This window comes from Pelophylax lessonae (assembly GCF_965119305.1).
Source record: "Pelophylax lessonae genome assembly, chromosome: 2".
Classification (NCBI taxonomy): Eukaryota; Metazoa; Chordata; class Amphibia; order Anura; family Ranidae; genus Pelophylax; species Pelophylax lessonae.
The window spans coordinates 364,098,153-364,242,331 of NC_138769.1; the positions used below are offsets into that span (position 1 = coordinate 364,098,153).

Here is a 144,179-nt window from a genome sequence, read left to right on the forward strand (position 1 = left end):
GGGGTGTGTGTAGCAGAGCCGCCGGTTGGCGGCCTTCTGGGGGTCATCAGGGCGCAGAGCAATGCGCCCCAACACTCCCCACTTTGCTGATGTCCTGGCTGTGATTGGTCCAGTCTCCAGCCTGGACCAATCACAGGGGACATCCCGGGGGCGTGGCTAGCCGGCGTAGCGGATGGAAGCCTGAAACCGCAGCTTCGGTCCAGACCGTGACATCCCCAGCTAACAGCAGCTCTGCTCTAACCGAGTCAGACGGCACCAAAGGCACAAGTGTCCCTCCCTACACCGCCCCAGGAGACCCACACCGCCCTTCGGGATAATGTTCAGGCGCAGGAAGCTCCACAAAGGGCCCCAGAAGCTCACCAGCTTCTTCCCCTTCAGACTCGAGCCGAGGGCAAGATGGCGCTGACGGCTCCCTCACACAGACAGAGCGAGTCCTTTCCTCGCAAGCAGGATTCGTCTTCAGTCAGCAGCAGCAGCACTCCTCCTTCAGCTGGATGGTGAGCCCTCCTCTCCCCCCTGCTACACCTACCACAGCCAGCCCAGCCCTGCTAAATCTAAACCCCGCAGAGAGGACACAGACCTTGGTCAGCATATTAACCCCTTCACTGCCACCTCAACCTCCCCACATCCTTCACCACCTGACTCATTCCCTGCCACAGACCAGCCGCTATCTGAAATCACCATGTATGCTGGTCACTACATTGAAGGGGCATGTATGCTGGTCAGTGGCCACTGTGCATTGAATGGGGACACGCTGGACACTCTACATTGGGGACATGTACACTGGTCACTGTCTGCATTGGAGGCACGCATGCTGATCTCTGCATCGGGGACATGTATCACTGCATTGGAGGCACGCACGCTGATCTCTGCATTGGAGACATGTATTACTGCATTGGAGGCACGCACGCTGATCTCTGCATTGGGGACATGTCTCACTGCATTGGAGGCATGCACGCTGATCTCTGCATTAGGGACATGTATCACTGCATTGGAGGCACGTACGCTGATCTCTGCATTGGGGACATGTATCACTGCATTGGAGGCACGCACGCTGATCTCTGCATTGGGGACATTTATACTGGTCACTGCATTAGGGGCATGTATACTGGTCACTGCATTGGGGGCAATGAACTGGTCACAACATTGGGGGCACGCACGCACGCTGATCTCTGCATTGGGGGCACCATGTACGCTGGTCACTGCTTTGAAAGGGGGTTTGTACTGTGGGATTAGTGCTAGGGGGCCTGTATTGTGGGGTTTTTGCTAGGAGGTCTGTACTGTAGGGTTTGTGCTAGGGGGCCTGTACTGTGGGGTTTGTGCTAGGGGGCCTGTACTGTGGGGTTTGTGCTAGGGGGCCTGTACTGTGGGGTTTGTGCTAGGGGGTCTGTACTGTTGGATTAGTGCTAGGGGGCCTGTACTGTGGGGTTTGTGCTAGAAGGTCTGTACTGTAGGGTTTGTGCTAGGAGGCCTGTACTGTGGGGTTTGTGCTAGGGGGCCTGTACTGTGGGGTTTGTGCTAGGGGGCCTGTACTGTGGGGTTTGTGCTAGGGGGTCTGTACTGTTGGATTAGTGCTAGGGGGCCTGTACTGTGGGGTTTGTGCTAGGGGGTCTGTACTGTGGGGTTTGTGCTAGGGGGTCTGTACTGTGGGGTTTGTGCTAGGGGCCTGTACTGTGGGGTTTGTGCTAGGGGGTCTGTACTGTTGGATTAGTGCTAGGGGGCCTGTACTGTGGGGTTTGTGCTAGAGGGCCTGTACTGTGGGGTTTGTGCTAGGGGGGCTGTACTGTGGGGTTTGTGCTTGGGGGTCTTTACTGTGGGATTAGTGTTAGGGTGCCTGTACTATGGGGTTTGTGCTAGGGTGCCTGTACTGTGGGGTTTGTGCTAGGGTGCCTGTACTGTGGGGTTTGTGCTAGGGGGCCTACACTGTGGGATTAGTGCTAGGGGGCCTGTACTGTGGGATTAGTGCTAGGGGGCCTGTACTGTGGGGTTTGTGCTAGGGGGTCTGTACTGTGGGGTTTGTGCTAGGGGGTCTGTGCTGTGGGGTTTGTGTTAGGGGCCTGTACTGTGGGGTTTGTGCTAGGGGGTCTGTACTGTGGGGTTTGTGCTAGGGGGTCTGTACTGTGGGGTTTGTGCTAGGGGGCCTGTACTGTGGGATTTGTGCTAGGGGGCCTGTACTGTGGGACTAGTGCTAGGGGGCCTGTACTGTGGGGTTTGTGCTAGGGGGCCTGTACTGTGGGGTTTGTGCTAGGGGGTCTGTACTGTGGGGTTTGTGCTAGAGGGCCTGTACTGTGGGGTTTGTGCTAGGGGGGCTGTACTGTGGGGTTTGTGCTTGGGGGTCTTTACTGTGGGATTAGTGTTAGGGTGCCTGTACTGTGGGGTTTGTGCTAGGGTGCCTGTACTGTGGGGTTTGTGCTAGGGTGCCTGTACTGTGGGGTTTGTGCTAGGGGGCCTACACTGTGGGATTAGTGCTAGGGGGCCTGTACTGTGGGATTAGTGCTAGGGGGCCTGTACTGTGGGATTTGTGCTAGGGGGCCTGTACTGTGGGACTAGTGCTAGGGGGCCTGTACTGTGGGGTTTGTGCTAGGGGGCCTATACTGTGGGACTAGTGCTAGGGGGCCTGTACTGTGGGGTTTGTGCTAGGGGGCCTATACTGTGGGACTAGTGCTAGGGGGCCTGTACTGTGGGGTTTGTGCTAGGGGGCCTGTACTGTGGGGTTTGTGCTAGGGGGTCTGTACTGTGGGGTTTGTGCTAGGGGGTTTGTGCTTGAGGGGTTTATGTGGGGTTTGTGTTTGAGGGGTTTGTGCTAGGGGGTCTGTACTGTGGGGTTTGTGCTAGGGGGTCTGTATTGTGGGGTTTGTGCTAGGGGGTCTGTACTGTGGGGTTTGTGCTGGGGGGGTCTGTACTGTGGGGTTTGTGCCACTCTCAGTCAGTGTATCCCATAATAGGGTGTCTCTCACAGTATATCCCATAATAGGGCCCCTGCTCCCTATTATGGGATATACTAGTACTGATGGACCCCTTAATATGTGATATATTGGGAGAATTTGTTCACGCAAGCAAAATACAGGGGACAAAATGGGTGGTCTATAAGGGGTGGGGCTTCTGAGAAATGGGAGGGGTCAAAGTGGAAGGGCGGGGTCTTGCGCGCCCCTCCCCCCCATCCTAAAACTTCATCAGCCGCCACTGCTCAGGCCTAAGAAGGAATCTGCATTAGCCCCTGGAACCTGGCTACAATATCGTAATGATAAGGATCCAACTCCCTATCACTGTCCCTCTATTAAACTCTCTCTCACACTGTCACTTATTTTCTCACATGAGGGGTCTCTCTCTCAATTTCTGGGTGACAGAGTGGGAGAGAGAGTGATAGAGATAGAGACAGTGGAGTCACTCTCTGTGACAGTAATTGCATAACACTGTGGCTCCATTTCACTAACACTCTGTATCACAGAGAATGTGTCAGTGAAAAGACACTGTGCGTGACACAGAGTGCGTCTGTTTCCCTTCCTCATAATCTCTGTGAAACTCACGCTCCATCATAGTGTCTAAGCCACTCACTCTCACACTCTGTGACATAGTGAAATAGAGAGAGGAGCACACACTCTTTGTACTACTCACCCTCTCACAATCTCTGTGTCACTCCATCATACACTCTCAGTAAGACACAGACACTGTTTGTGACACTCATCCACCCTGTCACCTATTATTATAACCTTTGTGTCACTTAACCTGTTTTATACAATGTGAGAGAGAGCGAGAGAAAGACGCACACTGACTCTCACTATGTGAAAGACAGACGCACACTGACTCGCATTATGTGAGAAAGAGAGAGACGCACACTGACTCGCACTATGTGAGAGGGAGACGCACACGGACTCGCAGTATGTGAGAGAGAGAGACACACACTGACTCGCAGTATGTGAGAGAGAGAGACACACACTGACTCGCACCATGTGAGAGAGAGAGAGAGATGCACACTGACTCGCACTATGTGAGAGAGAGAGATGCACACTGACTCGCAGTATGTGAGAGAGAGAGACACACACTGACTCGCACTATGTGAGAGAGAGACACACACACTGACTCGCACTATGTGAGAGAAAGAGAGAGAGACGCACACTGACTCGCATTATGTGAGAAAGAGAGAGACGCACACTGACTCGCACCATGTGAGAGAGAGAAAGACGCACACTGACTCGCACTATGTGAGAGAGAGAAAGACGCACACTGACTCGCACTATGTGAGAGAAAGACGCACACTGACTCGCACTATGTGAGAGAGAGAGATGCACACTGACTCGCAGTATGTGAGAGAGAGAGACACACACTGACTCGCACCATGTGAGAGAGAGAGAGATGCACACTGACTCGCACTATGTGAGAGAGAGAGATGCACACACTGACTCGCACTATGTGAGAGAGAGAGATGCACACTGACTCGCACTATGTGAGAGAGAGAGATGCACACTGACTCGCAGTATGTGAGAGAGAGAGACACACACTGACTCGCACCATGTGAGAGAGAGAGAGATGCACACTGACTCGCACTATGTGAGAGAGAGAGATGCACACTGACTCGCAGTATGTGAGAGAGAGAGACACACACTGACTCGCACTATGTGAGAGAGAGACACACACACTGACTCGCACTATGTGAGAGAGAGAGAGAGAGACGCACACTGACTCGCATTATGTGAGAAAGAGAGAGACGCACACTGACTCGCACCATGTGAGAGAGAGAAAGACGCACACTGACTCGCACTATGTGAGAGAGAGAAAGACGCACACTGACTCACACTATGTGAGAGAGAGAGATGCACACTGACTCGCAGTATGTGAGAGAGAGAGACACACACTGACTCGCACCATGTGAGAGAGAGAGAGATGCACACTGACTCGCACTATGTGAGAGAGAGAGATGCACACTGACTCGCAGTATGTGAGAGAGAGAGACACACACTGACTCGCACCATGTGAGAGAGAGAGAGATGCACACTGACTCGCACTATGTGAGAGAGAGAGATGCACACTGACTCGCAGTATGTGAGAGAGAGAGACACACACTGACTCGCACTATGTGAGAGAGAGAGAGAGAGAGAGAGACGCACACTGACTCGCATTATGTGAGAAAGAGAGAGACGCACACTGACTCGCACTATGTGAGAGAGAGACGCACACTGACTCGCACCATGTGAGAGAGAGAGAGATGCACACTGACTCGCACTATGTGAGAGAGAGAGAGATGCACACTGACTCGCAGTATGTGAGAGAGAGAGACACACACTGACTCGCACCATGTGAGAGAGAGAGAGATGCACACTGACTCGCACTATGTGAAAGAGAGAGATGCACACTGACTCGCAGTATGTGAGAGAGAGAGACACACACTGACTCGCACTATGTGAGAGAGAGAGATGCACACTGACTCGCACTATGTGAGAGAGACGAACACTGACTCACACTATGTGAGAGAGGGAGATGCACACTGACTCGCACTATGTGAGCGAGAGAGATGCACACTGACTCACACTATGTGAGAGAGAGAGATGCACACTGACTCGCAGTATGTGAGAGAGAGAGACACACACTGACTCGCACTATGTGAGAGAGAGAGATGCACACTGACTCGCAGTATGTGAGAGAGAGAGACACACACTGACTCACACTATGTGAGAGAGAGAGAGATGCACACTGACTCGCACTATGTGAGAGAGAGAGATGCACACTGACTCGCACTATGTGAGAGAGAGAGATGCACACGGACTCGCACTATGTGAGAGAGAGAAAGACGCACACTGACTCGCACCATGTGAGAGAGAGAGACGCACACTGACTCACACTATGTGAGAGAGAGAGAGATGCACACTGACTCGCACTATGTGAGAGAGAGAGACACACACTGACTCGCACTATGTAAGTGAGAGAGAGAGAGAGACGCACACTGACTCGCATTATGTGAGAAAGAGAGAGACGCACACTGACTCGCACTATGTGAGAGAGAGACGCACACTGACTCGCACCATGTGAGAGAGAGAGAGATGCACACTGACTCGCACTATGTGAGAGAGAGAGATGCACACTGACTCGCAGTATGTGAGAGAGAGAGACACACACTGACTCGCACCATGTGAGAGAGAGAGAGATGCACACTGACTCGCACTATGTGAAAGAGAGAGATGCACACTGACTCGCAGTATGTGAGAGAGAGAGACACACACTGACTCGCACTATGTGAGAGAGAGAGATGCACACTGACTCGCACTATGTGAGAGAGAGAGACGAACACTGACTCACACTATGTGAGAGAGGGAGATGCACACTGACTCGCACTATGTGAGCGAGAGAGACGCACACTGACTCACACTATGTGAGAGAGAGAGATGCACACTGACTCGCAGTATGTGAGAGAGAGAGACACACACTGACTCGCACTATGTGAGAGAGAGAGAGATGCACACTGACTCGCACTATGTGAGAGAGAGAGACGCACACTGACTCACACTATGTGAGAGAGAGAGATGCACACTGACTCGCAGTATGTGAGAGAGAGAGATGCACACTGACTCGCAGTATGTGAGAGAGAGAGACACACACTGACTCGCACTATGTGAGAGAGAGAGAGATGCACACTGACTCGCACTATGTGAGAGAGAGAGATGCACACTGACTCGCACTATGTGAGAGAGAGAGATGCACACGGACTCGCACTATGTGAGAGAGAGAAAGACGCACACTGACTCGCACTATGTGAGAGAGAGAGACGCACACTGACTCACACTATGTGAGAGAGAGAGAGATGCACACTGACTCGCACTATGTGAGAGAGAGAGACACACACTGACTCGCACTATGTAAGTGAGAGAGAGAGAGAGACGCACACTGACTCGCATTATGTGAGAAAGAGAGAGACGCACACTGACTCGCACTATGTGAGAGAGAGACGCACACTGACTCGCACCATGTGAGAGAGAGAGAGATGCACACTGACTCGCACTATGTGAGAGAGAGAGATGCACACTGACTCGCAGTATGTGAGAGAGAGAGACACACACTGACTCGCACCATGTGAGAGAGAGAGAGATGCGCACTGACTCGCACTATGTGAAAGAGAGAGATGCACACTGACTCGCAGTATGTGAGAGAGAGAGACACACACTGACTCGCACTATGTGAGAGAGAGAGAGACGAACACTGACTCACACTATGTGAGAGAGGGAAATGCACACTGACTCGCACTATGTGAGCGAGAGAGACGCACACTGACTCACACTATGTGAGAGAGAGAGATGCACACTGACTCGCAGTATGTGAGAGAGAGAGACACACACTGACTCGCACTATGTGAGAGAGAGAGAGATGCACACTGACTCGCACTATGTGAGAGAGAGAGACGCACACTGACTCACACTATGTGAGAGAGAGAGATGCACACTGACTCACAGTATGTGAGAGAGAGACACACACACTGACTCGCACTATGTGAGAGAGAGAGAGATGCACACTGACTCGCACTATGTGAGAGAGAGAGAGAAGCACACTGACTCGCACTATGTGAGAGAGAGAGATGCACACTGACTCGCACTATGTGAGAGAGAGATGCACACTGACTCGCACTATGTGAGAGAAAGAGATGCACACTGACTCGCAATATGTGAGAGAGAGAGAGACGCACACTGACTCGCACTATGTGAGAGAGAGATGCACACTGACTCGCACTATGTGAGAGAGAGAGACGCACACTGACTCGCACTATGTGAGAGAGAGAGATGCACACTGACTCACACTATGTGAGAGAGAGAGAGAGAGACGCACACTGACTCGCACTATGTGAGAGAGAGAAAGACGCACACTGACTTGCACTATGTGAGAGAGAGAAAGACGCACACTGACTCACACTATGTGAGAGAGAGAGAGAGAGACGCACACTGACTCGCACTATGTGAGAGAGAGAGACGCACACTGACTCGCACTATGTGAGAGAGAGAGACACACACACTGACTCGCACTATGTGAGAGAGAGAGAAAGACGCACACGGACTCACACTATGTGAGAGAGAGAAAGACGCACACGGACTCACACTATGTGAGAGAGAGAGAGACGCACACTGACTCACACTATGTGAGAGAGAGAGATGCACACTGACTCGCAGTATGTGAGAGAGAGACACACACACTGACTCGCACTATGTGAGAGAGAGAGAGATGCACACTGACTCGCACTATGTGAGAGAGAGAGATGCACACTGACTCGCACTATGTGAGAGAGAGAGATGCACACGGACTCGCACTATGTGAGAGAGAGAAAGACGCACACTGACTCGCACTATGTGAGAGAGAGAGACGCACACTGACTCACACTATGTGAGAGAGAGAGAGATGCACACTGACTCGCACTATGTGAGAGAGAGAGATGCACACTGACTCGCACTATGTGAGAGAGAGAGATGCACACTGACTCGCAGTATGTGAGAGAGAGAGACACACACTGACTCGCAATATGTAAGAGAGAGACGCACACTGACTTGCACTATGTGAGAGAGAAAGACGCACACTGACTCGCAGTATGTGAGAGAGAGAGACGCACACTGACTCGCACTATGTGAGAGGGAGAGAGAGAGACGCACGCTGACTCGCACTATGTGAGAGAGAGAGAGAGACACACACTGACTCGCACTATGTTAGAGAGAGAGAGAGACACACACTGACTCGCACTATGTGAGAGAGAGAAAGACACACACGGACTCGCACTATGTGAGAGAGACGCACACGGACTCACACTATGTGAGAGAGAGAGACGCACACTGACTCGCACTATGTGAGAGAGAGAGATGCACACTGACTCGCAGTATGTGAGAGAGAGAGACACACACTGACTCGCACTATGTGAGAGAGAGACACACACACTGACTCGCACTATGTGAGAGAGAGAAAGACGCACACGGACTCACACTATGTGAGAGAGAGAGAGAAGCACACTGACTCGCACTATGTGAGAGAGAGAGATGCACACTGACTCGCACTATGTGAGAGAGAGATGCACACTGACTCGCACTATGTGAGAGAAAGAGATGCACACTGACTCGCAATATGTGAGAGAGAGAGAGACGCACACTGACTCGCACTATGTGAGAGAGAGATGCACACTGACTCGCACTATGTGAGAGAGAGAGACGCACACTGACTCGCACTATGTGTGAGAGAGAGATGCACACTGACTCGCACTATGTGTGAGAGAGAGAGACGCACACTGACTCGCACTATGTGAGAGAGAGAGACGCACACTGACTCGCACTATGTGTGAGAGAGAGATGCACACTGACTCGCACTATGTGTGAGAGAGAGAGACGCACACTGACTCGCACTATGTGAGAGAGAGAGAGACGCACACTGACTCGCACTATGTGAGAGAGAGAAAGACGCACACTGACTCGCACTATGTGAGAGAGAGAAAGACGCACACGGACTCACACTATGTGAGAGAGAGAGACGCACACTGACTCGCACTATGTGAGAGATTGTCTTTCACAGAGACTGTGAGACGGAATGTCACTCTCTCTATGTCACAGACAGTGTGAATCCTCTCCATTGAATAAAAGTTACTACAGGGAAGAAAGAAGAGGGGGATCATTGTGTGTGGGAAATATTAATTGGTTGCCAGCAGCATCTTAGTTGCTATGGCCAGTTGTCCCAATTCCTGGTTTGAGCACCACAACCACTGCTGGGAACCAGTACATGGCTCCCACTCCCACTCCCCTGCCCCCAATGAGCATCTTTAAAAACAGAATAGAACCCACATGATTCTAAATGCACCATGAGGTGTACCTTTATTCTTACCAATTAAAACATGTGGGTTCTATTCCATTTAAGATTGCTAATCAATGCATGGAAACAAAATTACAAAATGAAAATTGCAAGTTTAATTAAATCTACAAGAATCCCCATATTTACCTGGACTACAACTCTCAGTAGCTTCCTGATAGGATGTACAGCTGCCTGAGCTCCCAGCTCCAATCCCCATCATCCTTTTAAACGGAAAAAAAATAATTACATTTCATTCAAATTAAATGTTATTAGTCTGCTGGTACAAACTCATGGTCTAGATCACAAAAATAAGATTTTTTTAATAAACACTTAGCAGAACGTAAATTTCTGACTGTCACCTTTTTACTTGTACAATTATATAAATATTAAAGTGAGCTGGCACGCCGCCGCAGTGACATCAGTTGGATATTCTACCAACCCCTCGCTATGTCCAGTTGCGGTCAATGCAAATGCAAAGTGTGTTATACAGACCTCAATGTGTACTGTGTTATGTATGGTACAATGTATAACACACTGTGCTATATATACCATTGTGCTGAATATAACACACTAAGCTTTAAAGCGGTTGTATCCTCGAGAAAAAAAAAAAAAAAAACAAATCCTGCAGGACAAAGAAATAATGAGCTAGTATGCATCGCATACAAGCTCATTATGAAATACTTACAGTACCTTAGAACGAAGCCCCGACACGGTCGTCTGGAGAACGCTGAGGGCCCCATCATGTTCCCTTGGCGTCTCTTCCAGGTTCAGCAGCTCCGGCGCTGTGAGTGGCCGGAGCCGTGATGACATCACTCCCGCGCATGCGCGCGGGAGTTTCACTTTCCGGCAAGGCCTGGCAAGGAGTGCATGCGCTGCTGATGTCAGCGGCTGCATGCAGGTTGAATTTCTCCTAAACAGTGCAGGTTTAGGAGATATTAATTGTACCTACAGGTAAGCCTTATTATAGGCTTACCTGTAGGTAAAAGTCAAATAAAGGAGTATACTACCGCTTTAAAAGAACACACACAGCACATTGTATACAGCACAGTGTGGTAAATATCACACAGGGTGTTTACATCAGAGTGACCCTTTACATCAGTGTCGCCATCAGAGTGCCTCTTTACATCAGGTGTCCCCATCAGAGTGCCCCTTTACATCAGGTGTCCCCATCAGAGCGCCCCTTTACATCAGTGTCCCCATCAGAGTGCCCCTTTACATCAGGTGTCCCCATCAGAGTGCCCCTTTACATCAGGTGTCCCCATCAGAGCGCCCCTTTACATCAGTGTCCCCATCAGAGTGCCCCTTTACATCAGTGTCCCCATCAGAGTGCCCCTTTACATCAGGTGTCTCCATCAGAGTGTCCCTTTACATCAGAGTGCTCCTTTACATCAGTGTCCCCATCAGAGTACCCCTTTACATCAGAGTGCCCCTTTACATCAGTGTCCCCATCAGAGTGTCCCTTTACATCAGAGTGCCCCTTTACATCAGTGTCCCCATCAGAGTGCCCCTTTAAATCAGTGTCCCCATCAGAGTGTCCCTTTACATCAATGTCCCCATCAGAGTGCCCCTTTATGTCAGTGTCCCCATCAGAGTGCCCCCTTACATCAGAGTCCCCATTGGAGTGCCTCTTTACATCAGTGTTCCCCTTTACATCAGTGTCCCCATCAGATTTTCCCTTTACATCAATGTCCCCATCAGAGTGCCCCTTTATATCAGTGTCCCCATCAGAGTGCCCCCTTACATCAGAATGTCCCTTTAAATCAGAGTCCCCATCGGAGTGCCTCTTTACATCAGTGTCCCCATCAGAGTGCCCCTTTATGTCAGTGTCCCCATCAGAGTGCCCCTTTACATCAGAGTCCCCATCGGAGTGCCTCTTTACATCAGTGTCCCCATCAGAGTGCCCCTTTATGTCAGTGTCCCCATCAGAGTGCCCCCTTACATCAGAGTCCCCATCGGAGTGCCTCTTTACATCAGTGTTCCCCTTTACATCAGTGTCCCCATCAGATTTTCCCTTTACATCAGTGTCCCCATCAGAGTGCCCCCTTACATCAGAATGTCCCTTTAAATCAGAGTCCCCATCGGAGTGCCTCTTTACATCAGTGTCCCCATCAGAGTGCCCCTTTATGTCAGTGTCCCCATCAGAGTGCCCCTTTACATCAGAGTCCCCATCGGAGTGCCTCTTTACATCAGTGTCCCCATCAGAGTGCCCCTTTATGTCAGTGTCCCCATCAGAGCGCCCCTTTACATCAGTGTCCCCATCAGAGTGCCCCTTTACATCAGTGTCCCCATCAGAGTGCCCCTTTACATCAGGTGTCTCCATCAGAGTGTCCCTTTACATCAGAGTGCTCCTTTACATCAGTGTCCCCATCAGAGTACCCCTTTACATCAGAGTGCCCCTTTACATCAGTGTCCCCATCAGAGTGTCCCTTTACATCAGAGTGCCCCTTTACATCAGTGTCCCCATCAGAGTGCCCCTTTAAATCAGTGTCCCCATCAGAGTGTCCCTTTACATCAATGTCCCCATCAGAGTGCCCCTTTATGTCAGTGTCCCCATCAGAGTGCCCCCTTACATCAGAGTCCCCATTGGAGTGCCTCTTTACATCAGTGTTCCCCTTTACATCAGTGTCCCCATCAGATTTTCCCTTTACATCAATGTCCCCATCAGAGTGCCCCTTTATATCAGTGTCCCCATCAGAGTGCCCCCTTACATCAGAATGTCCCTTTAAATCAGAGTCCCCATCGGAGTGCCTCTTTACATCAGTGTCCCCATCAGAGTGCCCCTTTATGTCAGTGTCCCCATCAGAGTGCCCCTTTACATCAGAGTCCCCATCGGAGTGCCTCTTTACATCAGTGTCCCCATCAGAGTGCCCCTTTATGTCAGTGTCCCCATCAGAGTGCCCCCTTACATCAGAGTCCCCATCGGAGTGCCTCTTTACATCAGTGTTCCCCTTTACATAAGTGTCCCCATCAGAGTTTCCCTTTACATCAATGTCCCCATCAGAGTGCCCCCTTACATCAGAATGTCCCTTTAAATCAGAGTCCCCATCGGAGTGCCTCTTTACATCAGTGTCCGCATCAGAGTGCCCCTTTAAATCCGGTGTACAGATATACTTCTATTTGTCCCCCTCAGAGCTGTGTGTATATGTACTGTACTAACGACCATATTCCCGCAATTTCCCAATAAGAATATCAAATTACAACAATCCGCCTAATAAAAATAGTTTTCCGTCGCGCACATGCGCAGAGAGACAGGAAGAATCTGACATTTAGATTCTACACCCTCCGCAGTTTGCCTCTTGTCGGATAATGCCTCAGACAAACTCCGCATGCGTAGTATCATCGTCACGCCAGCAGATCAGAATATCAGCTGGATTGACATTACGTACTACTACGCATGCGCAATGCGGATGCAATTTTTGACTGGAGGCAATATTCGACGGAACACCGCTACTAAACACAGGCGCCCTCTCGACTGCACAAGTCAAACCCTATAGGCCGCAGCCCTGTAAGAAATATGACTTCGGGCTGCCTAACACCGCCCCTCGCCTTTCCTATTGGCTGCACTTCTTTTCCACGCTGGGCGTGCCCAGAGCATGAATCGCATGCGCATTCCCGCTGGTAGTGGTAATACCCTCCTCCTGTTTCCGCCATCTTGTTTCGGTTCCCGCCGGCCCCTCCCCCCTCGTCTCCCGTGGCGTTGCTGATACTGTAACGGAAGGCTCATTTTGAGGCGTATACTTTGTTGTGGCTTCGTAGTGTGGCCCTGAACGCTGTTTGTGCTCGCCGTGACTACCAGGTGAGTGAGCTGTACGGTGTGTGAGGGGGAGCTGCTCGGTGAGTGTGGTCTGTGTGTGTGTAGAGCGGCGCCGCGATCCCTCTTGGCTCAGTGAGCGGAGCTCTGAGGACTTGCCGTGTGTACCGGTCACAGGCCGCTCTCTCCCCGCCTCGGGTCCGCTCATTGGTGGAGGCCGCGGCCTGCCCGGTGTGATTGGTCGGTTAGTCCGGAAACGAGATTGTCTGGAAAGGAGGGAGAGATGATGGACCGGAGGATGGGGCATTGGTGCCTCGCACTGCTCATCCTGGTCTCCATTGTTTGGAAGGAGCGTCAGAGGATGCATAATCCTTGTATACAAGGGAAGGGGGAGAGCCCGAAGCTGCCATATTCTCTTATGAGGTCAGGGCAGGTTGGAGACATGTCTTTTCCCACCAGCACTCATAGAATGTCAGCTTCCAGATTCCTTTCATAGCCCCTAGATCCAGGTGGTTCTTGCATTTTATTTTTTTATTTCTATTTTTGGTCTAAACCTAAGAACAAAAACTAATTTTATTGTAGCTTACCTTTCCTTAGATGTGGTGGCTACCTTTTTTTTTCACTTTTATTTTTACCAGGTGATCCTGCCAGGAACACACTTCCTGTTTTAGAGTGACAACCATCATGTTTCTAGGAGGAGGAGCGTTGTCACCATAGGAAGGGTATGGGATAGGAGTATTTATATAACACCCCCATAACATAAGGGGAGGTGGTTTGTAGATGACAGATTTATAAGGAAGCAATCTTAACAGTCTGCAGAGAGCACAGAAAGTGATCAGCTCATAAAATGTCTGCCTAGATTTATAAGCCTTTTTTTTTTCTTAGGTATAACAATACTTTCTATGGTAATCAAGAACACGGGAACATGACCTCAAACTAACTGGAAGAAAATTCAAAGCTAATCTTAGAAATTATTTTACTAAAAAGATAGTTGATGCTTGGAATAAATTTACAGGGGAGGAAGCGAGACAGTCAACGATAAATGGCTTCTAACATGCTTGGGACAAGCTTAGTTCTATATTCAGACAATAAAGGTAATGAAAAAAACAGACTTTTCTATGTTATGTTTAATGGGCCAAAAGGCATAAAATAAAAAGATCTCATTGTTTACAATAACCCATCTAAGCTTAGGGGTGCCGCTCCAAGCAGAGATGGACTCTCCTATTGGTACGTAGGAATAGGGGTGCCGGCACAGGGATATCACTCATCTAGTAATGAGAAATTAGAGAAGAGAAACCTTCACTCGCCTGGCCTGACCCAGGTTGTTACGTGTGTGTGTCGCAGCCTCAGCCTGCGCTGCAAGCTAATCCGCTGACGCGTTTCACCTTTCCATCAGGGTTTAGTCATATGCCTAAGCCCCAATAGGCAGGGTGAAATGCTTCAGAGGTCGTGGCTTGCAGTGCTGGCTGAAGTTGCCACACGTACATGTAACAACCAGGCTTAGGTCTGATGAGCGGCAGGTTTTCTGTTTTAATCTTCTCTTATTGTTTACGTCTGTTTTTCTTTCCAGAGCCATTTTTTTTTTTTTTTTTGTGGGGGGAAAAAATAGCAAAAAATGAAGAAATATAGTGTATACAATTGTGACAATGGTCATATTGTATTTGAATGTTATTAAGATACCTTTCCTTTTCCATCTGCAGCCTCTGTAACTTTCTGAAAATGCAATATGGCTACCTGGAGGTGTACAGAATGCACTTAGATACAAGTCAGATTTCAGGCACTCCTTGCAAAAAAAAAAAAAAAAAAAAGTAATTCTTGTTTAGATACTTCAAATAGGAACACATCTAAAGGGATGCAGGCCCAGCAGCTTTCCTCATTAGTTTCCTGCAGCTGATTTATAATTATGAAACCACTCCCATTAGACTCAGCACAGGGGAACAAACCACAATTTATTCAGAATAACAAAAGGTAGGAATCTGCAACAACATTTGTTAAAGTCCCTGCAATGTTATAGATCACCCACAGGGGAAGCGTTTTTTCTCACCAAAAATTGAGTTACGCTTTAAGACCCCGTTCACACTGGGGCGACCTGTCAGGCGACCTGGTCGCCTGCCATAGAGAAGCTGCGGACCCGTTCTAATAGGAGCGACACAAGTCGCTCCGACTTAGAAAAAGGGTCCGGAGCTTCTTTGGGGCGACCTGCATAGACTTCAATGTTATGAAGTCCGTGCCGGCCGCTCCGAGGTCGCGGTGCGAGCTGCGCACCGCGACCTGTGAGGTCGCCCCGGCAAGTCGTATCGCCCCAGTGTGAACGGGGTCTAACAATGCTGGCAGTGTTCTACTATCGATAAGATCACCTGTGATGAATAAATGAGTTCCTGTGTCTGTATAAATTAAATGTTGGGGCGGTCTACAAAGCCCCCCGTTACATTTCTGTATTAAAAAAAAAAAGCTATGGGTGTAAATGCAACACATATGAGGTGCTTTATCCTATCAGGTGTGTTCAAAATGCACCTAGTGCAGTGATGGGCTACAACACTCCTGCACAAAACCAGCGTATGTATATCAGCGTATGTGTGTGTGTATATATATATATATATATATATATATATATATATATATATATATATATATATATATATATATATGTGTGTAGATTAATATAAACCAAAAAATATTTTTATATAATCTGTAAAATTAAGTTTTTAAGGCTTCTTTTAAAACCGGTTCAGAGAAATGCACTATCCAATGATTTACTCATGTATATCATATAAAGGAATTTAATTTTTTTTAAACATTATGGGAATATATGTTACAATACAGACAGATGCATAGATTACTTTTACACAGTGTTATATACAGACCCCATCTGAAAAGTTTTCTTTAAATGTTAACACCTGCATAATTTATCAATTATTCACCAAAAAAATGTGTCCAGACTGTAATGTCCTGTTCCAGAAGCATAATGCCAAAACGGTGAAGTGGCTTTAGGAAAGAAACAAGGTGACAGTTGGAAATTTGCCTTCAAAGATCAGCTGTGGAATACATGAAATCATCAGGAATGTTATATTCACCATCACAAGCCGATATAAAGTATGCTCCCTGAAAGCTCACAATTAGCACAAGAGTATAAGGCTGTCCATTAGGAAGTGTTAGTCCAGCTAGGGTCCACCATCCTCCCCAGGGAGAGAGGGAAGGGCCTACTGGCCCCTCTCTCCCGCTAAAGAGCCATGTTACATGCATGGACTGAAAGTTCAGACACTTCCAAGAGTGCTCCAGATTGGATTGCAAAAACGCTATCTGCAAATACTATTGTCCTTCCACAAATAGGATCCCCACAGGCCAGAAAATATAAGTGGCAAGTAGGCAGATTGATCAAAAGCTTCTAGTGTTGAAGGTATGGAATTGAGTCCAAAACACAAGTGTCCAATCCCGCCTAATACCTTACAGTCGGGCACCACCATGAAACCCACACATCACATAATTGATTTATAGTAACCTTTTGTTTACCCCCTAATATAGCATGTTATAAAACATTAATATACAGAAAACCAAAACTAACGATTAGCGTATTTAACGTAAACTATCAATTACAAAAAATGGACCAAAAACATTTCTCATTAAGGCCTGGAAGTACAGTGGCCTTTAATTCAGACAAACATATAGTGGTGTTTTCTCAAATTTCACTGCAGAAGTGAAAGCACCCTTTAAAATAAGCCCTGCTCATTGTAGCTGAATGTATTGCTGACCTATTCATTGTGAAATCTAGCTGCAGGAATTCTGAGGTAATTTAAAGAATAGGTTCACCTAAAAAAAATGCCCTTTTTTATTTTATTTTTTTGCAGGTAAAAATATTGCATAATCTTCATGTATTTTTTTTTATTTGTATAGCATTGCATCTGCCATCAGTAGATCGCAGGTGCAATGTCAGATTCTTGCAGGCTGTCAGTACATTTTCTGCCTTTACCTCCCATATGGGCAGGCAGTTACTGAAGACTAGAAAGCTCAAAGTGATCCTAAAGTTTCATATTATTTTGTTTGGTTAAAATTAACAAACGTGTTATACTTGCCTGCTCTCAGAAGTGGTGGTTTTGCACAGAGCAGCCCAGATCCCCCTCTTTTCAGGTCCCTCGCTGTCGCTCCTGGCTCCAGCCGATTGCCCCCACAGCAAGCAGCCTTCTATGGAGGCACCCAAGCCACTGCTCTGTGTGTCCATTCAGGCACAGAGCCACAGTTCCGCCCCGCCAAAAACAAGTAAAATCTCCTGCGCTCAAGTGTTGCATTATATGGAAGGCTGTGTTGCTGGCATCTAGGCACTTGCTGCCCTCTCAGGACGATGGGCATCAGTATGTACTAAAAACATAAAAAAACAAGAAAAAGGCACACCGACATAGTGAAATATCATAAGACATTTATTGGAAAATTCAAAGGAATGCTAGAGGCTCTAATGAAGAGGGTTCTCCCTTGAAACGCGTTGGCCTTATCAGCACGGACGCCTTCCAGTCGTCCTGCATCTCTCTCCTGGAGCTCTCCTAAATTGCAAAAGGAGTTCTTATATGCATGTTTTTCAGCACAAATTTGTGAGTATAATTTATAGCATTCATTTTAATTTTCCAATACATTTTTTATGATATTGCACTAGGTCACTGCTCCTTTCTCTTGTTTTTATTTTTTTTTAGTTCCGCCCTGCCACCTGTCTCCTCATTGGCTCACTGAATTTGACAGCAGCGGAAGCTAATGGTGCCTGCTGCTGGGTCTTACCAGTCAGGAGGGAGAGTCTTGGACAGCCGAGTCTCTTGTGCAACATCGCTGGATCTAGATGGGGCTCAGGTAAGTATGAGAGGCTGCTGCATGCATAGAATGCATTAGGATAAAAAAAAAAACTACCTTTAGAACCACTTTAATGGACTACAAGAGCACTTGCCAGCACCCTCACATTTTAATGAGAACTACAAACAATCAGTTGTAAAAGGCTGGTGGTACTTTTAAGCATTCATTTACAGGACTCTGAGTAACATGGCCGTGCTGTGTTCAAGTTGTGACAGTGGGTCCAGGGAGAAGATCTTCAGCCCAAACAAAAGATTTCCCAGCACGCTTATCTGCCAGCCTGCAAAAAAAACAAATTGTGATGTCTGTTGCCATTCCATGTGTACCTCACTGCGAAGGCTAGTTACTAATTTTTTGTTCAGAAGATCCCCAACCCGTCGTCACAAGGAGGAAATGGATTGGGGGAGAGGAGGCAGATGCTCAGCATGTTGCACCATAAATATGTGTGTAATATAGAGAAAGGTGAACTTTATCCTTTGTTCTTTCCCCCTTCCAGAACACCTGCTCATGTGGTAATGAGAGATTAAAAAGCTATTAAGTCACTGTGGAAAGTGGTGAGCTGGGTAGCTTAGAAGTCAACATCAATGACAGAGTTTCAGCTGTAAATTGAGGATGATTTGCTTTACAGTGCCTGCAGCTACCGAGGTCAGTAGGGGATTTTTTTAAAGCTGTCCCATAAGACTTTTGGGTGAAGCTCCACTTTAATGCCTGAATGTAGTTTACATGTTCGTAAAACAGCACATATCATTGCAGTTACTTGTATTCAGATTAAATATATACCTGGATACAAAATCTGCAACTCCGCTTTTGAGTGCAGCTTTTTGTTTTTCATGCACTATTCAGTGCACTTTGCTTCTTCTTGTGATTAGCCACAAGTTTGACACTTCAAGTATTTTTATAGCAGAACTGCAAGCACTGCAGATTACCTATACTACTATTTCAAACTGATTTTGTCCGTACCTCATCCCATTCAGGACTGGTGACTATTATTTTTGCTTTGTGTTGCACCAATAGGTCATTGGAGCCATCAACTTGGTGTAGATCACCGTTTGTGTGCATTAAATACTGTGGCTCGATGAAGGGCCCACATTTGTGGCACCTATATTCCCGAGATATCTGTATATCTGTTGTAAACTTTGAAGATTATTTTCTCGACTATACCTATAGCAACAGAGGTGAATTCGGTCTTGGGTTAGAGTTTTTGCTCTGTTTAGCATATGTAGACATTTTAGTGTGCATAGTCTAGGCACAGATTCAGGGCTCTTGCACATGGATGTCTAAAAATGCCATGTTTTTAGCTATTAGGGCTGTTTAAAAAAAAAACACGCAAACGATTGCTTTTAATGAGCCTTGCTGTATATAAGACCCACCCCCAAGAAAAGCTAGAATTATTTACATGCCTATGCTCTCATTTTACTATACAGCCCATTCTTGCGTTTTAATGCAGGAATTTTCTGCCAGGAATCTTATGTTCACATGTCAGTACCATGTGCTAGTAACCTTAAGAAAAAAAACAAACTGAGGACCTGTTAGGTGCATTCTCCAAATACAAGGTTTGATGTATATGTTCTTTGGTGCAGTTGTGAATCTTGACATTCTGTATTGGTAAAATCCAGTTTTCAGTATTCTCTCAAGACAGTCATGAAATCTGCAGTTAATTTTGAATTAATTTGAAGAAAAAAATGTTAACTTTTAAAAAAAAAAAGTTACTACTTCAATACAGTGCACTTTCACCCCAGGCCAATTTTCAGTGACAATTGCGCGGTCATGCTACACTATACCCATATGAAATTTTTATCACTTTTTTTCACGCAAATAGAGCTTTTTTTGGTGATATCTAATCACCACTAAGTTTATTTCTTACAAAAAGAAAAGACAGAAAAGTTTGGAAAAAAAAAGTTTCTTATTTTCTGTGCGTAAATTTTGAAAATAAGTAATTTTTCTCCTTCACTGATAGGCTGCACTGCCCGAGGAGGAGGTACTAATATGCCACACTGAGGGGCGACACTGGGCACTGTTTTTGAGCTTTTCTGTAAACGGGGCACTGATGATCAGTGCCCTTATTACCTTTTCTAGGTTCCCCTTGAGGAGGAGCCGCTGATCGGCTCTCTTCACCACACTGACAGTGTGAGGAGAGCCGATAAATAGCACTTCCTCATTTACATGTGACCGGCTGTGATTGGACACAGCCGATCACATGGGTAAAGAGCCAAATCATTGTCTCTTTACCAAGATTGGGTTCGCGCCGCATCCTAGTCATGACGGCGTCCCAAAAAAGTAGCTGTTCCGCTCCGCCATCGATTGACAGTGGGCGGTGGGAAGTGGTTAAACAAACAGTTTCCCTTTTTTTAATTTTATCTGCACCAGCAGTTTTGTAGTGTGGTGTTTTTTATTTTTATTTTCCCCCTGACACATTCAACATGCATAATACTGCAGTATAAATCTCAGTTGTAGAAAAAAAACGAATAACGGTGCGCTGAGGTCAGTATCAAATAATAATAAACACTTTATTAAAATAAGCAGCACACTTACATTGAAGTTAGCACATAAAAACATGGATAGGAAACACCTGAGACTAAGCAGCTGTAATCATTATGAGGCTGTAGGCATCATCAAGAAAACAGACCGAAGATGACAGGAAGCTATCCAGCTCAAAGTATGGATATAAGTGGTGTCGTTCTAGGCTGCACGTGAGGATGACAGCTGTCAAAATGCCTGGTGGATTTGAAGAAGAGGGCAAAGTAACCTGGAAACCTGTCATGAACACCCCCTCTGACATCCACCAGGCATTTTGACAGCTGTCCTCTTCGTGTGCAGCCTAGAATTCTATCGCTAATATCCATACTTTGGGCTGGATGGCTCCCTGTCATCTTCAGTCTGTTTACTCAGTAATGCCTAGAGCCTCAAACTGATTACAGCTGCTTGGTGTCAGGGGTTCCCTATCTGTGCAGTTTCATGCTAACTTTAATGTAAGTGTGCTGCTTATTTTAATAAAGTATTTTTTATTTGATACTGACCTCTGCGTCCTGCTATTAATTTTCTTCTACATTGAGGTGATCCTATTCTTACCCAGATCTTTTGCGGGAGCTGCAGAGGTTCCAGTCTCGGTCCATTCTCCTGTTTAGCCATCCATCCAGTTGCCTCATCCATTCCTCTACCCTGTTGATGGATTCCAAGGGACTTTGCATATCTCCTAGGAGCGCAGTATGTACTGTGTACACTTTGGATTTGAAAATCAGTTGTGTGGCTTTGGCTTTTTCTCCCTTTTTTTTTTTTTTTTTCCATCTGTCATCAGGCCAGTAGCAGACCACCTGTGCCCCCACTCTAGAAGAATGAATACAGGGGGCAAAGGAAACGGCAGCATTATCTGTCTGAGGGTGAGGGTAGTGCTAAATGCACTAGCTGATTTAAATATACTAACAAAATTATGCTAAACTCCAGCTCACACTTTATCAGTTGCAGCAAACCTATTTTTTTTTTTTTTTTTTTTAGGGTAAAGGTTTTATATGAATGATCATTGTAAGCACCTCTGCCAGAGTTAATTTGTCTCCACCCTATAAACATACATCTGGAAGAGAGCTTGTTCTTTTGAGAAACACTTACTGGCTGGACCACCAGATGAAAATAGAAGAAATAAAGCCTTTAAAAGAAACCTAATGTACCATCGCATCTAAGAATTGGTGTTTGCTTTGGTTTTAATACTGCTTTAACCACTCAACAGGACTAGTAAGTTAAAGGTTTTTCTTGCACAGGGTTCTTTTACTTCCATTTTCACCAAGTGGTGTTGGGGGTCAAAGAAACAACATGTAAACTTTATAATGCAGAATAGAGAAGCCCCTTGTACTAGCTGTTCCCTCAACAAAACTGCATCTATAAATGAATGAGACAAATATTTTTATTCAGCTACCTAGCCTCCATTCATAAAGTGCTTATGGGTGTGGGAACCAATAGTATCTAAATGCACATGGCCATGCATGCTGCTGCCTATTGAATTCAGGGCCTGCCGGGTCTGTTACCTCGCGCCCAGCCTTCTCAGATAATGAGGTTGACATTTCTACCTCCCCTGCCACACAAGATAAGGCGCTGGTGGATGCACTGGCTGTTTTTGTGCGAGACATCCTGCAATTTGGAGGACGCAGCGGCTGCTGCGACTGTGGCGCAGGTTGAGTTTGCACTCGCATGCCATCCGGACTGGAAATTATTTTTCCCTTCCCAGCTTATTTAGCTAGCATGCTCATAAAAGAATGGGACGGTCCCAGACGTTCCCCTGGGGTGTCTAAGCGGCTTGCTAGACGTTACCCTTTTGAGGAGTCTCTGGTAAAGAAGTGTACTCCCTGGTGAGATCTGCACTGAGAACAGTCTTTACGATTGCCTTTGCCACGCAGACTCTGCCTGATGGGCAGAGTTCCAATGCAGTGACTTGGTGAGGAGCAAGTCCCTCCTGCCTTGGGGGAGCTGTTGGACCAGCTGGCGCAGGGGCTGCAATTTGTTTGCGATGCCGCGCTGGACATGGCTTCTTCATTGGGTCACCTGTCGGTTACGTCAGTGTTTTATCCGGCGTATACTTGGCTGAAGTATTCGTCTGCGGATAAAACTTCTAAGAAGGCTCTCCCTTTTTACTTGCAAAAGAGGATCGCCTGTTTGGCGCTGCCCTGGATGACATTGTATTCGGTCTCACGGGGGGGGGGGGTGTAGAGTACTTTTCTTCCACAGCCTAACGGGGGTCAGGACCCTAGTCGGCGATAAGGTCCTTTCTTTTCAGCTTACAACCAGTTTCTTCGTCCCTCGTGGACAATCGAAGCAAAATCCTTCAAGACTTCTTCGGGGGGCTCCAAGCAATCCTGGTCTGGCAAACAAAAGATTGTTTTTTTTCCAGCCCTGCAGACAAGGCCTACTCGGCCTGAAGGTGCGTCCTCACCCGTATCTGGGGTGGGGGGGCGTCTTTGCCGGTTCTCTGACCTGGCCTGGCCTTGATCCCAGACAGCTTGGTTCAGGAGGTCATGCAGTCCAGTTACAAGATAGAGTTTCGATAAGTTTCTCTGGTAAGGTTTTCCCTCCCAATGTACATCTGTCCCCGGATCGCATTGCTGGCGCTCTCTGGGGCAGTACAGGATCTGGTTCAACAAGGCTGGACCTGATGGCCCTGGATGGTTCCGTGTAAATCAAAAATTCAAGATGGTATTGGTTTGCACAATGTTGGTTTCCCTACATCAGGGGGATTCCTGGCCTCCATAAACATCAAAGATGCCTACATTCACATACCGTTATGTGCAGGACACCAACGGGTTCTCCGTTTTTTGCCATGGGAGAGGATTACTATCAGTTTGTGGCGTTACCCTTTGGTCTCGCCTCTGCTCCTCGGATCTTCACAAAGGTGTTGGCTCAGGTCCTGGTGCTGTTGCAACAGCGGGGTGTATCGGTTCTGGGTTCCTGGCCGATCTGCTTCTCCTTGCGGTGTCCCCTACAGTGCTGACAACAAATTTGTAAGTTGCCATGAGAACTCTGGAGGAGATCGGGTGGGCTCTGAACCTTCAGAAGTCGTCCCTGGTCCCTTCCATGAGACTGGACTATCTGGGCCTGACTTTGGCCAGGGTGTTTCTCCCTCCGGAAAAACTCTTGAAACTTCAGACTACGGTTCAGCTGTCCAGCACATGGATGTCCCTTTGAACATGCATGCAAGTTCTGGGACTGATGGTGTCGTCTTTTTGAGGCGGTCCCTTTTTGCTCAATCCCTCACGAGGATCCTCCAGAAGGCAATCTTTCTCAAATGGAACTAGAATCCAAACTCTCTGGACATTCGGATCCAGCTGAGCCAGGTGACTAGGGAGTCCCTGATCTGCTGGCTTTGGTCCCCGATGTCCAAGCAGGAAATCCTTCCTCCCCCTTATAAAGGACAATTGTCACCATGGATGCGAGCCTGTCCGAGTGGGGAGGAGTCCTTGGCAGGTTCTCTGCTCAGGAAGTATGGTCCCTGGAGGAATCCAGGTTAACAATCCATGTCCTGGAGCGGAGAGCGATCCAGCTTTGCCTAGTTCACTGGACCGGGCACCTGCAGGCTGTCCAGTGCGCATTCAATCTGACTATGCCATGGCTGTGGCTTATGTCATTTACTAAGGGGACACCAAGGCCTTGGAAGTGACAGGCATTCTTTGTTGGGCAGAGCGTGTTGTTCCATCTCTCTCTGCTGTTCACATTCCAGGTGTGGAAAATTGGCAGGCAGATTACCTCAGTAAACAGGCCTTGGATGCAGGGGAATGGTCCCTACATCTGGAGGTGTCCAGCAGTTGTGCCTTCGTTGGGGCGCTCCAGATGTGGATCAGTTGGCGTTGCATCAACAGGATAGTGCAGAGTTTTGTGGCTTGCCCCCTGGGACCCTCTGGCAGATGCACTGGTGGCACCATGGCAGTCAGTATCAGCTGCTTGTCTGCCTTTCCTCCTCTCAAGTTGCTGCCAAGACTTCTTCGCAGGATCGAGGCGGAAGGGATTCCGGTCATTCTTGTTGCTCCGGACTGGCCTCGCCGAGCTTGGTACGCCGAACTGGTCAGGCTAGTAGTCGTAGACACTCCTTGGAGACTTCCTCTCAGGGAGGATCTATTGTCTCAAGGGCCAATCTTCCATCCTGCTTTACGGTCGCTGGCTTTTTAGGCTTGGCTGTTGAAAGCCAGGTGCTGAAGGACAGGGGATTGTCTGCTTCAGTGATGCCCACTCTGCCTAAAGCGAGGAAAGCGTCTTCTAGGAAGATTTATCATCCTACAAGAAAAGCGTATATTGTGTGGTGTGAGTCTTTGGGCTTCCCTGCGAAAATTCAGGATGCCCTTCGCCGAAAATCGAAAATTACTTTCTCTTACGTCCTCCGACAGTCGCCGCCTCTTCATATTCGTCACATATGGGGTATTAGACTTTGCTCCGAAGGTTTTAACATATCCCACCCTCAAGGGGTGGTCCCCTCAGTCAATACCCTCCTACTTCCTGCAACCATATCTCAGTTTCAATGTCTAGCTTGTCAGGAGTGGCTGGCTCTCTGTGCTGGGGCTTTGTGCCCCAGACTCTTTCTTCTTTTTTGATTTTTTGTTTGAGTTTTCTCTCTACCTTTACTTAGCTGTTCTTTTTGTCAGCGTTAGTTAGTTCTTCGGATGAAGAGGATCATGCGGGCTGGGTCTCGGGCTGATCCCCCCTGGTCGCAGGTCGTGGGTCAGTGGCTTCCCAGCCTGCCATCGAGCGTTCAGCCAGGTAACGCTCCTGGCACAGTGAACGACCCATCCCTGTTCGGTGCAGGGATGCTTGGTGAGGTGGCTACCTTACTGGACGCTGTGCGGTTTCTTAACCCCCATTCTGTGCGTCTTGTATGCGACTCTCCCTGCCTCATGTGCAGCGGCTTGTTCGCCTGTGCGAGTCCCCCACGCCATTGTGAGGTAAGTGTATCTATGTGGGGACCTGTCTGTCTGGGGGGGTGTCAGTCTGGGACTGTGTAACCTGCCTCTGTTCACACTGTTTGTCTCCCTATCACTCGGCTGCATGCTGTGGGCTGCAAGGGGGGGGAGCTGTGTGACACTGTGTGTGTCAGCCTTGTCAGTGTGAGAAGCTGTGTGCTGTGGGGCATGTTTGGGCACTATGCAGCGATCGCTGCGGCGATCTGACATGTTTTTTTATAATGACGTGTGCATTACTGTACTGTGGAGCGGCGGTTTCGGCGCCAAACGGCGCCATTTTGCCTACTCTCGCTCCGGCCGCATGTTCTACATGCATGGCGGCCATTTTCTTGTAGCCTCACATAGGCTTTCATAGAGCGCCCTGGCAGCATCACTTCCTCTTCTCCAGGAACACCGATCGAGGCAGCAGCAGCGGCGAGGGTCTCCTCAGGTTATATCCTTCCTATCCATTGCCTGTGTCAGTTTTTATTGTCCCTGTGGGGGTCTCATTGTGCTTGTGTGTGGTGCGGTGGGCTGCGCTCGCCGCGCTTGTTAAAGGGGCAGTTAACCCTTTCTTATCCAGCATTTGTAATAGGGGCAATGGATTCTCAGGAGGGCAAATTTCCTACCGCCTTGGTGGAAAGCCAGGGGACCGCTGTTTCCCCCCCAGGGGGGGATTTAGCCACTATTGTGGCTGGCCTTGCTGCTCAGGTGCAGATGCTGGTGGCTGCTCAATCTACTAAAAGACCCAGAGTTTCTCTTTCCTCTGATTCTGAGGGTGAAGGTGATGGGGCTGTTATAGCGGGGGCCTCCTTATCGGGGTCCCGCTCCTCCCTGGATCTAGTGGGGTCCGAGGTGGAGGTTGAAGTTGAAGGGGTTGATAATTCTCCCCCTGGCTCGCCTGAAGAGCTTGCAATCATGGATGAATTGATTGCTTCCATAAAACAAACGCTGCGTTTGCAGGATGAAGTGTGTCCCCCCGCTGCCTTGGCTGCTTATGGGACGCAGAGAAAACGCAGGACGCCGCAGGTTTTTCCCTGCAATGATGATTTTCAGCGCGCTGTTAAGGAACAATGGCGCAATCTGCGCAAACCTTTTGCTGTACCAAGTAGGTTCAAGCTGCGTTATCCTTTCTCGCCTTCCACTGATGAAAGGTGGTGTGTGCCACCCCCAGTGGATCACGCAATTGCGGTTTTAAACAAATCCACTGCGATTCCTGCAGAGGATTCCCCTGTGTTCCGTGATGCCACGGATAGGAGATTGGAGTCTCTTGCCCGTCATACTTATTCTGTTACGGGTTCTATGCTTAAGGCTCTGTTTGCCTCTCTCATGGCGGCCCAGGCGGTCGCAAGTTGGACGCAGATGCTTAGGCGCGTCCTAGTGGCCGATTCGGCCTCGCCGGCGACCCTGGATTTGGTGGATCAAATCCACCAGGGTGTCATGTATCTGTGTGATGCGTACTTGGACCTAGTCCCGTTGGCTGCACGTGTGCACAGCGTGGCGGTGTTGTCTCGCCGCCTGGTTTGGTTGAAATGTTGGTCGGTGGACCAGTCTTCACGTAAGACCTTAGCCAATCTGCCTTATGATGGGTCTCGCCTTTTTGGGGAGTCCTTGGATGTGTTGATTAAGGGGATCACCGGAGGTAAGAGCACTCTCTTGCCCCATATCCCCAAGGCTAAGGGGGCTTCTGGGAAGAAGCATGCTAATTTTCGGCCCCCTCAGGGGTCCTTTCGTGCCTTTCGGTCGCACTACAAGGGCAAACCGTTCAAAGGTCAAGGCTCTCAGAAGAAGCCCTGGTCTGGAAAACAGAAATCCGGTCAATCCGGATCCGCAGCCCATAACAGTGAGGCCTGAAGGGGCGCCCTCACCCAGTTTTGGGGTGGGGGGACGCTTGCTCGGTTTTCTTCAACCCTGGTTGGCCCGCGTGCGGGACAGATGGGTTCAGGAGATCGTTCGATCTGGTTACAAGATCGAGTTTCTCTCTCGGCCGGAGAGCAGATTTTTTTCCCTCAAATCTTCAACTGTCTCCAGAGCGTTTACGGGACCTGCACCTGGCGGTGCGGGACCTGAGGGCTCAGGGAGTGGTAGTTCCGGTGCCTCATCGGGACAGATTTCGGGGGTTTTATTCCAATCTGTTCACCGTGCCCAGAAAGGAGGGCAAGGTTCGTCCAATTCTGGACTTGAAGGCTCTGAACCGCTCTGTGCGGGTTCGCTAGTTCCGCATGGAATCCCTGCGGTCGGTGGTGGCTGCCCTGGTTCCGGGGGAATTCATGGCCTCCATCGATTTGAAGGATGCGTATCTTCACATCCCCATTTTCGAGGGTCACCAGAGGTACCTTCGATTTGCCATTGCGGAGGATCGCTACCAGTTCGTGGCGTTGCCCTTTGGTCTCGCCTCGGCTCCGCGGGTCTTCACCAAGGTGCTTGCACCGGTTCTGGCATTATTGAGGGCCCAGGGCATTTCTGTCCTGGGGTATCTGGACGACATTCTGGTTCGGTCTGCGACCAGCCAGGGTCTGGAGAAGGACCTGTCTGTCACGATGCAAACTCTGGAAAATTTATCGTCCAACCAAACTCCTGCAAAGTCGACACTGAGTCCGTCGGTTCGTCTTCCCTACCTGGGAATGATTCTGGACTCGGTGCAGGCGAAGGTCTTCCTGCCGGAAGACAAACTCAGAACTCTTCAGGAGGAAGTCAGGTCCCTCAGGGACGTTCCGCACTCGTCTCTGCGGACGTGCATGAGATGTCTGGGATTGATGGTCTCGGCCTTCGAGGCGATTCCCTTCGCCCAGTTTCACACGCGGGGTCTCCAAGCGGAAATCCTGTCCATGTGGGACGGGCGACCTCAATCTCTGGATCTTCAAATCTCGTTGAGTCATCGCACCAGAAGAGACCTTCTGTGGTGGCTCCAGTCCCCGATGGTGTCCGGGGGCAAGTCGTTTCGTCCTATCTCGTGGACGGTGATCACCACGGACGCCAGCCTGTCGGGCTGGGGTGGTGTTCTGGGCGTTCTGTCCGCCCAGGGAACTTGGTCGGAGGGGGAGTCTTCCCTTCCGATCAACATTCTGGAATTGCGTGCGATAAATCTCTGTCTTCATCGCTGGACGGACCGGCTGCAGGGCTGCCCGGTTCGGGTGCAGACGGACAATGCCACGGCGGTGGCCTACATCAACCACCAAGGGGGCACCAGGAGTGCCCGAGCGGCTCGAGAAGTGGCCGGCATTCTGTCTTGGGCCGAGACTCATGTCCCGGCGATAACGGCGGTTCACATTCCAGGGGTGGAGAACTGGCAGGCGGACTGAGTCGCCAGACCCTGGATCAGGGGGAATGGTCTCTCCACCCGGCTGTCTTCCAGATGTTGTGCGCGAAGTGGGGTCTTCCAGATGTGGACCTGTTCTCGTCTCAACAACAAGGTTCGTGGCAAGGACGCGCGACCCTCGGGCAGACGCGTCGGACGCGTTAGTGGCCCCGTGGCATCAGTACAGGCTGATGTACGCGTTTCCACCGATTCAGTTGCTGTCCAGGTTCCTTCGCAGGTTACACTCGGAACGCAGCACGGTGATTCTTGTGGCACCGGACTGGCCTCGCCGGTCCTGGTACGCAGACCTCGTGAATCTGGCGGTCGACGCCCCGTGGCGTCTGCCTCTTCGAGACAATCTCCTGTCTCAAGGACCGATATACCATCCTGCTTTAGTCGCTGGCTTTGACGGCCTGGCTGTTGAGACCGATGTCCTGAAGGAGAAGGGTCTCTCCCCAGAGGTCGTTCATACTTTGATCAACGCGAGGAAGTCTTCCTCGGGGAAGGTTTATTGCCGTACTTGGAAGGCCTATTTTGCCTGGTGTGAGTCCAGGGGGTTTTCACCCCGCACGTACTCTGTTTCCCGAGTGCTGTCCTTCCTTCAAACGGGTGTCGATCAGCGTTTGGCGCTGGCTACGATAAAGGGTCAGGTGTCTGCGCTGGCCGTTCTGTTTCAACGTCCCGTGGCTTCCAACTCCTTGGTTGGCACTTTTGTTCAGGGAGTGCGGCATCTGGTTCCTCCTAGGAGGGATCCTCTGCCCCCTTGGGACTTGAATCTCGTTCTATCTGTGTTACAACGTGCTCCTTTTGAACAGATCAGGGAGATCTCGTTGTCTGTTGTCCAAAAAGGTCGCCTTTTTGGTTGCGATCACTTCGGCTCGCAGAGTGTCGGAGCTGGCGGCTTTGTCCTGCAAGTCTCCGTATCTGGTTGTTCATTTGGATAAGGTGGTCTTGCGACCTAATCCTTCTTTTCTTCCGAAGCGAGTTTCGGAATTCCATCTTAATGAGGATATTGTCTTGCCTTCGCTGTGCGCGAAGCCTAAACGTCCAAAGGAGGTGAGATTACATTCTTTGGATGTTGTTCGGGCGATAAGGGTTTACCTTAAATCGACTGAGTCTTTTCGAAAGACGGACTCCTTGTTTGTTCTTTCAGAGGGTCCTCGGAAGGGCATGGCGGCGTCGGCCTCTACCATCGCCAAGTGGATCAGGCAGACCATTGAACAGGCCTATGCTTTGCAGGGGAAGGTTCCCCCTGTGCCTGTGAAGGCGCACTCTACTAAATCTCTGAGTACGTCTTGGGCCTGTCGTCATGGGGCTTCTGTAGCCCAGGTGTGTAAGGCGGCGACTTGGTCGACCGTGCACACTTTCACGAAATTCTACAAAGTAGATGTTCAGGCATCGGCGGATGCTTCCTTTGGCCGCAAGGTTCTTAGTGCGGCAATTCCCTAGGGTCCCTTGTTGGGGACCTCTGGCTGTTGGGATAAGTTTTTTTATCCCCTGGTTATTTGTCTTTTTCCTGGGTTGTTGCTCCTGTTGAGCAATTATTTTTCCTGTAGCCCAGCTGGTTTCCTTCCTTTGGTAAGGTTCCTTTCTTTGATGCGGAGACTGCGTTGCCTTTCGGCGCGGATGCGTTTCCCACCCCTCATGTTTGCACTGCTTTGGGACGTCCCCATATGTGACGAATATGAAGAGGCGGCGACTGTCGGAGGACGTAAGAGAAAACTGAATTTTTGTAAAATCTTACCTGTAAAATTCCTTTCTCTGAGTCCTCCGACAGTCGCCGCCCCCGCCCCTCTTTTGGGGTTTGGTTGTATACTCTACTGCTATTCCACTGAAACTGAGATATGGTTGCAGGAAGTAGGAGGGTATTGACTGAGGGGACCACCCCTTGAGGGTGGGATATGTTAAAAGCTTTAATGTTAACATATTCTGTTGCCTAGCTACTCCTTCGGAGCAAAGTCTAATACCCCATATGTGACGAATATGAAGAGGCGGCGACTGTCGGAGGACTCAGAGAAAGGAATTTTACAGGTAAGATTTTACAAAAATTCAGTTTTTCCCCCCCAAAACTTGTGGGATTAACATTCCCGCATGCCGGCTCCTCCATGTCAGAGAGAATAGTTGATAATTTAGATGTGGCACATTGATATCCAGAAAAAACAAGCCACCAGTGGCTCGAGAGAACATGCTGGGACTTGTAGTCCTGCAACCATTGGAAACTGATGTTGAAGGCTATACTGTCCCTATAATCATTAGTCATTTAACAGGAAATCATAAAATGTAGCTAATTACACCAATGAGCATACTTGTCACTGATATGATGAGAGGGAGACGCAGTCAGCCAGATTACCTTCCCCAGCACAGAGCGCACATGAAGGGATGAGGTCTGTGGAACCATTCTGGAATAGACGTGGAGGACGAGGAAGATCCTCCACTCTGCATTCTGGGTCCTCTCCTTTGGACGTCACTGGTGCTAGACGCCAGTCAGCTGGCCATCCTAGCAATCAGTGTAGCTCACACTAAAGCAGATGCCTCTTTTGGCCGCAAGTTTTGCAGGCTGCTGTTTGGAGGGCTTTTTGGCCTTCTTGAGGGTGTTTACTGTTTGTTTCAGGTGGACTTCATCTTGCTGTTCTGATGAGCACAAACACTTATGCATGAAAGAAATGTCAGAATTGGCCTGGAGTTCACAAGTAGAGTTCCAAGTTGAGCCTAACTAGCCTTAAGTGGTGGTTCACACTAATGCGATCACAGACATTGCATATGATTCGGAGCGCACTGCTCCTAAAATCACATGCGATGTCTGTGCGGTGCAAATTCAGCCATACAGTTTGTATGGCTGAATTTGCACCGCAATCGCAGTGAACTCGCACAGGACCCTTTTTTTTTTTTTTTTTGGTCCGCGGCAGAATCTGATCGCATGGTGGTTCACACCAGTGTGATCCGATTCATGTGCGAAATGTCAGATCGCACTGTGATATGCGATCTGATCTGGGGGTGTCATTAACCTTGAATTGACACCCCCAGCGTATCGCATATGGCAGTGTGAACTGCCTGTTCTGCGGATGCGTTGCGGGAACTCACAGTATATTCGCAGTGTTCCCGCATCGCAATAGTGTGAACCGGGACTAAAAATGTCCCCTTCCCTCTTAACACCTACAGTATGCCAACTAACTTTTGTTAAAAAAACAAAAGTTTGATCCTGTGTCAGCCAGCGGCAGCTGTCGGTGGGAGGAAAGAGCACTCATGAACAGCTGGTAAAACCTGGAGCTTTAATATCATCCAAAGGGCTCCCATTTTCCAGCCATGTTCGGCACGCCCTCCTTTCCCCTGTGGCTGACACAGGGGAGCTGGATCACATGATTTGACCTGAAGAAAAAAATTGGTAAGTAGTTTTTACACCTGTTAAGGCGAGAACTTGTGTGCGATTTTTCTGATGGTGTGTACACAACTTTCTACAGCCGAGTTCCGATCTTCTGAACGAAGATGTCCGAAGAGTCAAGTTCTAAAATGTTTCGCGTACGGAAACTGAAAAAATGATTTTTACTTCATGTGTACCTTTTTTTTGTATGTGAAAAATCGGAAACAAGACTGCACATGATCAGAAACGATTAAACACCAAAAGGCCTTTGTCATATGAGAATTTTCATACAAATTTTTCTTTTATCGAATCCGATTTGATGTGAAACGAGGAAAATCGGATGATCGTGTTTCCCCCATTTTAGTCAGCATAGATGTTAGGAGGGGGACATGTTTGAGACTACGTTTGGGCTGGAATTCTGCTTTACCGTATATGTTAACTATAATCCCCATGAGTTGCTGTTTTTGACCTGCTAAATACCATTGCAAGTGTTTTTTTATTATGTTAAACAAATGCAAAAAAATATAATTGATTACACACAACTTCTGGTTGGACGCCCTTTTTCCTTAGGACACCTATCATAGTTCCCAGCTTTCTCTGTGGGCTACAAAACACTGTTACGTAGTCCTTTCTTAGGGTGATAATGCTGCTCCGTATGATGATCACCCTAGGGGGGGCAGTAAGTGAGTTGGGGCCCTTTCACACAGGCGGACCGTTCAGATCCGCCTGTCAGTTTTTTTGGCGGATCTGAATGGTCACCCTATGCATCTCTATGGGGCTTCGGATGTCAGCGGAGACATGTCCGCTGACATCCGATCTGTCAAATCTGGACGGATGGAAACCGTATTTTCCGTCTGTCCAGTGGATCGGATGAGAGCGGACAGACGGTCCGTTCACATCCGATTCCCCCATAGAGATGCATGGGGACCTGACAGCTGTGTCTCCGCACACAGATCGATCCCTGCTGAGAAAGTCCGTCTGACGGGCTCCAAGTGTGAACGGCCCTTAATTAGGATTAGGAGTTTAAAATAAAGGAAAAGTGTGAGCTGCAATACAATAAAATGTTTTATTTTAGATCTACCAAAGTAAAAACTGACATGTCTATTTTAAGGCTACCCATAGAGCCCAGAAAGTGCTTGCCAGACTCTTAAGTGATTCATCTAATGACCCTTTCTTTATGACTTTTTTGGGGTTTTTTTTTTTTTTTTTGCATTTCAGTAAAGGGAAGAACGGATAGATATGCCAAAATATTTCTTGTAGAAATGTGAATGTGGCTAAAAATTCTACTACTGATTTGAATGTAGTGAAGAGAAGTATCTGCAGCGAAGTGGGTAGACTTTCGAACAAATTTGTTAACTTTGCCCTGAATGAGTAAAATACAGGTTTGCTTTAACACTGCTAAGTCTTTTGTCTCTGGTTATCAAGAGTGGGCACAGTTAAGAATAGGATGTCGCTACTCCTACCACTCCCAGGACCAGCCCCATGCCATTTTATGTTAGACAAATAAATAGGATATTTGACATGGGTGTTAGATGGAATGCTCATGTCCAAATACATATCATGAACATGAAACTGAATTGCATGTTAAACAGGGCTGGCCAGATTTGAATGTTTCTGTAGGAATAGCAACATTATGATGTAAATGCCTTATTTAATCCTGAAACTAAAACAGGATTTGTTTTCTAGCCATCTCTTTCATGTGTGGCCAATTTTTCAAAGCATAATGCACTTGCAACTGTCCTAAAGAATTCATATTTTAGATGCTCTTCATAGTTTGCAATCCCTGTCTTTATGCCTACTCCTTTTCTAACATGGGAATAGTCATATTAGGCCTAACGTGCTGTTTGTTGCATGATGCCTAGCACGTGGGTGTGTCCTGTTTTTTGTTTTATTTTTTAAGGGGCTGCCTAACTTAGCATGCCACAATGAGCCCTAAATCATGAAATCACGTGTTGTGGTGCACACCATTGAAGTGTGATTCTCATGATAGGTTTACGGAGTACATTTTAAGAAATGTTAATTTTTTTTATAAAGGTTTTTGTTTTTTTTCCCATGTCCTGCATCACAAGATACACAAACAAATGTGCCCCTAAAATAAAAAAAAAAAAAAAAAAAAAATCTCCATGCATTTAATGTTGGTCCTCCTTCCTTCCTTTTTTTTTTTTTTTTATTTTTTTTTTTTTTATTTATTTTTTTGCCACTTAAGGACCAGGCCTATTTCGTTCATTGATGGACACAGCTCCTCATCTTCTTAACCATTGGGTTATATTGCCCCCTACAGGAGTAGGACACTAGCATGTTTTTTTATGTAAAAAGGGAACCTTGTGTCTAAATTTTTTTAGCCATTTATGTTACTGAGAGAACTACTATCAACAGTCGGACTGGATAGTCTAGATCCTTATGGCCTCCCAGTCTGGCCAGCGAGCTCATGCAGATCGTAGCTTTGCGCTAGGCCTCGCCACGACATAGCCTTACTGGATGGGGGTTGGCCTGCGAGTGAAACAACTCGCCTAGATACACACGACCTGGTTTGTCTTGAGTCACAGCGTACCCCTTGGCCGTCAGCACCCCCACCCTGGGTGGGGAGGTGGCCTGCCTCGATTGGCGCCTACCTAAATATCGTTGGTATGGTGAGTAGTGTTCCCTCTCCCCATATCTCTTGCGGTGGACATGGGCCCCTCCCTGGGATGGTCGGACCCTTGTGTTATCCCCCATGTCCCCAACCCCTTGTATGTGGGGTCCCTAGGGAACATCCCCCATCGACTATCCAAGGCTCCCTCCTCAGGCCATCGTCCCCACTATTTCATATGGGGACCCTACCTTAGTCGGGTATGGTGCAGGGGCTGTAGCAGGCGATGGGAGCACCTGGGGGGGGGGGGGGGGGCTCGCCGATGCCGCTGATCCTGCGATCTGCTGGTCAGAGGTTAATCCTGGTGGGGGTCCCTGCCAGGGCCCCCTATGCCTGAAGATCGCTGGATCCTGTAGACTGCATGGTTTGCCGTGGATGCTGCCATTTTCCAGTAGATCACAGTATTAGGCTTGACAGCCATCTTTTTAGTAGTTTCCCATTGAAATGCATTGGGCAGCCATTTTGTTGTGGCCTCCCCATTGAAATGCATTGGGCGGCAGTTTTATCGTAGTCTGAGAACGATGTACAGCAGTGAGTGGCAGGGCTTTAACTCTAGTGCTGACCCAGGTACTTCCTCTTCCTGTGAAGATTTTCCTGCACATTTCAGGCCGGCTTTGCTTTCCCTAATATCGGGTGGTGGTGAGTCGATTGGAGTCCCTGTAGATCGCCCTTCCACTCTGCTATATTGCAGTTTAGTGTGCAGGGACTTGGTAGTACTGCTGGTGCAGTGGTGTGGGGCTGTTTTCTGCAAAAACGTGAACCTACGCTGTCCCAGGGATAACATGCAGTACCAGGAGCAAGTCTCACCTACTGATCTCCTCGGTGTTGCGGGGACCTCCGGGTTGCAACCATTGTCTGCTTTAATGGCAGTTTTGGGAACCCTGTTGTCAAAAGTTGATTTGGTCCTAAAAAAAAAAAAGGACTAGTAAAAAGCGCCCACTGCCCCCACCTGCCTCATCTGTATCCTCAGATTCTGAGGTTGATATGGCTGCCTCGGACACGAGTCACCCTGAGGGATCTGTGTCATTGCACTCTGATGGATAGGATGAAATATCCTCATCTGCTGCAGCCGCGCGGAAAAATGCGCTGTTGGAGGCACTTTTAGTGTCAGTGCGGGAAACTCCAAAAGCGGCGAATGATTCTACAGCATCAAGGATGCAGGTGTCCTTTGGCACACGCAAATCCCAGAAGTCAGGCAAGGTTTTCACTTGTCCAGATATTTTTGACAAAATGTGTCACTGACCAGAGGGGGGGCCTTAAACAAGTTAATGGTGCCGAAGCGCATTGAGGCGTTACCCCTTTGCGGACGTTGTAGTCCAGACTAACGAAATCTACTGTGGTCCTGCTGGAGGAGTCTACGGTCTTTTAAAGACCCTATTGATAGAAGAATTGAGACTCTGTCCCGCCATTTACATGTGATTGCGGGTTCAGTACTTAGACCGGTCTTTGCTATCACTCTGGTGTCCCAGACCATAACGGAATGGGCAAAGTTGCTAAAAATTGATTTGGAAGCAGAACCACTTCCCCGGGCCTTGCACAGCTAACGGACCAAATGGTCCAAGCCTTACTATATATGTGATGTGGCTAGAATTTCCGCGGTAGGGGTGACCATTGGATGCATGGTGTGGCTAAAAAGCTGGTCTGCAGAACCAGGCGTCTAAAAAAGCTGTTAAATCTCCCCTTTACAGAAGACCGCCTGTTTGGTTCTCCGTTGGATGAACTTATCAAAGGGCTTACAGGTGGGAAGAGTACTCTTCTCCACAGTCCGCTAAGGGCAAGTCTCTGCGTCAGACGGGGCCCTTATTTTTCAGCACACAGACCGCTCTTTCGTGCCTCCGGCAGGCAGGAGGAAGGGATCTAAGCCATTTAAATCATCTGGGGGTTCCAAGAAGATGTGGTCGGGTAAGCAGAGAGCAGGTCCCTCCAGATCTGCAGACAAGTCCCCTTCTGCATGAAGGGGTGCCCTCACCCGTATCTGGGGTGGGGGGACATCTTCGTTTCTTTCTGGAAGCATGGACCTCCTAGATTTAGGACAAATGGGTCCATGAACTGTTCCGTTTGGATTACAAGATCGAATTCAGGTCTCGACCGTCGGACAGATTTATTGTCCAATCTAAGCCTATCTCCAAGAGGCGGTACAAGATCTGCTGTCGCATGGGGTGATTGTGCCGATTCCCTCTTGGGAGCGCTTTCAGGGGTTCTATTCAAACCTGTTCACTGTTCCCAGGAAAGAAGGCAAAGTACATCCAATACTCGACCTCAAGGCTTTAAACCTCTTTGTGCTGGTACACAAGTTTCGAATGGAGTCCATTCGCACAGTAGTGGCGAACCTACACCAAGGGGAATTTTTGGCCTCTATCGATTATCAAGGACACACATCTACACATCCCTATTTATGCTTGACGCCAGTGTTTTCTTTGCTTCGCTTTTAGGAGTGGAGTATTATCAATTTGTGGCGTTACTATTTGGTCTCGCCTCTGCTCCAAGGGTCTTCACCAAGGTGTTGGTTCCGGTATTGGCATTACTGCGACAGTGGGGGATTGCGGTACTGGGGTACCTGAACGATCTCCTCTTAAGAGCAGACTCCCATTCATCCTGTTGGGCAACTTGTCAATCACTGTATTGACTGTACAAGAGTTCGGTTGGAACATCAATTTAAAAAAATCTGTTCTGGTCCCAACTTCCAAACTGGATTAACTGGGACTGACTCTGGCCTCAGCGAGGTTGAGCTTATCCTTCTGGGTCTTCGTCCATGCACCCTGCATGCTCAGTGCGGATGATTCCTCTGCTCCTCGAGCCGTGCATGAAAAGGCGCTGGTGGATGCGCTGATTGTCAGTGCGTTAAACTTTAAAGATGGAGGATGCGGCTGATGCTGCGTTGGAGGCGCCGGTCCTTTTTGGCACTCACAGGACCTCCACGGCGGCGAGGGTGTTCCCCCTTTTCCCACTTACTTTGATAATACTGTCACAAAACAGTGGGGTTGTCCAAAACACTTTTGCTTCCCCTAAGCGTTTTTGAGATGCTGTATCCTTATGAGAATTCCCTGCTTAAAAAGTGGACGGTCCTACCTGTAGTGTAGGCGCCGGTTTCCAGGTTAAATCAAGCCACCTTAATTTAGGTTGGAGTCCCCGGCCTTTAAAGATGTAGCTGATAGGTCTGAGGCTCTGACCCCTCATATTTTCACTGCGGCTGGTTCGGGACTTGGACCGGTATTTACTATTGCCCTGGTTCTGCAAACTCTGACCGTGCGGGCTAAACTTTTACGCTGGGACTTAGAGGGGAAACCGCTTCCCCCTGCCGTTTTGGAGCTGGCGGATCAGTTAGTCCAAGGGCTACAGTTGTCTGTGATGCCTCTTTGGATGCGGCTCCTTTTGAATTCTAGACTGTCTGTCTCAGCAGTGGTCCTTCGGCGTATTATCTGGCTGAAATGCGGGTCTGTGGACCAGACTTCTAAGAAGGCCTTATCTGATCTCCTATTTGTGAGGGATCGCCTGTTTGAAGCTTCCTTGGATGACATCATAAGGGCCTCATGGGGGGGGGGGGGGGTACTCTTCTTCCGCAGGCTTCCAAGGGCAAGGAGCCATTTTGCTCGGCTCAGAGGCCTTTTCGTCCCTCAGGGTCTCAAGACAAGGGATCTAAGCCCTTCAGGGCTTACACCAGAGATTCCAAGAGGAACCAATCTGGCAAGCCATGAGCGGGCTCTTCCAGACCTGCGGACAAGGCTTCCTCTGCATGAAGGGGCGCCCTTGCCCTGTATCTGGGGTGGGGGGATGTCTTCGCTGGTTTCCGGATCTGTGGACCTCCCTGGTACAGGACAAGTGGCTCCACAAAGTAATTTGGTCCGGCTACAAGATCGAGTTTCGGTCTTATCCTCCGGAAACTATCTTCCCTTCCAGTCTGTGCTTGTCCCCAGAGCGCTTACAGGGTCTCATTGGAGCAGTTCAAGACTTGTTACCTCAAGGGGCGATTGTCCCTGTTCCGACTTCAGGACGTTTTCTTGGTGTTTTACTCAAACCTGTTTACAGTTTCCAGGAAGGAAGGCAAGGTACGTCCAATTCTGGACCTCAATGCGCTAAACTGCTTTGTGCGGTTACAAAAGTTGAGAATGGAGTCCATTCGCACGGTAGTGGCGTCCCTACGTCAGGGGGATTTTCTCGCTTCTATCGACCTCAAGGATGCCTACCTTCACATTCCAATATGTGCTGGTCACTAGTGCTTCCTCCGCTTTGCAGTGGGAGAGGAGCTTTATCAGTTTGTGGCGATGCCCTTTGGTCTCGCCTCCTCTCCTCTGGCTTTCGCAAAAGTGTTGACCCCAGTACTAGCATTGTTGCATCAGCAGGGGATCGCGTCACTGGGGTACCTAGGTGATCATTTTCTGCGAGCAGAGTCTCCGACTGCTCTGATGGACAACTTGGAGATTAGTCTGCGAACTCTGAATGGAGTGCAGTTGGATTCTGAACCTTCAGAAGTCTGCTCTGGTTCCTTCCACATGACTGGACTATCTGGGTCGGACTCTGTCTCAGCCAGAGTGTTTCTTCCTCTGGAAAAACTCCAGAAATTGTAGGAGGCAATTCAGCTTCTGTTGTCCAGCAGAAGCTCATCCTTCCGGGCTTGCATGTGGGTGCTGGGCCTAATGGTGTCTACCTTCAAGGCGGTTCTGTTTTCACAGTTCCACACGAGATCTCTGCAAAAAGAGATTCTGGTGAAATGGGACAAGTCTGTCTCTGGTGGCTTCGTTCTCCGGCACTTCGACAGGAAAAATCCTTTCTCCCCCTGTATTCTAAGGTGGGCAGAACGATTCATTCCAGCCCTCCCTGCTGTACACATTCTAGGGGTGGAAAATTGGCAAGCGAATTACCTCATTCGACTGGCGTTGGACCAGGGGAAATGGTCGCTTCATCTGGAGGTGTTGTCATCCGTTGTCTCTGGTCGGGTACTCCCGAGATGAACCTGTTGGCCTTTCGTCTCAACAGGAAGGTACAGAGGTTTGTGGCACGGTCTCTGGATCCTCTAGCCAACGCCATAGTGGCCCCTTGGAGTCAGTATCGTCTGATTTACGCCTCCACCCCCCCCCCCCACACACACACACACACTCAAACTTCTGCCAAGACTCTCCTGCAGGATCGAGGCGGAAGGGATTCTGGTGGCTCCAGACTGGCCTCGTCGGTCTTGGTACGCCGATCTAGTATGGCTGGTCGCCGATGCTCCTTGGAGACTTCCTCTCAGGGAAGATCTGCTGTCCCAAGGGCCAATCTTCCATCCTGCTTGACAGTCGCTGGCTTTGACAGCTTGGCTGTTGAAAGCCAGGTGCTGGAGAGAGGTTTGTCTGAATTAGTGATTCCTACTCTGTTAAAAGCTAGAAAAATCTACCTCCAGGAAGATCTACAATCGTACTTGGAAGATGTACATTGGGTGGTGTGAGTCACTTAGGGTTCACCCTTGCTCCTTTTCGGTGGCTTGGATTTTGGCTTTCCTCCAATGGGGGGGTTAAGCAGCCCTTGGTCTTGTGTACCATCAAGGGCCAGGTTTCGGCCTCAGTGGTTTTCTTTCAACGTCCATTGGCCACACATTCCTTGGTGCGTATATTTTTCCAGGGACTTTGACACTTTGCTCCTCCAGTGCGTTCTCCATTGCTGCCATGGGACCTCCATTTGGTGCTGTCAGTTCTTCAGAAACCTCCTTTGGAAAGTCTTCAGGAGGTTCCCCTGTTTACATTATTCCAGAAGGTGGCCTTTTTGGTGGCTAATAACTTCTGCGCGCAGGGAGTCTGAGCTGGCGGCAAATTCTTGTCTTTCACCATACCTGGTGGTTCACAGAGATGAGGTGGTTCTTTGTCCCTGCCCGTTGTTCCTTCCAAAGGTCGTCTGATTTCAATTTGAATCAAGATATTGTGTTGCTTTCCCTATGTCCCAGGCCTAAACATCCTAAGGAAATTGCCTTCCATTCCCTGGATGTGGTTTGGGCAAACAGGGTGTACCTGCCAGCTATGGAGTCTTTTAGGAAGTCAGACTTACTATTTGTACTCATGAATGGACTTCAAAGGGCTGGCTGCTTTCTGACACTGCTTGCAACAAAACTGAATGCCTATAGCAGAGTGAATGGGTGTATACCCCCAGGAACTGCACCATAGGCGTAGTCAAGCTTTTTCCTGCTTGGTGTCCTACTCCTTTGGGGGGCAGTGTAACCATTGGGGGCAGTGTAACCATTGGGGGCAGTGTAACCCAATGGTTAAGATGAGGAGCTGTGTCCGTCAATGAACATCCACCTGCTCAGTGAGAATCGGAGTCTTGTATGTAAATGGATTTTGCGGTAAGTCAAAAATCAAATTTTTTTTTTTTTGATTATAGCACAAAAAATAAAAATCGCAGAGATAATCAAATACCACCAAAATAAAGCTCTATTTGTGGGGGTAAAAAAAGACATACATTTTATTTGGGTACAGCTTTACACGACCGTGTAATTGTCAATTAAAGTAATGCAGTGCCGTTTTGCAAAAAATGGCCTGGTCATTAACCACTTGCCGACCGCCGCACGCCGATCTACGTCGGCGGTCAGCCCCTCACAGGCAAAGTGACGTAGGGCTACGTCACTAGCTTGTGAGGGTCTAGGGAGGCGCGCTCCCGCGTGGTCACGGACCCCCCCCGCTCCGCGCGTGTGACCGGCGGACCCGATGTCCGCCGGCCACTCTGCGATCGGCGGGGGAGAGGGAGAAAGTCAGGCAGCTTGTGTAAACAAGCTGCCTGTCATTCTCCCCTCTGTATGAGAGCTGATCATATGGATCTACTATGTAGATCCGTTGATCACTCTGCATACAGCTGAAGCCAAAGCCAATCACAGTAAGAATCACGCCCCTAGGGACACACACAGCCCCTCCCTCTCAAATAAAGTTAACCCCTTCACTACCAGTGTATTTTTACAGTAACAGTGCATATATATAGCACTGATTACTGTAGAAATGTCACTGGTAACCCCAAAAGTGTCAAAAATGTCAGTCAAGGGTCCGATCTGTCCGCCGCAATGTCGCAGTACCGCAAAAAAAATCGCAGATCGCCGCCATTACACGTTAAAAAAAAAACAACAAAAATGACAATCTTTCCCTTAGTCAGTAAACGCAATAACTTTTGCGCAAACCAATCAAAATACGCTTTTTGCGATTTTTTTTTTTTTTTTTTTTTTTTTTTTTTTTTTTTTAACCACATAGGTAGCATAAAACAAATTGTCCGAAAATGTTAAAAAATTTTGATTTTTACATTTTTTTGGGGGGGAATTTCATATAAAAAAAAGGGGAAAAATATTGCTATTTTTGCAAAATTGACGCTTTTTTTTGTTTATAGCACGTGATCAAAAAATCGCACAGGTGATCAAATACCGCCAAAAGAAAGCTCTGTTTGTGGGAAAAAAAGGACGCCAAATTCGTTTAGGTATAGCGTCGCACGACCGCGCAATTGTCCGTTAAAGTCACGCAGTGCCGAATCGCAAAATACCCCCTGGGGCTTAAGTGGTTAAGGGGGTAAAACCTTCCGGTCCCTAAGTGGTTAATAAACACAAACGACTGGATCTCTGTTTTATTACTAAAAGCAGTAATAATCAAATGCAGAGGCAGTAATTTTATATGATAAAAAGTACATACAGCCCTACAGATAGAACTGTTTTTTTGGGGGCAACCATAATGCTGATGCGGTCCACGATGAAATTGAGTTTTAAACCCCGGGATTATATAATGTACACTGATTTGGGTTATTTTTTACGAAAGAAATGTAACCGTTCATTTTGATCTAAAATTTATATAACAAGATTTTTTTTTATAACAAACTAAGCAAAACTTTGTGTGTGTGTTTTTTTTTTTTTTTTTAAGTAAAAAAACCCCAGTGGTGGTTAAATCCCACCAAAAAAAAAAAAGTTTAATTTGGGTACAGTGCTGGGTGACTGAGCAATTGTCAAAGACCTCTTGCACATGCTGTTTGAGCGTCTACTTTTTCTGACTCTTTTTTGGTATGTATTTACTTGCATTTTTACGTGTATGCGTTCGCGCAAAAACGTATTCTCTCCTTGTTCAGCACTATATATAAATGGACATTTGCGCGCATTAGCAGTAAATTACTGACCAGAAAAAGCAGATTTTTCTTTATTTTTTTACTGAAGAATAGACAGCGCTTGTTTAGGCTCCTGTGTGCATTGATTGGCACAGTACAATTATTGGGCAGTATTTTACCTCGGTGTAAAAAAAGCTGTACTGAGCTTTTTCAAGCTGCAGTGTGCAAGAGGCCAAAGTGTAACAGCGATTAAAGCGGAGTTCCGGGCACAAAAAAGTTTTTTTTTTTTTTTTTGTGCCCCTCCGCTAGGTATGCCTCACCTGAAAAGGAATTGGATAGTTATTTTTTTTTTTTGTTTACTCACCTTTTTATTGAAGATCGTAAATACTCACCTATGACAGCTTCCTCCTCCAGCGCCGAGGCTCACCCCGTCACTTCCTGCCTCGCGATGATTCCTGGGAGCTAAACGTCATAGCTCCCAGGAATCAATGCGCCGCACCGGCCCCGCTCGTCATTTCCGGGTGACGCCGCATTCCCCTGCTAAACAGCTTCTGGGCATGCCCAGAAGCTGTTTAGGAATGCGGCGCCGCACCGGAAGTGACGAGAGGGGCCGGTGCAGTGCATTCTGGGACACGAAGACGCGGAAGAAGACAGAGAAGAGGACCGCGCCGGCTTCAGCTGCCCACAACCGAGATGGAAACGCTGTGGAAGAAAATTTCTAAGTAAGTATTTCTTCTTACAGGTATGTGCGAACCGGGACAGATCAGAGGCTAGCCATTGTGGAATGTGCTAGCCCTGACTGTCCCGGGGGTATGTTCAGAAAAAAATCGTTTCTCTGCCCGGAACTCCGCTTTAAAATTGCCTGGGCAGGAATTGGGTGTAAGTGTGCGGTATTGAAGTATTTAATGCAATGCACAATAATGTATTACCTAGCGTGTGTTAACGTACTACAGCAAATCATAAAGTTCTGAAACCGGCCTCAGAATTAGGACTCTTTGGGCTACTGAATTTTGCCTGCAGTCTTTAGACCCTCACAGATCTGTTTAGGGGATGAGAAAATCTTCCCTGAAATCAGTGGGCTTCTTAGATTAAACCTATGTCCTTCCATCTAAAGCAGCGCAGGTCACAGTTCTTAGGCTTCTTTAAAAGCTCTTGTGGGCTGAAAAAGCTGATCAGCTGGGATCTGTGAAATGGGCAGATCCCTGCTGCTTAGCAGAAGTCTGTCCACAAAGGATTTTCCTAACACTTTTAATAAAGGTGGAAAAACCTCCTGCATGGCAGATATAGACCATTCCCTCTTCAATATTGCAGGTCAGTGAGGGCATGGGCCTAACAGTTATGAGGCTTATTTGGCATTAATCCTTGCTCTATTTTCTAAATTTTGTTTCAAACTTTGGTCCGCCTGTGCGAAGGGGGCCTATCGGGTCCACCTGTCAGTTTTTCAGCAGACCTGATTGAACCCACCAGTCTTTTTTATAGAGTGGCGGGTGTCAGTGGACATGTATCCGTTGACATCCGATCTGATCCTGTCCTCCAAAAAAAAAAAACGGACGGATGGAGATCTGTTTCCCCCCTCTGTCTGGTGAATCCGATGGCAGTCGGGTATAAATGGACAGGGTTTTTTTTTTTTTTTTAGCCCGTGGTGTGTGTGAAACACACTCAAAAGACTTACACCCGGTGCATAAAAAAGTGCACACACGCAAAACGTGAGACACACAAAAAGTGCACAAGGCGTACACATAGCCCTCCTCCGAAGAGGAAGGGCCCTGACCCTGATCCCCCGGGGCGCGAAGCTCCTGACGGGGACTGAGGTAGTCACTTTGGTCCGCCCAGCCGAAGCCAGGCAGACCCCGTTCTCCAGGGGGACTGCCGAAACAGCCCACCCCAAGTACTTGGTGGGGCTCCCCCGAAGGGAGACCCCATGGGAGAGGGAAAACTAAGCCAGATGGCCATATCCACCCCCTCCCAAGACTTTCAGGGCAGGCCCGAGGACCTACGCCGTACTAATCGTGCAAGTGACAGTACAACCAAAAAAGGGACAAACGTGAACACACGACAAAGAAAAACAGAGTGGGGGAAGTGGAGAAGTGCTGGGTAGTGCCAAAGTGCGAGACCTTGACAGGCCCCCTGGCCAGGAATAAAAAATTCCTCTGGTGCTGGCCAAAAGGCCTGCCCCAAGAGGCAGGTGCAGAAAAAGTGTGATGGTGCAGTGACCAAGGTGCCACAAAAACTCAGGTGAGCTGCCCCTCACCAGTGAGAATTGAGGCACCCCTGGGCTGCCACCCCAGGGGCACGTACACCACAGGCTTTTTCGGTCTCAGCCCCCGGCCAGACCCCGTGTAGCCCCCCTTTCCTACCAGGAGGTTTGGAACGTAGACAGCTTGGGGAGAGCCTGCCTTCAACTGGGGGAAAAAAGGCCCCCCTTGTAAGCCTGATTCACCCAGGAGGAAAAGGCCCTACCACCGCCATCCGCATTCCTCACCAATTACATCCAGGAGCAGTACTAACCGGTGGACAAGGCCTGCTTTCTCGCTCCCTTCAAACTGATAGGGGCGGACCCATTCAAATCAGAAGGCAGCGGATCCGGCTTTCTCTGACAGTGCCTACATCCAGGTCCCCCAGTTACGCCCAGGGCACCCCGGTTAATTTCAGCCCCTGCTGATACTAACCATCAAGGTCCATACCAACTGATAAGAACAGATACTACACTTGATCTTAGCCAAAAGGCCGACAGGTTTTTTTTTTTTTTTTTTAAAGCCCGTAGCGTGTGAAACACACTCAAAAGACTCCACCCGGTGCATAAAAAAGTGCACACACAAACGTGAGGAACACAAAAAGTGCACAGGGTGTGCGAAAACGAATGGTCTTCCCTCCGAAGAGGTATGACCCGAACCTCGATCCCCCGGGGCGCAAGACTCCTGACAGGGATTTAAGGTACTCATGGTCTGTCTGGCCGAAACCAGACTGACCCCGTTCTCCAGGGGGACTGCCGAAACAGCCCACCCCAAGTACTAAGTGGGGCTCCCCCGAAGGGAGACCCCATGAGAGAGGGCGAACTAAGCCAAAAGGCCATATCCACCCCCTCCCAAGACTCAAGGCTGGGCCCGAGGACCCACACCCTCCAAGTCGTGCAAATAAGGAAAACAAAGGTGATAGTGCAGGTGACAAACCACAAAGAAAAAGAGACTAACAAACAAAGAAGTGGGGGAAGGGGAAGTGGGGAAAGTGCTTTGGTGCCATGTGAAGAACAAAGGCAGGCCTTCCAGCCGGAATAAAAAATTCCTCTGGTGCAAGCCAAAAGGCCTGTCCCAAGAGGCAGGTGTGACCAAGGTGCCGAAAAAACTCACAGCGAGCTGCCCCTCACCAGTGAGAAATTAAGGCACCCCTGGGCTGCCACCCCAGGGGCACTTACACTACGGGCTTTTTTCAATCTCAGCCCCCGGCCAGACCGAGTGTAGCCTATCCCCACCAGCAGACATATGAACCTGGACAGCTTGGAGAGAGCTAACCTACCACTGGGGACAGGCCCGTCAGCAAGCCAGATCAAAACCCAGGAGAGAAAGCCCTCCCCTCGCCATCCTGTTCCTCAGCCCATTACATCCAGGAGCAGTTCCACCGGGCTCACCCTCCAGACCGGCTTTCCTGCTCCCTTCAAACTGGTTAGGACAGTTCAACCCATTCGAATCAGAAGGCGGCGGTCCCCACATGCTTTCCCAGATGACCTACTCCCCATACCTCAATACTTAGAGCGCTCCGGGTTTAGGTCATACTGGTACTAGCTAAGGCCCATACCAACTGATAAGAACAGATACTACACTTGATCTTAGCCAAAAGGCAGAGAAGCAAAAAGCCGACAGGTCAGCAAGCCAGATCAAAACCCAGGAGAGAAAGCCCTCCCCTCGCCATCCTGTTCCTCAGCCCATTACATCCAGGAGCAGTTCCACCGGGCTCACCCAAAGCCGACAGGTGTTCCATTTACATTTGACTGTCCATCCGAGGAGAGCTGATTGTATCTGCTCTGTGTGAGTGGACACGGACCAGCCACCCACCTGCTCAGTGAGAATCGGAGTCTTGTATGTAAAGGGCCTTATCTTTCAAGGAAGTCCTGTTTACCACTAATCTCTGTAGTTTGTAAAACCATAGAAGGAAATGTGCCTAAAATATGATCCTAATGCACCCTCCTCTATATGACTCAGATTGGATGCCAAGTCTAAGGGTAGCCCAGGAGGTTGAATGAGGAAAGGGACTCAGTTCCCCCATCCACACATTGGGGGAGATTCACTGAAGCTAGTGCACTCAGAATCTGGTGCAGCTGTGCATGGTAGCCAGTCAGCTTCTAGTTTCAGCTTGTTAAGCTTTGACAATAAAACCTGAAAGCTGATTGGTTTCTATGCAGAGTTGCACTAGGTTTTGCATTCTCTAGTTTTAGTTTAAAACAAAAAAAAAAGCGCCCACTGTGTAGATGGTGGAATCCTCCCAGTTTTGAACTATTCTGACTATTGTATCCCTGCAGTCAGAATACAAAGATCAGTGCTGCAGGCTATAGCCTGCAGTGCTAATTGAGCAGAGAAAGGCTTAATGCTTCTGGATGTCAGAGACTAACACGCTTCCCTTCCTGCTCTTGGCTGCTCAGGCATCTGGCACTGTCACGGGGGGGTTAAAGTGTTACTAAACCCACAACAGTAAAATCAGTGTGTATATGCAGTAAAGCATGCTTGTTATGCTCGCACTGGAAAATAAGGGGCTAATCCCCTGCATTTTTCTAGAAAGGTGTGTGATCCCGTCTTCTCTGACCCTCCTCTTTTTCAACTGACTCCATTCCATCTCTTGATGGAACAGAGCATTAGGAGTCAGGTTGCACATGCTCTTTTTGGGGTGTATTGCTAGAGGTGTTTTTTTTTTCTTTTTCTTCTTGGGAGAGTACATGTGATCAGCACAGGGCAAATGAGAAATGTACAGACTTCTAAATACAGCTGAAAAATGTGCTGACTCGTGCAGACAATTTGGCCATAATTCTTAATGTAGTATAAACATGCCATTAGCTTTGTGTCTGAATACACTGCTGGGGGGGGGGGACGCTTGGATACGGTGTCCAGTGTGTGCCCTATGTGCCTTTCTTTGGCATAAGTGTATTGTAAAATGTCCCCTGCTGTTTCAAATGTAGTGAAATATTTATATACACACACTTGTTAAATGTTTAAACTGTTCACAGATAATCTTCTGATACTTTAAATGATTTTTACTGATTGGTTTGCACAAGATTTAAAAGGAAGGTCTTGTAAATTGCTAGAAGTCTGCCGTATTATTTATATGGATTTTCTGCTGCCTCAAACCGTGAATACATTTTGATGAAAGCACTCCGTTCTTTTAAAGTCACTTGGTCTGACCCCTGTTTGTCTCAAGGTAACTTTAAACAGGAAGTGTTACAGTGGTGCTGATTGATTATCTCATCTGCCAATGGTAGCTGAGCAGTGTCCTCAAATAACAAGCAGCAGCAAATAGGGCACGAGGAAAGGCGGGTGTAGGTGTCATGTAGCAAGCTAGATTGAATGCCTTTGACTGTTAAAGTGGAAGGAGGCTGCAGGATTTTTTCATTGGAGACTTGGGAGTTTTTCACATAGACAGGGGTCAGCTGAAAGACAAAGAAAAATGGCGAGGAGTTTGCAAGGAGAGCAGATTCTGTCTGTTGGGTTTGAGAAAAAGGATATTGCACAGTATCTTCCTTGCATGTCCTCATGCCTTTGTCCTTTTTTCTCTTTCCCGAGAGGGGGGAGGGCTGGTGAGAGTGAAGCTGAAGGGGAAAATAGAAGTGTTTGAGCTGTGCCGTGGTCTTGTGAAATGAGAATTTCCTGATATTTTGCAGTGGCACTGGTAAGTTCCGTTTTTTGTATTTTTCTGTGTAAAAGTAAATATTGCATGCTGTTTTTTTTCCCCCCTTTTACTCTGAGAAATCCAAGTTTGTACTGTCTAAGAAAATGGCCCCTTGCATTCCTGGCATACCTTCTGCTGCACCTCTTGTACATTACAGTGTGGGTTTTCTTTTTTTTCATTGTACACTAAGGTTGATATGCAGAGATAAGAAACCTGTACAAGTTCACTTTAAAATGCAAGAGCAGGCAATGTGTTAATATTATTCTGTATTTTATTTGTTTAAGGTCATGTGAAATGCAAGTGTGAGTGAATGTTTGCGTGTTCACATATGTATTTGTTCATGCACAATATCTGAGTACACATTGGTGCATCCTGTAGTATTGGGGATTTTTTTTTTTTTTTGTTTCAATATTCTGTATGCACCGTCCATTTAATTGGCCAGAATTACTTTTGCGAAATTGTCTTTTACTTGAAATCGTATGTTAAAGACATGGGTGCCCTTTCCAGGAAATTTCATACACAACATGCCTTTAAGTAATTCCTGATATACAGAACAGCTGTTACTTTAGCATAGAATGTCAGTGCCACATAATTCCAGTGAAAGACTCTTTATGGAAATAGCTTATAAATGAAGAGGTTAATGGTCTATAAAGTCAATGGAACATGACATTACTGATTAATTTGGTGAGGGATTTTTTTTTTCTTGCCCTTGCGCTTTGCAGGTAAGCTCGTTGTCTGTCTCTTCTAGGCGCTCAATAAGTCCTTTCAAAGGTGCACAATTTTGCTTCCGATAGTCACCCTGTAACTGCACTAGCATGTTTTCTAGTTTTTAGAGTCCTTTCTTTTTTTCTTTTTTTTAAATACTTGATGCTAGTTGAATTTTTAAATAAGACCTGAAGGTCATTGGAATGTTTGATGTGCAGCAACACATTCCAACACAGACACAAGGAACTCTGCAGGCAAGAGCACAATATTCCAGTCACTATGGCAAGTTTTCTTCACTGATGGCCTTTCTGATTTGTGGTTGGTTTTTTTTGTTTTTTTCTTGCTGCAGTTTTGTTATTTACCATCATGTTATTGAAGACAGGCCTCCTTCAGTTTGCATGACCTTGAAAAGCTGCTGCTTTGGAGTTTGAAAATTGAAGGACAAACTTTGTGTGGCCTTACGGAGAGACTAAAAAAGTTGCATATGGGCTTTCTTGTTTAATGTGTCTGTCAATGAATTGCACATTGATTTTCTTTCTAGCAGTCTCTTAAAAAAATGTTATTTTGCATAATTGTAAAAAAACAGGTAAACGTAATCTTTCCCTTTTTGTTTCTTATCGAATGTCAAAATAAGAATGAATTTGATGAAAGCACACCTAAAAAATTATTTGAATCAATTGTTTTTTTTTTTAATTTAAGTTATGCAAGTTTTAATACAACTTTTTTTATTCCTGCGTAATCAGTAAGGACCAGTACACTTTTCAAAGTAAGGTGCTGGTGTGTATGTGTATGTGTGTATATATACCATATTTTCCGGCGTATAAGACGACTGGGCATATAAGACGATCCCCCTATTACATGATCTACCGGTAATACTTATACTTGGGTTACCTTGGAGATATTATACTCGGTGTATAAGACGACCTCCCATTTTTGGGGGATTTTTTTTGAGGTTCAAAAGTAGTCTTATACGCCAGAAAATACAGTGTGTATATGTGTGTGTATATATATATATATTAAACACATTTTTTTTTTCCTCTTGCTACATAGTAACCTCTGCATGATGTAGAATGGTTATATAGTAAAGGCTCCCCTAAATTGTCAAGGATTGTTAAGCAATCACAATACAGTTTTCAAAGGTAAAGCACTATGTGACTGCATAAGGTTGATGTCAAAATGGCAAGAAGAAGAAAAGAAAATATTTGGGCAGTTCATATTTTTCGTTGCGAAGACCTTTTCTGATATCGCATGTTTGCTTATAGAAAAATTTTGTTGAACTCCATTTTAGTTGGCGTACGTGGGGGGGAGAGGGGGGAATCTTGAAATTCCTGATGAAAATGAGAAAACCCTACTGTGTGGATTTCTTATAAGCTTTGATTCCAAACAATTCATGTTTATTGGTTGGCATGCTTTTTTGGTAGAAATAGTTGACTTTGATTAACAAATGCTCTTTCTGATTCAGGAGTGGGAAAATGTAATGCTTTTAGTTTAAAAACGCGGTCTCCAAGCTGTGGCCTAGGGGCCACATGCAGCCATTTGCTTGCTTTTATCCACCCCTTGAGCCATTATTCCTCCCACGGGCACAAACAATGGGGCACTATTCCTCCCTCTGACACCAATGATGGGGTATCGACTCCCAGGACATTTCCCCCCCCCCCCCCCACTGGCCACGGTCCCCTGCTCTTCCCCCCCCCCCCCCCCCAAAAAAAAAGTCTGAAGGACAGTAAATTGGCAAAGTTTGGAGACCCAGGTTTAGAAAACAGGTGGCCTAAAGAAGGTAATGGGTAGAATTCAAAATGACCCTAACGGCACTTTTTAAGCACTACCTTCACCTAATTCATGCATGCATTTGCGCCAGAGTCTGTAACATTATCGACTTGTGAAAGAGATTCAAGTAGTTCTTACTACTGTCACTTTAAGAATCTATCGCTATGTCTAATACAAATTCTTAATGCCAGTTTTAGAAAATTGGCAGTAATTAACACCAGCTATGAGCTAGTGTACAGAACTATGCCAATATTCAGTGGGCCCTGCTTCTGCTGGGAAGTTTTCTCTGACTGAAGGCTAAATGGGATGTCATTACCCAAATATGGCAATACCCATATTTAGGAAATGGCTCCTTTTTAGAATAGAGCCTGCGTGGGATCTGATAGGCTAGTTCCCTGTCCGGTCCACTTAGCTTTCCACTGACAATGCACAGCAGTGGGCATATTCGAAAGCTCCTATTGGACTGAATAGTGACTATAGATTCTAAATGGTGTCTACAGTACCTCTTAAGAACTCTTCTGAAGATTTTTGACAACCATACAGAAAAAAGTTGGTCACTAGCTATAATTTTCTGGGAGGTCTGGTTTCTGACTTTGCCTAATCTAACTGCACTGAACTGGGCTACAGGACAAATGTTTTGCTTTGTTCCTATATAATCAAACCTTTATCTGTTTGGAAATGGTCTTATAAAATTTCGACATCTTGCGAAACTTAGCTTGTAGCTCAGGAGCGAGCACACATGAGTTCCCCCATTGGGCAGTGGCTTCTGGTGTGGGCATTGGACAAATGGAGTCAAGAGCTCTGGCGGGGGACCCGAAAAGAGGTAAGTAGTGTGTTTTTTTTTTTTAACCTATCTCCCCAAAGTCTAGAGAAATTTTGTAATCAAAGCTCTTGTTGTGTTACGCCAAATTCATAAAGCATTTGTGATGTTTTTGATAGCGACTCATGCACCAAATTCAGGTAGTTCCAAAATGGGACATGTCTACATTGTTTCGCTCTGAATGCGCCAAATTTAAGAGTGGAGCTATTTAGGACCAACTTTCTTGGCATACAAAGAGGAAAAATGGTCTCAGACTGGTTTTACAAAAGTGTCTCTCGTGCAAGTGGCCCAGCATTATCCAAATTCAACTACAAGCGCTAGACAGGTATATGAATTTGGTGCATTCTTCACCACTTGTATGTGAGACACTTTTTTGCAAAATCTGCCTTCCCCAGTCTTTCAGTTCCAGGGAATGTTTTTAAAGATACCTAGACTAGTACTTTTTTTTTTTTTTTTTATCTCCCGTTTCATCTCTTATTTTGCAAGCCTTTTTCTTCTATTTTAATGCCTCATACACACGCATCGATTATTGGCCAGGAATTTTCGGCCAACGTCCGATCGGCCGATTTTCAGCTTGTTAGTATGATGCTTCCAACAACCGACTCCGACTTTTCGGCCGAAAAAAATCTGGTGTGCAGGCTATAAAATTTTTGTTGGCCGTCGACACAACGGCCGATTTTTTCCGTCAGTCAGTACAGATTTCGGCAGACAAAAATCTGATGAGCAAGACTGGGCATGCTCAGAGAAGAAAAAACACACGGAAAGTAAACCAGCACATGACATCACTTCTGAAGTAGAATTTTGTTGGCCGAGAAAATTCGTGTGCAGTCTAGGCACATTCCAACCAACAAAACACCATTCTGGACAAAAGTCAGTCGATCGGTCGGCCGATAATCGTTGCGTGTGTATGAGGCATTAGACTTTGGTTCTAGGATGACTAAGTTTGTTCTCCATGCCCACCCTTTTATCTATTTAAACTTAGTCAAACTTAACTGCTTGTACCTGTGATAGACTACACATTTTTTGTGCAGATCAATTCGGCTCTGAAAATTGTATACCCAGAGTGGATCATGTGACCAGAAATAACAGCTCTGCTTGCTCTACACTATTAGCAATGAGGCGCATCAGTGGAGGGGTGTTCACAGGACAAAAAAGCCTGAAAACTGTAATAGACTTTTTAAACCGAGGGGAAAAAAAAGCCATGGTTTACTTGAAATTTTTTATTGATGTACAAAATTAGTTTAGTGTCGCTTTAACCCTTTTCTACTCCTGTTAAAAACAAAAAGTTATTGCTGGAGTTTGGCTTGAGTAATAACATAAAGTGACATGAAATATGAACAAATCATATCCCTCTATAGTGTGTGCTTGTCTCAATGCAGAGGATGAAGTGTCTGCTGCCTTGTTCTCTGCTGTTTGCCCAAGTCACTTCTGCCACCAAGAGAAAAAAAAAAGGGGACTGGGAGGGCAGCTCTAACAGTCTTTGACAACCTCAGATCTGTTCCTGTGTGCAGGGCAGTGTGTACCTTAATTCCAGTTGGCACTGAGTTCTGCAGAGTAACTTCAGGTCCCCGACCTCTGCTTTATGAAGGCTCAGACAAGCTTTATAAATCCTGTACTTTGAATGAATGTCAAGAAAGTGAAGACAGCAGATAGACAGGTACAACTTATGCAGGATGATTTTTTACATCTGTTTATCACCTAAAACCAGTCACTTCACTGGGTATATGGAAGGGTTTACAACCGCTTTTAAAGAAATGTCCTTAAGCTTTCATATGACTGCAGACGTAGTCTGGCTTGCTATCTGCATTCTTCCTAGGCAGTGATGTAGCTTGTACATCAAACAATAGCATCTTCCAGCAGACATCTATTTAGCTTACTGGCAAATTCCATTTTTTTTTTTTTTTTTTTATAAAGCAAATGAAAGTGGGAACAAGACGGCAGCTGTGTGACTTTCAGTGCACCAAGCACTGTGTACTCAGCTGCTGCATTAGGCTTGTAACAAAGTGGATTTTTTTTTTTTTTGTTAACGTTTCCTGGATTCACTGACTGATTTCACATTGCTAAGGTAAACCTGCACTGAATGAAATGGGTAGCCTGCAGTGTGCGTCCTCTTGCTGAAAATGCTAGTTTCAGGCTGTTGCATTGAGCTTCTTAATTTTATTACTTTGAGTCCTTGATCTGGAAAATGTGTAGTCCAGTGGAGCCAGAACTCTCTAAGGTCCAGGAAGTAGTTCCCATTTTCACTGTTCTGTAACATTTTCTTGTCTTTTTAGGTAAGTTTTAACAAGCTTTCTAACCCTCCGTGTGGTTCAAATGTGCTTATAATGTGCAGGAAGGCAAAGTATAAAAATGCATGTAAAAGGTGCCCAATTTTAAAACCGTAGTGTAATAGGCCCTTTAGGGTCCAACTCCAGAATGGAATCTTCTATTCGCCTCAGTAACGCACTCCATGTGACTGCGCTATTTATTTCTGTGTCCTCCATATATCCTCTGGGTGCTCTAGCTACCTCCCATGGTTAAGCTCTTTGAGGGCAGGGACTATTGTAAATGTACACTGTGTATGTAAAACACTGCTTCATTTTGGGGCTATACAAGTACCTGAAATAAATAGAATGTATGTGTGTGTAAAATATATATATGTATGTATGTATGTATGTATGTGTGTATATACACACACATCTAAACGTGATGAAGACGACTTGCGTAAGTTTAAACGGAGCATAGGAAAGGGATTTAGGTGACTTTGAATGTGGCATGGTTATTGGTGCCAGACAGGCTGGTCTGAGTATTTCAAAAACTGCTGATCCACTGGGATTTTCACACAGCGCCATCTCTAGTGTTTACAGAGAATGGTCCGAAAAAGAAAATATCCAGTACGTGGCAGTTGTGTGGATGAAAATCCCTTGTTGATGTCAGAAGAGAATAGCCGACTAGTTTTCGGATGATAGAAAGTCAACAGTCATTCAAATAAGCAATCGTTACAACAGAATTCCATCTCTGAACGCACACAACACATTGAACCTTGAAGCAAATGGACTACAGCAGCAGAAGACAACACTGGGTGCCACTTCTGTTTGTTAAGAACAGGAAACTAAGGCTACAATTTGCACAGGCTCACCAAAAGTGAACAGTAGAAGATTGGGAAAACGTTGCCTGGTCTAATGAGTCTCTATTTTCAGCTGCGACATTCAGTTGGTAGGGTCAGAATTTAGTGTAGCCAACATGAAAGCATGGTTCCATCCTGCCTTGTATCAAAGGTCCAGGATGGTGGTGTAATAATGTGGGGGGGGGGGGGAGGGGGATATTCTTGGCACACTTTGGGCCCCTTAGTACCAACTGAGCACTGTTTCAAAGCCGCAGCATACCGGAGTATTGTTGCTGACCATGTCTCTCCCCTTATAAATACAGTGTACCCATCTTCTAATGGCTACTTTCAGCAGGGCAATGCACCATGTCGCAAAGTTCAAATCCCCTCAAACTGGTTTCCTGAACATGACAAGGAGATCGTTGTACTCCAATGGCCTCCACAGTCACCAGATCTCAATCCAATAGAGCACCTTTGGCATGTGGTGGAATGGGAGATTCTGCATGATGCTATTGTGTCAATATGGACCAATATCCCTAAATGAATGTTTCCAACACCTTGTTGAATCTATGCAATGAAGAATTAAGGCAGTTCTGAAGGCAAAACGGGGTCCAACCCAATACACTATTAGATACACCTTGCTAGTGTGTGTGTGTGATTAATATATATATATATTAGTGTGTATGTAACAAGTAACAGTGCACACATGCTTTGTAAATTTAAAAAAACCTGTCAGCACCTTGTCTGAACGATCTTTTGACAAACCGTGCTATTTTGAATTAAAGTGATAAGTTCCTATAAATTATGATAATTACATGACAACCTAGATGCATACAGTGACAAGTGTCAAAAAATTGTTATAAACCAATAAGTGTAAAGTGCAGAAGTGCTAAAAATTGCATAGGGTATTATTGCATAATGTCCATAAACACCAGTGTAAATCACACGTACAAAAACTTGTGGATCACTCTTCAACCTTCTCCACGGGAGGGGTTAGGGTATTGTATCTAAATCCGCCACTGGAAAAAAATGCCTGCTCGCCAAAGGTAAGTATAAATCTGACGTATCAGGATAAGGGTACCCTCAAACTGGGCACATATTCTCCACCGGGACCACAGCGATTAGCCACATCGGAGGTAATTAAGTATCTCACATAAGGGGGGAACCTTTAATTTGGACACAAGTCTCCACGCGGATCGCCACGATGACTCACATCAAAGGGGAGAAGAGAAAGAAGGGTTCCATTGTGTGCTAAAGATGGTTTATTTAAAATGTAAATAAATAAACTCACAATCTTGCAAATTAATGCAAACTCTGCAAGACAAGCAGGGATGCTGATTGCGCATCATGTCTCCTAATATCAGATGTCTCTGACGAAACGTGTAGAGTTATGGGGTAGCGGGACACTTTATTTCCACCGTCTGGAATGCAGGTGGAGTGGAATCAAGGTCCCTGATTGTCTTAGAGTTTGCATTCATTCGCAAGATTGTACTTTTTTTTTTTTTTTTTTTATTTATTTTTTTTTTTTTTTTTACCATTTACTTTTTAAATAAAGTTTATCACACTATGGAAGCCTTCTTTCTCTTGTCCCTTTTGATGTGAGTCATTGTGGCGATCAGCGTGGAAACATATGTGCCCAAATTAAAGGTTCCCCCTTTATGTGAGATACTTAATTACCTCTGATGTTGCTAATCGCCGTGATCCCGGTGGAGAATGTGCCCAGTTTGAGGGTCCCCTTATCCTGATACGTCAGATTTATACTTACCTTTTGGTAAGTAGACCTTTTTTTTCGGTGGTGGATTTAGGCACAATACCGTAACACATCCCGTGGAGAACTTTGAAGAGCGTGCCACAAGTTATTGCACATGTGATTTACACTAGTGTGTATGGACATTATGCAATAATACCCTATGCTAATTTTAGCACTTATAAACCAAAAATTGTAAAGTCCATAACACTTTGTCACTATATGCATCTAGGTTGTCATGCAATTATTGTAATTTATATGAATTTTTGTATATTTAGTGGCACTTATCACTTTAGTTCAAAATAGCGTGGTTTGTCAAAAGATCGTTCATACCAGGTGCTGACCATTTTTTTGACATTTACATTCATCTAGACCTTTTGGTCTCACGTCCAGCAACTACAATTTGTTTTCTGGCACGTGTTTAAGTTGTGCAGGTAGTGGATATACTTTTTTATATCCCATTTTTTTTTTTTTCCTTTACCTTTTATTTATACACGCATACTTAAACCTTCCTAAAGAAACTGCAGTTTTTCTTTGTCTCAATTAAAGCTGTTCTGGAGTTTCAGTGACAGGGCCTAGGCATTCTGGGAAAGTGCAGCACAGGAACTGGGATGTATGAGATTACTGCGCTAGTTGGTCATAAAACTAGAGCGCTACACTTCAGACTTGCCTAATTTTGTAATCTGGAATATAAAAGTCCTGTTCTCTGTCAAAATGCTGCAGAGAAGAAGCCTTGCTTTCTGTAGGGAAACAGTGGTCTCTCTGTGGAAGTCCAACATACCTCCTACGAAGTCAGAGCTAGAGCTCTCAACTCAGCAGGGAGCATTAGCAATTTGGCAAAGTTTAACATGCCCAGCAGTTCCCCAAATGCTACCACCACCTTGTAGACCTAAACAAAAAGAAAAAAATACCGATACTCATCCAATGTCTATGGGCACATTTAAAGCGGTTGTTAAACGCTGCACCTTTATTTTTTTTTCTTTACCTGCAAGGCAAAGGCAAAATATGATAGCATGCATCGCATACTAGCCCATTATGTTCCAGCTGGAGATGGCATACATATATACCCGGTCTTCCTTTCTGGGTTCGCTGCTCCGGCTCTGACTGGCCGGAGCCACGATGACGTCACTCCCCCGCATGCGAGTGGGAGCCGTCAGTCACAGTACACTGCCCTGAAGAAACCACTTGCATGTGCCACTGGCATAACTGGCTGCTAGGACAATAAACATCTGTTTTTAAATGTCACCATCATAAAACAAATACACACAAATAAACATGGACATTGAAATGACCCTCGCAGAGGAGTGCATTATACAGTGCAAGAGCAAATTATTTTACAGCAAGACCGTAGAAAGGTCACATCACTGGAGAAGGTCTAGCTCCCATAGGCCAAATGGGGACTTTGGCAACCACTTCTACATATAAATCATTGTAAGTCTGCGTGGAGTAAGTGTGAGACAATGTAATTCAGCAGCCCTAGAGGGCTCAGCTAGCCATTTGGACCTGCATGTCTGGATATTTCATCCCCTAGATATCTAGAGTTTTCAACCAACTGTAGGGAAAGGTCAGGAGGGGCCTCAGATCAAGCTGCGGGGTCTGTGAATTAATATAGATTTGACCCAGTTAACTAAGGCCCATGACCGTGGAGAAGGAATCCAGGACTTGGGGCCCCCTGTAGGGACAGACCAGCATCATTTAGAAATAGCAACAGGTCATACGCATACAGTGCCACCCTCTCCTCCAGCCAAACACGCAGAAACAAGAGTATGATCTCGTGGTGGGGTGCTTAAACTCCCGTCGCCTTAACCTAAGTAACCAAATTGGTGAAAAAATGTTTGGGGGGGTTTGGGCCTGTCAAGGTCAGGAGCCAATATGGCATTAAAATCCCCCATGAGCATCAATTTAGCAGGACAATACAGGGGGATCCTCTCCAGAATGGCATACAGTAACTCTGGGGGGAAAAATGGAGGAGGCATATACATACTGGGCATAATAGGACGTTGGCTTCATAAAGTAAACACTACAACAACCTATTTGCCCTGGGGGCCTGTGTGAACATGTTCAACCACACAAGGAAAGGACTTGATCAACACGGACACCCCCCGGGCGAAGGTGGAGTAGGAGGCATGAAAGGCTTTCTGGATCCATGGCTTCCTAAGTGCCGATAATGTGCTGCCTGTGAGATGTCTTCTGAAGTATTATATGAGGAGATTAGGATTTAAGGTAGCAAAATAACACCGCTCGTTTAAATTTGGAGTTTAACCCACAAACATTCCAAGACAGAATGTTGAACGGGTTGGTATCGCATGTTGCCATTACATTGGTATGGCATTGTGTATGCATGGATGGGATAGAAGGGCCCTAAAAAATCTCCAAAGCAGCAAAGACCCACGGAGCCAGTACCAGAATAAGTCATAGGCAAAATGAAAAATATGAAAATTCTAACAACTAAAACGTGCATCAAAAAAATCATCCCAATAGGCATCGAGGTACCTTCCCTGCCCTTGTCGGACACCGACCACCAGAACTCAGGAGGGCGCAGACAGAGCATATAGCCAGTAACTAAATTAGCAACAGGCAATAGTACAATACTATGTCCAAAAAAAAAAAACATCTTCTGTTGAGCACATAGTCAGTGGTATCCTCACCATGAAAAGGAAACCGGCTGGGGCCTCGTGCCTAAGATGGCTGCTGAGGGAGAAGGGCAGAGAGCACTAGGTTCCGGCTGTGTAGACCGGGTCTTCAGCGGACCCATCCGAACGAAGGTGAACAGTGGGCGAGGTCCCCAGGGAGTCGGAGAAGCGGGTGGTGGTCACCAGGGTGAAAAACAAAGGCTGAAAAGAGCTGAAAAATAGTGTCAGGATTGGAGCTCCAGCGATGCACGTCTGCTACGTTTTACATGCCAGCCACGCCCCAGACTGCATGTTTAGAAGATATTTACACTATAGGTAAGCCTTAATATAGGCTTACCTATAGGTAAAACTTAAAGATAGAAGTTTACTTCCTCTTTAATTAGATCCTAGGATAAAACTTACTTTGTTTTGGATAGTGTGTTAAAAAACAAAAAGAGAATCAAAGGTCCTGCATCGGAGTGCTGGAAGTATAACAATAGCTGTACACCCTGCGCACAGTAAAATTGTAAATTAAAAGAAGTCCACAAAGTGACATGCACCCCGTTGGACTTAACCCATAGTAATCCAGCACATTTTAGATGGGGCCTGTCTGAATTCCTAGAGTTAAGCTTTAAATGAAGAAAAATAGTCACGCTGTTTGCTATCATTTTGTGTAATGAACTGAACACGAACCACAGAAGGCAAATAAGAGTGATGTCCAAGGAGATCATAACGAAAATTATAGACTAGCATTAGGGTTTCTGTGCTAATACCAAGTATTTGCATGAATACTCCGATACCTTTTGCGGTGTGATTTGTGCCCATACAAAATGAATATTTCCTGTCCAAATCGCATACGGTTCCCCCCACCCCTCCTGTGTGAACCCAGGCTTGTCATAGTGATTTCAGCTTTGGTTCACACAGGAGTGGTGCTGGAAACTGAATGCGATTTGGAAAGGAATCACACCACATTCCTGTTCAAATTGCATACGATTTTTTGCAGTGCGATTTGAGTCCATTCATTTTGTATAGGCTCAAATCACACTGCAAAGGTATCGGTACTCTGAATCGGCGAGCATTTGACTAAAAGTATCGGTACTTGTACTCGCTGGTAAAACGACATTTGTGCAGCATGGCAAAGGTAAAGGCCATGATGTGACTAGAGTTGCAAATATTAGAAAGTTTAAAGCCCATAGTAGTATTGTCCAATCTCCATGGATGTAGCCACAAGAGGAAAATTGACCCCATATTGAACAGAAGGATAGTGCTAATGGTAGAAAACCTGCCAAGGAAAACTTCCAGAGATCTAATTTGAACTCCAAGGTCAAGGTACATCCGTGTCTGATGCGCCATCTGTTGCTTTTTGAGCAACAGTTGGCTCAGTGGAAAAAGACCCAGGAGGACTGTTAAAAGAATTAAACAATAAAGCCAAATTAGAATTAGCTAAAATATCTATTGACAAGCAAACAGTGCTTCAGGAATAATGCCCGTTGGACAGATCAGATCAAACCGGGGCTTTTTGGCAAATCACATCAGCGTTATACAAGTTCAGACAAAATGAAGGTTTTCAAAGAGGAGACCTACAAAGCTACTGTGATACAATGGAGGAGGCTTAGTTATGTTTGGGGCTGCTTTGCTGCCTCTTGCATGGGGTGCTGTGAATCTGTGCAGTGTGAAATAAAATCTAAACACTATCAAAGATTACTGGAGCAAAACATGCTGCCCAGTTTTAAAAAGTTTTGTCATAGTTGCCAGGTTGTGAGTCCTACAATAGAATGACCCAAATTGCACACTGAAGGCAGTGTCTCAACATAGTCGCATGCAGTGCAGGGCTAACCACCTTGCATTTTAGGTTGTTGGGCGAGCATGCGGCTGTAGCCCAAAATACCTTTTGAGAGAAGGCTTTGTGGGAATGGTCGCATGGATGGAGGGCATACTGGAGTAAGGCCAAGTATTTGTGTACCGAGACTAAACAAGCATGTGGCTCACCCTAGACTAAAATTGGCATGTAACTTGCAGTGGTGGTTAAACATCTGCCATTTCGACTTGATTTTTTTGTTTAAAAAAAAAAAACTTCTCTATGCAACTTCCCCCCCCCCAATACTTACCATGAGCCCAATCTCGATCCAGCGATGTGCATGAGAACAGCAGCTCCTCATTGGATAGAGACCGCTCACAGTGATCTAGGCTACTCTCCTGAACCTCTTCCTCACTCTTGCATTGGGGGATCTGTAGTTTTCACAAGATGGCTTGGAAATAAGAAAATATTGTGATTTCAGTTCACCGCAAATAAGGTGACAAGAACACTGCATATCTCACAAGATCAACCGGTATTTTCTGTACTCTTAAAATGTTCCTTGCCTGAAAAAAGGAATTGGTAAGCTGCAATATAAAATGTTTATTTTTGGACTCTTTACCTTTCAGAACAGGCGGCAAATTTTAGTCTTATGAGGACCATAGTCACTGACAGATGTGGTATGTGACTAAACTTGTCTGTTAAGTAGACAAGCTGACAGTGACCACTTTGGTAGCACTTTTCACTACCAATTTCCACAAGATTAGGCTTAATCTTCACAGTAATCTGCTCTTGAATTGCGCATCAGTATCACCAGAAGTTAATTTCCTTAGATAAAGTCATTTAGATTTAAGTGCCTATCTAAAATAAGCATAGTTTTAGGGTAAACCCATCACAACTATGCTTATGTGAGCCTCTGACTTTTATTCCAAAAATTGTAACTGTGCAGGCTCTAATTCTAAGCGTTTACCAGTTTTTATGTAATTTACTTAATGTTAGGATAACCTCTTGGAGATGAATGGAAGCCCCCGCTGAGTGTCTGAGCATTCTCTCACTGCTCTCTCCTTTCCTATAGGGGAAGAGAAAAGGGTGAAGGTGTGGTGGTAGAGCATCACAACTCAACTACTGCAAGAATCTGATTGGGGAAAAAAAAATCTTCAAGGGGGGCACATTATATCCGAGAGCCATATCTATCTTTTTCAGAAAAAAAGGTTTAAGCTATTTGGTAGAAAACATAATGGTAACTGTGGCAACTTGAAACCTTTTATTCCATAAAAGGCCATACGGGCTTTGATCTCTAAAGAGCAATCGGTTTGGATTGCTTTTCAGAGCACCGTTTACAGGTAGTGAGGAAGTGTTTGAATTGCTGCCTCCACTGCCTGCTTCAAAGGCTACATTCACCTTTTGGAACATGTTACATCCATATTTGGGGTTGAACATGTAACCTGTTCTATCTCCTGCTGCCAATTCCCCCTCACTCCCGCCCATCCCCCCTTGGTGTGACAGTGCACGGGCGATCGTCCTGCATCCACTGTCCCAATTTAAAACTGCACAGCTGTGCAGGGCTTTGCCCACAGAACTGTTTATTCAGTTTCCTGTGGATGAATGAATTACAACTGCAGTCAGCCACCACAGCTGACGGCTTGTAGTTCTAAATGAACTGTGAGGGTGCTGATGGAACGCTTTTGTAATTCATTCACAAGCCCTGTCGCTTTCAACAGTAAGCCCTTACGATGCTAGGGGCAAAAAGCTGCAGGGTATTTCTGCAGAAGCTGGACAATTGCACCCCTGATCAATGGTGCAATGCGTTCCAGGCTCCTGCAGGAAAAAAAAAACAATGCACATTTTTTCCCCTGGGAAAATAAACACTATTTCCAAAAGTATTGGGACACCTTTACAAGCACATGAACTTTAATGGCATTCCAGTCTTGTTAGGTATTGTGCTGGCCCATCCTTTGCAGCTATAAAAGCTTCAACTCGTCAGGGTTTAGGAGTATGTCTGACCATTCTTCCAGAAGCGCGTTTGTGAGGTCAGGTACTGATGTGGACGAGAAGGCCTGGCTCGCAGTCTCCGCTCGAATTCATCCCAAAGGTGTTCTATCAGGTTGAGGTCAAGACTCTGCAGACCAGTCAAGTTCCTTCACTCCAAACTCGCTGCCTCCGCCACTCCTCCTATCCAGTTCCCTTGTGTTCTGCTGTCTCTGGGCCCCTGTGTGCTCCCTAAAGCTAAAGTGAAACTGAACACAGAAGGAAAAGGAGAGGCTCTACTCTTCACCCCCCCCCCCTCCTCCTTTATTTCATTTTGTTAAAATTTGGTGGGTTCCTGTCAAAACTAGGTACCCCCCCTCGGAAAAAATTCCTAGGTGATCCAAACAAAATTTCTCACCCCCTCCACATCACAGGTCCCAGAACGCTGCGGAACCATTCATAAAGCATAGCTCATAAATGCGCAGGGAGCAGCCAACTGTTAGTGCCGGTTCACATATGTGCGTGAACATGATACATGTCAAGTCGCACAGCAAGTCAAAAGTCATTCATTTCTATTTTGCCCGTTCTCACTGCCGCGACTTGAGTTGCGGCGACTTGAAAAGTAGTTTGTGCACTACTTTTGGGCCGACTTCAGTGCGACTTCCTTCTATAATGAGGGACAAGTCTCACTGAAAGCCGCGAACAAGTGAACACTACAGAGTCGCGCTAGAAGTAGCGCGACTCTGTAGCCGCAGCAGTGGAAACCAAGCCTAAAGCTGCAAGGGAGTCACAGCCAGCTGCCCACAGTTAAGATGCTGGCCCTGGGGACGGAGGCCAACCACTGTGAGTATACAGCGCTGGATCCCTGGGCAGCGAAGTGTCTGTTTATAAATAGTCAGCTACATTTTTTGTTCGCACCTCCACTTTTGCTATCATAAAATATGTTCATAAAATCACTAACTACAGTGATTCCTAGATTGAGTTTAACAGCTTGGAGGCACTAAACACCTTCCACCATCCTGTTTTATTTGTAGCCACAAAAAAGTGGTCAGAGTCTAAAAATATCATGTGTGTTCTCTTTCAAGTATTAACAAAACCTTTAAACAGCTTCTGACATATGCCAAGTGTACTTGCTGCTATGAATCATAGAGCATGCGGCTAAATTTGGCTCCATGCTGCGAGTTTTGGATTCTGCAGTTGTAAAACTGCAAGAAGTATATCAGATCCCTGAACAACAGTGACTCAATCACAGCTTCCACTGGTCAGAAACAAAACAGTGTGGTGTACACTGTACTAGCAAGGAGAATTATTCAGTTAGTATGAGCAAGTTTATAAAAGGTATTTGAATGAAAAAAACAACTACATTTCACTTGTCCCCTGGATTCATTCTATCTGCAGTGGTAAAATAAAGGCCAGTTTTTATCTTGTGTCCTCTGCTATATGAAGCAATTCTTATGATCTGTTATCTATGAAGGACTAATGTGCTAAAACTGTCTGATTTAAGGCTACAATATATTTCATAGGTTATCACCCTTATTCTGAGGGCAGTGTGTGTGTGTGTTGCCAACAAACAGTATTCTTACTGGCAGCCAGTAAAGAATGGGCACTTTTCTCCTGCCAGTAAATTCCAGTGACAGGAAAAGGTTGCCAGTAAAAAAATATGGCTGTGGTGCTCGACTTGGAACTGCATATGTGCAGTTCTGGTCCGGAGCCAGCTGAGACAAAGTGCCTGCTAATAGTGTTCAGGCAGCGCCGGTGCGAGTGGATCTGTGGCCTAGGTGGTGCCTGAACGTTGTGTGTGATGTCATGGTGCGAGGGAGCCAAGCGGAAAGGCCAGGAATAAAGCAAGCCGGGAGCATCAGTGCTTTTTGAACTGAAGGGACCACCTGGCGGAGAGACTGTCGCTGTGCTTCAGGAGGGAATGTGTAATGTTGGTGAGGTGTTATCTATGCTGCTGAACATTGCTGTGTCACTGCGAGTCAATTTTATGTGTGTGTTCCTGCCCATTCCAGTTTCTTGCCCTCCAGAGTCCTGTACCCTAATTACTTTTATTTAATTTTCCTTTAAAGCTTAAATTTTGTAACTTTTCGATGTGTGTTAGAGCTGCACGATTCTGGCCAAAATGAGAATCACGATTTTTTTGCTTGGAATAAAGATCACGATTCTCTGTGTAACATCTTTTACATTATAAAAAAAATTGGGATAACTTTACGGTTTTGTTTTTTTTTTTTTTTTTTTTTTTTTTATTCATTAAAGTGTATTAATTCCGTTTGAAAGACTGTTGCGCAAATACAGTGTGACATAAAAATTTGCAACAATCCCCATTTTATTCTGCAGGGTCTCTGCTAAAAAAAGAAAAATATAAATGTTTGGGGGTTCTAACTACTTTTCTAGGAAAAATAAACTGATTTAACTTGCAAGCAACAAGTGTAGAAAAAAGGTTTAGTCTTTAAGCCCCGGTTCACACTAATGCGAGTGTGGGGTTCGCATGTAATGTTGGAGCGCACTGCTCCTTCATTACATGCGATCGGCTGTGCGGTGCGAGTTTAGCCATACACTTTGTATGGCTAAATTCGCACCGCACCCGCAGCAAACACGCACAGGGACCCTTTTTGGCAGCTGCATCAGGATCAGATCGCACAGCGGTTCACACTTGTGCGATCCGATCCTGTGCGAACTGCAAGATCGCACTGCGATATGCAATCAAACTGGGGGTGTCGTTAAGATTACATTGACACCCCCAGCGTATCGCATATGGCAGTGTGAACTGCCGAGGGTGCGTGTGCGATGCGGGAACAGGCTGCGTATTCGCAGCCTTCCCGCATCGCATAAGTGTGAACCGGACCTAAGAGGTTAAACTTCCTTCCTCCGGCAGAGGGAAAGAAAAGATACAATGTAATCATTTGTGTTTACAGTTCAGTGGGAGACTAATGCTGATAGGCTTTTGCGGGAGGCTCTTTTTTTTTTTTTTTTTTGACAGCTGCTCCCTCAGCTATGTAAAGAATCGAGCAAGTGTCATGTTAAAGAGGTTGTAAACCGATAATTTTTTTTTTTCTTTTCTTTACATCCTGAAAGATAAAGACATAATGAGCTAGTATGCATCGCATACTAGCTCATTATCAAATACCTTAGAACGAGCCCTCGCCGCGCCGCTCTCTTACCTCTATGACGGGCGACATGTACAGTCGCCCGTCTTCCGGGATCGCGGCATCTGATTGGCCGGAGCCGCGGTGACGTCACGCCCGCGCGTGGGAGCTGACGGTCACGGCACAGGGCTCTGAAGGAACGGCACGATCTGCCGTTCCTTCAGAGCGCATGCGCCAGTGACGTCACTGGCTGCATCAAATGTAAATATCTCCTAAATGGTACATGTTTAGGAGATATTTACAGTACCTATAGGTAAGCCTTAACATAGGCTTACCTATAGGTACAACTTCCTGAGGAGGGTTTACTTCCTCTTTAAGATCGTCAGGGGGAGTGAATCGCGATCTCGATTCTGTTACGATTAATCATGCAGCTCTAGTGTATGTGTATATATAAAATATATTATACCTTTTACATACAGTAACCACTACCCACAAACCGACGTACCTGTACGTTGGCTTAAAGAAGTGGTTGTACCGGGGTGATGCCTGTACCATTTTTTTTTTTTAGAGCTGGTGTTCTAAAATTTTGTCGGACCCGTGAAAATTCCGGACCTCGTCACTTCCAGGGACGCTACGTCATAACCCAGCTGGTGCGAGCCCCGGTGCGCATGCGCACAAGACAGTTTTCAAGGTCCGATGAAATTCTAAAGGAAAATTTTACAACACGTTGCAGAGCTGACTTAGAGGAGGCGGGAAGGAAGTGTGTGTGTGTGTGACAGGGGGTGGTACTGAGGTGCGTAATGAATGCACTAAAAGCGGCTCCTTCAGAACAGAAGTAGCCGCTTAATTTTTTATTATTATTTAGCATACATAGGAGCCTCTTTTAGTGCATTCATTACGCACCTCCATCCCGCCCCCTGTAAGTCGGCTCTACATCTCCACACATATATATATATATATATATACATATACATATATACACTTCCTTCCCGCCTCCTCTAAGTCAGCTCTGCAACGTGTTGTAAAATTTTCCCGTGGTGGTGTGTGCGTCCTCAGCCCCTCCTCTGAGTCAGCTGTTGGCTAAGTCTCAGAATTTCATCGGACCTTGAAAACTGTCTTGTGCGCATGTCCGGGGCTCGCACCAGCTGGGTTATGACTTGGCGTCACCGGAAGTGACGAGGTCCGGAATTTTCACGGGTCCGACAAAATTTTAGAACACCGGTCAGCTCTATGGAGATACCAACCAATGCTGGCTCAGCAGCCTCTCAACCATTATCCCAGCAAGCGGACGTCACCCACCCCCCCCCCCACCCCCTCCACCGCTATGCCTGGGTCTCTTGTCCCACCCTATTCGGCTGATTTTTTTTATAAAGAACTGTCGGTATTCAAAAATGCAGATTTTGGCATTTTCTATTTCTTTTAAGTGCAGTGGAGGGGTCTGGGTTCTTTAAGATCCCCAGATCCCTCCATAAAGAGTACCTGTCTCTGCCTTTTACTGTCACAAGGGATGTTTACATGGGACAAGAATCCGCAGTCTCCTGACAATCTGACCCGCCTAAGCCGGGGAACGAAAGAATCTCTGATATGGTGGCTTCATTCTTGGGCAAATCCTTCCTTCCCTTGCGTTGGACAGTGGTCACCATGAATGCCAGCCTGTCCGGTGGGAGAGGCGTCCTCGGCAAATATTCTGCTTAGGGGATCTGGACACTGGAAGAGTCCAGACTTCTGTGTACAGAACACCTCCAGGTAGGCCATTTTGTAATTTTTCAGGAAATTTCAGAACTGGAGATTGAAAAGGAATTGCAATTGTATATGGTATGTTTTTATTTGCTATTTTTTTCCCCCCATGAAAGTAGTTACCTTATAATGCATTCTGTGGCTCTCTCCCTCCTCACAGGGTAGATTGATAGCAATAGGAGCCATTGGCTCCTGCTGCAGGCAATCAAATTTTGTAATGTGGGGCAGGGCTAAGCTATTTAGTCTGTTAGTAGACATAGGAAGGTGCAGTTCGGGAGCAAGCCTGTACAAGTGCCACCATAGAAAGCAGCTTTCTCTGTGGGTTCTCGCTGAATCGTAGTTGCCAGGAGTGCTGGTAAGGGCCCCAGAAGAGGAGATGCAGATCTACTCTGCAAAGAAGTATGACATGTTTGTTGTGTTTTTTTAATTTTTTTAAATCAATCCTTTTTAATCACTCAACATGCAAGTCTGCTACATGGCTTTGCTTTTAATTGGATCTATTGTAGTAACACTTTCAGGTAACAAATACTTTATATACAAATGTTATTTATTTGTTTTACTTATAACAGTTAAGTTATTTAGCACTGTCTTTCAACATCTGCAGCAATGTAGAGTTTCTCATAGAATTCTTTCTTGTGTTTTGCCTTTTAAATGGGGACATACATGGCCTTGTCACATTGCCCTGTCATTTAACTTTCTGTAAATGAGTTCTTATAGTGCACATGTTCAGTTTAGATCCTTGTGCTTCATTTCTCTCTCTCATGCACAGAGAGCCCCTCTCTCAATTAATCCTTTGTTCGGTTTTCTATAGTGCATTGCAGATAAGCATGAGGCTGCAGAACTGCGTAGTGCAGGCCATTTAGTTAATATTGGTTAACACCAGGCAATCTCAGTGGATATTCTGCACCTTTTTGCAAGTTTAGTACATAGTTGTATGTTTTTTTAAAATCTTTGATTTTTGATCCATTTTCTTTTTCTCAGGTCTGAACATGTCTACAGATGGGGGGTTTGGTGCAGGGAACTCTGATGCACAGCAAAGCTTGCAGTCATTTTGGCCAAGAGTGATGGAAGATATTCGCAACCTTACAGTGGTAAGTAGAAAATATATGGTTTACAGTGCCATACTACACGTGTGCACAGACACATACTTAAGTAGCATTAATTCACGTTTTACATTGTCACACTAGAAAGTGGTGTGTGTGTGTGGTTTTTTTTTTTCTTTGTTCCATTTTCAAATTTGTTTTGTTGTAGAGATATGTAAATGCCCCCTCTAGTGATCTGTAAAGCAGAGAATGTGATTAGGCCTGCAGGAAGATTCCTTGTAGAGATCATTAGACTTTTTTTGTCAGTTTTTTGAGAGATGCAGTAAAGCCCAGTCTTTTTCCTGTATTAGTAGAACAAAGAGTAGACAGCAGGTTTAAAGCGTAACTTTACCAATAACCACTTGATAAAAAATGACGTTTAGCAAGGACGATACATTCCATAATAATAATGATGCTACCAAAATTAGTGTGTGCTCTAAATTGCCTCCAACATTTCTCCTGATCTTCTTGCTGGAGGTTGCCATTTTGCTTAAGTCCAGAGCCCCTGGACAGCAGTAAATCAAAATGAGGAACTAAGCCCATCGATTTAATGGTTTCAAATAACCGTTATGTTCCTGGAATGCTGGGATTGCTAACTGGTATCCTCAACCAAACTGTCAAACCATCAAATGGCTGGTGTCATAAATGATCACATGTGCAGCACTATGGCAGTTGCAGATGAAACATAAGCAGCTTTCTTGGCTGTAAAGGTTAGGAGGGTTTAATTCTGCTTTAAGGCTGTCAGCAGGTCGGGCCTCTACAAATTCAGCATTGCCTAAAAATGGATAGCATCTGAGCATGTGCAGAGCAGGGTGAGATGGTGTATTACTGGGTTTTTTTTTTAGGCACTTATTTTTAATGTTTTACATAGCTATACCTGCAGAATGGACCAGCCTGAAGTTATCTATCTGGACTTAAGTTTCCACTGTAAGCTTGTAAAGTGAGTGTATCTCTAAAGGGCACACCAAACAGCACAGACTAATTATGAATTAAATTTTTAGCTGCCTAAGAGCCGGTTCACATACAGGCGACCCGACTTGCCGGGGCGACCTGTGAAGTCACGGTGCACAGCGCGCACCGCGACCTCGGAGAGACATGCTCGGACTTCATATCATTGAAGTCAATGCAGGTCGCTCCAGGTCGCCCCAAAGTAGTACAGGACCCTTTTTCTAAGTCGGAGCGACTTGTGTCGCTCCTATTAGAACGGGTCCTGTGCTAATCTATGGCAGGCGACTTGTCAGGCGACCAGGTCGCCTGACAAGTTGCCCCAGCGTGAACCGGCTCTTAAACATGACTGTTACATCTTCTCTTAGTTGGTGCTATAGAAACTTGCCGTCATGAGAACAGATTCCCTACTATACTCTACAAGGGGGATTCTGTAAATTCAACAGTAGACCAGATTGTCACACCTGGAGCCAGCTAGAAGCTTGACCTTTTTTATATTACACAAATTGTACCTAAGCATCTGCAATACTAAACCAAGTGTGCAAATATTCCAGAGGAAAGTTATTGTGCAAAGTTAAAGTATACACTGAAATTCTGATATTTGCCTCTGTAATATCGTGTCACCATTTTTGGGGGAGGGGGTTTCTAGTTGTGCAATAGCAACATCCATCCCTCCATCTGCACCGTGTGGCCAGACAGGCACAGGAATTCATAAAATGTAGCAGGTAAGACATTTTTTTTCCCAACTTTGTATTAAATGGTTATAAACCAGTATATAGATTTCCTCCATTGGACACCACTGGATGGTAAGAAGTGCAAGGCTGAATAGTTGACACTACAAAAGGAATGTTAAGGGAAAGAGTGATTTTTGGCATGAGGGCAGTAATCAATCTCGTGTTTGGAAAGCTTGGTTGTAAATTTTACCATATTGGAATAGCTTCTGTTCTTTTTGATGGTGACCCAGCCTAGCCTGCTCACCCCTGTTTTACAGTAAACCTGCAAGGATAGAAATGTGAGCACTTGAGGGGGGCACTGTTGTCATCTTTGTATAGTGAAACATTAAACTGAAACTTGTATTGAAGATGGAAGTTCAGATTTTTGCGACTTTCCTGACTGCTTGCTTGTTACAGTTAGTGATTTATTAGGTTTTGAAGCTATGATCTATTTGATAGCCAGTTAATTATAGCAATAGAAGCTTTATTCCTTTAATCATATTTGGTATTTTCCAAATTAATTTTAGGGTCTGATTCAATTTATTAGCTCGTTGACACCTTCATCTGCCTCCTGACTTTGTTGGGGGTTCTGATTGTAATTCTAGCAAAATATCTTAATTTGGATAAGTTTCAAATTTGAATTACCGATAGCTCCTGTCCAGAAAGTACTATATATTTTTACTGTACCTACAAATATTAAGGGCCCTCCAGATATGCTCATTTCTTACCCATATGTTAGAGGTATGCCATTTTTTAATTATGACTTCCCTTTTAAGTTCCAGTAACTAAATTGTTTGCTGGTTTATATAACTTTGCTTGCAGTAAATGTTTGTCTTGTTTAGTAATTTGCATTACTTATGAAATAACTGTTCCTGAATGTGATTCATAAACTGTATAAGGAATGAGATGCTCTGTATATGACCAAAGTGATCCACAATGTTTATTTACACCACCTATACAGGCTGCTCTATAAGACCCCATGTACATATGGGGTGTCAGCCCAGCATTTAGGTGCGGGTGGAGGGCACAGTTGTGCTGTCCAGCTCCCCTGAAGGCAGCCTGTCCATCTCTGAGAGTCTAACAGCTGCCACAGCTTGAAGGGGCTGCACAGTACACCTACTGGTATTTATGTTTAGGGAAGTACGGACTAGAATGCAGACTACTTGCGGTCCAAGCAAGAAGTCTGGGCTAAGTGTCTAGTATACATGGAGCCTAAGGGCCGGGTCACATTAGTGATTCACACTTCATACAAACTGGCTGAAATTGCATCACATTCACACCAAAATGGTGCATGACCCTTTTTTTTTTTTTTTTTTTTTTTTAGTCAGCACTTGAATCGGATTGCATGGGTGTTCACACCTATGCAATCCGATTCCTGCACCATTTCACAAGTCGCACTGCGATCTGCGAACTGATCTGGGGATGTTGTTACCTTTACATTGACACCCCCAGCGGTTCACAGATCTCAGTGTGAACCACTGTGCAATTCAGGTGTGATGTGGGAACCGGCCCTGCATTGCACCAGTGTGAACCAGGACTTAAGTGTGTAAAACTTATACAGTTTATATAAACTTATGTTTGTATGAAATACTGTGCAAGTTAGCAAGGGCTCTTTTAAAGGATAATTTAAAAAAGACAGTCACCACTTCTAACAAGTGTATTTTGTTACTGCTTTAGAAAAGGTGAATATCCCGCTCTCTAATACCCTCTATTTAGCAATGTTGCTTCCACCCAGCTTATACATCAATATTGTGTCTGCAGTGCACATGATGCTCTTGCCCAACAAGTCCAAGGCCCCTTTCACACGATCGGACTTATCAGGTCCGCCTGTCTGTTTTTCAGGTGGACCCAATCTGGCCACCCATTGACCTCTGTCCACTGACACCTGCCTAGCATCTAGTCAGACAAGAGCCGCTGTAAACAGACATAAGGCGATACGTTGGCCATCCGTCTAGCAGATTGGATCAGATGAAAACAGGCAGGCTGTCCGTTTTCATCCGATCTCCCCATAGAGAACAGCAGGACTCTGACAGGTCCCTCTCTGCACAGTGATTGGATACAGACCTGTCATCTGCCTGCTCAGCGGAGATCAACAGAGCGATCCCCGCTGAGCAAGAGGCAGTCAAAAAGAACCCGTCCCTTGTAAAAGGGACCATATAGTATTCTCTAATACCAAAAATGTAATTTATCAACCCATAAACTCGTATTGGAATGATTTGCAGTCTCTGCTGATTTTGGACAGATTGTGAATCTATCAGCCTAAATTCCAGTAAAGCAGACTGTCCATTGGGATATAAGAGCACTCATTGCCTTGATAAACTTGTTTCTCCTAAACCCTGCAAGGAGTAGCTGATGCAGCATCTACAAAAATATAATGTTTGCTATTAAAGGTTTATTCAGTACAACAGAGCAAAGTATAACGTATGGAGACCAACAGGAAATCTTAGTGATCAAGTTCCAGTAAATGGTATATTTAAACCAACTCCTTAGGGTTTAGATTCCCAGCATGTAAAATGTTTAGTATGGTTAAAGGAAAAATATCTTGTTTAAAAAAAGTATTTGTTTTAATCCCTGTATTAACACTGAGGACAGAAAAAAAATGTTCTATATTCTGATTTTTAGTATGGTTTTTTTTTTTTCTTATTTTACAGAAAGATTTCCGGGTCCAGGAACTTCCGTTGGCTCGCATAAAGAAGATAATGAAACTTGATGAAGATGTTAAGGTAACTTTTCAATTTGTTCCATGTTAATCCAGACTTTCCCATCTTTTTGACATCCCAGGTGGACATTGGTTATTCCTGACTTTTGATAGTCCTTCTAAAGTTACTTTCAGAAAGTGATGAGCAGGCATGCAAATTGCTCTCACAAGTGATTGTTGTCGAAACTTACAAGTTTGCATTATGCATGTTTGTACCTGTGAGAGAAGGGGAGAGTTTTAGTTGTTGGCCAGTGGTGGGGAAAAAAAATGATCGTAAACTGCCTAATGGGGTGAACATATACTCTGTAACTTAGATTTGTAAGCTGCGATGAATGGAGGACCCCAGTCTGGGGGGGAGAGACAGAATTGTAATCTTGGTCAAATTTGTGTACCTTTTTTAGACCTTAGTAGGGTATATACTGTACAGCAGTGGAACAATCTGGGTGTATAATTACAGCACAATGTACTTTATAGAACATTTAGCACAATATACAGAATGGATTGCTGTGGAGTTAACTGCACAGTTACAATACACAGTATATTAACCGGATCCGGACAATGGGTTGTAGGGGTATGTTTACATCAGCCGCTGTTACCACTTAGCGGCTGGTGTGCCATCCAGCCCCGATCAGTGTAGTACTGATGCACCAATCCCGGCACATTACGCTGTCCGCCCCCCCCCCCCTTTTTTTTTCATTTATTTATTTATAAATTTTTTTAATAATGAGGTTTTTTGAAATGTCAGACTTGCTTTGTCATGTGGTGGGACTGCACTAGCCACCCAACAGTCACACTGCATCTGGTGTGAATGTACCCTAAAGAAATAATTTGCTTGGCTCTGCCCACTGTCCTGAAATAAGGAGTACTCTCCGTATTTTTCAGGATATGTGAATACATTCACTTAAACTTTTTCCTGTCAGCACTGTAAAATCATCCAAACACGTCTTTTTTCCAACCTGGTCAGCACTCCGAAAAAGTGAATATTTTTATTTTAAAATTACATTTTGGTTTTTGAAAAATGGTGTATCAACAAAACTTCAGAATATTTTAGCTGTTTATTATTGCTGCATAGTCATAATGGAATAGATTATCAGAAATGCTTTTTTGTTTTAACAATAGATGATCAGTGCAGAAGCTCCAGTGCTTTTTGCCAAAGCTGCTCAGATTTTTATAACCGAGTTGACGTTGCGTGCCTGGATTCACACAGAGGATAATAAAAGGAGAACGTTGCAGGTAATGCACCAAAAAAAAAAAAAAAAAGATTCTACAGATTTCACAAAAAACAAAGCTCTTTTCTTGTCCATTTAATAAACCAAAATGTTTTTTTTTTTTTTTTTTCTCTTTCCTGGTGTAGTGCTGATAGATGTGGAATGCTATGAGCATGCTGCATATCACAAAATTTCTCTTTACAACTGGTTTGCAATAATGTTGGTCATTTTTACTATCAGTCTTCTAGAAACACAATGTGATGTGCAGAAACTGTCATGTTTTGAACGTGTGTAAGTGAATTATGATTTTACCAGTTTTTAGATGCTATATTTTATAATGAAATATTCGGCAGGTATAGGGCAGTGAGACATTAACCACTTGTCTTCCAGCGCAGTTTAAAATCCCTGTCTAGCAGCTGCTATTTGGAACCATGTTTACATGTGGTTGATGGCCTTTGAGGAGACTTCCAATCCCTTTCACAGCCCACTAAATTTACGACTCCTTCCCCTGCCATAGTGCCCCCACCATGTATCCTGGGCTCCAGTGTATCACGTCGGTGTGCTGATCTCCGGTGAATGAACAATGTGTATTGCATCACTTCCAGATCTGGCTGTCATTGTCCCCCAGCAGCTGGGAAAGACAAATGAAGTATAATATGTGCTCCTTTAGCTGAAGTGGAAGGGGAGAGATCAGGGGTTTGTTAGACCTCTGATGTCTCATCAAGGAGGACCTGCCATTTCACTATTTAAACAGAGGCAATTGCACCCCTTTGTGAGAGCAAGTGATTTGTGTAAAAAAAAAAAAAAAAAAAACTATATATATATGAGAGGTAGAGCTGACTTACAGGGGGCGGGACGGAGGTGCGTAATGAATGCACTAAAAGCGGCTCCTTCTATGTATGCTAATCTCAAAATTTAGAATATCAAAATGTTTAATTTTTTTCAGTAATTCAGTTTAAAAAGTGAAACTCCTATTTCTCTATCGTTCATTGACAGACACAGCTCCATATTCTTCTTAACAATTGGGTTATGCGTCCCCCCTCTACATGATTGGATCACTAGGCAGGAAAAATCTTTACCATGCCTATAGGGCAGTCCCTGTAGGCGTTCAGTTTTTTTTCTGCCTAGTCAGGAGTAAGGACCTAGTTCCCTGCTGGGATTTCTGTCCTAGTAGGGTTTTTTTTTTTTTTTTGTAAAAATTGAAACTTTTGTCTAAATTTTTTTTTTTTTTTTTTTTAGCTAGTTATGTTCCTGAGAGAACTACAATCCACAGCCGGACTGGGTGTCGGACTGAATATTCTAGATCCTTATGGTCTCCCAGTCTGGCCAGCGAGCGTGTGCAGGTCGCAGCTCCGCGCTAGGCCTCGCCACGACATAGCCCCACTGGACGGTGGCTGGCCCATGAGTGAAATACCTCCCCAGGACGCACACGACCTGGTTTGGCTTGAGTCGCAGCGTATCCCTTGGCCATCAGCACCCCCACCCCGGGTGGAGAGGTGGTCTGTCCGGAGTGGCACCCACCCAAATATCGTTGGTATGGTGAGTGGTGTCCCCCCATATCTCTTGCAGTCTCGGGGTGGACGTGGTACCCCCCATGCCCCCCATCTTCATGTGTGTGCGGTCCCTAGGGACCATCCCCCATCGACCATCCAAGGCTCCCTGGGCAGGCCATCCTCCCCACTATTTCATAGGCTGGGTCCCTACCTCAGTCGGGTACGGTACAGGGGCTGTAGCAGGCAATGGGGGGCTGCACCAATGCCGCTGATCGCACGATCCACTTGAAGGGGGGGGGGGGTTTATCGTGGGTGGCGGTCCTTTCCAGTGCCCCACTTAGCCTGAATGATTGCTGAATCGCTCAGTGGATCCTTTAGACCGCATGGCGTGCTGAGGAGGTCACCATTTTCTTGTAGATCAGCTATACAAGGCTCGGCAGCCATTTTTTTAGTAGTTTCCCATTGAAATGCATTGGGCAGGCATTTTCTCGGAGCCCGAGAATGCTGTACAGCATTGAGTGGCAAGGCCTTAACTTTGGTGCTTACCCAGGTACTTCCTCTTCCTGTGAGGTTTGTTTTCTGCACATTTCAGGCCAGCACTGCTCTCCCTATTATCGGGCGGTGGTGAGTCTATTGGGGTCCCTGTAGGTCGCTCTCTCACTCTGCTATATTGCAGTTTTGTGTGCTAGGACTTGTAGTACTGCTGGTGCAGCGGTGTGGGGCAGTTTTTTGCAGTATTCTTAAAGTGACACTGCGCTGTCCCCGGGTTAACATAAGAGTCCCAGGAGCAAGTATAATCTACTGATCCCCCTCCTTAGTGTTGCGGGGACCTCTGGGTTGCAACCCTTGTCTGCCTTTAACGCTGGTTTTGGAAACCCTGGTGTCAAAAATTGATTTGGTCCTAAAAAAAGACTAATAAAAATCGCCCACTGCCCTCATCTGCCTCATCTGTATCCTCAGATTCTGAGCTTGATATGGCCTCCACGGACACGAGTCACCCTGAGGGATCTGCGGCATCGCACTCTGATGGTGAGGATGAAATATCCTCATCTGCAGCCGCGTGGGAAAACGCGCTGGTGGAGGCACTTAGTGTCAGTGCGGGAAACTAAAAATGGCGGATGATTCTACAGCATCAGGTACGCGGGTGTCCTTTGGCACACTCAAATCCCCCAGGCAAGGTTTTCCCTGTCCGTAACTTTTTGACAAATTTGGCACAGAACAATGGGGGCGCCTTAAACACATGTTTGTTGTGCCAAAGCACTTTAAGAGGCGCTACCCCTTTGTGCACGCTGTAGACAATAAATGGACCGCTCCACCGAAGGTGAACCATCCGGTCTCCAGACTGAACAAATCTACTGTGAGACTCTGTCCCGCCACTTACATGTGATAGCGGGCTCATTACTTAGACCGGTCTTTGCTATCACTCTGGTGTCCTAGACCAGACCGGAATGGGCAAAGTTACTAAAAGTGACTTGGAAACAGAACCGCTTCCCCCGGGCCTTGCAGAGCGAACGGACTGAATGGGCCCAAGCCTTACTATTTATATGTGATGCATCGTTGGATGCAGCCCCCCTTGGGGCTAGAGTTTCCGCGGTAGGGGGTAACCATTAGACGCAGGGTGTGGCTAAAAAGCTGGTCTGCAGACCAGGCTTCTAAAAAGGCTCCGTCAAATCTCCCCTTTACAGGGGACCACCTATTTGGTTCTCCATTTGATGAACTTATCAATGTGGTTACAGGTGGGAAGAGTACTCTTCTTCCACAGTCGAAGGGCAAGTCTCTGCTTTGTAGACGGGGCTCTTATTTTTCAACACACAGGCGGCCCTTTCGTGCCTCCGGCATGCAGGAGAAGGGATCTAATCCATTTTAGATCATCTGGGGGTTCCAAGAAGACGTGGTCGGGTAAGCCAAGAGCAGGTCCCTCCAGATCTACAGACATGTCCCCTTCTGCATGAAGGGATGCCCTCACCCGTATCTGGGGTGGGGGGGGGGATGTCTTTCTTTCCAGAACCATGGACCTTCTTGATTCAGGACAAATGGGTCCACGAGCTGTTCCGATCAGGTTACAAGATCAAATTCAGGTCTCGACCGTCAGACAGATTCTTTCTTGTCCAATCTACGCCTATCTCCAGATCGGCTAAGGGATCTCCGAGAGGCGTTACAAGATCTGCTGTCGCAAGGGGTGATTGTGCCAATTCCCTCTAGGGAACGCTTTCAGGGGTTCTTTACAAACCTGTTCACTGTTCCCAGGAAAGAAGGCAAAGTGCGTACAAACTTGGACCTCAAGGCTCTGAACCGCTTTGTGCGTGTACAGACGTTTATAATGGAGTCCATTCGCACGGTAGTGGTGTCCCTACACCAATGGGACTCTTTGGCGTCTATCGATATCAAGGATGCGAATCTGCACATCCCTATTTACACTGGACACCAGCGTTTTCTTCGCTTCGCTGTAGGAGAGGAGCATTATCAATGTGTGGCGTTACCCTTTGGTCTTGCCTCTGCTCCCAGGGTCTTCACCAGTGTTGGCTCCGGTATTGGCATTACTGTGACAGCAGGGGATTGCAGTACTGGGTACCTGGACGATTTCCTCTTAAGAGCAGACTCCCATTCCGTCCTGTTGGGCTACTTCTCAATCACTGTATGGACTCGGTTGGAACATCAATTTCCAAAAAATCTGCTCTGGTCCCATCTTCCAAACTGGATTATCTGGGACTGACTCTGGACTCAGCCTCAGCGAGGGTGTTACTCCCTCTGGAAAAGTTGCAAAAGTTGCAGAGCGTGATTCACTTGCCGTTATCCAGCAATTTGTCCTCTCTGCGGACTTGCATGCGAGCGCTAGGCTTGATGGTGTCTACCTTTTTTGAGGCGGTTCCATTTGTTCAGTTCCACATGAGACCTCTGCAAAGAGAAATTCTTGTCAAGTGAAACAAGGATCTAAAATCTTTGGACAATCTTGAGTCAAAACACAAGAAGTGCTCTACTGTGGTGACTCCGTTCCTTGGCTCTACGTCAGGACAAGTCCTTCCTTCCCTAGTATTTGACCGTTGTAACCGTGGATGCCAGCCTGCGGGTTGGGGTGGAGTGCATGAAAAGATGTGTCCAGGGGACCTGGACTCTGGAAGACTACTGATCAATATTCTGGAACTCAGAGTGATAAAGCTTTGCTTGAGTCATTGGACAAATCGTATGCAAGGCTGTCCAATTTGGATTTAATCTGACAATGCCACGGCCATGGCTTGGGTCAATTATCAAGGGGGCACCAAGAGTGTCCTGGTGGTCCGGTGGTTGCCGAGATCCTAAAATGGGCAGAAAACTTTGTTCCAGCCCCCTCCACCATACATATCCCTGGAGTGGAAAATTGGCAGGTAGATTACTTGAGGAGTCAGGTGTTGGATCAGGGGGAATGGTCCCTTTACCCCAAGGTGTTTCACCTGCTGTGTGTCCGGTGGGGGACACCTGATGTTTACCTGTTGTACCTGTTAGCCTCTGGGCTCAATGAGAAGGTACAGAGGTTTGTAGCCAGGTCTCGGGTTCTTCTGGCCAATGCCACAGACGCACTGGTGGCTCCTTGGGGTCAGTATTGGCTGATCTATGCGCTTCCTCCAACTTCTGCTGAGGCTTCTGTGCAGAATAAAAGTGGATTCCAGTCCATTCTGGTGGCTCGAGACTGGCCTTGCCTGTCTTGGTACACCGATCTAGTAAGGTTGGTCGCCGATGTTCCTTGGAGACTTCCTCTCAGGGAAGATCTGCTATCTCAAGGGCCGATCTTCCATCTTGCTTTAACGGCGTGGCTGTTGAAAGCCAGGTATTGAAGGATAGGGGTCTTTCTGACTCAGTGATTCCTACACGGTTGAAGGCTAGAAAATCTACCTAGGAAGATTTATCATCGTACATGGAAAATGTACATCTCATGGTGTGAATTGATTAAGGTGCATCCACGCTAATTTTTAGTGGCTAGAATATTTGCTTTCCTCCAAAGAGGGGTTGAGCAGTGGTTGGCCTTAGGTACTAATAAAGGCCAGGCGTTGGCCTTGGCGTTGTTTTTTTCAACATCCTTTAGCTACGCATTCTTTGACTCGCACCTTTATCCAGGGGGTTCGCCCTATGGCTCCTCCGATACGGTCCCCGTTACCTCCGTGGGATCTTAACTTGGTACTGTTAGTCCTTCAGAAACCTCCCTTTGAAAACATTAGGGAAATTCCTCTGCTTACACTGTCACAGAAGGTAGCCTTTTTGGTGGCTATTACCTCTGCGCGCATAGTGTCTGAATTGGCAGTTTTCCCCTGCCATTCACCTTATCTGGTGGGCCACAGGGATAAAGTGGTACTTCGACCTAATCAGTAGTTTCTTCCTAAGGTGGTCTCTGATTTCCATTTGAATGAAGGCATTGTGCTGCCTTCATTTTGTCCTAAGCCCAAGCATCCTAAAGAAATTGCTTTGCATTCCTTTGATGTGGTTCGGGCAATTAGGGTTCACCTGGTGGCTACTGAGTCCTTCAGGAAATCAGACTTTTTGTCCTCATGGAAGGACCTCCAAAGGGATTGATTGTCTGCCTGATCCATCTGGATATGGTCGCAGCAGACGGTGGTACAGGCTTATTCACTTAAGGGTCAGGTTCCACCTTTCCTTGTGAAGGCGCATTCTACTAGGGCACTGAGTGCTTCTTGGGCATTTCTCCATCAGATGTCAGTAATACAAGTTTGCAAGGCGGCAACTTGGTCGTCTGTGCACACGTTCACAAAATTCTATGTGTTGGCATCCTCGGCTGCTTCTATTGGTCGCAAGGTTTTGCAGGTTGCTGTTTAACCACTTCTGGAAAGGGCTTTTTTCTGATGCTTGTTTACAAGTTAAAATCGTTTTTTTTTTTTTTTTTCCTGCTAGAAAAGTACTTGGAACCCCCCCCCCCCCCCCAGATGGCAGAAAATAAAATGGAGATCATTGCAATATTTTTATTGCACTGTATTTGTGCAGCGGTCTTACAAACGCAATTTTTTTTTTTTTAAATTCACTTTTTTTTAATTAAAAAAATAAGAAAACAGGAGTTAGCCCAATTTTTTTCTAAAATGTAAAAGGATAATGTTACGCTGAGTGAATAGATACCCAACATGTCATGCTTCAAAATTGCGCACGCTCGTGGAATGGCGACAAACATTGATACTTTAAATTGGTAACCCGTAGAAATTTTGAAATGTCGCCTATGGGGATTTTTGAGTTGGGGAGGGGGTCTTGGGCTCAAATTATTATTCTCGCTGTAACAATCGTAGCAATATCTCGTGTAGTTTGAACACCGTTTACATATGTGGGTGGGACTTGCGTATGCGTTCGCTTCTGCGTGCGAGCTAACAGGGACAGGGCGCTTACATTTTTTTTTCCTATTTTTTATTTTTACAGTTAATTTTTATTTTTTTTTTATTTGGATCATTTTCATTCCTATTACAAAGAATGTAAACATCCCTTGTAATATAAATAAGCATGACATGACCTCTTTAATGCGAGATCTGGGGTCAAAAAGACCTCAGATCTCACATCTATACTAAAAAAAGATAAAAAAAAAAGTAATGCTGAAAAAAAAATGGGCTCTTTAAATCCGTTGCTAGGAAGCGACTTATAACGGCGTTCCAGTCCTCCAAGGCCATAGTCTTCCTGCCTTAGAATAGAGCGGACCAGATAGTTTTCCCCACTACCGGTGGGTTCGGTAAGCGGGGAAAACTACCGGGGGGGGGGGCACCTCCTCTCCCACCGTCCATAAGGGTGATCCTGCAGCGAATCGGTGATGGGACCACCCTTATGTTAAAGAGGACCACCCACTGTTTAAAAAAAATACCGGGGTTATGGCAGCTATCTGCTGCCATAACCCTGGTATTTAACGTACCAACGTATATTTACAGTGGGCGGTCTGTAAGTGGTTAAAAGAGAAATTCTCTTTTGAGGATAAATGTTTCTAGGTGAGCTTCAGTTGTTCCTGGTTGAGCTCCATGTTACTTGGTTGGCTAAGTTTAGCCTTTGGAAATTACGTTATTTTCTGCGTTGTTTTCCCTCCCCTCATGGTAATACTTCTCTGGGACATCCTAATGATTAAGAAGAATATGGAGCTGCGACTGTCAATGAACGATAGAGAAAACTGGATTTTTGACTTACCGTAAAATGCTTTTCTCTGAAGTTCATTGTCAGCTGCAGCAGCCGCCCCTCAATATGAGTTGGGTTTTTTTCTTCTGACACTGCTTGCAACAAAACTGAATGCCTATTGCTGAGTGAGTGGGTGAATACCCCCAGGGACTGCAACATAGGTGTAGTAAAGATTTTTTCCTGCCTAGTGTCCTACTCCTGTAGGGGGCAGCATAACCCAATGGTTAAGAAGAGTATGGAGCTGCATCTGTCAATGACCTTCAGTGAAAAGGAGTTTACGCTAACTCAAAAATCCAGTTATTTTATATAGATGTTACACACAGAGTGATATAGTTCAAGCATTTTTCTTTTAATGATTATGGCTTACAGCTAGTGAAAACGCAAAATTCAGTATCTCAGAAAATTGGAATATTACATAAGACCATTAAAAAAAAAAAAAAAAAAGGGAATTTTAATACAAAAATGTTGGCTTACTGAAAAGTATGTACATTATAGTATGCGCTCAATACTTGGTTGGGGCTCATTTTTCATGAATTGCTGCATCAAAGCGGTGTGGCATGAAGGCGGTCAGCCTGTGGCTCTGTTTAGGTGTTATGAAAGCCCAGGTTGCTTTTGATAGTGGCTTTCAGCTCATCCGCATTGTTGGGTCTAGTGTCTCTCATCTTCCTCTTGACAATACCCCACAGATTTCTCTATGGGGTTTAGGTCAGGTGAGTTTGCTGACCGATCAAGCGCAGTGATACCAGATCATTAAACCAGGCTTTGGTCCTTTTGGCAGTGTGAGCAGGTGCCAAGTCCTGCTGGAAAATGAAATCCGTATCTCCATAAAGCTGGTCAGCAGAAGGAAGCAGGAAGTGCTCTATAATTTCCTGGTTGACTTTGGAAACATAGTGGACCAACACCAGCAGATGACATGGCTCCCCAAATTATCACTTACTGTGGAAACTTCCCACTAGACCTCATACAACTTAGATTCTGTGCCTCTCCACTTTTCTTCTAGACTCTGGGACCTTGATTTTAAAATTTAAATGCAATATTTTCCACAGTCCATGATGATTTGGGGACCCAAGTCATCTGTTTGTTTGTGTTGGTCCACTGTGTTTTATCAAGTCAAAAGTCAGCCAAATCCTGTACCAGAAAATTCTAGAGCACTTAATGCTTCCCTCTGCTGACCAGCTTTATGGACATGCTGGTTTCATTTTCCAGCAGGACTTGGCACCTGCCCACACTGCAAAAAGTACCAATGCCTGGTTTAACCACTTAAGCCCCGGAAGGTTTTACCTCCTTAATGACAAAGGTGGCAATGCACAGTGCAAAATGGGTGTAAAGTGACAAATGTGTAATAATAATGATAAAACTGGATAAAACTCCTGCCGTTACATCTTCACTAATGAAGTGACATTAATACAGTGATCAGTGTTAAATAATATGCACTGTTACTGTATAAATAGATGAATCACACAATCTTTCCCTGCCTCTCTGACAGGAGAGCCGTCTTGCAGGGTTTACATTCCAGACGGCTCTCCTGTCAGTATTGCAGAAGATCGCGGGAGGCTGGCGGCAATTGAGCCTGCTCCTCCCACGGTCTTCCTCCCGCTGCTTTCCTCCCGCTGTGCCTAATCACAGCGGGAGCACGGCTCTGGTGGTGCATGCGCCGCTGAAACTGCACGCACATAATCACGTAGATCTATACTTACCCCGACATACTTTTCAGTAAGCCAACGTTTCTATTCTAAAACTCTTCTTCTTCTTTTTTTTTTTTTTAATTGGTCTTATGTAATCTAATTTTCTGAGATACTGAATTTTGAGTTTTCACTAGCCGTAAGCCATATTCAACATTGAAAGAAACTCTTGAAGTGTGCGTGTGTGTGTATATATGTATGATATACAGTATAAATCTCCTGCCCCACGTACTTGCAGAATATAAATTCCGCATCTATGAATGAAAATTAAGATGGTGCTGTACATGTTGCGTATAATTGCAACTCTGAGTTAGGGCACTAATTCTCTAGGACCATGATGCTTCCTTCTAAACTGATAAAATGTAAATGCTTTTAAAGCAACGTCTTTGAACAATATTGGGTACCAAAGTTTCTTGCTTTTCCACAACCATGCACAATATGGCTTGACCTATTAAAGTATCGTCTTTTAATCATCGCAACTTCATCTTTTAGATTAACAAAAAATAGGAAATATATTGTGTTTGTGTGCATTAAATCAACTTGGGTGTATTTTTTTTACTTAAAAATTGGTTATCCATTTAAAATAATATCATGTGACATATACAATTGCAACAAGTACTATTATATTCTCCAAGATCTTTTTTGTTTTACAGTTTGGAAGGTTTACCTAATCTTGAAATCTTAAACCTCCGTTCACACTGAATGCACATTTTGTAATCGTGCTACTTGAAGTAGCATGATTTCAAAGCCACAGGTAATGCAATTTCGGGTGTGACTTGCCTGACATCTGTGCGACTTTATGCACAGATGTGTATGCAAGTTGCACCTTAAATAGCAAAAACTTTGTGCAGGCACTTTTTTTTTTTTTTTTTGGTTAAAACTGTGCGGCACTGCAAAGTTGGAGTCACACAGATTTGAACAGTTCTGCCAGTGCAAACAGTGTCCGACTTGTCATGCAATTTGGAACTGGCAAATCGCATGAGAAGTCGCACTGGTGTTAACAGTGGCTGAATGTGCATTTTAATGTGTGGCTAAATTTATACAAAATAAAATTTTTAGTTTGATATGCACTCTACTTCGCTGCCAAAGGCAATAAGAAATCTTCCCGAAGTGAGGGGAAATCCCCTCTAGCAGGCATATGACCAGAATAAAAATGAACCCTTCTACCAATATTAAAAAAAATAAAAATAGAAAAAAGACTTGGCTAAAGTGACAAGTGACATCTATGTTGCTTATATAGTTACTTTTTTGCCACAACTATTGCACAGCCTTTCTACACAAAATATAGCACTGTCAAAGAATTGTGTGTGGTTAGGTGACTTTTACTATATTCTAACCCTCAGCTTACATTAGTCATATCCTAAATCTATTCTATAATGTGCTTGTGTGTGTTTTTTTTTTTTTCAGAGAAATGATATAGCCATGGCAATCACTAAGTTTGACCAGTTTGATTTCCTCATTGACATTGTTCCTCGTGATGAGTTAAAGCCTCCAAAACGTCAGGTAAGTATCTCACTAGGTAGCAATAGTGAAGTTGCTTTATTGCAATATTTATAATGTTGCACAAAGTTAGACTGCCGAATGGGCGCTCGTATCACCTGCCAAATGTTCATTCAGAAGCAACTTTATTATTTGCACCCGTTTATTAATGCAAATGGAAAATGTGGGGACTAGAGCTCAAAACATAAAGCAGGCATGTGGGTTTGTTTTAAAATTTTAATGACTGTATTTTAGGAATATTTACCCAAAGCCTGGCCTCATGGTTTTGAGAGGTTTCCTGAAGGCACTGGATAATTCTCTTGTATGATAATGCTACCTAGGTGGCTAGCTGCGTGTTGAAACTTGCAACTCTTTTCCTTATTTTATACCATTTTCTATTTTTTTATACCTCCTGTTAAGTTACTAAAACTTGCTGATTTATTCGTGAAATTTCTCCTTTTACATAAGCCAATGTGTGGTTTGTTTTCTGCACCTTTATAATTCGAAACTAATGAAACCGCTATCTGCTTGAGTATCTGATTTAGTATACAGTTTTTTTAGCTTGTACTCCTGAAAGTGTAGCATTGTGTCTCCTCCTTGGTAAACCTATCTTCTATCTTCATTATTAACCAAAGAAGTGAAATAATGTTTCTAGAAGTGTTAATTAACCAATCCTGAGTAGAGCATGTACAATGATCCTAGCCAAGCCATGTGCTCAAGTGACTGTCTGCGTTTTCTTTGTAGCAAAATATATTGTGGTGGTGGTGGTCTTCTTTTTCTTCTTCTTTTTTTTTTTTTTTTTTTTTTTTTGTGGACATCGATATTTGAAGAAAACCTAATCTGCAGGCAGTTTCAGCTGCTGTAAACATCCTTGACTGGAAGCTGTGAGACTAAAAGGAGCTTTCAGTCGGATGTTTACAGCTGTTGGCTGCTACACTCTTCTTTGACACTCTTCATTGGAGATGGTATTCTGTTAACTTATTCGATAAATGTATTGTTGCCCAGCATTTAACCCCAGTGTTCTTTGTGGGAGCCACACCTTCATGATTTTAACTAAATTTATGTGGCTTCTGACAGCATCTTAATGAACTCTAGGCCATTGTGGTGTTTTGGTGGGGTTTTTTTTTTTTTTTTTTTAATAAAATTTGATGTGCTGTATAACAAGTTAATGCTAAATTGATGTGTGCTATTGCAAGAACATTATAGTTCATTTATATTTTCATTCAACAAGCCAGAGGTTGTGTTTTTTTTTTTTTTTTTTTTTTTTTTTTTTTTTTGGTAATCTTACACTGGACCTAAAATCTGTAAATCAGTACTGTACCTTGATTTGCCGACATTTTTTATGTAATCCACAAGATCCGTTAATGCCTCTGAGACAAGAGGGGAATACTTGGCATCAGTAGGAATCCAAGATGCTTGTTCCCATTTACCTGCTTCACGATCATGTCCTGTGCTTTGCAGGAGGAGAGAAACCCTTCCAATTTGACACACTGCCATTTAACCTATCTACACCTCGAAAATTTAGTTACTTGTACTCCTTCCTGCCCTCTGCAGAACTCAGAGCATTCAGATAACGTGGTATTTAGACAGCCTTCTTCTGAACAACTCCGCTCCCCTTAAATGATCTGCAAGCATCCAGAGGGCTGTTCATTTGCTTCATTGGCTTTAATTTGGGTAATCCACTTTCAAAAGTCTGCTCTCCAGCTTTCTCTTCACCTAGAATATTTAGGCCTCATTCTGGACGCAGCTCGCGCAAAATTTTTCCTTGCAGAAAACAAAATCCTCTCTAAGATCACATGCTTAGATCTTAAGTACAAATGCATGCCTCAGTGAGATTCTAAGAGAATTCTGGGCCTCACGGTAGCCTTATTTGAGGCTGCCCCATTCTCTCAATTCCATTCAGGACCTCTCTAACTCCACATCTGTCCTCAAACATAAATCTTCTATCTCATGACCACTTTATATACTTTTTCAGCAAAGCAAGGAACTCCCTAGCGTGGTAGAGTTCCAATCCAACCTTGAAAACAGGAAAGTTGTTTCTACCACACAATGGATGAGTGTTCATATCCCTTACAGTTCAGGGATTATGGACACCCAGGGAAGCTTTGCTTCCCATCATCCTCGGGTTAAAAGCAACTAAACTACCTTTGAATAACTGGACCCCCTTCATCAAGGTTGCCTGGTCAAATACATTTACAGCACAACATCTGTGGCCTGTATCAACCACTAGATGGGTATTCGGTGTCAGGAAGCCCTAACAGCAGTAAGTCTGTTATTCTCTTGGGCAGAGAAACACTGTTTAGCCCTTCCTTTGCTGTTTACATCACAGCTGTTGCTGCCTGGCCTGAGGTCAATGGGCACGTTATCCCAACATCTTCAATATGTCAGAAATGGGGAAACTCCAGATGTTGACATCCTGGCCTCCAGGTTCAACAATGAGTTATCCCCGTTGGTAGCCAGGACCAAGGATCCTTGGACACTGGTATCACATACTATAATTCCCTGCATTATGATCCAGTTCATATAGGCCTTCCCATCTGTGCAAATTCTGCCTTGACTGATTCTCAAAATAAAGCAAGAGGGGAAAAAAGTGATTCTCATAGCACCAAATTGTCCCAGGAGAACTCCGTACTAGACATATGCCGGTTTTCGGTAATTCGATATATCGCGGTATTGCATAGCCACGGTATTGTTATTGTGGCATTTTTAAAATACCTAGTTTCTCTGCTCCTGGGTCTGACTTGTGAATTGATACATTTCAGTGAGCTGGATGACTCATTCACTCACACAGCTAAGCCTTTCAGCATTAAGTCTCCTAACTATAAACAAAAATGATTACATTGTATCTTTTCCTTCCCTCTGCCAGGGAGAAAGGAAGTTTAACCTCTTAAAGACTGGACCTTTTTCTGACACTTGTTGCTTGCAAGTTAAAATCAGTTTTTTTTTTGCTAGAAAAGTACTTAGAACCCCCAAACATTTTATATATTTTTTTAGCAGAGACCCTACAGAAAAAAATGGCGATTGTTGTAATATTTTATGTCGCACTGTATTTGCGCAGCAGTCTTTCAAACGCAATTAATAGACTTTAATGAATAAAAAAAAAAAAAAGCAACAGTAAAGTTATCCCAATTTTTTTTTTTTGTTACACAGAGAATCGTGAGAGAATCGTGATCTTTATTCCAAGCTAAAAAATCGTGATTCTCATTTTGGCCAGAATCATGCAGCTCTAATATATATATATATATATATATATATATATATATATATATATATATATATATATATATATATATATATATATATATATATATACACACACACATATACATATACACACACACACACATATACATATACACACACACACACATATACATATACACACACACACACACACACACACACACACACACACACACAGCAGCCCACATTACATTATTATATAGCCATCAAGCAGTGTCTGGCCTACCTGGTGATGACTGGTCCTGGCGCTCTGATCCGATGGCCTGGTCTTTAAAGGGGCAAATCAAGATAAAAACACCGGTCCTCCTGCAGGTTTAACCAATTAATGACTTTACTATTGCTTTAGGCCTGGTTCACATGTATGCGGGTTGGGGGCCCACATTTGCACAGGCATAGCAGCCCATTGATGTGAATGGGCTTGAGCTGCTATGCCTGCGTTTTCAGCTGAAAAAAGGTGCATGCAGAATTTAAAAAAATGCAGTGGCCATGAAATCCATCCTTCTTTTGCACCATGCGACTTACCTGCCGTTGCTGCACACGCAAACTGTTTTTAAATGCCGTGCCCACGTATACAAAAAATGCAGAAAGCTTGCCAGAGCAGGAACTGCAGGTTAGTCGCATGGTGCAAAAGCAGGATGGATTTCAAGGCCACTGAATTTTAAAAAAAATGCTGCATGCACCTTTTTTCTGCGGAAAATGAGGGCATAGCAGCCCGTTCAAATCAATGGGCTGCTATGCCTGTGCAAATGTGGGCCGCCAACCCGCATACATGTGAACCGCCAACCCGCATACATGTGAACCACCAACCCGCATACATGTGAACCAGGCCTAAAGCAATAGTAAAGTAATTTATAAACAACACCTCCTTCAGGTTTAACCACTTCTTGACCACAAGGATTTGCCCTCTTAATGACCAGGCCATCGGATCGGAGCCGAGCGCCAGGACCAGTTATCACCAGTTAGGCCAGACACTGCTTGATGACCTATTTTAGGCCTGGTTCACAGAGTCTGAACTGACTGACTATATAATAATGTGCATAAGTGAACCAAAGCCCCTAAATTCAGCAATGAAATTGAAGTGAGGTGGAAATTTAATAATTTAAATTTAATAATAGAATACCGTGATAATACCGTATACCGTGGCAAAACCTTAATCAATTAATCGCAGCATGAAAATCTGATACCGTCACAAGCCTACTCCGTACACAGACCTACTTCTAGGAGACTTTCCCTGGCTTCTTCCAAACAGGCGAGACCTTCTGTTCCACACTGCTTCAGTCCATGGCTTTAATGGGATTGCTGGTAAAGCCCAGGTCTTGAAGGACAAAGTTATCTCTGACACTCATTCCCACATTGCTCCAAAGCTAAAAAAAAAACTTTTGGTGTGAGCACAGGAACTTCAATCCCAGAGCCCTCTGTGCCTCTTTCTGGCCTTCATAAGTCTGGTCTTGACCAGTACTTGGCATTTAAAACAGAACTCCAGCTTTTCCTCCCCAAAACAGATGTATTGTGCATGTAAATGAATCACATCCCCAGTGTCAGTTTATCTGTATCTTACCTCCTTTAGCCACATAGAGCAGGTTTTTGTGTCTGAGATGTACCTCCTCTTCCTGGCTGAATGTCTTAAGTTTGCAAACTTAATTTCCTTGCTATGCCAGTCCTGAAACTACATGTCCTATAATCCTTTGAGCCTCTGTAGTTTCAGGGCTAGCTATGAGAGTTGATGTGGGCAGGTCTAATGGCTACTGTAGGTGGTGGTTGGGGAAGGAATGGAATTGTGTTTCCTCTTTCGTTCATTGACGAACACAGCTCCATATCTTTTTTGACCCTTGGGTTATGCTGCTCTCCAGACAAGGCGGAAACAAAACTTGACTACACCCCCTAGGGGGCACACTTCCCACTTCCTGCTATAGGACTTTTTCTGCCTAGTCAGGAGAAAGGACCTGGTTCCCTGTTGGGATCCCTGGTCCTAGCATTTTTTTCCTTTTTACAGGGAATTTTTTCTTTAATATTTTCTGTTCCTGTGAGAACTACAATCAAGTCTGTTCCTGTGAGAACTACAATCAACGGCCAAACTGGGCGATGCACTGGATATCCTAGATCCTTACGGTCTTCCCAGTCTAGCCAGCTGGAGCGACCCAACTGTTAGCTCCACGCTAGGTTGGCCACGACATAGCCCCATTGTATGGGGGCTGGCCAGCTAGCGAAACGCCTCGCGAGGACGCCTAGCCCTGGTCACGACATTGGTCATGGCCAGAGACACAGGGTACCTTGGTACCTCTGGCCCACAGTGCCTTCATACCAAGATGGCATGGTGGACTGCCAGGAGTGGTGCCTGCTCGGTTCCCAGGTGTGGTGAGTAGTGTCCCCCCCCCCCTCCACTCCTCTGGGGAAATATTGGAGTGGATAGGGGCCCTTCTCTCGGGTTGGTAGGCCCCTTCTGTGTCCTTCCTTCCCTCGTGGTACTCCACCCTTCACTAGTGGGGTTCCCCTGCGCAGGTCTCTCTCAATTACCCCCACCAGTCCCCCCTCGGGGTTCACAGGCTGTTGTGATTTATGGGGTGTCATATGGTGATGGGCTGGGGGGGGGGGGGGGATGGGAGCGCGCTGTTGGCGGCATACATTCAGGTAATCCTGCGGAGAATGGGTGCATGGGGGTCCCTGTGGATGCCCCCTGATGTACTGCAGGTACCTGAAGGGCCAGTCTAGGATCCGGGGTGCTGCGCTGTGCCACCATTCTGTTGTGGATGGCTGTTATGCAGCGTCGCTGGCCATGTTTTTGAAGTTTACATGTGCGTCTTCTATCATGCATCTGTGTGTTGAGCGCATGGCAACCTGCGATTGGAAAAAAAAAAAAAAAAAACACCCTTTGCCATGATTTTGAATAATGCTGTGATCTGTGAGGCGTGCCTTGGGAAGTTTGGACTATTCTTGTAGGTGTACCTTACGGGCTGAATTCTAATTAGGATGTATCCTATCCCACCCACCCCCAGAGCTGGGAAGGAAGTTGCATCATATGCACAGTCTCCGACTACAGAGGGGTTTATTGTAGGCTAGAGATGAAGCAGGAAGTGGCTATGGAAGGCATTCTGTCTAAATTTAGACTATACAAAGTGTCGCATTTTACAAAGCCACAACTAAAACTCAGTTTATCAGGAGATCTGCAGGACAACAGAGCAACGTGATACAGAGGTATGATCTATGCTTGCTGGGAATGATCATTCAATTCGGGTCTAGGGAAAAAAAAGTTGGGAGTTTATCTTAAAGCAGAGTTCCACCTAAAACAAAAAAAAAATACCTCCGGGACAGTCAGGGCTAGTGCATTCCACAATGGCTAGCCTCTGAACTGTCCCGGGTTGCACTTACCTTTTAGAAGAAATACTTACCTTGAAAATGTCTTGTCCAGCGCTGCTATCTCAGGTGTGGGCAGCTGAAGCCAGCGCGATCCTCTTCTGCGTCCTCTTCGGTCCCACGATGCACTGCACCGGCCCCGCCGTCACTTCCGGGGGTGCAGCGTCATCCCTGCACAGCTTCTGGGCATGCCCAGAAGCTGTTTAGCAAGGTATGACGCGCCTGCACCGCAACTGACGTCTGGGCCGGTGCAGACGCATTGATTCCTGGGAGCGATGACGTTCAGCTCCCAGGAATCATTGCAAGCCAGGAAGTGACGACTCGCCGTGGCAGCCGGAAGAGGAAGTAAGGTAAGTATATATTATCTTCTAAAACAAGGTAAGTAAAAAAAAAAAAAAAAAAATTGCGATTTATCCATTTGTTTTTCAGGTGACCCGGAGCAAGAAGATGGACGGAAGTTACATTTTAGGGTGGAACTCCACTTTAAGTACTCTTTAAGGTTTAAGGTTTCAGCCTCATCAGTTTTTGGTCCAAAAATCTCTGACTTAATTCTGCCACGTAAAAAAACTATTTTTATGGTGTTTCTCGGATTAGATCACCTCGGATTGCCCAACAGAAACCACCATTTGAGCCCATCAGGCAACTCTTTTTGGAGGCTCTTTAATGCAAAGTGTTCTCCTTAATGGCTATCATGTTAGCCGTGTCTCTGAACTAGTGGTTGTCTTGTAAGGAGACATTTTTGATCCTTTAAAAAAAAAAAGTATTTTTTTCTCTCAAAACCTAACTTCCACCATAATGAAGACCTAGTTCTTTCCTCTTTGTGCCCTGATCCTAAGCACCCCTTCTGTTCTTCTGGACATTTTCAGAGCAAAATATTTATTTAAAAGCCGCAGCTTACATCAGAAAGACGGACTCTTTGTCCTGGTCACAGCCTTGCAACATCCTGCTTTGAAATCCAGAATTGACATATGGATAAGCCAATTCCATCTCAAAAGGATATAACGCTTCCTGTTGACATTCTTACACAATCCAGCGCATCGGTGGGTGTTTCCTGGGCATTCTGACATGAAGACTCTGTTGCCCAGCTTTGAAAGGCCGCCACCTGGTCTTCAGTTCATTCTTTCCTCCACGTTCTGCCTCTACTGGATGAATATGTAAGCTTATGCAGCTTTAGGTTGCAAGGTTCTTTTAGCAGTGTCTAAATTTGGTCAGTTGTCCCTTCTTGTTGTTGGGCCTGTTGGCACATTTCTGTTTGGTTGCTGCCTATGCTTCTGTTCATTGCTTGGGGACGATGCCTATGAATTCCAGATCTTTATGTATAGTACAGGATACAGGCCACTCAATTGGGGTAAAGGGTCATAGTGGTACCGCTAGGGGTAGAAGTGTCCAGTTGCCCGTAGGTAGCAACCGTTAACACAGGGTCTATGATTATCCAACATGTGTCCTGTATTGTAGCGCACAATGTTTAGTTTACAGGTAAGTCAATATTGTTATATATATATTTGTATATATGTTTATGGGGCTGAGGAACCTTCTTCAAAGGTCCATGATATAGTGTATGTAAACATCCTACACTCTCAGCTGTGAATATATGGTGGCTGGGAGAAGGGTGTTTACTCCCACTGTCATGGAATTACCTACTAGCGTTTTTGAAATTTTCAAATATCTGTTACCTTTTTACAGTTCTGTTGTGTAGAGCCTTGAGGTTGCAGCCCCCCCCATAGCCTGTGTTGTAGGTCTCTTTAATTTATGAATTTCAATCCGCGAAGCGCTTGTGAAAACTGAAAGCTACTGTCATCTTGGCTTCTCAAATTGAACAGTTTTGGGATGTTGTTGAATTCACTGGTTTGTTTTGTTTTTATATAGGTTTAAGGCTCCATTCACACTTGTGCGATTAGTCATGCAAAGTCACATGACAAGTCACACCCAGTTCTTTTCAATGGCACCCATTTAATTCAGTGTGACTTTTAAAAGGTGCCTCCACTACTTTGGTGTGACGTAGATTGAGTGTAAAGTCAGATGAAAGTCGCACTGGAAATTGCGTGACTTTGGAGACGCACTAATGTGAATAGAGCCTTATTCACAATAGAGGCATAGCAAAATATGTGCACTTTCTTATCAGAACAATTCAACATAAACTTTTGTAAATGTTTGTTGACTCAGCATCTCTTGTTAGATCGTTTTGCATTATCCCCCTCCTCCAAAGTGAAATGCTATTTCCTGTGCTGGGAATAGAGTATCTTTTGCAAATCTGATATAAATCCTTCACTCTACTTTTTAATTTCAAATGAACAGTATTTTGTAGTGTTTATATTGCCTGCTATTGCTGAAGCATAATTTATGATCAAGACTGCATGGAAAAACAGAAGTTGTCCAAAAGCATTTGACAAGTATCTCTTGATTAGGTAATCCTCCAGCACTAACTTTTATTAGTGTCTTACTAAGGGAAAGCAGTGCATTGGTTGAATAGCATTACTTTAGTGTCTATATATACATTTCTACGTAAGTGTGAATATTAACAGTATAGTGGCAGAACAGTCCAGATGGGATGACCTCTGGTTGGGTAAAATGAACAGCCAATAATAGTGTATTAAGAATTCAGAAAAGTTTGTCCAGTGAGTTGGGTATTCCAGTGTCCCAGGTTGATATACCAGTCTCCACCCAATACAAAATAATTGGTTGTATTGTGTTAAATGGTGCAGTGCATATACTGTCATACTTTTGTCATATAAATACACTGTCATTAAGTGGACACTTAATTATTTTGTAACATTCAGAAATTTTAAAAAATACACCTGCTGGTTTTCAGTCTTTTTTATTTTTGCTTTCTTTTTTTTTTTTTTCTGCATAAAATGCTAATGTTAAATTGCTACCTGACAATTAGTTTTTACCTATTTTACCATTAATTGTCATGTAGGAAGAAGTCCGGCAGGCGGTCACACCCGCAGAACCCGTCCAGTACTACTTTACCCTGGCCCAGCAACCTGCAGCTGTGCAAGTACAAGGACAAACGACTGGTCAACAGAATTCATCCTCTACAGCTACCCTGCAGCCTGGGCAGATTATAATTGCTCAGCCTCAACAAGGACAGGTCAGCCAAAAATAAACGCAAATGACTCCTAAAGCAGTTACCGTATTTTAATCTTGGTTGCAACACCATATTTTTCCGTTTCTAGTTGTGCTATTTCCTGATGCTGTTTGCTCTTGCATGTTCACTTGAGAAATCTTTAATAGAATACTAGGTACCTACTTCAAAGGGATGTTCCTTTTTTAAGTAAAAAACTCCAAACTTTCTGCAAATTGATTAAGCAGAAAGCGGCTCAACTTTTAAAATCCCAGAATACCTTTGGTTAATATGTATATTTAGTGGACTAGAAACATTCTGACTCCTAAATTTAGTTTTTTTGTTGGCGTTTGCTATATAAATGAAAACACACTGAAAATGTCAAACAAGAAGAAAACATTTCCTAGTTTGTTCTAAAAATTTGCAAATAGATAATCTTTCTTCATAAAGTTTGGCCAAAGTGTATTCTGCTATATTTCTTTGGTAAAACATAATTCAAATTCAGGATTTTTTTTTCTTTTTACTTATTTGTTGATTACGGTAATGATCACTGTATAAGAAATCATTTTTGCACTGCATTGTGATGGCTTTGATTGGACACAGCTATCACATGGTTCTGGTCTGCTTTAAATGACCCTGTGCCATGTGATCACTGTGACCGATCAGAGATCATAGTAGTAAGCAATGGCTATGAATGACAGCCATTGTTTATAATTGACGTGATCGTTGTGATCACAGTGATCACATGGTACCAATGCTGCGCACAACAGCCCAGTACAACAATCTGTTTCATTGTGTCCATTGGACACAGTAGTAAAAAATAACACGGGTGTGGGGCCCATAGGGCGGAGCACCCTCCATGCTGCATTATAATAGGCTAGGCAGGAAGTGGTTAAATGACATACCACAATGCAGTGCGTGCAGTTACCTATTGGTAGGTGGTGGCTCCACTGTCTCATAGAGCAGTAACCCTAAAACTGCAGGCCGCTGCAAGATTTTATACGTCCCTCCAATGAAAAGGGGGATTCATATAGGGACCTGAATGGAAGGGGGCACTCTGAGCAGTTCAAGTTTGGAATTTCTTTCCTTTGTTTTACTGAAGCTTGTTTCTGTTGTAAATCATATGCTGATGACAGACAAATTCCAAGTAAAACCTATTTGTTCATTTATAAAACTGTTTTTTTTTTTTTTTTTTGTTTTTTTTTTCGGCCCATAAATATTTGTAAATATCTGATATGGCCCTTGTACTAAAGTTTGGCAACACCTGTATAGAACAGAATAACATCTAGGAATGTGCATGCATGTTTTTTCCCATGGTTATTTCAAGATGTGTTGAACTGCAATGTGTATCTAATTGAATGATTTAAATTGTCAAGTTGAAGTCACTGATTTTCAAATTTTGTATTTCTTGTGCAGAGTACGCCAGTAACAATGCAAGTTGGAGAAGGACAGCAGGTTCAGATTGTTCAGGCCCAACCACAAGGGCAGTCCCAGCAGGGACAGAATGCAACAGGACAGACTATGCAGGTTATGCAGCAAATAATCACCAACACAGGGGAGATCCAGCAGATTCCAGTACGTACCATGTTTGGCAGCTTCCTAGAGCTAGGTTAAAGATACCCATAGACTAGAAGGATGATAGGAATATGAAATCTGCAGAAAAACATTTTTCATAAACATTCATGTTAATTTCAGTGCAATTATGTTTAATGCTGACATTTTTCACACCACACACATTGATCCCCGAGGAATATCTGTAGTCGCCCAAGAAAACTGTCCCATCAATTAGATATCTGTTGCTGTATATCTGCATAAAGCCTGGTACATGCACGTCGACAATTGGCCGTTTCAGAGCACCGTGGTTCATGTCAATCACCAGGGGATGCACAAGAAGTGTATTGGCGGCTCTGGAGGTAGGGCAGAACTGTTCGTTCCAGCCCTCTACACCGTACACCTTCCCGGGGTGGAAAAATGGCAGGCGGATTACCTTAGTCAGCAGGCATTGAACCAAGGGGAGTGGTTCCTTCATCCGGAGGTGTTCCATCAGTTGTGGATCTGTTGGCGTTTTGGCTCAACAGAAAGGTGCAGAGGTTACGGGATCCTCTAGTGGACACCAGAGACGCACTGGTGGCCCCGTGAGGTCAGTAGGATCTGATTCATGCCTTCCCTCCGCTCAAGCTTCTGCCAAGACTTCTATGCAGGATCGAGGCAGAAGGGATTCTGGTCATCTTAGTGGCCCCAGACTGGCCTCGCCGGACTTGGAACGCCGATCTGGTGAGGCTGGTTACCAACGTTCTTTGGAAGTTTCCTCTCAGGGAGGATCTGCTGTCCCAAGGACCAGTCTTCCATCCTGCTTTACATTCGCTGGATTTGATGGCTGGGCTGTTGAACGCCAGGTGCTTATGAATAGAAGTTTGTCGGAGTCGGTGATTCCAACGCTGTTCAAAGCTAGGAAATCTACTTCTAGGAAAATCTACCATCGTATGTGGAAGTCGTACATTGCGTGTTGTGAGTTTCTTGGGGTTCATCCTTGCTCTTTCTTGGTGGCTCGGATCTTGACCTTCCTTCAACGTGGGGTTGAGCAGAAACTGACCTTGAGTACTATCCAGGGTCAGGTGTCGGCCTTAGCAGTCTTTCAATGGCCCTAGGCCACATACTCCCTGGTGTACTTTTTCTTCAGGGAGTTAGACACTTGACACCTCCAGTGCGGTCTCCGTTGCCGCCTCAATTTGGTGCGTTCAGTCTTTCAGAAGCCTCCCTTTGACAATCTTCGGGAGATTCCCCTGCTTACGCTGTCCCAGAAGTTGGCCTTCTTGGTGGCCATCACCTCTGCTTGCAGGTTGTCTGAATTGGCAGCGTTATCCTGTTGTTCAATTTACTTAGTTGTTCAGAGATATGGTGGTTATTTGTCCCTGTTTGTCGTTCCTTCGAAAGGTTGTCTCTGATTTTCATTTGTATGAAGAATTTTTGTCCCAGGCCAAAATATTTGAAGTAAATCGCCTTGCATGCCTTGGATGTGGTCCGGGCAATTTGGGTGTACCTGGAAGCTGCGGAGTCTTTTAGGAAGTCAGACTCACTATTTGTGCTCATGGATGGGCCTCAGAAAGGGTTGTCTGCTTCATCTGCGACCATTTCCAGGTGGATCCGACAGATGGTAAATCAGGCCTAGTCCATCAGGGGGTCAGGTTCCTCCTTTCCCTTTCAAGGCACACTCTACTCGGGCGCTCAGTGCCTCCTGGGCTTTCCGTCATTAGGCGTCAATGACGAAGGTTTGCAAGGCGGCCATCTGGTCGTCAGTGCACACTTTCACAAAGTTCTATAGCGTGGATGTGTTGGCAGATGCGGCGGATGCTTCCTTTGGCCGCAAGGTTTGCAGACTGCTCTTTAGAGGAGCTGGTCCTATTGGAGGATGTATTGTTTTTTTCAGGTGAGCTCCAGTTGTTTTGGTTAAGCTCCTGTTTAGAGATAGGCCGATTATCGGCAAGGCTGATATATCGGGGGCCGATATGCACTTTCCCCTATATTGCCGATAATTTTGTGATATCATTCTTCCTTTTTAGGCCGCCTCCCTCGCCTTGGACAGCCTCGTCTGGAGTCGGAACTAGTCTCGCGGGAGTGTATCACAGCCATACACCCACCCATAGCAGCCCTGTGTCAGCCAGCCAGCCACAGGCCCTGTGTCAGCCAGCCACCCACCACAGGGTGCTAGCAAGCCAGCCATTAAGCAATATTTGTGTCACAAATTATCTTTAGTTTTCAAAACTTTAAATGTACAAAATATCGGCCGATACCGATACATTGTGACCAAAATATCAGTATCGGCCCTGAAAAAAACAGACCGGTCTATCCCTACTCCTGTTTTTCTGGTTGGCTCTAGTTAGCCTTGGGAATTTATTTTGTGCTGTTCCCTCCCCTCATGTTTAACACTGCTTTGGGACGTCCCAATGGTTAAGAAGATCTTAACCATTGGGACGTCCCAATTTGACTTGCCGTAAAATCAATTTCTCTGATCATTAACGGACACAGCACCCACTCCTCTGTGGAGTTGTAATTCTTCTGACACTGCTTGTAACAAAACTGAGTACCTATAGCAGGGAGAGCGAGTATACCCCCTGGGACTGCCCTTAGGCGTAACAAGACTTTTTCTGCCTAGTTTCCTACTCCTGTAGGGGGCAGTGTAACCCAATAGTTAAGCTCAGGAGCTGTGTCCGTCAATGAACATCAGATAAATGGCTTTTACCGTAAGTCAAAAATCCCATTATTTAAAGTGGGTTTTATCCGTTTTAGAAGTGCCAAAAAAGCGGTTTACCCAGTTAGAAATCTTGTGAGCGGATAACTTCCTGTACTCTCTGCCTCTAAACTCCTATCAATTAGCATTGTTCCCTGGTATTTCTATGGAGCCCAAAAAACAGAGTTATGTAGGCTTAACAGTGTTCTTTAATCCTAAAATATTCTGTACTGAGCAGTCTGTCATCCTAGGACAGAAATTGTCAGGATTACCGGGTTAAAATAGGGTAAAAGTGTGGGAAAAAAAAATCTGATTGTATTTGGTATAGGCAGTTTAAGTGTGCTGGCCACTTGGCATTTCTGTTCCTAGACTATAGTGTAAAATGAATGCTAATGTTCTGCCTGATGCCACAATTTTTAAAGAAAAGTTTTTATATTTGACTATGTATGTTTGTTTCTAGGTCCAGCTTAACACGGGACAGCTGCAATACATACGTCTTGCGCAGCCTGTATCTGGAACACAGGTGGTGCAGGGGCAGATCCAGACCTTAGCAGCCAATGCTCAGCAGGTAATGTATTTCATGTGTTCACCATATTGTTTTCATCTTCACACGCATTGATTCCTGGTGGTGTTGGTAACTGTAGAAACAGACCATTTTTTAAATTGCATCATTAACCACTTCTGGGTCGGTATTTTTTCCCTCTTGGACAAAACGCACAGGCCGAGGTCTGTGAATCAGCGCTCACTAATGCATGCAAACAATGATTCCAAAAATACCAATAGGGAATAAAAATAAAATTAAAACATTAAAGGTCAAACAGGCCTGAGCTGGCAAATGTCCAAGGGGAGGGTGGAGAGTTCCAATGGGAAGAATGGCACAGGCACTGTTTTGTGAATCCACGAAGGAGGGGAACGACGACCGGCAGCTCCTGTGAGAGGTGTGGTAATCCTCCAGAACAGATATACAAATAGGAAAAACAAAGGGCGCCAGGTCAAAGCAGGAAGTGGTAAAAGCACATTTATTTCTCATACACTTGCATGTCAATGGATGACAAGCAGATCCTCCTTCATGACAAGGTCCACAAGATGGGATGGGCTGGAGGGTGACACAGAACCGGAATAAGCAGCACAGCCACTGCTGTGTGCAAGGGGCTAATTGCAGCAGAAGAGGATGGAATAGAAGGGGCTGTGTGTCCAATGCCATGCTACCACAGTAGCTGAAAGGCATCGGCAATAGGGCACTGGTAACTGGAGATGACGTAACTCAGCGGTGTCGGAGCCTCCATGGATACCGGCGAGGGACAGAAGCAGCAATGTTGGAGAGGGCAAAGCCGCAACATCCTTTCCGAGGCTTAACTTCCTTCCTCAGGCTGGCCAGCCCCTCAAAAAAACAGGAAATATATAGCACTGCTGCAAACGGAACAGAGGGGGAGAATATATTTTTAAAGAGATTGATTGAAAGGGCAGGGAGAGGCACAAATGGGATGTAAGATAAGATAAAAAGGATCACAATTAATTTTGAATATTGATTAAAATCTCATCCAATTGTGGAGAAGTAAAGAAAAAACCCTCCAATCCACCCATGTGGTAGCCATAGGTAACATAAAATAATATACAAAGTATTGACATAATCCAAAAAATATATATAAAATTAAATGCATATGAAAATGTATTAATAATAAATAAAATTTAAATAATACATAAAGTAAATCAATAAAATAAAGTAAACAAAAAAAAAATGCATGAGCAACATTAACTTGTATTATTAAACATAGAAAAGAGGGAGCAGCTGCAAACAGGAAAAATCACAAGATCGTATTGATCTCTATTTCCTCATTCAAACCTCCGGGGGCCAGAGAATTTAGGGTGAAAATCCAAAAGGTTTCTCTCCGACAAAGTCTCTGGAACCATTTGGCCACCGAATCGCATGGGGGGGATGGTCTCTATAACCCAGACTCGTAACCCCCCAGTGGACTGGTTGTGATGGGAAAGGAAATGTCTGGGAACACTAAGGACTGGGATGGACTGGTGGATCGAACTACTCTACTCGGGGCCACAATGTTATTGACATTCCTAGGTTTTCTGTATATAACCCGAGGACGCAAAGGCAAAACCGGGGCCAGTTTGGGATCCTTCAACAAAATATCCCAATGACCCTGAATTATTTTTTTCATCTCTTCACTGTAAACTGACGTGGAGGGAGTGGATGTGGTCGTCCGCAAATGCCTACAATCATCAAAGGCTTGCTGGACCAGGGCTATTTCATACCCCTTATCTAGAAATTTGTCAATCAAGACTTGGCCCTGCGTATCATAATCCTCATTGCGGAAACATTTTTCCTAAGCCTGTCAAACTGCCCTTTGGGGATATTCGGTTTCCACTTCGGGTGGTGACAGCTGGCAAAGTGAAGGTAAGAATTTCCCGCAGAGGGCTTGAAATAAGTTTTGGACACCATCTGACCCTCTTGATGAAATAACTCTAGGTCTAAAAAGACCAAAAAATGGGGATCAGAAACATGCGTGAAGGCAATGCCCATGGTGGTGGTGTTGCAAAATTCAATGAAAGGGGCAAAGTTAGATGGAGGCCCATCCCAGATGACTAAAACGTCATCAATATATCTGCCATAGAACACAACATGGGCAGCAAAGGGGTTGTTTCTTCAGATGCATGTCTCCTCCCACCAACCCATCGTGAGGTTGGCATAAGAAGGTGCAAAGGAAGCGCCCATGGCGGTGCCATGCACCTGGAGATGGAACTTTCAGAGAAACTTGAAGTAGTCGTGCTCTAGGCAGAATTGGGTACACTCTGATCGATTGTCTATGGTGAATATTGGTGTCACTAGCCAAAAAATGGCTAACCGCCTACAGTCAAGCATGGTGGTGGGAGTGTAATGGTCTGGGGCAAATTTGGTGTCATCGCTCTCACTCTCACTCTTACTGGTCACTGAAAGTTCAACATGGCACCTCATGGCAAGGAATTGAAAAAAGTATTGTTGCTCTACATAAAGATGGCCTAGGCTATAAGACGATTGCCAAGACCCTGAAACTGAGCTGCAACACAGTGGCCAAGACCATACAGCGGTTTAACAGGGCAGGTTCCACTCAGAACGGGCCTCGCCATGGTAGACCAAAGGAGTTGAGTGCACGTGCTCAGCGTCAGGAGCCTCTTCTAAAGATGATGCACAAGAAAGCCCGCAAACCGTTTGCTGAAGACAAGCGGACTAAAGACATAGATTACTGCAGCCATGTCCTGTGGTCTGATGAGACCAAGATGAACTTTGGTTCAGATGGTGTCAAGCTTGTGTGGTAGCAACCAGGTGAGGAGTACAAAGACAAGTGTGTTTTGCTTACAATCAAGCATGTTGGTGTGAGTGTCATGGTCTGGGGCTGCATGAGTGCTGCCGGCACTGGGGAGCTACAGTTCATTGAGGAAACCATAAATGTTAACGTGTACTGTGACATACTGAAGCAGAGCATGATCCCCTCCCTTTGCAGACTGGGCCGCAAGGCAGTATTCCAATATGATTGAGTTCACGTGCTCAGCGTCATATTGAGAGGTTGTCTTTGTGAAATAGACATATGAGTGCTTACAGCATTGTTGCAGAGGTTGAAGGGGTGGGGGGGGGGGTCAGCCTGTCAGTGCTCAGACGATACGCTGCACACTGCATCAAATTGGTCTGCATGGCCATCCTCCCAGAAGGAAGCCTCTTCTAAAGCTGACGCAGAAGAAAGCCTGCATACAGCTTGCTGAAGACCTGGATTACTGGAACCATGTCCTGTGGTCTGATGCGACCAAGATTAACATGTCATGGTCTGGGGCTGCATGAGTGCTGCCGGCACTGGACAGCTACAGTTCATTGAGGGAACCATGAATGCCAACATTGTACTGCGACATACTGAAGCAGAGCATGATTCCTTCCCTTCAGGGACTGGGCTGCAGGGCAGTATTCCAACATAACGACCCCAAACACACCTCCAAGACAAGCTGCCTTGCTAAAGAAGCTGAGGGTAAAGGTAAGGGACTGGCCAAGCAGGTCTCCAGACCTCAACCCCCTTTGAGCATCTGTGTGGCATCCTCCAAACAGAAGGTTTAGGAGAGCCAGGTCTCTAACATCCACCAGCTACGTGATGTCATGGAGGAGTGGAAGAGGACTCCAGTAACAACCTGTGAAACTCTGGTGTACTCCATGCCCAAGAGGGTTAAGGCAGTGCTGGAAAAGAATGGTGGTCACACAAAATGTTGACGCTTTGTGCACAATTTGGACCTTTTCACTTAGGGGTGTACTCACTTTTGTTGCCAGTGGTTTAATGGCTGTGTTCTATTTTGAGGGGACAGCATATTTACACTTATACAAGCTGTACCCTCATCTTTACATTGTAGCAAAGTGTCATATCTTTTCATGTGACAACAATGAAGAAATAATAAAATATTTACAAAATTTTAGGGGTGTACTCACTTTTGTGAGATACTGTGGGTATTTAGAGCCTTTGCCATGACTCTCAAAATTGAGTTCAGGTGCATTGTGTTTCCACTGATCATCCTTGAGATGTTTCTACAACTTGAGATCCCACCTGTGGTAAATTCAGTTGATTGGATATGATTTGGAAAGACACACATCTGTCTATATAAGGTCCCACAGTGCATGTCCCAGCACAAGCCAAGCCATGTAGTCCAAGGAATTGTCTGTAGACCACCGAGACAGGATTATATCGAGGCACAGATCTGGGGAAGAGTACAGAAAAACTTCTGCAGCATTGAAGGTCTTGATGAGCACAGTGGCCTCCATCATCCGTAAATGGAACAAGTTTTGAACCACCAGGACTCTTCCTAGAGCTGGCTGCCCAGCCAAACTGAGCAATCCGGGGAGAAAGGCCTAGGGAGGTGATCAAGAACCCGGTGGTCACTTTTACAGTGCTTCAGCGTTTCTCTGTGGAGAGAGGAGAACCTTCCAGAAGAACCATCTCTGCAGCACTCCACCAATCAGGCCTGTATTGTAGAGTGGCCAGTTGGAAGCCACTCCTCAGTAAAAGGCACATTACAGCCCAGCTGGAGTTTGCCAAAAGGCACCTGAAGGACTCTTAGACCATGAGAAACATTCTCTGGTCTGATAAAACAGAGATTGAACTCTTTGGCCTGAATGGCAAGTGTCCAGTCTGGAGAAAGTCAGGCACTGCTTATCACCTGGCCAATACCATCCCTACAGTGAAGCATGGTGGTAGCAGCATTATGCTATTGGGATATTTTTCAGCGGCATGAACTGAGACACTAGTCAGGATCGAGGGAAAGATGAATGCAGCAATTTACAGGAAAATCTTTGAAGAAAACCTGCTCCAGAGTGCTCTGGGGCAAAGGTTCATCTTCTAACAGGACAACAACCCTAAGCACACAGCCATGATACCAAAGGAGTGGCTACGGGACCACTCTGGGCTCTGGCTGGGCCACTCAAGGACATTCAGACTTGGACCTAATTTAATATCTCTAGAGGGATCTGAAAATGGCTGTGCGCCGACGCTCCCCATGCATGATGGCGCTTGAGAGGTCCTGCTAATTAGAATGGGAGAAACTGCTCAAAAATAGGTGTGCCCAGCTTGTAGCATCATACTCCAAAAGACTTGAGGCTGAAATTGGTGCCAAAGGTTCTTCAACAAAGTGTTGAGCAAAGGCTGTGAATACCTATGTACATGGGATTTCTTTCGTTTTTATATTTTTAATACATTTGCAAAGATTTTCAAACTTCTTTCATGTTGTTATCATGGGTTATTGTTTATAGAATTCTGAGGAAAAAAAAAAGAATTTAATCCTTTTTGGAATAGGGCTCCTAACCTACCAAAATGAGGAAAAAGTGAAGTGCAGTGAATACTTTCCGGATGCACTGTTAATAGCCAAAGCATTAGACCATATTTTTAAACAAAGCTCATTGGGGGATTTATCTAACACTGGAGCACATATAATCTGGAGCAGCTATGCATAGTAACTAATTGGATGCCATTTTCAGCCTGCTCACTAAGGCCTCTTTCACACTTGTGCGAGTTGTCCTGCAACCTGGGACTGCAAAGTTGCATCAAGTCCTACTCTATTTGATGATTGATTTCCATTGAGTACAGTTCATATCTGTGCGACATCCCTACACTACTTTGGTCCGGCTTTGATGCCTTTTGAGGTCCATACACTTCAAGAATACACAGGCATTGCTTCAAGTCCAATAAAAATCGTGGCAAAATAGCACGACTTTTAAGTCGTATAAGTGTGAAAGGGGCCTTAAAGTGATATTAAAGACATTTTGTTTAAAATAAAGTAGGAAGTTATACTTTCCTGCTCTGTGCAGCGATATTGCACAGAGCAGTCCCTTACCACCTCTTTGGCGGTCCCCTGCCAACACTGTCTTCTCCTTCTTCCTCCGGGTGCCCCCTTGGCAAACCATTTGCTGTGGGGTGGGGCACTTGCGCAGCTGCACTCCCAAGCTGGGCTTTGTGCATCCATAGACACAGACAGCCCTGGTAAGCCACATCCCTGCCTTTCTTGCAGGAGTTTGAATGACAGCAGCTGGAGCCTATGGCTGCAGCTGGTCACATCCAGGAATAAAGTGGTTTGATCAGAAGTGTTGATGCTGAGGCCATAGAATATATAAAAGCTGCTGTATGGGTTTAAAGCCCATAGGCATGTGATAATTTATCTGATCATCTGGTTATATTAAAGGAGTTGTAAAGTCTCATGGTTTTTCACCCTAATAAATTCTATTAAGGTGAAAAACCTTTGGTGCTGCAGCTGCCTCCCAGATCCCCCCCCCCCCCCTCCTCCTTTATTCTTACCTGAACCCGATTGTTCCAGTGACGAGCACGAGCCCAGTGGCTCCAGCCAATGGCTCCCGCTGCTGTCAATCAAATCCAATGATGTGGGGCAGAGTCCCACTGTCTTGTGTCAATGGATGCAGCAGCGGGACTCGTGAGCGTGCCCGCACAAGTGCCCCCATGGAAAGCACTCTGTGGGGGCACCCGATGAAGGGGAGGAGCCAGGAGCGCTGACGGGGCACCCCAGAAGAGGAGGATCAGGGCGGCTCTGTGCAAAACCCTTGCCAAGAGCTGGTAAGTATAACATTTTTGTTATTTTGCAAAAAGAAAAAACCCAGCCTTTACAATCAATTTGAGCAGTGATTATGCCATTAGTGAGTGACTGTTCTTGGTTTGATAATGCCGATGGTGTTCGTGTTTGAAATATAATCTTCTGACAATCAGTTTATATCCTTCCTTGGGAATAATCGCATGCATGGTTGGATCTTAATCGCTAAAATATTGTAGCTTGGAATATCTGACTGGTTTGCCATTTGCATGCACAACAGAAAAAAGGGGATTCATCCAACGAACACACACCAGCTAAGCTGAGAGGAGATGAGCACACTGATGGGGGGGGGGGGTGCTGTTTAGATGGGCTGCTATGTAAGAAGTAGACCACTAGGTAATTGGGGGGGGGGGGGGGTGCTGTTTAGATGGGCTGCTATGTAAGAAGTAGACCACTAGGTAGTTGGGGGGGGGGGGGGGTTAAGATGGGAACAGGCTGCTATAAACGGAAGACTGTGATGTGAAGGGGGGGCGATGTTATAATATAAAGGGGGAACTGTATTGTAAAAGGGGGTGATAAGTTGTAAGAGGGAAGCATTATAACAGGCAGGTCGTGTTGTAAAGGGGGCTGTAATGTAAATTGGTGGACTGCGATGTAAAAGATTGCGTTGTGATGCAAAGAGGGGACTGAATAATAGTACAAACATGAAATTTGGACCAGCTTTTACTGGCTGGACCTCCGTAAATTTTAATTCTATACCACTGCTTTAAGCCTGCCTACCCATCGCGTTCCCTGTGTTGTTTATAAACTGAGTATAGCATCCAAATACTTACCTGTGACCCAGGGAGAACTGTCCAGGACCCGCAGGTTCTCCAATTCCCCTGTAGTTTCCACCGAACACCACAGCCGAGGCACAAGGAATTGTGAGAATTTGAGGAAGGAATTGCCTACTTAGGCAGGGGCAGCCAACCAATGCCTCGGCCTCTGTCGCTTAGCCACTGTATTGAACAGAAAGTAGTAACAGTAAAGATAAAATGTAAAATCCAGACTAATTTTTTTTTCTCCTTTTTAGATTGCACAAGCAGATGTCCAGCAAGGCCAGCAGCAATTCAGCCAGTTCACTGATGGACAGGTTAGATGATTTAGGTATAGAAAATTACTGTGTAAACATCTCTTACCTTTTTTCTTATAAAATGTTTTCTCTTTCCAGCAACTATACCAGATCCAACAAGTTACCATGCCAGCCGGACAGGACATTTCACAGCCCTTGTTCATCCAGTCAAGTGGTCAAACATCTGATGGATCAGCCACACAGGTCACCGGAGACTGATAAAATATCCTGGGAAGGAATGGGCAGTGGGAAGCACAGGAGCACACAAACACCTATACATAAACATGTACAAATGTGTTTCTCTCATCGGAGAGGCACAATGCACTAATGGGGCTAGAGTTCTCCAGTCATGCTAAAACGGTATGATTATGGAAACTTTTATCTGGTGCATTGTTCAGATGTTTTGTTTTTGAAACGTATACACTAGTGTGCCCAGCAGAGAAGTGGTTTGTATGTAAACTCTGTTGAAATCTCCATTTTACTGCTGCTGAATGGTTGTAGGATTATCCATGGGCAACAGACTATCAAATGCCGAATTTCTCTTTCCTTGGAATATGTTTTCAGTACAATGACTCTGGTCAAACACTTGTGCAATGATTCAGTGGGGTTCCACATGGCATCCTTTCTGCAAGGGCTAAAGTGTTCACCTTACCAAGTAGATGAATGGCAGGACATGCCCTACATTTCATCTGTGCCCAAACCTAGCTGTTCTTTTATTTTTTTGTTTACGCTCTAAATCCTGCCTCTTTTCTTATGGCAAAAAAAGGGTCGTTAACCCTTTTGACTGCCAAAAACACAAGCACCCTTGTTCCAGTTCTCTGTGATCCATTATTAATACAGAGGAAGGACTAAGTTCTTTTTTATTTTTTATTTTTTTCCTTTTTAAGTATTGTGCTTGTCTGCATTGAATGCATGTAAAAAAAAAAAAAATCTCTGCACAGACAGCAATAAAGTTTCTTTTAGATACAATTATGTATTTGTCTAATTATCGCAATATTTTTAATAACAAACTACTACTTCTAAGGATGTTTATTGAAGAATAAAGTCATTTATGCTATGTTAAACCTGTGCTGGGAGAAATATGCTGGTTGCCATTGCTGCACAGCAAGACCTTGGGAAGCAGGGGAGGCAACAAGAATATAATGCATGGTATTTTTTTAAAATGTGGCTATCTTAATCGTACAGTGCAGGACACAGGCTGAGTATTCATAGACCCTGTTATATTTTCATACCTTCAGGTGATTGGGCACTGACAGTTTTTGAGGACATGCCTCAGTAGACACCTTCCTATAACTGTATCCCACTCAGTCCTCAGGTTTTTTTTTTGCTAGTATCATAAGTTGATAGACCTCTTCTCCTCCCTTACAGAGAAATCATTCTTAGCTTAACTAGTTTCTTTGGATTCTTCAATCAACTTCACTGCCTTCTAATACAACAATAGAAGCAGTGCATCCGCATCAGTGCAACCTCTGTAAAACCTTAGGAGCCCTATCTAGACCCTACACAATGGGGATGAGTTGTAATGTGACTTTGTGCAATTCATGTAGTTGCCTGCAGGGTGCTATACAGGTCCAGGCCATGGTCCCTCCCTACAGAACACAGACCTTAAAGACCACTTCAGGGGTATGTCCACTGTGATTTGTGAGGCCTGGAATCTTCATAGGGACCTGTGTCATGAAATGGTCATCCTGTATCTCTGAATGTATTCACTTTTACAGCATAAACATTTTAAATTTGGCGCTAAAACTCAACTCCTAAGAGCTTGGTCTCAGGTGGATGACCAGTGTTGCATCATACTGTAGGTTAAACACTTTACCGTCCCTTCTGTCTAGAGCCCTTAAAAAGTACTCTGGTGCTTTCTCCTGCCATTTGCCACCACAAGGTCTTTGCTATGGATTGGTCTGCACCTGGATGCATTATGCTTGCATATGGTGGTTTGCGCACTTCTGCTGTGCGCAAAATCAAGTCAATGCATTGGCATTGTCACACTTGAGTCGTCTTGTCTCACCATGTTCCTTGGGGTACAAATTGACCTGATAAATCTATAAAGACGCTCTGTTCATGAAAAAAAAATAGAAAGGGGTACGTTGTGCGGATTGGGTCAGTCAAGAAAAGATTTTCACTCCTCCGAAAATTGCTGGCCTCTATCCATTGAGTAAAGTGGTCTGTTTTGTAGTTGATTCTGTTGTCTCAATCTTAAGGCTCGGTTCACACTACATCGCTCCGACTTAGGGGGCGACCTGTGAAGTCGCGTACAGCGCGACTTCGGCGCGACTTGCACAGAGTTCATAAAATGTCTATGCAGGTCGCCCCGAAGTAGTACAGGACCCTTTTTCTAAGTCGGAGCGACTTGTGTCGCTCCTATTAGAACCGGTCCTGTACTACACTATGGGACGCGACGGTGCGTGACTTGTCAGGCTGACCAAGTCGCCTGACAATTCGTACCAGTGTGAATGGGCACTAAGAGTATTAAACCCCAAAATAATGATTTATTATGTTGCAGCTTACCAAATCTTGGATGTCGTGGCTGCATTAGTTTTTATTTTTAGGCTTTCTTCTATTTTTACCTGATTTAGTCTTCTTTTTTTTTTTTTTTTTAACAGAACAAGCTCTTGAGCAGGATGTATTAATTAGAGGGATTTGACAAACTACCACTGACAGGCGTGCTTAGTGGTCAGATTTTATTTATCCTAAAAAGAAAAAAGTTTTCTGTAACTACCTATAAAGTATTAGCTGGAGTTGGGACCAGAGCAGGGGCACTCTAATACAGGAGGTTTTACTGCTCAGATCACCAGGTGTAAAAAACATGTGAACTGTGTTTGCATCACATGTGAGGTATCGCTGCAAACGTTCCAGTGAGAGTAATATTTGTATCACTAGACCTCCTTTGTAACTCTAAACTGGTAACTTGTAAAAAAAATTAAATCATCGCCTATGGAGATTAAGTACCATAGTTTGTGCCATTCCATGTTAAGTATCTTATTTATTCGGCGTAACATCTTTATTTTATAGTGTACCAAACAATTGTGTTCTATATTGTTTTGCATTAAAATAAATTATAGTGTGTTTTTTTTTTTTTAATCACGTTTGAAATGCTGTGTGGCATAAAAAATTTGCAATCACTGCCTTTAATTCTCTAGGGTCTCCGCTATATAGATATATAGATAGATATAGATATATATAGATAGATAGATATATGTATATGTGTGTGTATATTACAGTATCTCACAAAAGTGAGTACACGCCTCACATTTGTGTAAATATTTTTCTCTGTCGCTCATTGACAGACGTAGTCCTCGATTAATATCAACTCGGGTTATACTGCCCTCTACAGGAGTAGGGCTAGACAGGAAAGAAAACGTTCTGGCCACACCTTAGGGGCAGTCCCGGAGGGTATATCCTCTCACTTCCTGCTACAGGATATCAGTTTTTTTTCGGTCTAGTTAGGAGTAAGGACCTAAGTTCCTTGCTGGGATCTTTGGTCCTGGCAAGATTTTTTAGAAATACTTTTTTAGGCAGCTTTTCTTCTCCAGTGTTCCTGTGAGATCTTCAAGCAAGTACGCTGAAACTGGGCGACGGGCTGGATGTTGAGATCCAGTGGTCACCCCAGTTCAGCCTACGAGCGCGTGCAGGCCATAGCTCCGCGCTGGGTCGGCCGCGACATAGTCCCACTGGACGGGGACTGACCCTGCGAGTTAAACGTCTCGCCTGGACGCAATGACCAGTTGCAAACTGAGTCACGTCGTCCGTATTGGTCGACAGCCCCCCCACCCCGGTGGAGAGGGGTTCTGTCAGGAGTTGGCGCCCGCCTGGTTCCGGTATGGTAAGTAAAATGTTCCCCCTGTCGGGTTGGATGCTCTCTGGGATGGATGGACGGGATCCTAGCAGGTGTCTTTGATCCCCCCTCTTAAGAGCTTGGTTTGGGAGCTGACTATCTATAGTCACTATATGACACTATAAGGGAGATGACCGAAGTCAGTGGCAGACTGCTAAAAGGCATTACTATTAAGGTATAGAGGTATCCTACCTGACATAATGTGTATACAGGCCTATGCCTGGATTACCGCATCCGCAGGTCGCCATCCTTCCATAAAGCCAGTCACCTCCGCAGGCCGCACAGCCTCCTGCAGGCCACACAGGCCGAGGACTACCTCCCGCAGGCCGAGCGCACACTCCCACAGGTCGAGCGCACGCTCCCGCAGGCCGCACAGGCCGAGCGCACACTCCCGCAGGCCGCACAGGCCGAGCGCATACTCCCGCAGGCCGCTGCTACTTTGCTCAAGCTGCCGCTATCCTCCACAGGCCGCCGCCATTTTCCTGCAGATCGCACGAGCCGCCGGACGTCTTCACCGGTTTCCGGATCCATGGCTTTCCAGGAATCCCGGATAAAGGGGTTCGCGAGGTCATACGGTCGGGATACAAGATCGAGTTTCGATCACTTCCACCGGTGCGATTCTTCCCTTCCAATATTCGACATCCCCGGGTCGCTTAAAAAGCTTTGCGGGGGACAGGTTGATGCAACAGGGAGTGGTAGTTCCCATTCCTTGGACAGTTTCAGGTAGGGCTGCTGAATATAATCACTGAATCGATGCATCGCGATTCTGCATCGATTCGGGGTGGTTGAATAATCGATTACCTAATGACGTCACTTCGGGGGCGGGGACAGAAGTGATATGGCGGCGCTGGCCGGGCTTGTGGGATACGGAGCTCCTCCTCGCGGCGCGGGAGAGGAGGAGAGCGAAGCTATCAGTGCTCTCTCTGGCCCCGAGATACACACGGCACGCCCACTTAGCACGCTGCTGCCCGACCGCTCAAAGTCGCGGCCTTCCCAGCTCGGTACACTTCTGGTAGCGGTGCGGTTCTCGGCAGACAGCCTGAGTTGACCGCAGGGGAGCGAAGCATTCCTCCTTACCAGAGCCTGTTATACTACAACTAGGGGGACTACAGAGCCCAGCATTCCTCCTTACCAGAGCCTGCTATACTACAACTAGGGGGACTACAGAGCCCAGCATTCCTCCTTACCAGGGCCTACGGTACTACAACTAGCATCAGGTAACTCTTCTAACCTGATGTGGCCTGCTCTAAAGGGGGATCTATGAGGGGACCTGCTCTACTAAAGGGGGATCTATGGGGGGGACCTGCTCTACTAAAGGGGGATCTCTGGGGATGCTGGCCTGCTCTAAAGGGGATCTATGGCGACCCTGCACTAAAGGGGATCTATTCCATAGATCCCCCTTTAGAGCAGGGTCCCCATAGATCCCCTTTAGAGTTCAGTTCCCCTGGATCCCCATAGATCTCCTTTAGAGCAGGGTCCCCATAGATCTCCTTTAGAGCAGGGTCCCCATAGATCCCCCTTTAGAGATGGGTCCCCATAGATCCGCCTTTAGAGCAGGGTCACCATAGATCCCCCTTTAGAAAAGGGTCTCCATAGTAATCGTGATGCATCGCGGAATCGTATCGAATCGCGACCCTAATAATCGTAATCGAATCGTGAGGCAAGTGAAGATGCGCAGCCCTAGTTTCAGGGGTTCTAGTTGAACCTGTTCACAATGCCCTGGAAAAAGGGCTAGGTGCGTCCAATTCTGGTCTTGGGAGAGATGGAGTCCATCCGAACAGTGGTGGCCTCCCTGCATCAGGGGGATCTCCTGGCATCCATAGACATTTAGGATGCCTATCTTCATATCCCCATCTTCACAGGCTGGTTCCCACCAGGACACTGAACTATCTGGGCCTAATTTTGGATACATCCTTGGCAAGAGTGTTTCTCCATGCGGAGAAACTCCAGAAGATTCAGTCAATGATTCGGATGTTGCTGTCCGTCAACTGGCTGGGACTGATGGTCGCCTCCTCAGAGGCAGTACCGTTTGCTCAGTCTCATACCCGAATTCTCCAAGAGGAGATTCTTCTCAAATGGAATCTGAATCCAGATTCCCTGGACAATCGGATCCGATTGAGCGAGCGGACCAGGGAGGCTCTGGTCTGGTGGCTTTGGTCTCCGATGCTCAGCCAGGGGAAGTCATTTCTTCTGATAAATTCCAGGTTACCGATAAATGTGTTGGAACTGAGAGCGATCAGACTTTGTCCGATTTACTGGACCGAGCAGCTCCAGGGCAGCCCGGTTTGGATCCAATCGGACTATGCCACGGTCATGACTTATGTCAATCACCAAGGGGCACCAAGAGTGCCCTGGCGGCCATAGAAGTGGCCAACATTCTTTATTGGGCGGAACAGTTGTTCCAGCTCTCTCCGCGATATTCATCCCGGGGGTGGACAGGCAGATTATCTCAGCCGTCAGATTCTGGATCAAGAGGAATAGTCTCTTCATCCAGAGGTATTTCACCAGCTGTCCCTTCATCTGGGCACCCCGGATATGGATCTGTTGGCATGTCGGCTCAACAGGGCTCGCGCCCGCGATCCTCTAGCGGACGCAGCAGACGCGCTGAGCGCCCCGTAGGGGCAGTATCAGCTATTATGTCTTCCCCCCCCCCCCCCCTCTCAAGTTGCTGCTGAGATTTCTCCGCAGGATAGAGGTGGAGGGAACTCCAGTTATCCTGGAAATTCCGGGCTGGCCTCGTCAAGCCGGGTACGCCGACTTGGGCAGGCTAGTCGTGGACCCTCCTTGGAGACTTCCTCTCAGGGAGGATCTGCGGTCTCAAGGACCGATCTTCCATCGTGCTTTACAGTCGCTGGTTTTAACGGCCTGGCCATTGAGACCCAGGTACTGAAGGACAGAGGATTGTCAGCTTCAGTTATTCCTACTCTAATTAATTAAAGCAAGGAAAGCGACTTCCAGCAAAGTCTATTATCGCACATGGAAGACTTGTATTGCGTGGTGTGAATCTTTGGGATTTCCCCCACGTACCTATTTGGTGACCTGAATTTTGGCTTTTCTGCAAAAGGGGGTTGAGCAGAAACTATCCTTGAGCACCATCAAGGGTCGGGTTTCAGCGTTAGCAATCTTCTTTCAGAAGCCGCTGGCTACTCATTCGGAATTTCATCCAGGGGGTGCGGCACTTGGCTCCGCCAGTGCGCGTGCCCTTAGCGCCCTGGGATCTTAATTTGGTTTTGTCGGTTCTGCAGAAACCTACCTTTGAAAATATCAGGGAGATTCCCTTGCTTACATTATCCCAGAAGGTGGCCTTCTTGGTGGCCATTACTTCTGCACGCAGGGTGTCAGAACTGGCTGCATTATCATGCCATTCCCCATATCTAGTGGTTCATAGGGATAAGGTAGTTCATCCGAAGCCATCCTTTCTTCCTAAGGATGTTTCAGATTTTTATCTGAATGAAGATATTGTGCTACCCTCCTTGTGTCCTAAGCCCAATCATCCTCGGGAATGTGCGTTGCATTCCTTGGATGTAGTTTGGGCAATCAGGGTACACCTGAAGACTACGGAATCGTTCCGTAAAACGGATTCACTTTTTGTGATCACGGATGGCCCCAGAAAGGGGTTGCCTACATCTGCCGCGACTATCTCCAAATGGGATTAGACAGACGGTGGTACAGGCTTATTCTAATAAGGGTCTGAATCCTCCGTTCCCTGTTAAGGCGCACTCCACTCGAGCGCTCAGTACTTCCTGGGCCTACCGCCATCAGGCGTCAGTGGTCCAGGTTTGCAAGGCGGCTACCTGGTCGTCTGTGCATACCTTTACAAAATTTTATAAAGTTGATGTGATGGCATCGTCAGATGCCTCTTTTGGCCGCAAGGTTTTGCAGGCCGCAATTTGAGGAGACCGGTGGTCTACCTCGAGGGTTTTTTTCCGTTGGATTTTCAGTTGAGTCTCATCTTTTGATTGGTGAGCCTTTAAAACTTCTAGTTGGCACCGGTTGGGCCTTCTAGATTGGATTTTGATTTCCATTTTCCCACCCCTCAATTGTGGCACTGCTTTGGGACGTCCCGAGTTGATATTAATCAAGGAGGACTATGTCTGTCAATGAGCGACAGAGAAAAATTGATTTTTGTAAGATCTTACCGTAAAATCCTTTTCTCTTAAGCTCATTGACAGACGTAGTACCCGCCCCTCTGTTTTTGAGTTGGGTTGGGTTAAATTCTCTGACACTGCTTTGTGACATAACTGATATCCTGTAGCAGGAAGTGAGAGGATATACCCTCTGGGACTGCCCCTAAGGTGTGGCCAGAACGTTTTCTTTCCTGTCTAGTCCTACTCCTGTAGAGGGCAGTATAACCCGAGTTGATATTAATCAAGGAGGACTACGTCTGTCAATGAGCTTAAGAGAAAAGGATTTTACGGTAAGATCTTACAAAAATCAATTTTTACATCTTTTCATGCGACAACTCTGAAGAAATTACATTTTGCTATGATGTAAAGTAGTGAATGTACAGCTTGTGTAACAGTGTAAATTTGCTGTCCCCTCAAAATAACTAAACACACAGCCATTAATGTCTAAACATCTACCAACAAAAGTGAGTACACCCCTAATTTAAAATGTCCAAATTGGGCCCAATTAGCTATTGTCCCTCCGCGATGTCATGTGACTTGTTAGTGTTACAAGGTCTCAGGTGTGAATGGGGAGTAGGTGTGTTCAATTTGGTTTTATTGCTCTTACTAGTCACTGAAAGTTCAACATGACACTTCATTGCAAAGAACTCTGAGTATCTGAAAAAAAGAATAGTTGCACTACATTAAGATGGCCTAGCCTATAAGATTTCCAAGACCCTGAAACTGAGCTGCAGTACGATGGCCAAGACGATACAGCCGTTTGACAGGTTCCACTCAGAACAGGCCTTGCCATGGTCGACCAAAGAAGTTGAGTGCACGTGCTCAGTGTCATATCCAGAGGTTGTCTTTGGGAAATGGATGTATAGAGTGCTGCTAGCATTGCTGCAGAGGTAGGGGTGAGGGGTCAGTCTGTCAGTGCTCAGACTATACGCCGCTCACTGCATCAAGTTGGTCTGCATGGCTGTTGTTCCAGAAGGAAGCCTCTTCTAAAGATGATGCACAAGAAAGCCCACAAACCGTTTGCTGAAGACAAGCAGACTAAGGACATGGATTACTGAAACAATGTCCTGTGGTCTGATGAGACCAAGATAAACTTATTTGGTTGAGATGGTGTCAAGCGTGTGCGACGGCAACCAGGTGAGGAGTACAGAAACAAGTGTGTGTTGCCTACAATCAAGCATGGTGGTGGGAGTGTCATGGTCTGGTGCTGCCAGCACAGGGGAGCTACAGTTCGTTTAGGGAACCATGAATGCCAACATGTACTGTAACATACTAAAGCAGAGGATGAACCCTACCTTCGAAAACTGGGCCAAGATGTCCACTGCCTTGCTAAAGAAGCTGAGGGTAAAGGTGATGGACTGGCCAAGCATGTCTCTAGACCTAAACCCTATTGAGCATCTGTGCTGCATCCTCAAACGGAAGGTGAAGGAGCGCCAGGTCTCGAACATCCACCTGCTCCGTGATGTCATGGAGGAGTGGGAGGACTCCAGTGGCAACCTGTGAAGCTCTGGTGAACTCCATGCCCAAGAGGGTTAAGGCAGTGCTAAAAAAAAATGGTGGTCACACAAAATATTGTCACTTTGGACCCAATTTGGACATTTCCACGAAGGCGTGTACTCACTTTTGTTGCCAGCGGTTTAGATTTGAATGGCTGTATGTTGAGTTATTTTGAGGAGACTGCAAATTTTATACGGTTATGCAAGCTGTGCACTCACTACTTTACTTTGTAGCAAAGTGTCATTTCTTCAGTGTTGCCACATGAAAAGATATAATAAAATTACAAAAAATGGTGTGCTCACTTTTGTGAAATACTGTGTGTGTGTGTGTATATATATATATATATATATATATATATATATATATATATATAAAATCATTTTTTATTTATTTTTTTTCCCACCACAATACCAAACACTTTCATCCCCTCCTGCCCAGGCCATTTTTAAGTTTTGAGCACTGTCACACTTTGACAACACTGTACCCAAATTAAATTTTCGTCCTTTTCAGGCAGATAAAGCTTTCTTTTGGTGGTATTTAATCACCACAGTTTTTTTTTTTTCTTTTTTTGGTAATTTGTTATGTACATTGAAAAAAGACCAAAAATTGTATCTTTTTTTTGCAGATAAATAATCTTTTTTATAAATTTAAGCTAAAATATATTCTGCTACATTTCTTTGGTAATAACCAAAATCGGTATACAGTAAACCCCCCTCCATTGCGGGGGTTCCGTTCCGGACCCAGCCGCGAAAAGTGAAAATCCGCGAAATAGAAAAACCCTATTAAAATGCATTGTAAGCATGTTTTTTTTTTTACTGTCACTGTAGGTGTAAAAGCATTTTAAGGTCTTTAAACACACTTTTAAAACAATAGAAACTCATTTAAACACATAAAAGATACTGAGAGACATAGAAAGAGCTATGGAAAACACAAATATTTCATTGTTAATGATTTATATAGTAAAACAACATTACAAAAAAAAAACGCAATATACCGGGACCGCAAAAACTGAACTGCGATGGAGCAGGGGTTTACTGTATTAGCCTGTGTGTAGGGAGGTAGTGGTTAATGCTGCCCCAGCAGGAGGTTAGGGGTTAACGACATTGTTTTTCTGGGCGGGTTTTCTTGGATTTGACCCTCTGGTCCTGTGTGCTATAAAAAGGACGAGGCCCCGGATCCTGGGGTAGCCCTGGAGTGGTGTGGTAGGGAAAAAACATCCAGGACAATGTAGAACTGCTGGAACCTACAGTCCTACCTGAAGATAACAATTCATGGATTCTACCAAGTATGGACTCTCTTCTATGTAGGTATGCTGGGGTAGCAACAAGCCTGAGTTAGGTAGAAGACTTCACTTTATTCGGAATTGTTACCTGTTATTGTCATCATGTTAATTCTTTAACGCTTTTGAAATGTTGCCTTTGCCTGGTCTGAAGTTACTAAAGGGGTGCAATGTAAGTAACTGACACACATAGTCTACAACTCTGGTCACTAAACACATTGGGGTGTAAAGACATCAGTACAACAGTTAATACATTGTGAAAACACAAGTGGTTACCGAGGGTAACAAAGGGTTCTCTAGCAGCCTGTCATTAAGAGTGTCCATGTGGTAGTTGAGATAGCCTCTTGCAGCATGAGGGAGAAGTTGACACACCTTCGGCCGTGCTCCATCTCCCATGGCAACAGGGCCAGATCTGTACTGCTGAGGTCTTCATCCTGTACACAGGTACAGAAGAGAAGTAATGAAGTGAACTGCATGCATGAAATCCACGCTAGGTACACAACGGGACCCAATACCATTACTGGGAGTGAGGTAGCGGTGATATGCTGGACAGGTGGAGAGGGCAAGGGCTCTGCGTGTCCCTCCTAAATGCACCCTGTTGGTGTATATGACATCAAAGTTTACTAGAGTTCATTATTTTGTCATCCACCAGTTTGTGAGCATGGCTCAAATAAAGGTAACCCATGTATGGTAGTATGGTAGTGACTCTATTCAAAGGACCTAGCATAGCTTAGTAGAACCCACCCTGGAATAGGCTTATGTGACCCTTTTTTTGGCACCCAATGAGGAGGGAAACATGGAGGACCTGACAACCTCTCTGTCACATGACCTGCCACCTACCCATGTGTAAAAATTTGTGTCTACAAATTAATGTATATACAGTACATTTAAAAATTGATCAATCCTGATGTACTGACTGCCTATCTCATTTCTTGAGACCCGAAAATGCCAGGACAGTATAAAAAAAAAAAATTACCCCTTAATGGAAAGTAGACAAACGAGGTGTTAAATAAGAAACATGACGCATTCTTTTTGAAGTTGTAATTTTTCCTTTTTTTTTGTGGAAAATTATGAAATTAAAATGTGTGTATCATTCGTTGACAGACGCAGCTCCATATTCTTCTTAACCATTGGGTTATGCTGCCCCCTACAGGAGTAGGACACTAGGCAGGAACATTTTTTACCATGCCTATGGGGCAGTCCCTGAGGGCATACACCCACTCACTCTGCTATAGGATTCAGTTTTTCTGCCTAGTTTAGGAGTGGGACCTAGTTCCCTGCTGGGACTTTGGTCTTAGCATGTTTTTTATTTGAAAGGGAACCTTTTGTTAAAAATTTTATTTTTTTTAGACGGTTATGTTCCTGAGAGAACTGCATTCAACAGCCGGACTGAGTGTCGGGCTGGATATTCTAGATCCTTAAGGTCTCCCAGTCTGGCCAGCGAGCATATGCAGGTCACAGCTCTGCGTTAGGCCTTGCCATGACAGTGCCTCAATGGACGGGGGCTGGCCTGCGAGTGAAACACCTCATGTAACCTGGTTTGGCCTAAGTCGCAGGTTCCTGGGGGTGGATGGGGCCCCTCCTTGGGATGGTCGGACCCCAGGGTTTCTTTTGATTCCCCCCAGCCCCTCTAACGGTCACTGTGGTCTTTTGGGCCCAACCTACCCCCGCGCCCCCTCCCAGGGTGAGGTATGAGCTGGTTTGCCACTTGCTCCAGTAAGGGTGGTGGATGTTTTGTTGCTGACTAGGCTGTCCGGATCGCACACGGGGGTCTTTGAGCAAGTTCCTGGGGGTTAGTGACCGGGGCAGGGGTGTCCTTTGGGCTCCCTGCGGTGGTTATAGGCTGAGGGGGGACAGATGTCTCTTCTTCCGTGGGTCTGCGCCCTACTTGGCTGGATCGGGCCGAAAATTTAGTCCACGGCTTTGCTGCCTACTCGTGGCTGTCCCGTTACCTGCCCAAGCCGACCAAGCTGAGCAGATGGTGCTGCCGACGGATGCACGCAGCCGGATCGGGCCAAAAATTCAGTTTGCGGCGGTCCGAGTACCTGACCAAGCTGTCCGAGGGACTGACTAAGCTGACTGAGGCCTGATTGAGCTGAGCGGATGCTGACGGATCGCCTCTTGTGGCCGGATCGGGCCAAAAGTTGAGGCTGCGACTTGCGGCCTACTCGAGGCTCGTGGAGCTGGCTGCCCGAGTGACTGACCAAGCTGTCCGAGCTCCTAACCGAGCTGCTGATCAAGTGAACAGAGCTGGCGGCAGACTTGTGACCGGATCAGGCCCCAAATTTAGGCAGTGGCTTTGCGACTTACTCGCGGCTGGTTGACCGAGCTGTTGACCAGGCTGCTTGAGCTGCTGACCGGAGTGATAGAGCAGCGGACTGGCATCCGCCCTCTCTTCCCCCCCCCCCGGCCGGCCAGCGCTTTCCTTGAACCAGGGGGTGCAGTGGGGGCATTGTTGTGTGGAGGTACTTTGCCTGCGCGTCACAGCGGGCCCCCTCCTCCCTTTTCTAAGTTACTATGTCCTTTTAGGTCCTTTATGGTGGGCGACCCTTAGCTCTATTAGGTGGTCCTTTTGTGGGCCTTTAACCGGCGTCTCCTTGCGGGACTTTGGTCGGTGACCTCCCCTGCTGGTTATGTTCTCAGGGTGAGCTTGGCATATAGTTACTCTACTGGGTCTGCATCCACGCATTTCCAGTGCGCTGCGATGAAGATGATCCTTTTTTTACTGCACATGCGCATGCAAGGGTGCTGGTGGGTGCACTGATTGTATTGGTGCAAAAAATTTCAACATGGGTGGGGGGAACTGGTCCTTTCGGGGCCTGCAGATCCCCTAAAAGTGGCAAAGGTACTCCCTTTCCTGACTACTGTGAAACAATCGTCGCGAGTCAGTGGAGGTGTTCTAAACGCAATAATGGTGATCACGCATGGTGTGGCTAAAAAGCTGGTCTGCGGACCAGGCTTCTAAAAAGGCTCTATCAGATCTCCCCTTTACGCGGAATCACCTTTTTGGGTCTTTGTTGGATGAACTGATCAAAGGACTCACAGGTGGGAAGAGTACTCTTCTTCCTCTATCCGCTAGGGCAAGTCACCACGTAATAGACGGGGCCCTTATTTTTTTAGCACACAGACGGCCCCTTCATGCCTCTGGCATGCAGGAGAAAGGGTCAAGCCATTTAGGTCATCTGGGGGTTCCAAGGAAGACGTGGTCGGGTAAGCAGAGAATAGACCCCTCCAGATGTGCGGACACAAGTCCGGTGGGGGGACACCCAATTTAGACCTGTTTCTTGGCTCAACGAGAAGGTTCAGAGGTTTGTAGCCAGGTCTCGGGATCCTCTGGCCGGCATCAGATGCACTGGTGGCTCTTTGGGGTCAGTATCGGCTGATCTATGCGTTTCCTTCGCTGAAGCTTCTGCGCAGAACAAAGGTGGAGGGGATTCCGGTCATTCTGGTGGCCCCAGACTGGCCTTTCTTATGAAGATCTGCTGTCTCGAGGGCTGAGCTTCCAGCCTTCTTACCGTCGCTGGCTTTACCAGCGTGGCTGTGGAAAGCCAGGTATTGAAGGATAGAGGTCTTTCTGACTCAGATTTTCTAGCCTTCAACAGTGTAAGAATCACTACCTTCCAGGAAGATTTATCATCGTACATGGAAATCGTACATCTCATGGTGTGAATCGCTTAAGGTGCATCCACGCTCCTTTTCAGTGGCCAGGATTTTGGCTTTTCTCCAAAGAGGGCTATTAAAAGCCAGGTGTCGGCTTTGGCAGTGTTTTTACAATGCCCTTTAGCTATGCATTCCTTGATTCACACTTTTAATCAAGGAGTTCGCCATATGCCTACGTTACGGTCCCCGTTACCTCCGTGGGTCCTTAACTTGGTACTGTCTGTTCTTCAAAAACCTCCCTTTGAAAACATTGGGGAGATTCCTCTGCTTACACTGTCAAAGAAGGTAGCCTTCTTGGTGACTATTACCTCTGCTCACAGAGTGTCTGAATTGGGGGCGCTATCCTGTTCACTTTATCTGGTGGCCCACAGAGATAGTGGTACGTTTCTTCCTAACGTGGGTTCTGATTTCCACTTGAATGAAGACCTTGTGCTGCCTTCACTCTGTCCCGAGCATCCCAAGGAAATCGCCTTGCATTCTTTGGATTTGGTTCGGGCGTTAAAGGTTTACCTGGCGGTTATTTAGTCTTTCTGGAAATCAGACTTTGTCCTCGCGGAAGGACCTTGGAAGGGATTGGCTGCGTCTGCTGGGACCATATCCAGATGGATCAGGCAGACAGTGGTACAGGCGTATTCACTTAAGGGTCAGGTTCCACCTTTCCCTGTGAAGGCGCATTCTGCTAGGGCACTTAGTGCTTCTTGGGCTTTTCACCCTCAGGCGTCAGTAATACAAGTTTGCAAGGTGGCAATTTGGACATCGGTGCAGACTTTCACAAAATTCTACAAAGTAGATGTTTTGGCATACTTGGATGCTTCTTTTGGCCATAAGGTTTTGCAGGCTGCTGTTTTAAAAGAAAAAAATGTTTTTTTCTCTCCTTGAAGGGGTATGTTTCTTAGGTGAGCTCCAGTTGATGGTTGAGCTCCATGTTACCTGGTTGGCTAAGTTTAGCCTTTGGGAATTACGTTCTTTTCTGTGTTGTTTTCCCACCCCCTCATGCAAATACTGCTTTGGGACGTCCCAATGGTTAAGAAGAATTTGGAGCTGCGTCTGTCAACGAACGATAGAGAAAACTGGATTTTTGACTTACCGTAAAATACTTTTCTCTGAAGTTCATTGACAGACGCAGCACCCGCCCCTCTATTTCTGAGTGGGTTGGTTTTTTTTCTGCTGACACTGCTTGCAACCAAACTGAATCCTCTAGCAGAGTGAGTGGGTGGGTGTATGCCCTCAGGGACTGCCCCATAGGCATGGTAACGTTTTTTTCTCTTGCGTCCTCCGACAGTCGCCACCCACTCATACATTCTTCACCAGTGGGGTATTGACTTTATCTCCACAGGAGTAACTAGGCATAAGTCTTGTTAAAAAAACAAAGCATTTACATAGACACACCCATGGGGGCTGTCCCACTGGTCCAATACCCCCCCTGCTATCAGCCATCCCAACTCGGTTTGTCTTCTGCCTAGTTAAGGAGTAAGATAGGCTTCCCTGTGCTGGGGCTTCAGTCTCAGCCTTCTTCTTCTATTTTATGATTTTATTTACTGCAAATGTGTTTTTTCTTTGCACTACTAGCTGTTTATTTTGTCAGCGTTAGTCGGATCTTCGGATGAACATGGCGTTTGCGGAGCTGGGAGTCGGACTGGTCGTCCTGGTTTTCCAGGACAGAGGGCCTGATGGAATCCCAGCCTGCCATCGAGCATTTAGCGGGCTATGTGTTCGCCCTGGCCTCGCAAACGACCCATCCCTGTCCTCAGGGATGCAGCCTGCGAGGTGGTTACCTCGCCTGGACGTTTCTTCCACAGTTCTCCGTGCACTGTTAGCGTCCTGCGTTTTTTTGGCTGATGGCACCCCTGCAATCTGAGGGTGGGCGGTTTCCCGTCGATGAGAGGCACCCCATGCCATCGGGTACAGGTAAGTACATTCTGTGTGGGGCCTCTGTCTGGGGCTGGCAGTCCTGTGTGTCTGTGTTATCCCCTCATGTCTGTGCGTTTTTGGGCTCCCTGATCCCGGTTTCTGCGGGGGTTTTCTCTCTCAGCCTGTGCGCTGTGTGGGTTTTTGGGGGTCCCTCTCCTGTGTCCCTTTTAGGGTGCTTTTTGGAGGTACAGACACGTGTGGCGACTGCTGTGGGGTTAAAAACCACCAGTCCGCCATTTTAGGTGTGGGCAGCATGTCTGGCTTCACTATGGGCGCTTATACAGCATTGTATGTGGTGTATTTTGGCGCCTTGCGGCGCCATCTTGTGTGTGGCAAACGTTCGTTCTGTAAGAATATTTATTAATAATAAATATCTTGCGCTCGTACTTATGTCAGAATATTTATACTGCTCTGAATATAGCAGTGTATTTATTTATGGTTAATAAGCAAAGATCTGTGAAAAAGGAGAGTCTTCACCTATTGCCATAAATCAATGTCGTGAATTCTTTTTAATTGATTAATTTCTTTTTAAAAGCATATACCAATCTTAGTGAGTACAGTCTACAGTGTGGAATATATATATAAAAATATTTATTCTCAAGACATGCAAACACAATATATGATCAAACAAGAAGTGACACAAAACAAATAACTCTAAATAAAATACTAACTTCAAACAATCAATGCAATGTGATGTTTAGCTCAATAATGAAAGTGAAACTAAAGCAAAGTGAAAGTGAAACCAAAACAAAAGCAAGATTACCATTTCTTCCCAGGTATAAGCCATAAATAAATGTTCTATATAAACAGACTACAATGGTCTGCGAATCACAGGGCCCAAAGTCATTCCACTGCAGAAGGAATGAGAATAAGCCATGCAAAACGGAAGACTTAAAATTGCAAATAATGCACTGAATCTGATATTAATAAGAATGTATAAAAACAAAAATCAGCTTTTTAGAGAAAAATATACCATGGCTTATACGGCTGGGATTGTAATCTCATTACCCTTAAATATGCAATATAAAACATATAAGGAAAGAATAAACAATTGTTGAATAAAATCAAATAACATAGCAAGGCATAATTACCACACTTAAGATAGCCGCTAGCTTTAAATCGTTACCAGAGTCCTAAGATGGATGCCTTTCTTAAGATGGTGGATTCCCTTCAAGTTTCAGATGAATGATGGACCAGGGAGTATGTCTGTATGAGTCTTTCGAAAAATGTAATAGCGTGTGTGGTGTAAGTGTGAGGTGTAAGTGTGAGGTGTGTTGTCAGTAGTGTAAAGTGTGTCCCATCTCTCATCTGGGTTGGTCTTTTATATGGTAAGAACAAAGAGCTATAAAAATTACCATAAGTAAAACCCAGAGGGATGAAACATTATCCCAATTGGTCGGGATATTCTATACCTAAACTAGTGAGGTCAGAGACACACCCCTTTTGATAATTAACCCCATACTTGGTCTAATAAAATTAAGGATGATTCCTCTATATGTAAGATTAATCATATAACACAACATAAAACTTTGTCCAGACTACCAGTACATACATAAATGTCCACCTGTATTTCCATCATTCATCTTGGCAAGTAATGCCATTTCAATAATTATATTATTTAACACAATATAATATTTTTATATTGGAATATCTCAAATTATCTCAAGACTGCACCTGGTATTTCGCCTCCAGAGGGCAGTATCGTACCGTTCATTAGATTTTGTATTTAACCTAATTTGAAACAATTACCCATCATGTTCTTATCTGATGACCTCTCTGACCTCTGGCTAGTGAATAGCCATTACTTATTTGGATTCTGACATAACTGTCAGGCATCCAGACTAGGATAGGAAGATCTATAGTGTCATAAAAACTTACACCAGACCTACACACAAACTTCTCTGAAATGAGGTAATTAGTAACGAGATACACATGTCTTTACACTTATTAGAAAAAGAATTCTAAGTAAGATTATTACTATGAAAATATAAACCCAAAATGTGATATAATGTTCCTAAATATATATATGTATATGCCTTACATAATATAATAACATAATTATGGCTAATATCGTCTCACATATAATGATGTACCTTTAAAAAAACTTATATAGTTCATCTTTAAATGTTTGATGAGAAACACTGAGCCATTGTCTATTGTTAAATACTTATAGACAGACTGAGATATCACCCCCTTTAACATAGCGTCAGACTGACTAAGTTTTATCTGATCGAGATGTCAAAAGGGATCTTATTTACGATTACATAGAAATACAAAGATCTCTGTTGAAACCATAGACCCTTTGTAAGCCTGTGAGAGACATTTTGTTTAACAAGTATATATGAACTTTGTTTCACCTTAAAAACAAGATGGACGCCATCCTGTTCAAAATCTCTTATGCATAATATGAAATATACATGGCTTTTAAAATCATTTTTCTTTTTACCTATTATTATTTTAATCAACCCCCAATAACCCCGACAGTTCCGAGCACATGTCGGCGGCCTTTTTACCGAAGCCTCCAATTACTTTCTATTGGCAACCATTTTTCTTTAGTCTGAAGCCTCAGTTCAGCCTCCTGCGGTGACATCACTTCCTCCTTTTACTCTGGAGAGTTCGGCTGTGGTGGTAACACTGGTGGGGGTCTGTCTGCTGTCTTTCTACTTGTGCAATCCTTCTGGCTATCCGCTATCCTGATTGAGGGTCTGTGTTTTCACAGTCGTAGCGGTGTGCTGCGGGGGTCCGCGGCGCGCTTAAAGGGCCAGTACCATATATATATATATATATATATATATATATATATATATATATATATATATATATATATATATATAAGGATTTTTGTTTTTAACATGGATTCTCAGGACAGCAAATTTCCCACAGCCCTGGTGGGGGATTCAGGTTCCTCTGAATCCTCTGCTCTGACTACTTTGTCTGCTGCAGTGGCGACTTTGGTGTCCAAAGTGGAGATTCTGATGTCTGAACGTGCTGCCAGGAAAAGGCCTCGTTTGTCCTTGTTGTCTGATTCTGAATCTGATATGGTTGCCATAGGTGCCGTACCCCTTGAGGGGGTCTCGCTCTTCTCAGTCTGAGGGGTAAGCGGAGTTTGCAGGGGTGGATGATTCCCCCCCTGGGATGGCCGAGGATCGCGCAGCTATGGATGCACGGATTCTTGCCATTAAAGAAACACTACATTAAGAGGATGAGCCCAATCCTCCGGGCATTGTGTCCTCTTTTGGCACACACAGGACCCGCAAGGCAGCGCAGGTGTTGCCTTGCTCCGCTGAGTTTCACGCTACTGTGAATGATCAATGGCATAATTTAAAACGCACCTTTGTGGTGCCGAAAAGGTTTCAACTCCTTTATCCCTTTGCGTCTCCTACGGATTCACGCTGGTGTGTGGACCCTCAGGTGGATCACACTGTGGCCAGATTGAACAAGGCCACTCTAGTACCCACCGAAGATTCTCCGGTGTTTAGGGATCCTACGGATAGGAGAATGGAATCCCTTGCCTGCCATGCTTACATGGAGGCGGGTTCCCTGCTAAAGCCCATTTCTCTAATCGCCTTCCAGGACGGCCCAAACATGAGATCCTCCTACCGGAAACACAATCAATGTAGTTAAAAGGCCCCACCCTTCCCTCTGCCCCTCAGTTTTAGATTGTTTCTTCCTACGAAACGTTTATTTTCACTGACCTGCAGACTTTTGTAGTCCTATGGTCCCCCTGTGAGCCAGGTTCAGCAAAGCCGTGAGAGTGGAGCTCTACCTGCTACCTCCGTGGGTTTCTCACAGGTCGCCCCCTGCAGAGGTAAAACCGTCGGTCACCCGGGTGACCCTCTAGGTTTTTTCCTTGTCCCGGCGCAGCAGCTCTCCTCCACAGGACTCGGGTTTCAAATTTCCCGCCGAAGGTGACGTCAGACGCGAGCGCATCAAGCCTCGCTATCGGAGTGCAAGGAGCTCGGCAGCATCCGTTGACGTCAGTTCCTATCGCACAATGCGGAAGAGGAAGGTGGAGGAGACGCCGGAACCGCTGTCACGCGGTAGTGCAGACTCCCAGGCCATAGGAGCTCGGACAGCTGCCAGGGAGATTAAGCCTTCTACTCACCCACCGGGGAAGGAAGAAGGGCTGGGCCAAGCAACGGCAGCCAAACCCAGGTTGGACCCGGGTAAGTGCTGCAGTGCATCTGGTTTAGGCAACTGGTTCTAAGTCTGCTAATGTTTTTTTCTGACATAGAAATGCTTGGTGCCATCCTGAACGATTTTGGCAGGTGCTCAGGCCTTCGCGTTAACTGGAGTAAGTCCTCCATTTTGCCTCTCGATGACGGTGCTCGACCTGCTGCGGCCGGGGACCTGCCCCTTCGTTGGGTGGATAGCTTCACCTACTTGGGGATCAAGATAACTAGGCGTCCCCAGGATTATTTCTCGTTGAATTTGGCTCCTCTATTGCCTAAACTCCAACAAAATATCCAAGCTTGGAAGCGTCTACAACTTTCCTTATTAGGTCGTATTAGTGTCCTTAAGATGAAATTTCTGCCTGTAGTCTTATATTTCCTCCGCAATTCCCCGCTATGGGTACCACTGACCTTTTTCCGGAAGTTGGACGGCCTCGTCTGTTCATTCCTCTGGTCGCCCGGGGTTCCCAGGATTGGCCTTCGGGCCCTCCAGGAACCGTGGGGTAATGGAGGCCTGGCACTGCCCGATTGGCGCAAGTATTATTTGGCAGGACAGATGGTGTTTGCGCGGCGCTGGCTGCGGGCGGACGGGGAGGATTCGGCAACAATCTTAGAGGCGGCCCACCTGGGCTCCTTCGAAACCCTTAGGTTGGCGCTGTTTAGGGGTCTGGGCTCAGATCTCCCTTTAACGCTCTCCATGAGGGCGACTGTTAGGGCTTGGGCCCAGTCATTGAAGTTGACATGCCCCAGTTATGTTGGATCCTCCCCGTCCGAGCCGTTGTGGATGAACCCTACCTTTCCTCATTTTCGTCACTTACCTGATTTGATGTTGTGGGCGACGCGGGGCGTAAAAACCTTGGGTGATATAACAGCGGCGGGGGCTCTCTTGCCGTTTGACCGTTTGCGGGAGAAATTCGACCTGCCTAGTGGCTTTATCTTCAGATACCTCCAATTGCGGCATGCCTTTCAGGCCCAATTTGCCTCATCCTCTGTAGAGCTGTCTCCTTCGGACTTAGAATGCGTGTTGACCTGTGATACCACACTCAAAACTCTCTCCACTGTGTACAAGGATATGTTCCGACTTACACCCCCTGGCATAGTTAGATGTAGGGAAAAATGGACGGCTGAGGTGCCGGACCTACAGGGGGAGGACTGGGATGATGTATGGACGGAGCCGTTCAAATATTTAGTGGCTGCTAGGGACAAACTAATTCAGTTTAAATTCCTCCACAGGATTTACTATACTCCGGCCCGTCTGGCCAGAATCTTCCCGACTTCGTCTGCGGAGTGTTGGCTTTGTTCCGCTTCCCCCGCAGATGCAACTCACATTTTTTGGGGCTGTGGCCCAATTCAGCAGTTTTGGACTGCGGTGACGTCCTGTCTCGCCGAGGTGCTGCTGACTCCGATTCCGCGAACCCAGCGAGTCTGTTTGCTGGGTTTGGTGGAGGAGGTGGTCCCCTCGGTGGCCCACAGGACTTTGCTGAGTGTTCTTCTATTCTATGCCAAAAAGGCTATTTTACTACATTGGAAGAAGGTTTCCCCGCCATCCTTACTGTTCTGGAAAGGCCTAGTGAATGCAATGCTGCCCCTATACAAAGCCACCTATGTCTCACGAGGTTGCCCGAAAAAATTTGACAAGGTTTGGAGGGCGTGGGTGGACTCCTCAGACACTGTGGGCTGAACTGCATATTGTGTAACTGTTATGACGCTGGTGTATTGAACGCTCTATAGAAGTGTACTTATGCTATCTTGTATTCTAGCTTTGTAGTCCTGCAAGAACAGCCAGATATTGGGTCTCTTTAATGTTGAATTGACATGTTTTGATCCCGGGTAGGGGGGAGATATGGTGTGTGGTTTATGAGAAGGGACCGAAGGTTGTTTACTCCGGAGGCCGGTGGTAGGTCGTGCTGTCCTTGGACGGTGGCCTGCGCTGACCCCCTGACCTCGACGCTCCTGGTCTTCTCAGGGTGCTGGTGGTCGTTTTTGGGTGGGTGGGGGGGGGGGGAGGTTGTTGTTGGGTTATTGTATGCCTTTTTTTGGCTGCTGTGTGTGTCTGTTTGTGTTACTCTGTTCTTTCTTTAAAAATCAATAAAAAGAATTTTTCAAAAAAGAAATGCTTGGTGTTCCCTCTCCCTGATCATAGTCAGACTGATTGAGTGTCCTTTCTATGATCCTTATATTTTGCAACTAGGAAGAGTGATACAGAGTCCCAGAGCGGTGCTCAGGAAACCTCCACTGCTTCACCAGTTTTATTAGGTTCTGTTGCCTCAAAATTGTGGTAATTGTGCAGACAGACTACCTAGCTCCCACACAAAACCATTCTGCTACAAATGTATTTATAAGTTAGCAGGAAAAGAATCATCAGCCCTAATGAAGGATTTCTTAAAGACTGTCCAAGAGGAGATTCTGATGACTATTCAGACTGTGAGGTCTTCATTAGGAACTTCAGGATCCACAGTATCTCCTGCAAGGGAGGGTACCTCCTCACAAGAGAGTCTTTCTGTTAGGCCAGGACAGTCCAGCCTGTTACTTTCACAGAGTCTCCCTTCAGGGTTACAGAGGAGTAGACAGGTAGAGGAGGAAAAAGACCGCTCAGCCTCCCAATCCAGCTCAGAGGGAGAAGGAGAAAGGGACTCAGAGGAACCAGAACCAACCAGAAATCTGTTTGGGCTTGATAACATGCAAGGGCTCCTTCAAGCAGTGTATGCTTCTGAAGAGATACCCGATTTACCAAAAGAGACTTCAGCCCAGGACAGACTCTATAAAGGTCTAGGTAAGACTCCTAGAGTTTTTCCTATCCACCAATCCCTCAAGGGGTTGGTCCTCCAACAATGGCAGCGGCCGGAGACTAAATTTAGCAGACCAGTTTCCTGGAAATGCAGATTTCCCTTTAAAGAAGAGGATATCGAACAGCTTATAAAAAGTCCTAAACTAGATGCACCTTTGGCACAAGTGACCAAAAAATCTGACCTCTCCTTTGCTGATACAGGCAGTATTAAGAATGTCATGAATAGGAAAGCGGAGTCCCTTCTGAGGAAGGCCTGGGAGGCTAATGCTTCTACTATGGCTCCAGCATTGGCTGCCTCCTGTGTGGCAAGGAACACTTTTTGTTGGCTTGACAGGCTGAACAAAAACTTACCGCAAGAAAAAACCCAAGACCTACAGGACTCCCTCTCATTAATAGGGAAAGCAGTAGCTTACTTGGCTGATGCAGCGGTGGAGTCTGTTGTAGCCTCTGCCAAAACAGGTGCCCTCTTAAATTCAGCCAGAAGATCCATTTGGCTAAAAGAATGGGAGGGAGACCTTACCTCTAAAACAAAGCTCTGCGCTTTGCCTTTTGAGGGATCTCTACTCTTTGGGTCTGGTTTGGATGAGGTCTTAGCCAGGTCCTCGGAAAGGGGGAAGAAATTTCCGGTAAAGAGGAAGGAGGTTCCCAGGAAATTTTTTCGAGGCCCCAAGGAGCAAAGTCAAAATAAACGTAAAAGAGAACCTAACAAAAGATGGGGTTTCAGAAAGGGAAGACAAAGGAACAACTTGCTCTTTCCTTCTACTGCAGGCTCAAGAGACAACAAGTGACGCCAGCATCAAGGTGGGGAGCAGACTGAATCAATTTCTTACCCGTTGGGAAGAAATTTCAGTCTCCCCATATATTTACACCCTCATTCAGGAAGGTTATCGCCTTCAATTCAATACCTCCTATTACGAAAACCCTGACCCAGATTCCCAAAAAACCTCAGACAAAAGAAGCCCTACTACAAGGAATTCAAGAACTGGCAGAGCAGTTAGTAATAATTCCGGTTCCAGAAGATCAACATCTTCAGGGATTCTACTCCCATGTGTTTGTGGTCCCAAAGGCATCAGGCAAGTTCCGCCTGATAATAAACCTAAAAAAGCTCAACAGGTTCCTGAGGTACAAAAAATTTTCGATGGAAACTATTTATTCAGTACGGAAGAACTTATTAAAAAAACGTTTTCATGACCACCTTGGATCTCAGAGATGCTTATCTGCATGTCCCCATCCATCCAGAACATCAGAAATTCCTAAGATTTGCTATAGCAACCAAAGGAAAGACAATGCATTGGCAGTTCAGGGCACTACCATTCGGACTGGCTGCCAGTCCAAGGATTTTTACAAAGGTTCTTGCGGAGGCAGTGGCTCACCTACACTTGTTAGGGATTGCCCTGATCCCTTACTTGGATGATCTAATGATTTTCGGGAAATCAGAGGCCCAGGTACATGGCTCATCAGCTGGAAAAAATCAGCCCTGGTACCTTCCCAGATGCGGAATTTTCTGGGTTTCCAGGTAGACTCAAGGGCTCAAAAGCTGTTTTTACTCCAAGAAAAAAGGGAAAAAAGAAGTACTGCAGTCCAGACACTGGTGGACTCTCCATCCTGTTCCAGGAGAGAGATTCTAAGGGTTTTGGGGCTAATGTCAGCCAGTATACCAGCACTGGTGTGGGCACAACTGCACGCAAGGGAACTTCTGTTCTACCATCTGTCGTCTTGGGACAGAAAGACAGAATCATTAAACGAGCACGTCATCCTCACTCCACAAGTACAGACATCCCTGAAATGGTGGAAAGACCAAACCAACTTGGGGAAGGGCAGACCCTGGGGACAGTGGAATCCTATAGAGATTACCACGGACGCCAGCACAAAGGGTTGGGGAGCCCACATGGACGGAGCTCATACCCAAGGGATCTGGAACAAGAGAACAGCTCAAGCCTCCTCAAATTTCAGAGAGTTGAAGGCAGTGGGGGAGGCCTTGAAAGCCTTCAGAGAAAACATCCTCAACAGAGAAGTTCTCCTCCTTTCAGACAATACTACAACAGTGGTATATCTGAACAGGCAAGGAGGAACCAGATCCAGACCCCTCTTGGATTTGGCTACAGAAATCCTGAGTTGGGCAGAGGAAAGGGTAGTTTCCCTGGTAGCAGTTCACATCAGGGGGAAAAACAACCTACAAGCAGACTTCCTCAGTTGTCATCTTGTCCAAGAGGGAGAATGGGAGTTAGATCCCAAAATTTTTCAAATGATAATTCAAAGATTTGGAACCCCAGAAATAGATCTGTTCGCCACGGCTCAAAACAAGAAGGTGGACAGCTTCTTCTCCCTTACTCGGAACAGAGGGATGACAGGGTTGGATGCACTAGCTCAACCTTGGCAGTTCAACCTGGCATATGCCTTCCCCCCTCTGATGTGATTCCGAGAGTCCTTCAAAAAATAAACCAGTCAGGGGATCTTCGGTTGATTCTAATTGCCCCATGGTGGCCAAGGAGGCCTTGGTTTGCCACAATGAAAGCCATGGCAATAGCCTGCCCATGGCGTCTTCCAGTCTCTCAAGACCTGCTGTCACAGGGTCCTGTTCTGTGTCCGGACCCGGAATTTTTTCAGTTGGCAGCTTGGCTACTGAAAGCCAACTCCTAATTTCGAAAGGTTGCTCGCAGAGAGTGGCAGATACTCTCTTGTTGAGCAGGAAACCGGTTACAAAAAAGATCTACACTGAAGTATGGAAAAGTTTTTGTACCTGGGGTAGGCAAAAAGGTTTTGCCTCCTCTTCTACCCCTGTAATCCTAGAGTTTCTACAGGATGGGGTGGATAAGGGTGTGGCTATTAACACCCTTAGGGTACAAGTGGCGGCTCTCTCAGTGTTTCTAGACACCCGTCTGGCGAAAGAGCCACTGATAAAAAGATTTATTTTAGCCAGACAAAGGGTTACCCCTATTGTAAAAGACAGGTTCCCACCTTGGGACCTGACAAGGGTCCTAGAGGCATTATCTAGGGTTCCCTTCGAACTATTGGAAGAAATTTCCCTTAAATTGTTGTCCCTAAAATTGACCTTCTTACTGACCATCACGTCAGCTAGAAGAGTGGGAGACCTTCAAGCCCTCTCTATCAAAGAGCCTTTTATGGTAGTATTTCCAGACAGGATAGTCTTATGACCAGATCCTCTGTATATTCCGAAGGTAGCATCTCCTTTCACAGAACACAGGAAATAAACTTGCCATCCTTCTGTGATAACCCAAAGAATAGTAAGGAAAGAAGTTTCCATTGCATTGACGTAAGAAGAGCCTTGCTCACTTATTTAGATAGAACGAGACCCTTTAGGAGGTCAAACAATCTATTAGTCCTTCACACTGGACCTAGGAAAGGGCTGCAGGCCTCTAAGCCTTCAATATCTAGATGGATTCGACAGGCAATTACCATCGCTTATGAGGCATCAGGTATCCCTGTTCCTATTAAAATTAAAGCGTACTCTACAAGAGCCCTAGCAACATCTTGGGCCGAGAAGGCGGGAGCATCTTGGGAACAGATCCGCAAGGCAGCCACTTGGTCCAGCCACAAAACTTTCCTGAAACATTACAGGATAGAAGTACTGTCTCAGCAGGACCTAACCTTTGGACGGAAGGTCTTACAGGCGGTAGTCCCACCCTAAGGTAGGCCAGAGGTAATCTAGTATCCTCTCATGTTTGGGCCGGCCTGGAAGGCGATTACAGAACTTACCGTTAGTTTACCGGTATTCCGGTACCGGTTTTCTGATGAGCCTTCCAGGACGGCCGGCCTACCCGCCCTATTAAAAGGGTACAAACAAATTAAGGGCTAAGTACCTATGGAATTAATTTGAACGCTGCCCTCGAAAAATTGGTTGTGGAAGATACTTTTTTACAACTGAGGGGCAGAGGGAAGGGTGGGGCCTTTTAACTATGTCGATTGATTGTGTTTCCGGTAGGAGGAGCCTATCAGCTCTCATGTCTGGGCCGTCCTGGAAGGCTCATCAGAAAAGCCGTTACCGGTAAACTAACGGTAAGTTTTTCGCCTCTGTCATGGCGGCTCAGGCTGTGGATGACTGGACCAAGGTGCTGAACGCACCCTCGTGGCTGATTCCGCTCCTCCTACTACTGTGGCAATGGTGGACCAGATCCATCAAGGAGTCATGTATTTGTGTGATGCGGCCTCGAATGAGGCCCCATTGGCTGCGCGCCTGTCCAGTGTCGCGGTGATTAACCGTCGCCTGATATGGTTAAAGAGCTGGTCGGCTGACTAGACTTCGAGAAAAACGGTGGCTGACATCCCCTATGAGGGGTCTCGTCTGTTTGGGGAATCCCTGGATGAATTGGTTAAAGGGGTCACTGGAGGCAAGAGCACTCTGCTCCCCCAGAATCCTTAAGGCAAGTTTTTCCGCGGTAAGCGGGGCCCCTCCTTTAAACCAAATCAGGGGTCCTTTCGTGCCTTCAAGGGCCAGGGTGGCCAGAGAAAGCCCTGGGCGGGCAAGCCAAAAGCCTAATCCGCCTCTGCCTGATGGGATGCCCTCACCCGTTGCAGGGGTGGGGGGACGTTTGCGTGGTTTCCTCCAACCTTGGCTGCTCCGAATTCCGGACAGATGGGTTCAGGAAATCATTTGATCGGGTTACAAGATCGAATTCCTTTTGAGGCCGGTGGACAGATTCTTTCCCTCAAATCTTCATTTGACCCCAGGGTGGTTACAGGACCTGCATCAGGCGGTGCAAGATCTCCTCGCACAGGGGGTGGTCGTCCTGGTGCCTCATCGGGACAGATTTCGGGGGTTTTACTCAAATCTGTTTACCGTGCCCAGAAAGGGGGGCAAGGTGCATCCGATTCTGGACTTAAAAGCTCTGAACCGCTTTTTACGCGTTCGGAAGTTCCGCATGGAATCGCTCCATTCGGTGGTGGCCTCCCTGAGTCCAGGCGAGTTCCTGGCCTCTATCGACCTAAAGGATGCGTATCTACACATCCCCATTTTTGAGGGTCATCTGAGGTACCTCCGATTCGATATCGCGGAGGAACACTATCAGTTTGTGGCGTTACCTTTCGGTCTCGCTACGGCTCCAAGGGTGTTTACCAAAGTGCTGGCTCCAGGTCTGGGCCTGTTGCGGGCTCAGGGCATTGCGGTCTTGGGATATCTGGACGATCTCCTGTTAAGATCGAGTGCCAGCCAGAGCCTGCTGCACGATCTGTCCACTACGGTACAGATGCTTCAGGAGTTCGGATGGACCATCAACATGCAGAAGTCGACCTTGTCTCCTTCGGTTCATCTCCCATATTTGGGGATGGTTCTGGACTCTGCTCAAGCGAAGGTGTTTCTGCCGGAGGACAAGCTCCGGACCCTACAGAACGAGGTCAGAGCCCTCCGGGACAACGAATCCTCGTCACTCAGGACCTGTATGCAGGCCCTGGGGTTGATGGTGTCAGCCTTCGAGGCGATACTGTTCGCACAGTTTCACACAAGGTCTCTCCAAGCGGAGATCCTGAACAGATGGGACAGACTCCAGCAGTCCTTGGATTTGAGAGTGTCTCTGTGTCATCAAACCAGAGTGGATCTTCTGTGGTGGCTTCAGTCCCCGGCGGTGGCGGATGGGAAATCCTTCTGGCCGTTGCTGTGGACAGTACTTACCACGGATGCCAGCCTGTTGGGCTGGGGTGGAGTCCTGGGCAACCTGTCTGCCCAGGGCACTTGGTCGGTGGAGGAATCCTCCCTCCCCATAAACATTTTGGAATTGAGAGCGATCAGGCTGTGCCTACTCCATTGGTCGGACCGTCTTCAGGGCCGCCCTGTACGGGTGCAGACGGCCAATGCCACTGCGGTGGCCTACATCAATCACCAAGGGGGCACCAAGAGTGCCTGGGCGGCCCAGGAAGTGACCAGTATTCTGTCTTGGGCCTGAGACTCATGTCCCGGCAATGTCGGCAGTTCACATTCCAGGTGTAGAGAATTGGCAGGCCGATTACCTGAGCCGCCAGACCCTGGACCAAGGGAATGGTCCCTGCACCCAGAGGTGTTTTGAATGCTGTGTGCGAAATGGGGATCCCCGGATGTGGATCTGTTCGCGTCTCGGCTAAACCACAAGGTGGAAAGGTTCGTGGCAAGGTCGCGCGATCCTCTGGCAGACGCCTCGGATGCGTTGGTAGTGTCTTGGCATCAGTATCATCTGATGTATGCCTTTTCCTCCGATTCAGTTGTTGTCCAGGTTCCTTCGCAGATTGGCCTCGGAACCAACATTGGTGATTCTGGTGGCACCGGACTGGCCACGCCGGTCCTGGTATGCGGACATCGTTCACCTGGCCGTCGAGCCTCCGTGGCGGCTGCCAATGCGAGAAGATCTACTGTCTCAGGGACCGATCTTCCATCCTGCTTTACAGTCGCTGGCTTTAATGGCATGGCTGTTGAAAGCCAGGTCCTGAGGGACAGGGGTCTCTCCTCAGAGGTCATTCCTACCTTAATTAAGGCTAGAAAAGCATCATCTGGTAAGATTTATTACCGTACATGGAAAGCTTATTTTGCCTGGTGTGAGTCCAGGGGCTTCTCTCCTCGTTCATACTCGGTGGCGAGAGTGCTGGCTTTCCTTCAATCTGGTGTGGACCAGCGCCTTGCGCTGGCCACGATTAAGGGCCAAGTATCTGCACTGGCTTTTTTTTCCAGTGGCGTCTAATTCTTTGATTCGCACCTTCATTCAAGGTGTGCGTCACTTGGCTCCTCCTCGAAGGGAGCCCTTACCTCCATGGGACTTGAACTTCTGTCCGTTTTACAACGTTCCCCGTTTGAAAACATCAGGGAAATCTCGTTGCCTCTGCTGTCAAAGAAGGTTGCCTTTCTTGTGGCAATCACTTCTGCTCGCAGTGTTGGAGTTAGCGGCTTTGTCGTGCCGCTCCCCTTACCTGGTGGTTCATAGGGATAAGGTGTACCTGGTGGTTCAAAGGGATAAGGTGGTCTTGCGACCTAACCCATCCTTTCTTCAAAAGGTGGTTTCTGATTTTCACCTTAATGAGGACATTGTTTTGCCTTCGCTCTGTGCGAAGCCTAAGCATCCTAAGGAGGTTGCTTTGCATTCCTTGGATGTTGTCAGGGCGATCAGGGTTTACCTGTCGTCGACGGAATCCTTTTGAAAATCGGATTCTCTCTTTGTCCTTCCTGAGGGACCTCGGAAGGGTATGGCTGCGTCTGCGGCGACCATTTCAAAATGGATCAGACAGACAATTGTTCAGGCCTATTCGTTGAAGGAACGGGTTCCGCCCTTCCCTGTCAAGACGCACTCTACCAGAGCGGTGAGTACGTCCTGGGCTCTCCGGCATCAGGCTTCGGTGGCCCAGGTGTGTAAGGCTGCGACTTGGTCATCAGTGTACACCTTTTCGAAATTTTACAAAATTGATGTTCTGGCATCGGCGGATGCCTCCTTTGGCCGCAAAGTTCTCTGTGTGGCAGTGCCGTAAGGGAACCCTGGTTTTATTTCAGGTCCCTGGCTGTTGGGGTTGTTCATGCCCTTGGTTATTTGCTTTACTGGGTTGTTGCTCCTGTTGAGCCTTTTTTGTTACCCAGAGGGTTACCTTTCTGTTCATGTAAGGTTCCTTTCTCTGATGTGGGTACTGCGTTGCCTTTTCTGACGGTTGCTTTTTCCCACCCCTCATGTCTACACTGCTTTGGGACATCCCCATTGGTGAAGACTGTATGAGTGGGCGGTGACTGTCGGAGGACGTAAGAGAAAACGGAATTTTTGTAAAATCTTACCGTAAAATTCCTTTCTCTGAGTCCTCCGACAGTCGCCGCCCCCGCCCCTCTAATGGGGTTCTTATACACTTAACTGCTTGCTACTAAACTGAGTTGGGATGGCTGATAGCAGGGGGGGTATTGGACCAGTGGGACAGCCCCCATGGGTGTGTCTATGTAAATGCTTTGTTTTTTAACGAGTCTTATGCCTAGTTACTCCTGTGGAGATGAAGTCAATACCCCATTGGTGAAGACTATGAGTGGGCGGCGACTGTCGGAGGACTCAGAGAAAGTAATTTTACAGTAAGATTTTACAAAAATTCAGTTTTTCCTGCCTAGTGTCCTACTCCTGTAGGAGCAGCATATCCCAATGGTTAAGAATATGGAGCTGTGTCTGTCAATGAACTTCAGAGAAAAGGATTTTACGTCAAAAAAAGTTTTTTTTTTTCCTCACAAAGTTGTAATTTTACCAAGTAATATCTCACACAGCATATCCATACTTCTACTTACACCCCAAAAAACATTATTTTATGCCTCCCGAGTATGGGTATACCACGTGTGAAACTTTTTTAGCGCCTCAGTACCGAGCGCTATGAATCCACTTGACACATTGTTCACAGGATTGCGCCAATGCGCGCCCCAGGGGACGTACAGGGAAGTGCTTCCAGAACTGGAGAACACTCAACCGTCTGTATATGTACATTGGATGGGTGGGAAGTGGTATTAATGCAACTATCTGAAAGTGACACTATTATGTTAACTTTGATAACATGATATATTTTTATATTTTCTAAAAGCCAAGGCCCTGGAGAATAAAAAAAAAAGGCTGTTGCAATTTGTTTATCACATGATATAGAGAGAGCATTCATAAACAGTCACTTACTGCTAACTCCTAGAACAAGTATGCAACCAATGTAATCAGAACTCCCAAACTCCACAGTATCTATTCCAAGTTGGGGACTCCTCAAATCTAAAGGGGAATTCAATTCAATAGCTTTCGAGCTTACGGTGTCAAAAACAAGAGAACCATTTCCATCTTTACAGCCAGACCCTTTCCCATCAGGAAATCTTACACATAAACCCAGCCTTAGGTGCAAATGCATATTGATTCATTGACCATGGCGTAGTTCCATGGGAGATAATTTGTTTGGCAAGCTATGCTGGGTCACGAAATGAAAATTGCATAACGTGCATAAATTGGATTGTGTAAGACTTTTTTGTAATAATCACTAGTGATGAGTGCAACTGAAGGTTTTCATTTCCCCAAAATCTCAGCAACACTAAAAAATTTTTCTCTTACGTCCTCCGACAGTCGCCGCCTCTTCATATTCGTCACAATGGGGTATTAGACTTTGCTCCGAAGGAGCAGCTAGGCAACAGAATATGTTATCATTAAAGCTTTTAACATATCCCACCCTCAAGGGGTGGTCCCCTCAGTCAATACCCTCCTACTTCCTGCAACCATATCTCAGTTTCAATGTCTAGCTTGTCAGGAGTAGCTGGTTCTCTCTGTGCTGGGGCTTTGTGCCCCAGCCTCTTTCTTCTTTTTTGATTTTTTGTTTGAGTTTTATCTCTCTCTTTACTTAGCTGTTCTTTTTGTCAGCATTAGTTAGTTCTTCTGACGAAGAGGATCATGCCGGCTGGGTCTCGGGCTGATCCCCCTGGTCGCAGGTCGTGGATCAGTGGCTTCCCAGCCTGACATCGAGCGTTCAGCCAGGTAACGCTCCTGGCACAGTGAACGACCCATCCCTGTTCGGTGCAGGGATGATTGGTGAGGTGGCTACCTCACTGGACGCTGTGCGGTTTCTTAACCCCAATTTTGTGCGTCTTGTATGCGACTCTCCCTGCCTCATGTGCAGCGGCTTGTTCGCCCGTGCGGGTCCCCCACACCATTGAGAGGTAAGTGTATCTATGTGGGGACCTGTCTGTCGGGGGGGGTGTCAGTCTGGGACTGTGTAACCTGCCTCTGTTCACACTGTTTGTCTCCCTATCACTCTGCTGCATGCTGCGGGCTGCAAGGGGGGGGGGAAGCTGTGTGGCACTGTCTGTGTCAGCCTTGTTCAGTGTGAGAAGCTGTGTGCTGTGGGGCATGTTTTGTGGCATGTTGGGGCACGATACAGCGATCGCTGCGGCGATCTGCCATGTTTTGGATGGTGTTATATGCATAACTGTACTGTAGGAGCGGCGGTTTCGACGCCAAACGGCGCCATTTTGCCTGCACTCGCTCCGGCCGCATGTTCTCCATGCAGGCGGCCATTTTCTTGTAGCCTCCCATAGGCTTTAATAGAGCACCCTGGTTTCATCACTTCCTCTTCTCCTAGGTACACCGATCGAGGCAGCGGCAAGGGTCTCCTCAGGTTTTATCCTTCTGTTCTTGCTATATCCATTGCCTGTGTTCAGTTTATTGTTCCCTGTGGCGGTCTCATTGTGCTTGTGTGTGGTGCGGTGGGCTGCGCTCGCCGCGCTTGTTAAAGGGGCAGTTAACCCTTTATTCTCCGGCATATCATATTGGGGCAATGGATTCTCAGGAGGGCAAATTTCCTGCCACCTTGGTGGAAAGCCAGGGGACCGCTGTTTCCCCCCCAGGGGGGGATTTGGCCACTATTGTGGCTGGCCTTGCTGCTCAGGTGCAGATGCTGGTGGCTGCTCAATCTACTAAAAGACCCAGAGTTTCTATTTCCTCTGATTCTGAGGGTAAAGGTGATGGGGCTGTTATGGCGAGGGTCTCCTTATCAGGGTCCCACTCCTCCCTGGATCTCGTGGGGTCCGAGGTGGAGGCTGAGGTTGAGGGGGTTGATAATTCTCCCCCTGGCTCGCCTGAAGAGCTTGCAATCATGGATGAATTGATTAATTCCATAAAACAAACGCTGCGTTTGCAGGATGAAGTGTGTCCCCCCGCTGCCTTGGCGGCTTATGGGACGCAGAGAAAACGCAGGACGCCGCAGGTTTTTCCCTGCAATGATGATTTTCAGCGCGCTGTTAAGGAACAATGGCGCAATTTACGCAAACCTTTTGCTGTGCCAAGTAGGTTCAAGCTGCGTTATCCTTTTTCGCCTTCCACTGATGAACGGTGGTGTGTGCCACCCCCGGTGGATCACGCAATTGCGGTTTTGAACAAATCCACTGCGATTCCTGCAGAGGATTCCCCGGTGTTCCGTGATGCCACGGATAGAAGACTGGAGTCTCTTGCCCGTCATACTTATTCTGTTACGGGTTCGATGCTTAAAGCTCTGTTTGCCTCTCTTATGGCGGCCCAGGCTGTCGCAAGTTGGACGCAGATGCTTAGGCGCGTCCTAGTGGCCGATTCGGCCTCGCCGGCGACCCTGGATATGGTGGATCAAATCCACCAGGGTGTCATGTATCTGTGTGATGCGGACTTGGACTTAGTCCCGTTGGCTGCACGTGTACACAGTGTGGCGGTGTTGTCTCGCCGCCTGGTTTGGTTGAAGTGTTGGTCGGTGGACCAATCTTCGCGTAAGACCTTAGCCAATCTGCCTTATGATGGGTCTCGCCTTTTTGGGGAGTCCTTGGATGCGTTGATTAAGGGGATCACCGGAGGTAAGAGCACTCTCTTGCCCCATTTCCCCAAGGCTAAGGGGGCTTCTGGGAAGAAACATGCTAATTTTCGGCCTCCTCAGGGGTCCTTTCGTGCCTTTCGGTCGCACTACAAGGGCAAACCGTTCAAGGGACAGGGCTCTCAAAAGAAGCCCTGGTCTGGTAAACAGAAGTCCGGTCAGTCCGGACCCGCTGCCCATAACAGTGCGGCCTGAAGGGGCGCCCTCACCCAGTTTTGGGGTGGGGGGACGCTTGCTCGGTTTTCTTCAACCCTGGTTGGCCCGCGTGCGGGACCGGTGGGTTCAGGAGATCGTTCGATCTGGTTACAAGATCGAGTTTCTCTCTCGGCCGGAGAGCAGATTTTTTCCCTCAAATCTTCAACTGTCTCCAGAGCGTTTACGGGACCTGCACCTGGCGGTGCGAGACCTGTGGGCTCAGGGAGTGGTGGTTCCGGTGCCTCATCGGGACAGATTTCGGGGGTTTTATTCCAATCTGTTCACCTTGCCCAGGAAGGAGGGCAAGGTTCATCCAATTCTGGTCTTGAAGGCTCTAAACCGCTCTGTGCGGGTTCGCAAGTTCCGCATGGAATCCCTGCGGTCGGTGGTGGCTGCCCTGGTTCCGGGGGAATTCATGGCCTCCATCGATTTGAAGGATGCGTATCTTCACTTCCCGATTTTCGAGGGTCACCAGAGGTACCTTCGATTCGCCATTGCGGAGGATCATTACCAGTTCGTGGCGTTACCTTTTGGTCTCGCCTCGGCTCCACGGGTTTTCACCAAGGTGCTTGCACCGGTTCTGGCATTGCTGAGGGCCCAGGGCATCTCTGTCCTGGGGTATCTGGACGACATCCTGGTTCGGTCTGCAACCAGCCAGGGTCTGGAAAAGGACCTGTCTGTCACGATGAAAACTCTGCAGGAGTTTGGTTGGACGATAAATTTTCCAAAGTCGACGCTGAGTCCGTCGGTTCGTCTTCCCTACCTGGGAATGATCCTGGACTCGGTTCAGGCAAAGGTCTTCCTGCCGGAAGACAAACTCAGGACTCTTCAGGAGGAAGTCAGGTCCCTCAGGGACGTTCCGCACTCGTCTCTGCGGACGTGCATGAGATGTCTGGGATTGATGGTCTCGGCCTTCGAGGCGATTCCCTTCGCCCAGTTTCACACGCGGGGTCTCCAATCAGAGATCCTGTCCAGGTGGGACGGGCGACCTCAATCTCTGGATCTTCAAATCTCGTTGGGCCATCGCACCAGAACGGACCTTCTGTGGTGGCTCCAGTCCCCGATGGTGTCGGGGGGCAAGTCTTTTCGTCCTATCTCGTGGACGGTGATCACTACGGATGCCAGCCTGTCGGGCTGGGGTGGTGTTCTGGGCGTTCTGTCCGCCCAGGGAACTTGGTCGGAGGGGGAGTCCTCCCTTCCGATCAACATTCTGGAATTGCGTGCGATAAATCTCTGCCTTCATCATTGGACGGACCGGCTGCAGGGCTGTCCGGTTCGGGTGCAGACGGACAATGCCACGGCGGTGGCCTACATCAACCACCAAGGGGGCACCAGGAGTGCCCGAGCGGCTCGAGAAGTGGCCGACATTCTGTCTTGGGCCGAGACTCATGTCCCGGCGATAACGGCGGTTCACATTCCAGGGGTGGAGAACTGGCGGGCGGACTATCTGAGTCGCCAGACCCTGGATCAGGGGGAATGGTCTCTCCACCCGGCTGTCTTCCAGATGTTGTGCGCGAAGTGGGGTCTTCCAGATGTGGACCTGTTTGCGTCTCGTCTCAACAACAAGGTGAGAAGGTTCGTGGCAAGGACGCGCGACCCTCGGGCAGACGCGTCGGACGCGTTGGACGCGTTAGTGGCCCCGTGGCATCAGTA

General features: G+C 46.1%; 2 protein-coding genes across 3 annotated transcripts; both read left to right on the forward strand.

Moving 5' to 3' along the window:
• The first annotated feature begins 13,411 nt into the window (after nt 1-13,411).
• On the forward strand, nt 13,412-108,050 carry NFYC (nuclear transcription factor Y subunit gamma). Of its 2 annotated transcripts, none has more exons than XM_082247594.1 (10): nt 13,412-13,594; nt 69,279-69,388; nt 73,689-73,760; nt 74,855-74,968; nt 85,649-85,744; nt 95,232-95,405; nt 96,795-96,953; nt 100,067-100,174; nt 107,735-107,794; nt 107,873-108,050. In XM_082247594.1, the coding sequence occupies exons 2-10, from the start codon at nt 69,287-69,289 to the stop codon at nt 107,990-107,992; spliced, it is 1,005 nt and encodes a 334-aa protein (XP_082103720.1). In that variant the 5' UTR covers nt 13,412-13,594; nt 69,279-69,286; the 3' UTR covers nt 107,993-108,050. The 2 variants fall into 2 exon arrangements, with proteins under 2 accessions (XP_082103720.1, XP_082103721.1); XM_082247595.1 differs by lacking the exon at nt 13,412-13,594 and adding an exon at nt 48,674-48,975.
• A 22,574-nt stretch (nt 108,051-130,624) lies between these two features.
• LOC309548118 (lamina-associated polypeptide 2-like) lies at nt 130,625-131,830 on the forward strand (the record flags this gene model as incomplete). The annotated part of the gene is made up of 1 exon (XM_082248083.1): nt 130,625-131,830. The coding sequence occupies one exon, from the start codon at nt 130,625-130,627 to the stop codon at nt 131,828-131,830; it is 1,206 nt and encodes a 401-aa protein (XP_082104209.1).
• Between the last annotated feature and the right edge of the window lie 12,349 nt (nt 131,831-144,179).

Excerpts from the sequence above, each read along its gene's own strand:
- NFYC (XM_082247594.1), top strand. The coding sequence starts at position 69,287 with ATGTCTACAGATGGGGGGTTTGGTGCAGGGAACTCTGATGCACAGCAA. Across the intron at positions 100,175-107,734 it reads TAGCAGCCAATGCTCAGCAG|ATTGCACAAGCAGATGTCCA; the intron begins GTAATGTATTTC and ends TCTCCTTTTTAG. Across the intron at positions 107,795-107,872 it reads GCCAGTTCACTGATGGACAG|CAACTATACCAGATCCAACA; the intron begins GTTAGATGATTT and ends TTCTCTTTCCAG.